This window comes from Manis javanica, chromosome 3 (assembly GCF_040802235.1).
Source record: "Manis javanica isolate MJ-LG chromosome 3, MJ_LKY, whole genome shotgun sequence".
NCBI classification, from domain to species: domain Eukaryota; kingdom Metazoa; phylum Chordata; class Mammalia; order Pholidota; family Manidae; genus Manis; species Manis javanica.
In genome coordinates this window covers 98,326,162-98,433,927 of record NC_133158.1, presented here as the reverse complement: position 1 = coordinate 98,433,927, position 107,766 = coordinate 98,326,162, and the positions used below count along the sequence as shown (strand labels likewise).

At 36.0% G+C, this 107,766-nt stretch overlaps 1 protein-coding gene across 2 annotated transcripts; it reads right to left on the bottom strand.

Moving 5' to 3' along the window:
* Positions 1-5,459: 5,459 nt before the first annotated feature.
* On the bottom strand, positions 5,460-82,443 carry LOC108393510 (multidrug resistance-associated protein 1-like). 2 transcript variants are annotated; one of them, XM_073231825.1, is made up of 29 exons: positions 82,242-82,428; positions 79,934-80,180; positions 77,603-77,664; positions 71,619-71,766; positions 70,751-70,893; positions 64,527-64,704; positions 56,513-56,767; positions 54,263-54,328; positions 51,870-52,007; positions 50,329-50,475; positions 48,453-48,537; positions 48,294-48,360; positions 47,801-47,927; positions 38,962-39,138; positions 35,962-36,129; positions 34,648-34,810; positions 29,714-29,789; positions 23,859-23,919; positions 23,195-23,414; positions 21,374-21,528; positions 19,355-19,510; positions 16,189-16,388; positions 15,243-15,369; positions 13,840-13,941; positions 11,337-11,480; positions 9,395-9,553; positions 8,000-8,166; positions 6,829-7,023; positions 5,460-6,535 (listed from the first exon to the last, which is right to left on the bottom strand). In XM_073231825.1, the coding sequence occupies exons 3-29, from the start codon at positions 77,623-77,625 to the stop codon at positions 6,406-6,408; spliced, it is 3,777 nt and encodes a 1,258-aa protein (XP_073087926.1). In that variant the 5' UTR covers positions 77,626-77,664; positions 79,934-80,180; positions 82,242-82,428; the 3' UTR covers positions 5,460-6,405. The 2 variants fall into 2 exon arrangements, with proteins under 2 accessions (XP_073087926.1, XP_073087925.1); XM_073231824.1 differs by lacking the exon at positions 79,934-80,180 and having other exon boundaries at positions 82,242-82,443.
* Between the last annotated feature and the right edge of the window lie 25,323 nt (positions 82,444-107,766).

The window sequence follows — 107,766 nt, the reverse complement described above, 5'->3', positions numbered from 1 at the left end:
TAGTGGAACCAAGACCCTAAAGTAATCTATAGTTACTAGATTATATAGTTAATAGTTAATAGAGAGTCCTGCATAATAGACTACTGTAATCCTTTGGGTAATGGTTAGTGCTTCATAATCTAATAGTTTGTCTTAGTCATTGGATGAAAAATCAATTTTTTTTAAAGAAATATGTTTAATTAATGTAGTCTTTTCAAATGAGCCTTTAAAAAAAAATCAAGTAGACTTGATTCTGTAGCACTAGTTCCTGTGGTTCCTTCATAGTGATTTTAACTACCATTGCCGAGGGACTCAAATATGTGAGAAAATACAGTGACCCTTCCATTATTTATTTTAAAAAATACGCAGTGCCCCATCAAGGTATGCAGCCTCCAATATGGGCTCTGATTATCTGTCTCTACTTCCTAATATTCACTTCCGTGTGTAAATCCTCTTCCCTTGAATTTGGGCAAGACTTAATGACTCATTACTGGAAAACAGAATATGGCAGAAGTACTTGGGTTGTCACTTCCAAAACTGGGTTGTAGAAAGACTGGTTTCTGTCTTGATGCAAGTTGCTTCTATAAAGACCAGCTAGCCTGCTGGTGAATAGAGGTGGAGAAAGGCCCTGAAAGATGAGAGGCATGTGGAGGTAAGTGAACCCTCCAGCCCTAGTCACAAGTCTTCAGATGATGCAGCCACAGTTGAAATGTGAATGTAATCTCTTGAGAGACTAAACCAGAATCATCCAGCTAAGTGGTTCCTAGGTTCCTGATCTGTGGAAACAGAGGTGATGCATTTTTGTTGTTTTAAACTACTAATTTTTGAATTGTTATTCAGCAATAGATAACAAATGCTTGCTATACACCAGTAGTGTTCTGAATGTTTTAGTAACACCAATTTAGTTCTAGCAAATTTATGAGTAGGTACTATTATCCCCATTTTTAGATAGGGAAATTAAAGACAGGTGTTCAGTAATTTCCCCAAGATTTGCAGCTAAAAAAAAAACCAATCTATGCTTGCGTTGTGCTGCCTTATCAATCACATAATACAATCTCATAGTAACTGTTTTGTTCAGTTACTTAACTTCTGGATAGTATCTATGAAAGACCTCTTATTTACCAAGTAATGTTAAAACTAAACATTTATGTAGTACTGTTTAAGCCTTCCCATTTCTGACAAGCCAGTTTGAGTTTACAGACTTTTTAAATACAAAATGGAGATAACAGGACCTGATTTGTTGGTTTTTCTGAGTGCCTGGCACCAAGAAAGTGCTAAATATTATGAATAGATAATGATAGAAAGATAGGGAAATGAGCAAAGAAGTTGAATAACTTGCCAAATTTATGCGGGATTATAAGAAAATGCCATGATAAAATAGGTTTATTATTTTCCCTAAAATCCTCAAGACCCTGATTCTATGGGTTTAAAGTTGCTGCAAGTCACTGAGATTTCTCCTGATAAAATATAAAAGAAGATAAATTTGCCTTGGTAGAGCATTTATTTCATTTGGAAAGGCTAGTTTGCCTCACATTAAGTTATTTGGACATTAAGACAATAATAAATGCAGTTTCTTTTACACTTCATTGAGTGAATTATTATTTGGCTTATCTAAAAGACCTAAAATATTTTAAATGATATAACACTTACAACTTTATGTAAAACATACTTTTCCTGTTAAGAATTAATCCATTCACCTTAAATTGTCTAACATGACCTATACAGTATTGGAAATTGGATCTCAATTACCAGTGATCACTACCCTTCCTCTGTTTCCCAAGTGGCTAAATGTAGATAATTTTGTCATGGATGAAAGACTGGCAGAAAGTTTGGCAGACCCTACTAAGTGCTATTGCAGAGTATTCTCTTTCATACTTGCAGAACCCACTTTTTGTTTGTTGTTCATTTGAGTTTTCTTCAGAGCAACAACCCCTTCTTTAAAAACTATTTCTGTTAAAAACTTACAGGTGGGGGATAGCTGTGTGACACAATGCTAGCCAGAGATGTAAGCGTAAATCACTAGGTAGAAACCATAGACTTTATAAACTTGCACACTTAAATTACACAGAATGTCTTGCTCCTCACCATTCCTTTCTCTTGGAATGCAAACATGATGCTGGGACGGAAAGCAATGGGTTTTGTGACCACCAACCAACAGACATGGTTTGGGTGGATGGTTGAGAAACACAGAAATAGCCCAATGGTTTTATAGAGCCACCCTGGCCAACTCTGTCTTCTCTACCTTGGGACTTCTGAGAAAAATATACCCCTTAGTGATTTTTAAGCTTCTTCCTTTGTTTTCCTTCTTTTCTTCCTTTTGCTTTGACCCTTTTTATGACTCTTAAATTTACAACACTTACTATGTGGTTGGATTTCTGCTTCTGGCCAAGATGGAATAAAAAAGAACTGGTTCAACTAAATTAACAGAAAAAAAATATATGAAACAACAGTTTTCAAGGTTTTACACATTGTGGTCAGCATTAATTCTTGTCCTCTACTTCTGTAGAAGCATAAATCTAGGAATATTTATGGACAAGCAGAAGACTGTTCTGTAATACGTGGAAATTGTTCACAAATTAAACAGAAAGCCTAAAGCAGATGTTCAGAGGGTATAAGTGGTGACTGAAGTTGCATTAATACATATGCCTAGTTCCCATTGCACTCTACTGTTGACATATTCCAAATCACTAATTTTACTCTTTGTGATCACCACATTGCATTTTCTACTGTGTGTATTGGAGTAGAAAGATAGCAAGAAAACAAGTAATCATTCACAAGTATATTGATGAACTGAGTTTCATAAATATGAATTTCAAAAATTGATCCTACATCACTTTCCTTGGCACAGAAAATGCATATTTGTCTTTTCCTCCTAAATATTTTGGAACAAGTATCTTAAAAAGTTTTCACAAATATCAAATCTTTTTTAAATTTATGGTCTATTTTTACATTTTATTCATATGCCTATTCATTTTTATTTTGTTATTTGTGCTGCAATCATGAGATAAAAGTTTCCTATCTTTGTTCAGTGGTAACTAACCTTGTGCTCAGATTGGTCACTATGTGAGCAACCCTGGTTAACTAGTCCGCAACAATCAACAGAATCCAGTCAGCCTTTACCTAGTTCATACCCATTACACTGGTCTCATTGCCCCGGTGGCAGAACAGCCACATGAACTCCCAACATAGTCTTCATTTCCATTAGAAGATGTAGAGAAATGTGGCTCACAATATGGCTGAAGTCCTGATTTCTGTATTCTATAGATGGTCCACTTGTTTGGAAAATGACAGTTAGAAAAGTGGAAACTACCAGAGAAAGATCTATCCTACTGCTGCCATCTCAAGCTTGTTTAATGTCACTGTATGTTGTATATTGTGTACCACTGGGGACTATGTCTTATTTTAATCTCCAGTCTCCCCCAGAGTTGCTGTGTCATATGGAACAGACTTTCATAAACATTGGCTTCATTTTTCCCTTTTAATTACTTAGTAGTGTGTCCCATGATGTGATTTTGTTTGTAAATATGGGACTACAATTATAAGGAGCTCTGACTATTGGTATTTAAATAATAACTAACATGTTATTGAATGTTTTCTTTTTGCCAGGACTGCATTATGTTTTGTATGATTTAATGCCCCCAAATCCTTAGAAGTTAGGTAGAATGAATTCTCAAGTAAGCCCAGAGAAGTAAATTAATTTGCCCAAGTTTATACAACTAGAAAGTGCTGGAGTTGGGATAGTATAGGCATCCTGTTTCAGGATCCTGAACTCTTTTAACCACTCTATTTTCTTATTTTCTTGATTATTTTTCCTAAAAGAAAGGCCCTCTAGCTCAGCTAGAATTATGTACTATTAGTGTGTGTATTAAAATACAGCATTACATTTTCTTAACACTTTGATATCAAAGCTATGTTTAAAAGTATATGAAATCACTGTTATTAAACCATTTTTTGACCTACAAAAATGACTATTTCATATGTTTTAAACTACTCTATATTTGCAGAAACATCCTGCCCCCAACCTTTAATCCCATTTAATATGCTTGCAAAACTATTGGTTTCAAATTCTTCTTCCCCATTTTTGAACTACAGTCTTTTAAAGTGGCTCTTTCAGAACTGAGACACCTTGGTAGAGAACTAGAAAGAATATCGTAAGTTTTCTGGTCATGTAGACCTGGATTCTACATTTTATTGGCCAAGAGTCTCTCTAAATCTTACTATTTTGGTAAAACGGGGTGAATAATAATACCTTTTTTTATATTCTTTAGAGAGGATTGAAAGTAAATGATTCTAGTGTCTTGTTTATTACTTGGCATATGGTAAGCTTTTAATAATATTCTCATTATCCTAAAAGAATTCAACTAAAGGCTGCTTAAGATTTTCCTTCTATCAGCTAAGGTAAATATTTATGCATATTGAAATTATAATCATTATTTTCTTAAACTATTTTGAAGTTAAAATCTTTAAACAAGTCAAGACAATTATTGGGTAAACATGTTTTATTTTACTCAAATGTACAACCACTCTGTTACCCTCATATTGAGTACCCTGCACTTTGCTTCTAGTGTACTTCAGTGTTTGAATAACCTTGATGAACATAATTAAAATGAGACTGAAATATTAATTTCTCAAAACATAGTAAGATTATCTTTGATTAATTCTGATTTAATCATTTTTATGTTTATTTTTGCTTTCTTTTTACACTTTATAATGTGTATGTTGTGCATGTGTATGCATATACATTTTTTAAACTGCACATACTCTAATTATATAGTTTGGTGAATTTTCACAAACTGAACCAATACTTAGACCCAGATCAAGAAACAGAATATAACCTTAACCTAGAAACCCATCTTGGACACCCTTGCATTCATTACCCCTTCTCATCAAGGGTAGCCAATTTCCCTACTTCTAATAATATAGATTAGTTTTTCATCTTTTAAAAACATCTGTATAAATAGAATTATGGAATCACATAATATTATTCTTTTATGGTTGCCTTCTTTCACTCATTATATTTGTGAGATTCATCCATGTTGTTTTCTGTAGCTGTTCATTCATTCTCATAGCTGTATTGAGTTTTATAGAGTTCCATTGTATGAATATACCAGTTTATCCAGACCACTGTTGATTCCCTATTAGAGTTTTGAATTATGCAGTATCTCTAACTGATTTAACATAGGTGTAAAGAGGCTAAAACATTATCTTTTAACTTACATTAATGAAATATCTATGTTCCTTTCTTACTGGAATTCAGCAGATATTATTCAATGGTTACTGAGCACAAAAAATAGTAGACACTTCAGAGATTATAAAGGCAACACTTTTAGTAGCTTACATTTCAATGGGAGGAGGCTTTAGATAATACAGGGTTTTATAATTTAAGGCAACTTTTCATAAATACCCCTAAGACACGTAGTAGGTAAAACAAAGTTGCATAGAAATGAGAAAAGGAGGATGAAATAAATAATTGATGGGTCTTAACATGTTAAAATATTTTATTAAAATCATCCTGAAAGGAAAATACTTTTAAAGTTTGAATACTTCAAATTTGAGGGGAAATTTGGAGAAATAATGTTTCCAATTCATAAATTGACTAAATGAAAAGCCTTGGTTAGTACTACAAATAAAGAATATTGTGAGTGTATACAATCCGATACATAAATCAATGTTAATCCAGCCAAAAAATTATGTCCCATAAAAATACTGTTTCTTTCTTACTCAAAGTAAATAGTACAAATATTATAAAATACTATTTTAAAATAAAGTACACCATAATATTCAGTTAATATATATTTACTGTTTCTAAAGAGCAGCTGAATAACTCAATATTTTTTCTGTGATTCATTCATTTTATATACTGTACAATAGCTCAACATATATTATATGTAGATAAATACCTGTATCTATCATATTATTCTAAAATGCCTAGTCATTAATTCCACAAACATTTGTTGAGTATCAACTACATGAAAGGCACTATGCAAGGAACCTGACATACAAACATGACTAACACTAGGTACTTGCATTCAAGTAGGTTTAGAGGAGAGAGAGACTAAAATAATTATAATAGGTATGGTCCCTGCCATGATACAGGTATGAGCATGGGGATGGATAGTGACAGCATAGAAGAATGGCATCTAGATCAGACAAGACGGCAGAGGGGAAATTCAGAGGGTGCTTCATGGAGAAGGTGACTCCTGAGTATTTAGCACTTCAGGCAATGTGGAGAAGGCAGCTATTCTAGAGGGCACGGATGTAAGAGAAAAGGTTAGGTACAGCCCAGGAAGGGTAGAACTATGGTGCTTATTGGTATCTGTGCCAACATGTAACCAGAGGCCTGCCATTGTGCATTTCTCCCCCATCATTTTTTAAAATACTAATCTATTTTTTTACTCAGTATTACCAATATACAGCTAAAACTATTTATTTTCTTGTCTCTGAGTCTTGTGTTATTCCAGCTTCTGTTAGCATTTCAAAGAAAAGTCCTTTCTGGTGTATCAAATTCTGTGGTGTTTCAAATTCTATAATCCGTCCATGTCCTAGAACGAGTACCCTGAAATGTGAAAAAAATTCAGTCAGGTCACTTACAATCAGTTTTCCAGCTCACTCTTTTGGTTCTTGTGAATGTAAAGTTTAAACGACTGTGTGAGTTATATGACAACTGAACTCAAGAAGAACACCAGGTTTTCTAATATTTTTTAGCATTACCATATTCCTCTAATTATTTTGGAAAATTCCTTCCTTACTATTAAAGAAAATTTTGTATCTCAGCACAGTTACAATTCCTTATAAGTAACAAGTGATTAGTGTGTTCAGATTTGCTTTATTTCTGAAAACAAAGCATACCTATCTGAATTAATGATAGAATGCAGTCTGTGAGCAATCGTCAGGATGGTGCAATCGGAAAACTCCTTCCTTATTGTGGTCTGCACCAAGTTATCGGTCTCAAAATCGATGGAGGCTGTTGCTTCATCCAAGATAAGAATTTTTGTTTTTCGAAGCAAAGCACGAGCAAGACAGATGAGCTGCCTTTGTCCAACACTGTTAAAAAAAAAAAGTAAAATTATTTCAACAGTGGGCTTTATGGTCACACACTTCCTGTTCCAAAATTCTGATTAAATTGTTATTCATTCTCTTTCTAACCCACACATTCATTCATTCTTTTAATCAAGAAATATTTATTGAGTGGTTACTGTGTGCCAGACACTCATCTAAGCTATTTATTTTTTGGAGATAGGACAGTGAAGAGAAGACACAAAAAATCTGTTTTTGTGGAGTTTACATTCTCATGGGGGAGACAAAAAATAAACAAGCTAAGTGAGTAAAATGCAAAGTAATAAGTAGAATTCAAGCACAGAAAGGGAGGGTTTAAGGTGTGGGTGTGGGGTAGACATTTTAGACAGATGTGCCAAAGAAATCCTCACTGAAAAGGTGCCTTTTTATTCGGGACCTGAAGGGAGGGGAGTGAGCCATGCAGATTTCCAGTGGAAACTTGTGCCTGGCAAAGGGAACAGCAGATGCAAAATCCCTGAGGTAGGCAGGATCTGGTCTGGCATATTCATGAAATAGCAAGGAAGCTGACGTGCTGGTGAAAGGCAGTGGGAGAGTAATCGAGAATCTACCCAGTCAGCAGTGCAGGACCCGTGTGTATGTAGCTCACTTTCTTTAGGTCTCTGGTTACACAAAAGGGACTATCATGACATCCAACAGCCATGAAGAAAATGAGCCCTTTACAATATATTTTTTAGGAAGAAGTCTATTTGAGTAGGAGTTTTTACAGAAGAAGATTCAATTAAATAGTGACTTTTCATACTGCATTGTTCCTTTTTTCCCCTTTATCAGTAGTTTTCCAGCTGGTGGCTGCTATTTTATTCCTTGTCTCTCTTCTCTGGAGGGAAATCAGCAATGGTGAGCTTTAAAGAGACCAAACAAGGTCCTTGCTGGATCAGAAGTGATTTCCCTTTGAGGCTAATTCAAGTTGCTGAAGAGCCTGGACTGAATAGCCTGGTGAGCTTACCTGAGGTTCTCGCCACCCTCTGTGATCTCATGCAGCAGCCTCTTGGGAAGGGACTGCACAAATGCTTTCAAGTGACACAGTTCCAGCACCTCCCACAGCTCACTATCAGAATACTTGTCTAGGGGATCCAGGTTCATCTGAAGGGTTCCAGAAAATAAAACAGGATCCTAGAGGAAAAAATAGTCACTGGTAATCTTACTGTCACATGAGGCATAGATACATTTTTAAAAAATCAGACTCAGAAAACTGTCAAACCTAATAGTTATCAAATTCATTTTACGTTGAAAAAAGCAGAAGGGAATCAGAAAAGCTGTAAGTTAGATGAAATCATTATAAGCTTCCTGATTCTTTTTCTCCTCCTCTTATTAACAATATGAACATCAACTATGACAATGGTGATGATAGCTGGCATCTAGTCAAGGATATGATATGATATAGAATTGAATAAAATAAATATATAGTATGTATATATTATCATTCAGCATACCAAATCAGAAAGATAGAAGTCAAAATTCCCCAAAAAATATAGTGAAGAAAAGAGATATTAGTCACTCCTCACTTATAAATAAATGCAAGTATAGTAAAATATAGTCTCACCAGGCATGTTGGTGTATTGGAAAGAGCATGGACTTGTCCTCAGAATTTTACTCAACCACTAGCCTCAGAAGGGGATCCCCTACCAGGATTCTAGATTTTACTCAAATATAGTATATTTATAGTATACTTGTAGTATATTTGGTGTATTTGTAGTATTTATACATATATATGCTTATACATTTATAGCATAAAAAATCTCAAGTATATATAAATACACTCAGTAAATATATTTATATTATTTTAATATATTTTTAGTAGATAAAATATATTTCATAAATGCTCAGCTGAAATTTCCCAAACTCAGCTGAGTAAGTCATCTTTGACTATAGAGTCATATTCTTGAGCCAATTTGCATATTTGTTAATGATCAAGTCCTCTGATGTCACAGATGGAAAAAATCCAAGGTCTTGGGAAAAAAGATGTAACTGAATTATTGTTCTGTTTATTTTTTTAATGTTCTAAACTTGAGTTGAAGAGTCAAAATCCTACACTCAAACCACTAAGTAAAAACCTCAGTAATTTTTTTTCTTCTAAAAAATACCAATGCATTTCAATCTGATCTCTTTATTCGAATTTTATTTGCATTTACTATTTTGAAATAAACGTGCAAAGTGAAATACTGGTTTTTCAAATAGATAAACACACAGGAAAAATGCTATCAATTATGTAGCAATTTTCTATAATACATTTTTAATGATCTGGCTTCCAAAAATGAGTTCATATGCTAGGAAAGAACACTTTAAAAAAAATGTTCACCTGGATGGAGTTAAGAAAGACTACTGGCAAAATAGTCTTTACCTGTGGTATAATATTAAGTTTGCCACGAAGGTCATGAAGTCCAATAGTTGATATGTCAATTCCATCAATAATAATTTTGCCTCCTGATCTTTCCACAATTCTAAATAGACAATTTGATAGTGTTGATTTGCCTGCTCCAGTCCGTCCCACAATGCCAATCTGTAATGAAATGACCATAAACAGTTTGCACTGTACTTTTTGTAATAGAACAGGGCCTTCTGCACTCACAACAAATAGGTTACGTGTTGCGTCAGTGGGATCTAATTTTGCCAACCGGAATAACCTTGACTGTTATGGAAGATGTCATATGACGCTAAGGATCAGTCTTTATCCACAGACTCCTTACTCACTGGTAAAGCTTGAGCTAATATGTGTATTTCCTCTAGTTTTTAGTAATTTAGTTACTGCCTAACTAGAGCAGCAGCTCCAGAAAGATCAGGTCATCCCTGAACGATCTTCCTAGCCTAACTATTATGGGTGTGGCCAAAGGAGACACTGATAATGGGCTGGTTTTCCTGGGACTTTCAAAATGAGGTTTCTCTACCCTTCCTCCCAGCCAAACACAAACAAGCAAGCAAACAAAGCTGACAGGAATCCTTTGCCAGATAGGCTATAAAAACTAAAGGAATGCCTGCAAATTTCCTTGGTGTATCAAACAACTACTGTATTAAAACTGTTGAGGGTGGCCATAGTTAATGTCTGAGGACCTTGGAGTCCTGGCCAAAACCATCAGCTTGTCATAAACATCCATGACTGCACATGTGGCTTTGACCATAAGAACTAAACCAAAGTCTTCTAGAGGCTGGTTCATGTCTTAGTGTTAATAGGAACACTAGGCAGAGAGAACATTCAAGCAATTGGTTTGTCCTAATAAAAAATCTTACACACTGTACCAGAAAGAACAAAAATATGTTGAATTAATTGGGTTAATCAAAACACCACAATGTTTTCATTTGTTCCAAAAATATTTCTGTCCTTGATGCCACTGCAGTGGACCTGAATTACAGGGTTAAAGAAAGAGATGGTTGGGGTTATAAATGACAGATTTCTGAAAAGAGGAAAGTGGGTCCTTGCTATTAATTTAAAATATTTCTTTTACTTATTTGTAAAATATCTTTCTGATTGGAGAAATAATATATTTTTGTAAAACATTTTGAGAAATATAGGAAAAAGTACAGAAGTAAAATCCCATCACCTGGAGAAAACCACTGTTTTATAATTGATTTCCCAGGATTTTTGCTAATGTGTATATCTATTTGCTTTTTTAAAACACAAAACTGATGTATTAGTAACAGTTTTGTATATAGCTTTTAACTAAGTTACATCCAAGCATTTTCCCATCTCACTAATAGTCGAACTCATAGTATGAGAGAATAAATGGCAGTTACCAGGGGCTGAGGGGTAGATAAAATGGAGAAATATTGGTTAAAGAGTACCAACTTTCAGTTATAACATGAGTAAGTTCTAGGGTTCTATTATACAGCATGGTGACTACAGTCAATAATACTGCATTGTACATTTGAAATTTGCTAAGAGAGTAGGACTCAAGTGTTTCTACTACATCCAAAAATAAATAAATATATAAAACCCTAGTAACTATGTGAGGTGATGGATGTGATAATTAATTTGATTGTACTAATCATTTCATTATAAGATACATATATATCAAACTACCTTAAATATATACAATTTTTATTTGTTAATTATACCTCAATAAGCTGAAAAATTATACTAAAATCATGTTTTACAATACAGTATAGGCAACTTCAAAAATATATTTTTTATTTATACAGGAAAAACTCTAAACACCAACCACATGTCTTTATTACTTTTATATGACATTTGAAGAAAGATCATCTTATATTCAATAACATACTTTGGCCATAACAATGAATGCATTCAGATAAAACAGAAAGTGGAACTTATAAAATATATATGGTACCTTCTCTTCTCCATGCGTCTGGAAAGTGATACCTTGTAATGCCAAACTGAGATTGTCTCGGTATCGAGCCTGATAGTTAATAAACTCCACTATCCCTTTATTTGGCCATTGTGAAGGGGGCCTTTTAGTCATTATCCAGGGTGCCTTAAAACAAAGAAATATTCTTTTAAGTCTAAATACAATTAAAAATACCTTTCTCTCTAATCGATAATTCCCAGGCATATAAACAAAAGCAATGAAGCAAAAGTGATTTAAAAAACAACACTTACAGACATTATGATTTTCTGGAAATAGTTTTAAATATTACCTACATAAATGTTCTCACCTAGTTATAAGAAAATCTCAGAAATAAATTTTTAGAGATAACCTGGCTTCCCATCTCCTATCAGGTTCTTAAGAAAATTCTTCTAAATCCTTGCAAAGTAGCCAAAGGTAACCTGCCTGAAATTTTAGCTGAAATGAGGACAGCTTGTCATTCATTCGTTCCCCAAATACTGAATATTTACCTATGCCAGTAGTGATTTAGTTGCTGGAGATTCAGCAGTGAGCAAAACAGATAAAAATTCTTGTCTTTATGGAGCGTACATGCTGGTGGGGAGACAGGAAGAACCACAAAGCCTGTCAAATGTTAGGTGACCATGAAGCTTTGAAAGACAGGAAAGAGGCAAGGTTAGATGTGTGCGGTGGAGTGACTTTAAGTATGGTGGTTAGGAAAGACTTGACTGTACATGATGAAGGAACAAGTCATATGCATATGGACTGCAGAGCTTTCCAGGCAAAGGGAACTAACTACATGTGCAAGACCTGAGACAGGGGCCTGCCTGACACACTGGAGGAAAAGCAGGAGGTAGAAGATGCAGAAGGGTGTGGTGTCTGGGCAGTGAGGCCAGGTGTTTTCACGAGGGAGGCATCACCAGTGTCAAACTGTGACAGGGGCAGGTTCAGTGGTGGCGGGATGGAGACTGGCCAAAAATGAATGAGAGAGGAAGGATAGGCAATTATCCCAAATAATTCTGCTGCACAGAGGGGTTAGAGAGGGATGAATAGGGTTATGTGGACAAATTTACTTCCTCCACATCACGAGTTTTTGCAACAGCATTTGTCACAACTTAAATGAAATTATATAAAGGTGACTTTTTAAAACAGACATGTGTGAGAAGCTTACTAAGCTGATAGACAGTGACTGTAATGGGACATATGGTGAGGAATTGATAATAGGGGGAGTGTAGTAACCACAGTCTTGCTCATGTGAACTCTGACCATAAGATTGTATACCAATACTGTAATAAAAAAAAAAGATGCGTGTACTTGTGTGTGTGCACACACACATATTATATTGTATTTTTCTATTATGAAAAGAATATATATTAAAAGCAAAAAAATTAGAAAATTAGAAAAATACATATATATATATATTTTAATATTTGTCAATTCATGGCAATAGGCTGAGCAAATTGCATATTGGTAACTGGAGACTGAAGAAGGTAGACTAATCTTTCACGAAATTGCTATGAAAAAGGAAGGTAAGGCCTAGGGAAAAACCCAGAAGAATATTCAAAGTTCAGGGAGGAATTGGAGGATGTAGAATGTATTTAGCATATTTATAGGCTGAGAGGAGCACAGGATCAGGGTGCTGAGATGTAGCAATTAGAGGCAGTGGTTAATGGAGCAAGGCCTGAGAGAAGACACAAAGGGATATCTCCCAAAATACAACTAGAAATACTGATTTTCGTTTGGAGGAGGGATGCCTCTTCCTCAGAGTTAGGAGCAAAAGAGGAAAATTTCATGTAGATTTAGATAACTTTTGAAGTGATTGAGGAAGATACAGACATTCAAGTCACCTTTAACATCTGCCCTGTTAATTCATGAAACCAGGAGGCAGAAGAAACCCAGATTAGTAAAATATGTAAATAACTCAAATATTATACTCTGTCAATAGTCTGATTCTTCTCCCTCCCCAACTATAGTTATTTAAAAGGAACAAAAGACTGATTTATTCTCCTCCTTCCCATCCACAGAGGCTAATGGTGAGCAAATGGAACAGAAGGAATAAACAGTAAAAGTGTACTTAATTTAAAAATTACACAATCAGACTTTAAATAATTAAGAGATGACTATATTAAAATACTTTTCTCATAGCAAAATCCTCACAAAGTTGTAATCTTTGTATTTCTACTCTACACTAGTAGAGGACAAGCTGCTGCACTGTTTAAAACCAGATGATCATATTTCATTTTTATGACAACTGAAATAGGGATGTCTCTTATAATGTATGTATTGCCCTAATTTAATTTAAAGTGTTGCTTTTTACATTTTAGTAGGATATATAATAACAGTGTATTTTATAATAGATTGGGTTTTAACTTCATTGAAATGCTGAATATTATAATATGAATTTGGGAATGCAAGTTTTGTTTAAAATTTATTATTTTAAATGTCAAATCAAGGTCCACTACCATATCTTTACCCTGCATCCATTTAATGTTTATTTAGGAGTGCTTACCTCTTTATGCATATTTTCATATTCACAAACTCTTTCAATGGAAACTGCATTGGTTTGAATTTCACATCCTTTCCTTACCCAAAAATTCAGAGACTGAGTAATCTGGGAGGCAAAAATCCGAAAGCTTAATGAATATTCTTTAATCTTTCACATAATATTCATAATACTTTATAAGGTTTTGCTTTTCAGGGTTTTCATAAACTTTATCTCTTATGATTACTTGACTTTAGAAGTAACAATATACATATATACATGTAAGTATTTCTTTAAGCATATTAAGTTCACTAATATCATAAGTATTTGTTATTTGGCAGAAGATAGAATGAATATAGTCCAATGTATTTCAAAGGAGTCCATGCTTATTGTCAGAAATGATGAATACCAAGGTTGGTGGGATATGCTTCCAGAAACGTGCACCCTAAAGGAGAAAAAAACATGCGCAATGTCGCCTTTGGCATTCCTCACTACCTCCTTCCATCAGAAGGTTCTCCTAACTTTCTGAAAACTCTGCTCTCTCTTTGCCTTACCCCCAAGTATAGGTTCTTCAAAATTGTTATTCAAACCTAAATTAAAAGTCAAAAAACTATGGTAATTCAGTTTTTTCTTGAGTTTGATTCCAAACTGAATGACAGCCAACCTTATCTGAACTGATGTACGGCTCTTTATTTATTTAACCCAGTTAGGGTGTACATTCACACATTTCACTGCAGAACAAGTGGTTTAATTATGGGATTCTGCCCCAGGCCCTGAATACATAGATGTACATGTTCTTTCGAGAAACCTAAATTATGAATTCTGAAATGCAAGTGACCTCAAGATTTTAGATAAGGAACTAAGGGTATGTGCCCAAATTATCTAGACTACCTTTTAAATAATGTAGAATTTTATTAAGCAGTTTATAGAAGTTTCTCTTTCATAAAGGAGTCATGAACACACTTATATCATGGGCTTTGAAGTATAATATAAAAACAGGGCTTATTAGGGAAAAACTTACAAGCAAAAAGAAGCAGAGCATATATTGTCCCCTTAGCTTGCCTTATCTCTCTGTTTCACTGGGCAAACTGGATGGACAGGCAAAGGTAGTGAGGGGCCTCCCCCTGTTATGCTCTCTAAATCTATAAGGATAGGAGAGCAGGAAACTTGCGGGTAACTGTGCGACAGCAGGAGTTCCCCAGGCCTCTGAGCACTCAGCTTTGTGTATCAGCCTGTACTTTCTGTGAGCTGACTTAGAACTGCTGAGCCAGCTTCCCCCTAGTAGTAAAAAACAGGAAGAAATGAGCCTCCAGGGCAATCCAGATTTGTCTCTCATTCCTTAGTTAATACAATCTATAATTCATACAGGCAGAGAGTTTAATTAATTGTATTGTTAACATATCATATGCCAACAAATCGTTATTACTTACATTTAGGGCATAGGATATGGACAAACCAACTATTGCTGAATCTATAGAATTGCCAGCCAGCACAGCAAGCAGTGCAGCGAAGAACACCATTAAGTTGCCAAGAAATTCAAGTCTAACAGCCAGCCACCTGTAATAAGGGAAAATATTCCTAAACTGAGAAGCAAAAGTTTTTCGTGCACTTAGGATGAACTCTCTCCTGGGATAAGGAAAGTAAGCATCAACAGCCACTTTCTTTTTTTTTTTTTCTCACTTCCTTAGAACTCGGTCAAACTTAGGATTGTTGCATAATGATATAATAAAGGATTCCTCTTTAATATAATATAAAAAGGCACTTCACTTTTGCAGAATTTTGCTTTAAAACTTGACTGGAATTAAAAAGCAAAAGGAAAGCACATTAGCTAAAATGATGCATTATATTTTAAAATGCTATTGGAAAATTAATCATCTTCTGAATACATACACTTTTTTTATACAATAAAATTAGTCTCTAAAAGTTAAAATGTGCTCAACTACTATTTAATGGGTCATTTTTCTCTGATTTGTGAAATTATACTTTCAAATTTACCTTCAAATTCAAAATATTATAAATTATTGTATATAAATAAAATATATTCTACAAATATAAAATGCAACAGAATCATATCATTAGTAATTCTAATAGCATCCTACACAAACTTCAAAAAACTTGGGACCTTATTTTCACGTAAAGTAGCATGTACTTTTTATATGAATATAAATTGATACACAGTTACTTAAATATAAGGACATGATGAAATATTTAGTGCTTTAATTATAGAAATACTAAATAATAGAAATATTTAAGGCTTTAATCTTTTTTTAAATTATTTGATGAAATGCCATTACAAAACACTTTCTGTTCAGAAATCAGTGAACAAGATATCTAAATAAGGATTACTCTTGAACTAGGTATTTTGATATGACTTACCGGTTTGAAATTACATTATTGTAGAAACAGACCAGGTTTTCATTCACCACATCTTTGTTTTGCTGGATGAACCTCCGTTCATGTCCAAATGCCCTGATAGTGGACACTCCTGCTAAAGTCTCACTAAAGTGGGAAATGACAGGAGAGTGAGATGCTCCTGCCAACCGCCGAATCTGCCGAGAGCTTGCCACATAATATCTCTAAACCAAAGACAGAATGAGGCAGTTGGAAAGAGGTAGAAGAAGTTGATTCAATGGTTTGAAAATGGCAAGACACTGATGTGGTGGGTTTAAGAGTGACCGCAAAATGTTAAGTTCAAGTACTAACCTCCAGTACCTGTGAATGTAACCTTATTTGGAAATAAGATCTTTGCAGAAGTCATTAAGGATCTCAAGTTGAGATCTTCTTGGATTTAGGATGGGCCCTAAATCCAGTACTGAATGTTCTGGTAAAAATAGAAAAGGAGAAGACACAGATACAAGGAGAAAGCCAGGTGAAGAAGAGACTGGAGAGAGGTATCTACAAGCCAAGGAAAATGCCAGGGACCCTGACAGCCACCAGAAGCTAGGAATGAAGCACAGAATAGATTCTCTCTCAGAGCCTCCAGAAGGAAACCAGCCCTGCCTTCACTTTGATTTTGGAATTTTGGCCTCCAGAACTGTGAGAGAAAGAAATTTCTGTTGTTTTAAGCCATGAAGTTTGTTACAGGAGCCCTAGGAAACAAATACATTCTTGTAACAGTAAAAAGCTCAAATTCTGGACAACACAACTAGAACGTAATTGGGCCAGATTTCACTTCGATAATGCTCTGAAACAACCATCACTGAGTCCCTACAGAGGCAAAAGCTCTATGTCACATGTTGAAAATGCAACCAGGCAGTTAACCCATTAATGAAGGATGCCAACTAACTGCACAAACAATAGTGTTTTTGTAGTTAAATAAAATTATGGGAAAATTTTCTTTATCTTTTTATTATGTAAAACACAAGGGCAGCCAGTTATAATTGGCTACTTCCCCTCTGACTTGGGTTAAGGACGATGGGGATGGGCAGAGGCTGTGTAGAGCCAGAGGGAGAGTGCCCTGAGTTAACTGCACCATCTTTCATCAGCCCCTGATTAACTGCTACAAACTGGAAATGAAAAACCAAGAGTTGCTACATCATGCAATTTTTTCAGGAAAATCTTTGGATCTGTAATTTTACATAAAATCTCTGATGTTAAAAGGCCTCTGTTTAGGTAAAACAGTGAGCAAGCTAAGCAAAAACATATCTGAAGCTACATATGGTCTAGGAGCTGGCAATTCATAAATTTATAAGCTCTATGCTTAGTGCTCTGGAGAAAATAAAGGATTATGGTATTCGGGGTGCAAGGAGATTTAAAAGATTGTCATAAATTTTCATAAAATTTCAGTGAATTACAGAAGGCCTGAAGTCCTGCCATGAAACTGTCCATAACACTTAGTTTGAGAATCTTTGATCTAGAACAATGAGTCTCATACTTCAGTAAAAACCACCTGGAGGATTTGTTAAAAACACAGATTAACGGGCCCCACCCTGAGAGATTTTTTATTTCCCCCACCTTTATTAGGTTATGATAAATAAATAAAAATTGCATATATCTTGGTTATAAATTATGATTTATTTTTAGAAGAGGTACCAACCAGAGGTTCTGATTCAGTAGGTCTGGGGTATGGCCCATGGGTACAGGGACCACAGTTTGAGTAGCACTTATCTAAAGCAAACGTCTTATTTCACAGGGGAAAGCAGTAAAGACTGGAAAGGGAAGTGAAGCACCAAACACAGGAGTCAGGAAACTGACTGCAATTTGAGGCTCCTGAGTCTACATTCAGGGCTCACTCTAAACAGTTTCCCCTAAGAAGAGTTTTCTAGACTCTTTACCACTCCCAGTCACCCTGTTATAGTTTACCAACCACAAAACTATCCCATAAATTCCTATTTGTGACATGACTTATTTTTGTTTTTAGAGCAGGTACAATTGACTCTCAATACCATTTCTCGGTTTCTAGATTTTTTTTTTTGTAAAGATAGGGTCTGCCCATGAGGACTTAGAGTCTTATTGAGGAGACAACTTGTGGTCTACTAAAAAAAAAGTCTGTAATACTAGCAGCATTCCAATTCATAATACCTGGATGAGTCAAGTCTCTGCACTATTTGGAAGAGAATGCTTCACACGGAAAATGGAATATGACTTACACCATGAAGGGTAAGTAAGATCTAGACAAGCAGAGAGAATGGAGAAAACATAGGAAGTAGGAGCAAGGATGATAGCATAGGTGTAGAAATGAGAAAATGATTAACATTCAGGTTTTGGTGGATTAAACTCCTATATGAATTTAAAAATGTAGGATGCATTAAACTACAAGAACTGCATCCTTTTGTGTAAAAAGCCTCAAAATACTTTTATTTTTAATTTAAAGGTGTTAAGAAATTTCATTTACACTGTAGCCTCACAGTGACATAATTATGAAATTCAAACTGGTTGAGGATATTAATTGGAATAGAAAGAAGATTTGTAAGTATCAATAGTTTGCTGATATCAGGGATAACAGGACAAAAAGGCAGTATCTGTTTCTTTCTTGGACATGCAGGCAAAATAATGCACTGCTAACCTGTAAACAATCCATAGGTTTTGTGGTGGTCATAAAGATGCACAACTCAGTTCTGCTGCAGGGAGCAGAGCTGACTGACAGCCCAGATGGTCATAGCTGCCCATCCAGTTCCACTCCTGTTTAGCATGGAGGCCACTTTTCCCATAGGTTGCTCCCAGGCAATGCCTGAGCAAAGCAGGGGGTGGCTAAAGCAGGCCCATTCCAGGGACACACGGGACCACCAATGGGCAACAGTTTGTGCATTTCCCATTCAACTGAACATTATGGAACTGTTCTGCAGTCCAGGACTTTTCCTACCCAACCCTTCTACCTCCTTCTTCTCCCTCACAGGAATCAGACCTGCATGGCTGTCTGAGGGCTCATCCAGCCTCTCCTGTGCCCTCTCCTTCAGCTTTTACAGGCATTTCCCCCTGTCACTTTCTAGCATACCTAATACATTCTTGGAGTCTGATTTTTGGAGAACCTGGACTACTAGGCAATTGAAGTGGGTCTGAAACTATATTTGTATTATTAATACACATAAATCCATGGACTTACTTGTATGGTGAAATAGAGGAAAACCAAGGGAATAACCCCCAGAATGAAGAGTGGTAGAGCTCCCACAATGACCAAAACTGTTCCAGTAATATCCAACGTACAATTCAGCCAGGTCCGTAAGTAGTAATGGAAACGCATATCAATTATAAACATGTCCTAAAAAATTTGATATTCGGTCATTTTATTTTTAACTCTTTATGGTTTGAAATAAAGGGAAGAAAAAATACATCATTCAAAATAAGAAAAACATTTGCCCAGGCATAACAATCTGATTATTAAATAAGTATAACTACATGGTCTTTGCTCTCTCCAACCCACTCCTGTACATTTTCTCCTGTGATCAGTTAAGAGGGTGTTTTAGGAACATGATGTCTATGGTCAAGCAATTTGTATTTCCCAATGACAGCCTCACAGCACCTAATTTATATGAGTAAAGCCAAACTCTGTTCAGAAAAGAGTCCAAGCCCCAGTAGTTCAGGCGTTCAGGAACAGTGGCCTACCACTATTCACTACTTAAAAATTGTAGAACACTCCTGGTCATTCTTATCCACTGAGAGCATATCCAGGAGTCTTCTTGGGTATCCAGATCCTACTGATATCAGAAAAGGGGAAAACAAAATAATCTTCATTTACAAAATCAGAAACCAAAAGATGGAAGTGGACAATAAGAATGAGGGAAGGACGTGAAGGTCATACATCAATTCACATAATTTAATCAAGTCTATGTGGTATAAGGTATGACCTGAGAGAGCCCAGGGAATGGAAGAACCCAACTTTGAAGAGATGCACTACTCAGTTCAGTATGAACTGACACAAAGAGTGGGGATAGAATTCCATTTATTCCCAGTCTTGCTTTGGGATTTCCTTGATCATCTCATACACCAAAGAGTGTAAAAGCATCATATTTAAATACAACTTCCCTGCAAGTGTTTGGAACACACCTACTATATTCTGGTGTGTTTAAGACCCAACTGTTTGATGTGTTACTGTATAAAAATGATAGTTATTCAGCAGGGTCATAGAGAAATGTCCACTGAGATAAACTGAATACTGGTAATCAAATTCTTCTATAAATTCTCAAAGAACAGCATGTCCATTGCTATGATTAAGCATCTATTATGCTGAATACTTTCATTTACATTTTCATATTTTATCCTCATTTTCCCCTATACAAACACCAAATTTTTTAAACATATATACATAAATATATTGGCATATTTTAAGGTTATGGACCTACACTGTCTAATACTGGAAGCACTAACAATATATGGTTCTTGAGCTCTTGAAATGTGGCTACTGAAAATTAAGATGTGCTGCAAGAATATAATACAAAACCAGATTTTGAAGACTTTGTAGGAAAAAAAAGAATGTAAAATATTTAGTTAATAATTTCATATTGACTTTGGTTTCATACAATGTTTCAGACATTGTAGTAAATAAAATATTTTATAATTAATTACTTCAACTCTTTCTTTTTATTTTTTATTGTGGCAACTAGAAAACTTTACATTACCTATGTGGCTTGCATTATTTTTCTATTGGACTATGCAATTATAAGTGCTTAATAGTAAACACAGTGAGGAAAACCCTATAGGTAAGCAGAGACACTGGGAAGCTCCACCCATTGCCCATTTACTATAAGGGAGTCAATAGCTTTCTAAAAGGCAGAATGTTTAAAATTCCAGATACCACAATATAGACTTACATTTTCTTCTTCATCTGGGTCTGAACAACTGACTCTCAAACTAAATGTTTGTAAGAATTGGAGTTGTAGACACCAAACCACATGTTCTTCTGGATTATTTGAGCAATTTTCAAGGGCTTTTTAAATTAAGTGCATAAGATGTGATACTATTACATAGCAATCATAAATGTCCCAAGAATCAGACATAAAATAACAATGAAATTTATACTAAACATAACTCCATATTTTTAGGATATTATTTTACAAATGAGATTATAAAGTACTTAATACAGATCATCATTTTTAGGTATTTAATAAAGTATGGCTTTACTTACCTTGGTGAACCGATTAATGATCTGGCCTATGGGATTGGTTTCAAAAAACTGGAGTGGGAGGTGCAGCACATTATCCAATAGCTGAACATGCAGAGTTCGAGAGGCAGCCAGGGATCCTCTGGTGAGCACATAGGCTCCGGAGCAGACAAGGAGACCTAAATCATTATGGGCATGTTAACATCTTAAAGGAATTTTGTATTTTAATTCTCAAAAGGTTGTTATAGTAGCATTGATTTTTTAATGGGAAATTCAAATACCAAACTTAAAAATGTGTAACTGTGGCCCAAACTGAGTTTAAATGTATATGGTGCACTGGAAATAAACATAGATGGTGTGATAGGCTGCCATGCTATCAAAGCCAGGCTGTACTTATTCACAGGCATGTGCTCTCGAGAGATACACAAAAGATAAGAGAACAACAAGGTTTACACAATTTTAGCAACCTATTAACTTTATGATGTCCTTTATAACTGTATATCTTTATAACGGCAGGATAATGTAGTAGGGTAAAAAACAGCAGAAAAATGCATCCACAATTCCTATCAAATGTGTCCAAAATTGAATTCACCATTTCTCTATTCTACCAATTAAGACTTCCTCCTGGTTTCCTTGCTTTTCTCTTTATTGTTCTCCAATTATACAAACTGACCTTTAAAATCACGTCCAATGCCCTCTTCTTACTTACCCTCAAATCACCAATTCTAACACATGTTTTCACTGCAGTTGTCTTCCCTATCCATCCCTTTTCTCCAGTCCTATGGCAGCTCTCCGACCATTCATTTATTTTTTGATTCACTCATCCTTTATTTATTCAATCCTATTCTCTTCCCTATTCACTAGTTAGCACTGGACTAGATGTTTTGGGTGGCTCAGAGATGGATCAGGTAAGAGATCTTTCTGTACTAGATTATCTCCCACCAAGACCCCTGAAGATACTGAATTATTCCTTCCCTACCAATTGCAAATTTTCCCTAGTCTCTGACTTTAATTCCTTCAATAAAAATCTGTCTTTTTCAACACTGATAATTTATTCTTAGGTAGAAAAATAACTCCAATTATGTCACTTAACTTCCTCAAATTGACATATTTTTCCAGTTGTCTTTCCAACTATCATCTTCAACACATCTCCAAACTACCTTCCCCCCTCGTTTTTTTTATTGCCCTACCAATAACCTGAAGACATCCTCATGCATGCCTACACCCTCCTTACCTTCCCCATCCCTGTCTTTATTCACATCTTTTTCTCTACATCTACCACCTTCTCACCTCTGTGACCTCAATCTGACAAAATTCAATCCATCTTTTTAGTGTCACTTCAAATGTCAACTATTCCTTGGAAATTACCTTAATCTCTTGAACAAAAACAGCTTTCCCCTGCTCTGAATCTTCACAGTGCTTTCTTTCACTATTTTTATAGCACATATTGCTTGCCACATAGTTTTAAACTTTACTTAAAATGTAGTTTTTAATAGACTCACTAATCTTCCCATCACTCACATACAATAAATAGCCATGTAATGAAGACTTTGTCCTGAATGACTAAACATATGAGCCTCAGTTTCCTCGACTATAAAATGGGGATAATAATATCTTTTTAAATGGACAAATACATTATTTAGTGTGGGCCATGTAACTGCCACATACAAGTTCTGGTTTACTCAAACATGGCAAATTAAAAACATATGCATTTAAATTGTCACAAAATATCTGAAAATCATGGCATAGATCCTATTTGAAATAAAATGACACCCAGATGCTTGTCTGTGAATCATTTAGGCCAGAAAGAAAGAAGAGAAGCAGCTGGACTTTTTCTTTCCTTACCTTGAATTAATCCCAATAATCCATAGACGTTAAGTTTATTGTTTCTTATTTGTTTCCACTCTGTGAACTCATTCATGAGCTTTGCTTCCTTTGACCAGGCACTAAGCCATAGATTCTGTCCAATGCCCACCAAATTCTGCCCAAGGTAAATGGCCACAGTCAGCCACACCCAGAGCCAGCCAAAGGCTTGAAGGTACTTCAGAAATATTGAGAACTTTATCTAAAGGCAAAATTGACATAAAATTAGGTTACTGTACTTAAAAGTCAGATAAGCTAGACTTAAATCCTAGCAGATATTTCCTAAACTTGATGACTTTGGTCCAATCACTAACTCCCCTGACCCTCAGATTACTCATCTGTGAATTGAAATAAAAGTAGCTACCTTATAAAGTGCTAGCAGACTCATAAGCACTTAAAGATAAATGCTCAAATAATCTTAGTCACTATTATTAGTAAACAGGAATATACATAGCTAATAACATGTAATCCTAATTAAACATCACTATAATAGCCAAACAGTTCCATTTTATTTCATTTCTTAAAACTACTATATGGCAACCCTCCTCAAACTCAATGAAAAATGAATGGTATTTTTTAATAATGCAATGTAATCTTTTATATTTCAGTGGTTAATAACAATAACACTAGTTTTTCTGGTGCTTACCCCACCAATAGGGATCTTCTCTTTTTTCACTGAGAACTGTTTTCCTTGATCCAGTGAGGGCCTGATAAAGCAATACAATGTTCACTTTTTGGTCTCAAATCAACCAAACATTTTCTCTAAAGTTATACCTTCTCCACCATTTTGTTGCATATTCCTCTACTTCTTTAACAGCAAGCTGACCTGCCCTAATGATAACATTGTTCCTTTAATCTTCAAATAGGCAGATTGTTTATTTTTTCATACCCCACATATTACAGAACCAGGACATAGTGTCTGAATTTTCACTGCTTCTCTAGATAATTATGCTTCAGCCTTAAGCCAAATTCCTATATTAAAGCTATGCCACCTGGCGGTACCATAATATATGCCTTGTCATCTACTTGCCTCCTTGCCTAACAGAGGAATAGCATCAGACTCATTCATCCCACTTTGTTCTGCCACCATCCTGGGTGATGTCATACCTTACATAGACAACTGTATTAAACTCAGTCTCTTTTCAACTTCACGACCTTCACACTTCCAGGATCCTTCATCTGCATTCTACTTTGGCCATCAACTTTCATGATTTAAGCTCTGAAACTTATTACCTGCAACTAACCTACTTCTGAAGCCCCACTCTAAACATTTCAGTCTCTGGCCATAACCTCTTCTATTTCAATTACTCTCACTACATTTGGTTTTTATTTCATCTTGACTCTCAGTTTCCAAATCCAGCTTTCTATTATCCTTGTGCTCTGGGATGATCAAAGATCCTGGTTTACCATTATTCCTGGTTTTAGCATTATATATCCCACATTCCAGGATACTTTCATTCCCTGGCAAACTTATGCCCTCTCTATATTCCCTTCATTATCCAGCCTATACTGTACTCCATGATTACCATTTCATCCAAACTGTGGTAATACTCTGAACTCTCAGGCCCTGTTTTCCTTCTATTAAACCTCTGTGTTAGAATCCACTTGTCAGTCTTCATTACCCTTTCTCACCACCTGTGGACTGATGCTTCAAAAAATCATACAGTCCTCCAACTTGGTTCCACTACAAATTAGTATTTTTCTTCCACCTGAGCTGTTAATAGTGCCTAGAAATTCTTGCATCAGTCTCAGAAGAGGGCCCACATCCTGCTTGATGGAGAAAATAGAAGCTGACAAGAAAGTCAGTCACCAACCTCTACGTTTATCTGCATCTCAGCCAGTCTTCTCTAATTCTCTCCAGTAACAAACAAAGGTAGTTCTCCCTCCAGAGCTAAGGATAATCTTATGACCTAAATCCCCTTCTGTCCCATTTTCTCAAAATATATTTATTAACTATAATGTTTCCACGTTTTCCTGTCAATGAGTCATTTGACAGTGCTTGTCAAAAACACAGATTATACAATTTCCTCTCTAGAAATCTGTCTTTTAAACAAATGACCCAGGCGTTCTTAAAACAGATCTAGGAAACCCTGAATTGTTCCCTCTCTTCTCTAATCCTGACCTTCTTCCATTTTACTGACTCCTTCCCATCAGTCCATAGACAACAAATTCTTCTCATTGTAAAGAGAGAAGATGCTCCCTCAACTCCGTCTCCCTTCAGTTAGCAATTCTACTTGCCTCCTTTTTATAGCCAAACTTTTTTCTGCCAAATCACCTTTTTCTAATCAAACTTTGTGACACCTGGTCAAAACTGTTTCAGCAACAGGGCCATGATGATATAAGAAAATTCTTACTGCTATATCCATGGGATACTTTGAATATTATTTCACATAAACTCCCCGTGACATTTAAAATCATTGACCACTCCCTTGTCTAAGGGACCTTTCCATTTACTTCCCTACCCTGACATATGTATATTTTCTCCAACTCTTTGACCCTCTATTGATTCCTCTTTAGGGTCCTTTCTCTGCATCCCTTCGATGTTTATTTCCTCAGACTCAGTTGTAGTGGATATCTCCTTTGTATGCTTTACACACTCCCGAGCAATCTCATCCACTCCCACGGTTTCAATAACCTTCTTTAAGGGCAAAGCTCAAATTGACTTCTCTTGTCCATATCCCTCCCAGACCCACAGAGCAAAATGCTGACTTGCCATCTACCTCATCTCTTTGCTTATTTATCTCATCCACACCTGAAACTGAACCAGTTATTTTTCGAGCTCCTCTACAGCTTTCTCTGGCTTTGTAAAGGGCCATAACACTTCTGTCTTAATCTTGGCACATTTCCAACCAATCACTAAGTACTCATCAATTCCTCTGGAATTGTATTCTCGGAGAAATATTTGAAAAATACTGAACATTAAGGACAAAGGATATCATAAGAAGATTAAGGACAAAGAAGGAGGGGAGGAGGGACAAGAGAGGAGGAAGACAAGCAGAAGAAAAACAGATTCAAAATCCTATGTTCCAGATAATGTCCAGAGACTTGTGGTGCTGACATACTTGTGAATATTGCTATAGTCTTTTCTCTATGTGTGTGTGGTATTAAAATACAAATGTTCCTCTACAACTGGTCTTCAATTTTCAAAAAATTTTATACATGGTCTTTGTAACTGAATATAATGAATCTCAAATATGATGCTATAACATTGTATTTTGTCATATGACAACACAATATTATTTTAACAAAACTAGTTAAAGTGGTTGCAATATTTCCTACTTTAATTATTGCTGTAATGATCATTCTTTTTACGCATCTCTCACTGTCATTTTTAGGGACACAGAACCATGAGGTATTCTAAATTCTAAGCATTTGATATACCTAATATCAAACTGACCTCTAGAAATATCAAACTAAGGTGTAGGCCTCCATTTCACCAGGTTTCCCAATGTATTTATTTGACTAGGCCAGTAGTTTTTCCCTTCCTACCTCTGACACTAGTGTCAAAAAACATTCTGAAGGAGTGGCAGTACATGCCCCTTGGTCAGCTTTGCTGTCAGGAAAAGACACACTATTTAACAGACACTTCCATTGGAATAGCTCCTGGCATATGATTTGGGTTAATTACTTTCATGATCCTTCAAGCCCTTGGCATGGCTTCTGTTCGGATAAGCAAATTTAGCACTGGTGTCAAGCCAAAAAATTAATTCTTAATGTAGCTGGATATAAATGCTATGAAACCCAACTGTTAAAAGGGAATTAAAGCACCTTAATTAGATATAATTAACAAAGACCAATAATTTATTGGGCACTATACAAGAAGGTGTTGCTTTTCCAAACAACAGTGGTTTTTTTTTTTCCAGAAAAAATACTTCATTTGGTTCTGAGCACTTTGTTGCAAATAAGTTTTATTTGAATTTTAAAAGAGCAAATTATTTTATGCTGGTAGAGAAGTTTTAAAAATGAGTCTTGTTCTGTCCTTCAGAAGCTCTCAGGAAAGTTGGCACAATACCCTTCTGCATATTTTTGTATAAGAGATATAAAATTAACATACTGAAACCGTTTTCCCTGAATGGAGCATACAGTTGCAAAGTACAGAGTAACTACGAGAGGACTAAAAAGATTAAGAGTCTGACATGAAAGCCAGAAGGCGGCAGTCTAGATACTAAAATAACATTACCAGTTTATTTTATTCAAAGATAGTAATAAACATTTAAGGAAAAAAACTATATATACCGTATAAATTTAGACCAAAAATGAAAAATAAAATGTGGAAGCAGTTTAGATTATTTTAGTCCTATTAGAAAATTGAACTAACATCATAAAGAATTCTAATTCTTAAATTTCGGAGGAAGGGATTCTCAGACATTATTTGGTCCAACTGTCTTCCTTTCCACTTGCCTACTAATGGGCAGTTAGCCAGTTTCCCCATGAGCAACTCATTGTATTCTACCTTAGTGGAGCCCATTGTAGGGAGCCTATAAGTGCAGTTAAGTTCCTTCCTACTTATATCTTTCAACCTCTAGACTATCTTGATTCTGCACTAACTGGAAATAATTGGGTGATTTAAAAAAAAATTATGTTGAAAAGCCAGGAAAATGTTCTTATTTACTATCTTACCAAATAGTATAGCAGATTAAAAAAATAAATACTAGAATAGGAAATAGCACAGAAAGTAATAAACTATGAATGCATCGGAAGTAGCAAACATGCACATATTTTGGAAAAATTATAATACATTTCTGGTCTCTCAAACACAAGATAGAAAGTGATTTAATTACTATGATTAAAAACAAGAAAAGACGGGCATGTGGGGGATTCGTGGACATCCAGTAATATTTTTATCACAATCATTAAAAAGTAAGCTCAATGCTGGGTTGACATTGGATTTGAGATTCATTAAACTGTTTCAAAATTCTGGCTCCAGTTTGAGCCTCCACAATTCAAGAAATGATTAGAAACCAATTCGGAACAAAACTTTTTAAGGATTGGGATTCTTTCTTCAAGGAGAAATTTCCCAACAGTTTGTTTCACAGAAACTTTGAGGGATTCGATTTAGATAGCATGACTAACATTTATAATAAGGAAAATTAAGTTACAACAATACTTACTGATTTCTAAGTTTTTAGCTTTTAAGCAAGCTACTCATTGAGGGCATGGTAAGACTATACACAGGGGGAAACTTTCTTTATGATTAAGAGATGTGTGGATCCTACAGCACATGGATTTCCAAGACTGTTTAAGGGCTTCTAGAGTTACTTTTCTAGAAGATCCTTAAAAACTGACACTCATTTTAATGAAGTTATATTTATTTAACTTAGACCATTTATTGTTATAATGGTCAAAAATAAAATAAATGATGGATTAAAGATCCTTGACTCTTCTTTCAGTCTCTAATTATTTATTCATCCATTAAAAAACTACTTGTTCAAAACCAGTTTATATGTTATTAAGCATTTAACTGAAACTGTTTACATGGCAACAGAACAGTGAACAGACAAAAATTCCTGCTCTTACAGTTTATAATCTAGAGGTGAGAGAAAGATAAAAGTAAACAAGTAAATTTTCCAGTATGCTGAAGATTAATAAGATTATGGAAAAAAAAAATCCAAAAGGGAGTTGGAAGTATTGTGATACAAAATACTGTAGGTAGACAATCTTCATTGATGAGGTGATACTTGAACAAAGTCCTATGGAAGGTAGGTGAGCAAGCCATTTGGGTATCTGGGAGAAGTATGCCCAAGGCAGAGAGATCAAAAAGAGCAAAGGCCCAAGGGTAGAAATGTGGCTCATTGTTCCAGGAAAGGAGTCAGTGTTGGGGGAGCAGAAGAGTGAGGGGTGAGGTTTAGGAGGTTCTGAGATTACAAGAGTAGATGGGGCCAGGTCCTGTTTGACTTTTCAGGTCATTGTAAGGATTTAGGATTTTACTCTGAGATGTGAATCCTTTTGAGACTATGAAATCTCAAAAAAAGAAAGCATAATATAATAAAATTCAATCAAAGTTTGATTAGTTTTATTTCTCTCTCACTTCCTCCCATTCCTCTCTTTTTTCCTCCCTCCCTCCCTCCATCTCTTCCTTCCTTCCTTCTTGTTTTTCTAAACAGATTTTCAACTCCTGTACCAAATCCGTATTTCTAGGTCACATGTTCTGGCCTGACAATCATCCCAGTCCATTGTAGAATTTTATGTCTAAAGCCTATTTTGACATTCACATCTGTAGTGTATACAAATGCTCTGGGTTGAGGATATTTTTGGCACACACACAAAAAATCACTGTAGATTTTTACTACTATAATTTGGCTAGAAATTACTGAGTGTCTAATGAGCTTATGTTTCCCACACTGTCATATTCATCTAACTTATAGTTTAAAATTTAGAAACCACTAAGCACATTTAATATCCATTATAATGTATACATCTTTTTTATAGGATTCAGTGCTAAAAGAAATATAATTAATTAGACCATAATCCCAGTGAGCCTGATATTATCCTAATACTCACCTATCATTTTGCTCCAGGATTTGGTCTTTCAGTATAGTTCTGGAGTTGATTACACTGACTTGCTTTAAAGCTTGAGCTGGAAAGGAGGATGATGACTGCTTTTATATCCATATAAGGAAACAATATACAATATAGAAATCCAATGAAAGATTATACAAGTTGCAGAAATTTTTGTGTGCTAGATCCTCAGCTATACTGAGAATCTCTCCATTTTCTGCATTATTTTCCCTTCACCTAAAATGACAATGAAACTAAGATTCCATAACGAAAAAGCCCATAGAGAAATTCTCTTTTGGATGTTAGAGAGGGATGCTAACTTGTTTTGGGCCTTCCACAGAAAAGCTAAATATTTTCCCAAGAGGAACACAACTCTAGTCTTTAGAAGAAAAATGCAATTTCATCAAGCTTTATAGACAAATGTGATTATTGTGAAGATTATTAAGAAAACAAAACAGTAAATACCCCAAATGTCTGTCACGTTCTTACTAATGTCACTAATACCAATAATAGCTTCCATTATGGCGGCACTGTTGTAGATGTTTTATATAGACTTAACTCTCAAAGCTGCTCCTATGAGGAAAATACTATAATTATCCTTGTTTTAGGGATAAAGAGACTGAGGCACAGAGAAGTTAAGCAGGTCTCACAAATCCAGGTCACACATCTAGAACTACAAGACTAAGGTTTACTGCTGTTAGTGAATTTAATGGGAAACATCCCAAAGCTGTTTTTTTATAGTTTGATAATTAAGCTCCTTGAATTCAGACTTGTCATCTTTAAAAGGAAGAAATGGGACCTACAGATTTCTCAGATCTCTTACATGAATTCTTTTTTCTTATTTCTAGAAGTAAACATCTAACCCTTAATGGAAGAATCTGATTTACATCAACTACCTCTATGAAACATGGAATTCCATGTCTCACAAATGAAAATTCAGTTTGGAGATGTTTCAGCCTCTCCTGTCTAAGAAACATTCTCATCTTTATAGTTTAAAATAATAATGTTTATATTTATATATTTATAATTTATAGAGCACTTTCACATACATTATATAATTTAAGTGCCAAATGAGCTGATAAGATAAAAAGAATAGGTAAACTTACCCATATTCTGCAAGGGAAAAAATGCAATTTCATAGGATAGGATAAGTGACTTGCCTGAAACTCAAAGTTGTCAAAGACATACAGAAAGAGAGAAAGTAATCTGAGCCATACACTCCTTTTCGTACTATGTCAAGTACGTGTTCTTACACATTTGATACAAAGTTTAAGAGTCTGGTTGGCCTCTGGCATGAAACAGGGGCAGCATCCAATTCAAATTCTGCTACTTACAATCAGTCTTAACTTCTGCAAGAGATCTAATCCCTTTGTAAAACCAGGACCATGTACATTCAGGAGGTGTCACGAAGGATTAAATTAATGTAAAACTTGTGGACATATTGACATAATTAATACCCCAAACATTCTAGCTATCATCAGTATTATTAGCCTTGACTATACCTATAAATATCTAAACTCATCCTTAGTCCTCCTATCTTTCTTGATTAACCCTTTCCTCACCACTGCTACTCTTATACAGTAAGTATTTCCATGAGGTAGGGCTTGTTGATTTTTCAATTAAATGGATTCTTAGAGATTCAATGTATCCAAACCCAAATTATACTATAAATACTACTCTTCTAAGTTACTGTTGTCAACTCCAATAGTGAGGGAGAGAATAGAAAAAGAAGTGATAAAAGTGTGCATTGTTCAGCTCCACATCAACTGCTGGGGAAAAAGATCTAGTTCAAGTCTTATTTTTTTATAAATGGAAAGAACCAGAGGAGTTAAGTCATTTCTGTGAAGACACATAATCATTCAGTGTTAGAACTAGAACCCAGGGCTCCTAAAATTAATCCACTGTTTTTTACACAATCTTGTGCTGACTTTTACTCCCACTGTAGTGTATCTGTCACATAAAGGATTGTGTACCTTTGAAAGGAATTCTTGAAAAGATTCAAAAGCAAAAAAGGATAAATTACAATAACTAAATGATAGATCACATCAGAGATTTAGAACTGGGGATCATGCTTCTCAAATCCCACTCTTTTGGAATGTCCCTTTCCCCTAAATCCCAATAAAAATACTCTCAGATATAATTTGATTTTTCCAGATTATTTATGCAAATAATAAAAAAACCTCCCTCAACATCCGCAGGAACTGAGGCAAAGTGTAAATGAAGGTCCGCATGCCGGATTTCTATTTATTTAGCAGTTAGATTGAACTGACAGATTCATAAATGAATTCCATAGTTTATCCTGACCAATACACCTCCCAACCACCTGGAAGGCAAGGACTGGTAAGAGCTCCTCTGCAGAACACCACGGCAGCCCTGGGCAAGGTGGGCCCTGTTAAGGTCCCTGCCCCCTTCTCTCCCACCACGCCTTTATTTGGCATCATGTCTGTGGTCACATCAGCCCATATGTCCAGGCTCTGTCCACACCACCAACCATCCAAATTCAAGAATAATATTGCTTTCTACTTGTTACCATAGAGGACTCATGTACATAATGAGGTATATAAATGTAGAGAAGGCATGATATGTAGGGGATTTAAACAAGAGCAAGTTCCACAGCTTTCAAAAGACACATTGTTTGTATTCTTTGCTAAGTTAAATATTGAACTTAAAACTTGCACGTTGCCTTCTGTTAAAGCTACATTTCCCGAAGTAATCTAACTTAAAAATAAATGGCCAGGTGAGGATGTGGAGAAAGGGGAACCCTCCTACACTGCTGGTGGGAAGGTAAATTAGTTCAACCATTGTGGAAACCAGTATGGAGGTTCCTCAAAAACTATAAATAGATATACCACTTGACGCAGGAATTCCACTCCTAGGAATTTACCCTAAGAATGCAGGAGCCCAGTTTCAAAAAGACATATGCATCCCTATGTTTATTGTAGCACTATTTATAATAGCCAAGATATGGAAGCAACCTGAGTGCAGTAGATGAATGGATAAAGAAGATGTAGTACATATGCACAATGGAATACGATTCAGCTATAAGAAAGAAACAAATCCCACCATTTGCAACAACATGGATGGAGCTGGAGGAGGATATTATGCTCAGTGAAATATGCCAGGCAGAGAAGACAAGTACCAAAAGTACCAAATGATTTCCCTCATTTGTAGAGTATAACAATGAAGTAACTGAAGGAACAAAACAGCAACAGACTCACAGACTCCAAGAAGGGACTTAGCGGTTACCAAAGGGGAGGGGTGGGGGAGGAGAAGGGGATTGAGGGGTATTATGATTGGCACACATGATGTGGAGGGATCATGGGGAAGACAGTGTAGCACAGAGAAGTGTAATGACTGTGGCATCTTACTATACTGTTGGGCAGTGACTGCAATGGGGTAATGGGGGGGACACGATAACATGGGTGAATGTAGCAACCACATTGTTTTTTCATGTGAAAGCTTCGTAAGAGTGTATATCAACAATACCTTAATAAAATAAAAAAATAAAAAAATAAATGGCCAAAAAATACAGTGGCTGATAGTTTTTGAAATCATCCCATTAACTCCAAAGGAAACACACTTCCAGTAGAAACAATGGAAGGAGATTTAGCCATCTAACAGCTACTGAATACCTGCTATTTGCCTAGTACAAGGCTACCTAAGTGTTGGGGATGGAGAAAAATGGCAGACCATCTCTTCATTCTCATCCTAGGACATACTCATGGACATCTCTTTCCTACACACTAAGCATAAGTTATTACTTAGCTTGGCCAAGTAGGCAAGGGATCATTTCCAAAGCTGCCAACATTAAGAGAAGAAGTACTTCTTTTATTAAGAATGACCACAGACATTTGATGATACATCAGATACTTTGGGATGAATCTACATATAGAACATTTGAATTTAAGAAAGAAAACCAAGGAATAAAAAAGCAGTACACAACTAATGTGGATTAGCTTAGGCTCAGAAAAGAAATACATCAGCCACACAGCTTTGGTTTTTTATTTCAAGGCATTCAACTAATACATTACACTGATATTATTGTAAACTGTTTTCATATTTTTATGAACTTTATATCCAGCTAATGTGTGAAGGGAATTTATGGATACCAGTTCATGTAGGAAATACTGAGACATAGCTATATATTTCTTCTTTTACCCTGAAATGATGAAATAGTTAATAGGTTTGACAGTCATTTCTCAGTGATGTTCTGGAAAGGGGCCAGGTAGGGATCATGATGGTGGTCTACATGAGAAACCATTTCTAGCTGGAAGAAGAGATGACGGCACAACCAACTTGCAGAGCTGGGAAATGAATGATCTCTGACATATATTAAGCCAATGCTGGATCTCAAAACATCCCTGTGTCCTAATCAGTTAAGGATCAAACCACTTCATTTACATAAACGTCTATGAAACTTAATTTAAAATGCTAGGAGTATAGTATAGCAACAAAAATTAGTAACTAAAAGAATTGTTATTTTATAACTGTTAGACAAATATCATTCCTCTTGTCCTTCCTCAGATTCTTTTTCTTTTATTTCTATCTCTCAACATGCAATAATATATGTAAAATATTTATTATTCATTTGACATGGATTTATGCTCCCTGTTCTTAACTCAAAATAAAGGAGAAAGTTGAGACCCATTATATTCTAGACTGCAATAGATCTTATAAATCATCTAATCTGTTATTTCAGAGATGAACAAATAGACCTTGGGGCATAAAATATTGCTTAAAAATCATAAATAAGGTTGATTTTTAGCTGATGTGTCCCACTATATGTGGGACATTCTTTTCTGGAGAAAGGAAGGTGTTTATTTAGCTCCTTTTAAGCAGGATGAAAAGCAAAAAAATGTAAAGAAATCAGGCAGCTAAAGGACTTTCAGAATGGTAGATACAGTGTATCTTAGGCTTATTTTTCATTGTGTCCTCACCTTTTTCTTGTTCCCTGAAGGCCTGAAGCATGTTTATGAGGTTTTCAGTTTTAGACAGCAGTTCCTGGTACGTTCCCATTTGTGCTACTCTGCCACTCTCCATGACAATAATAAGATCCATCTGTGGTAGAAGTGTGAGGTTGTGTGTCACCAAAATACGAGTCTGAAAAACAGTGTTTTATTCCTTGGGTTACAAAAAATAGCAAAAATAAATTATTTTAAAATAGTTGCATTCATGTTTTTTTTTTTTTTTTTTTTTTTGTCTCTACTATTTCAGAGTGTAATTTTTGTTAGGTACCAGTTTAAGGCAGCACATATTTCGCAGTGAATGATGATAAGCTGCTAGACAAGAAAAAGTCGTTTGCAAATGTTTTTGACCTTTTGGTTTGAGTATTCTTTATTCATTAAAATGCATCAATTTAAAATAATTTCACATCTGTTATTCTTGCTTCCCTTTTTAGGGTCTGTAGCATTACAAATAAAGTGTTGGTTCAAGTCACAATTCATAGTCTTTATATTTAAATCTTTCCATATTATTGTATACATACATGTGATATTGAATGAGGAGTTTTATCTTAGGTTCATTTAAATAAGTAAAGACATTTTTCTATTATTTACTGAGATACATATTTTGTACATTTATTTAATTTTTCCAGAGTGCTCTATATTAATAAATATATAAACACCTATTATGAAGGAAGGAACATGACTCTGTGGTCAGACAGACTTAAAATCTCTGCTGTTCTTAAATTAAACAACTTACAAGTCATTTTAAGCCCCAAGCTTTTTCATATGTAAAACAAGAATAACAATACCTATCTCAGAGACTTACGATAGGTACCAAATAACTAACTTACTCCCAAACATGGTATGCCTTTGGTAAATATTAATTCCTTTCTTCTTGGCCCCTTCACAAAACAACTGAATTCTTATTATTGCTAAGTTACTAATACCAATTTTTAAGTAATACGTAATCAATAAAACAAACTTACATAAGCATACTTTGCATTTTTCAAATTAAAGTCAATTAAACTAAAAACAACTCACTTTGACACATAAATCCCCTTAGAATATGGGTATTAGTATTAGCCTCTGAGGTAACAGTCACATAACTTGTCAGAGTAAATGGGTAAGTAAAACTTTAAAAAAATTTCATTAAAATTTGTCTGTAAAAAAGCAATATAACATCGCATTTTTCAAGTGAAATTTGACTACTTTTCTTCAACAAATAAACAACATATTGGAATATTAGGCACAATGCTATGGAGGTTATCCTCTCTGTCCCCGAAAAAGCGTAAGTAATGCTATGGTTACCTTGTTTTTCAAAATGCCTGAGGATCCAATCACTTTTTCAAAAAGGTGCTTTCCAACATGAACATCAACTGCCGACAAGGGATCATCCAGGAGGTAGATGTCAGCTCCACTATAGACAGCTCTGGCCAGATTTACTCGATGCTTCTGGCCCCCACTCATATTTACACCCTGAAAATGAAAAAAAAAGCAGGAGTAAAAAAGCGAAGACCAGAGGGAAAATGTGTACATCTCAAAGCACATATAGTTACACCCATATTCTCTTCCGTAGCAGAAGTAGACAATAACTCAAGACTAATGCTCAAGACTTTATCCTAAAAAGATTTACTCACACACCCCATTTCCCAGTGCTACTAATTTGTGCAAAGTAGCAGATACAGCTACTTTCTCTGAATTGCTGGCTCTCAAAAGTAGATACTAAGGGTTAAGGTGAAAAGAGTTTCCTATTCCCTGAGAAGTCTTGCCTGTGGGATATTAAACAAGACTTTTGGCTGCCAACCATATGCTGACACCAGTGATCATTTTTAAATTGACACATGGGAAGTTAAGAATAATGGCTAAATTACCAAAGCAGTGATCAACATGTCCTATTTTCTTTGGTAGAAAGATTAGTACAAGTCATGTTGGCAAAAGTACAGCTTTAAGAAGCTAGAATAAGGAATATACATCACTCCATGCAAGGATTAAAGTCAACATGTACAGCCACGTATGGAGAATTATGGGTCCAGATCCAATTTACTTGATTTATTTAATATTTAATTTTCATAGATCTCATTTAATAGCTCTACGTGTAGCATGGAACTTAGTCAGTTACCTGTAACTTCTAAATGTCATTCCTTCTTTGTCTTTCTCTTCCCCCATTATTCAATAAATATCTCCTTTGCATAACTATAATCTGGGTGCTATGCTAGCACTTGGGATTCAAAGATAAATGAAATTGAGTTTCTGTTATGAGGAGGTCACAGTTTAGCATGGCAGCTGGGTATGAAAAAATATATATAAAGTAATATCATACATACATATGTGAGAGTGTGTGTGTTTATGGGAGATTGTAACTGCTCCCAACTCATGGGTTTGTCATGAGCATTTAATAAGATGAGGGTGAAATATTCAGGACAAATCTAACACCAAATACACATATGAACAACATTAGCTATTATCACCCAATCACTCCTCTTGCCCACCTATCCTCTGCCTTGTCTCACCTATCCTGTAATTACTGCCATCATCTTGCTTAAAAATCTTAATGCCCACATCACTCTCTTCCTGTCATCCATAAGCAACAGCAAATTTCCTAGTATAAATCTAAGATACTTACATTCTGGTATTAACTCATCTGTCAGCTACCCTTTCAGAGCTGCCCTCAACTGCCTGTGGCCTGCTAACCAGACTTGCTTACTCATCCCATTGCTAGCGACAGCAATATCCAGGTCAGTTGTTCTCACTAGCCTATGAGATTCTACCTAGTAATCCTTGCATTCCCAAAACATTGAGAGGGTCTGACTCGGGGTGATTATAAATACTGGTAAAGACAATTGATAATATTGATAATATGATTGGCAGAGATCCACTAGGCTGCAAATCCCTTGAAGGTGGGTACAGCTCTCTTGCTCAGCACTATGTACCCGATAGCAGATTAAAGACTAATCAGGGTTTGTGGTCAATTGAAGAATGCCAAAGGAAAGATGAATGGAAATGAGGGAAATTCTATATTTGTCATCTTGGCTGTGTCATAAACAGATTTCATTTTGCAAAATTCAATTACATGTTTATTTTAAAGTACCTCATCAGATTTGGAGAAATTAAATTTTAAAAAGCAGAAATTATAAATGGCAGTAACACTGAAAGCCTACATTAAATCTATACCTCATATTTTAATTTTTTCCTCCTTAAATGAGTTTTACTTACATACTGCTACCAGCTCTTTCATATTATTAGAGATTGGCTCTATCAGCCTAATGGTCAATGTATATTAATAAGTTTGAAGAAATCACATTTCTATATAACTTAAGCAGTGGCACCATTTTGCCTAGGAACAGTGAAGACATCAAAAAAAAAAGAGGTTAGAAAAAAATTAAATCAGTTTAATATTTTAAGAAAATACATGAAGCCATTATAAGTCTAGTTAAAAGGTAAATTTTATCTCATCCTTGATTTTATTATTTCTATATTCTACAGTTTTGTTCTGTGATAGATTTTATATATTAACTTACCTAACAGGTATATTAAACAACATGAAATCAGGGGTACAAATGCCTAACAATGTTATGCCTAACTCTCTTTTCAGAAATTCAAAGCATTCAGTAAGGATTATTTACTCTCCTTCATAGTACACGTGAGTCACAGGCAGAGGCTGTCTTTGCATTCAATGGAGATTTTACTCGGGTTGGGGATAATCTCTCAAGTCATGATATCTCATTTTGTTCTATTTTGTTTAACTCCAAAACACTAAGCAGCATGACTACTCATTAACACAACAAAAATAAAATAAAATAGAAGAATAAAGTGATTAGGAAACAAGTTTCTCTTAAATAAGAGGAATGAGTAAATGTGGAGTAGGCACGTAAATGAAAACATCCACCCAGAGCCTCTTTAGAGCCCAGCCTCAGTGCCTCCACTGGACACTGGTGCACAGTCTCCCCTGTCCTAGGCTTCTTTGTGCATAAGAGATAGAGGAAAGAACAAATCTATTATTCATTCATTAGACAGTGAACAGCATTATGTCAGAACTAAAATAAAGTGTTGATCATCCAGTTGGTGTACTTTCATTCCCTCACATGGATAGGAACAACAGAATTTCTTGCTGATTTTTAATGTTTTCCAAATAGTCAATTACAAATAATTATTTGTCCTTAGTACTGCCATCTTTTTCATAGGAATCCTATAATGATTTTTTAAAATTATAGTTACATAGCTGTTAAAGACATCAATTAAAAACTATAAATATTTTATTAGCACAGCTGAAATTTTATCCCTGTAAATGACAAATTATATATTCCTTACTCTTTCTCCAATCTCAGTGTGATCTCCATTTGGTAATTGCTCCAAATCGGGAAGGAGAGCACAGGCTTCCAATACTCGCTCATAAAACTGCTTCTGCATGATGGAGCCAAAGAGAATATTTTCTTGTAAAGTGCAATTCTGAATCCAGGCCTGCTGGGAAACATAAGCCACAGAGCCCTAAAAAAGAAAGAAAGAAAATAAAGACTCTTTACAAGGGAAAATGAGAAGTTGCATGCACCATGTTAAGTTTAGGCCATCGTTTTGCCTTCTTTATCTTTAAATTGAATTTTTAAAAAAATCTAGGTTATTTCTTAAATGTTAGTATAATCTATTTACATTTTAATCTTATATATGCTTATTAGAGGCCACTTCAAATGAACTACTTTGAGCTTCTTATTTACTTTCACTCTAGTATCTATCAAAATTATCTGTTTCTGGTGGGATTTTCTAGTAGATGCTGAGTGTATTAGTCAGCACTGGCTGCCCTAGCAAGGTACCACGGACTGGATGGTTTAAACCATTAGGTTCCCAACCTTTTTTGGCTCAGCACCCACTTTTTCAAAGAGTGATTTGATAAGGCCCCCTTAGGTGAATTATACTATACTACATATAAAACAAGGGCAGATTTTTTTTCAAATCATCTTATTAGAAGAAATTAACAATATTAATGTACTGCTCAAAGTATAATTAAAATTTAAAAAATTAGAAAAGTATGTATTATTTTTAAAAATTAATGAAATCTTTATTAGTGAGTGGGTTGAGCTTGGTGAGATGACACTAATTTTTTGAAGTTTGATGTTATTTTTGAAATCAGCAATTTTAAATCGCCATGTTTCACCATTGACAATTCGTTTATTTTCTTTGTTAATAGATGGCTGATCATGCTAAATCCTCTTTCGACTAAATATGATGATGGAAATGCAATGAAAAACTTCTTTGCTACAGCCGATAAGGCTGGATTTAATATTGGAATTTGCCTCTGAAGCCCAAATTCTTGATATCCAATTTTTAATTTCAATTTCAACTCTTCATTTGTTGACAATTCTATCAACTCCTCCTGCAGTGATACTTCTGCTATTTGTAGGTTCAAGGGAGGTTCTAAGACAGTCTGGAATAATCACGCTGAGTAAATCCTGAAATCTATTTGTAAAATCTTCTTTAAGTGCTTCCAAATGCTGGCTATAAACCAGAATGTCATCATCATTTGTTTCCTGAAATCTTTTCTGAAAAACGATTTGGAAACTGATAAAACTGTCTTCAGCTCAAATTTCTTTTGTACAAGTCAAGTTTTGGCACGAAAGCAGAAATAGTTGCCTTGGCTTTGATCAAATTCGCTGTCAAGTATTAATCAAACCTTTCATCGCGTTATGCGAGTATTGCCCAAGGGGGCGGCGGCTGGTCCCCAATGACCCGTTAATATGTCTCGGACCAAAAACGCTCCCTCAGGTTTCTTCAGCGCCCACCGGTGGGCAGTACTGCCCCCATTGGGAACCAGGGGTTTAAACAAGAGAAATGCCTTTTCTCACAATCCTGGAGGCCAGAAGTCTGACACCAAGTGATTGACAAAGCTGGTTTCTCCTAATGTCTATCTCCTTAGCTTGTACATGGCTATTTTCTCCTGAGTTTCCACATGCCCCCTCTGTGTGTGTGTTTTCCCAGTTTCCTCTTCTCATAAGGACATCAGTCATATTGGATTAGGGTCCATCCTATTGACCTTATTTTAATTACCTCTTTAAAGACCCTATTTCCAAAAACAGTCACATTCTGCGATATTAGGGTTTAATGGCAGGCAAAAATACAGGTATGAGCAGGATGAAAAGAGGATGGGCCCACCAGGACCTCAGGGAGTTAACCAGATGAAGCCAGAGAGCCAGAAGGATTCACAGAGTTAAATGCCCTCTGCAGTGTGAGTTCATTCTACATGCTCTGAATCTGGGCTGACCTTGAGACTTGCTCTAGCTAATGCAGGTAAGAAAGAGCAGAGACAAGCATCATGATTAATTTTCCTTAAAAAATGCCAAGATATGAATAGCATAATAAGAACAGGAGGGACTTATCTTAAGGCTAAGATTCCATTTTGAAAGAGAATTTTGGAAGTTTGATTCCTGGCCTGTTTTTGGGTAATCAGCCAACAACCTATCTGAAGGAAAGCAGTCTTAACTGATATGTTCCCAGCGTCTGGGGGTAACCATTGTCTTGGAGAGAAACAGAAAGTTTATCCTACAGGATTGTCTAGAAGACTGACTATGAATAATGACATATTGTCTCTCACTGTAGATAGACATCATGAGACCTTGAGACAGGGACCATGGGTGTAGTCAGAGTAGGGTGAGGGCCTCTGGGAAAGGCAGGGAGGAATATTTACAGTCAGAGCAATGTAACAATGGGCAAAGAAGTCCCCATTGAAACTCTGTGCTAAGCATTATGCAAAGTCAAGGTCACACTAATTCTCTAGGGAAAGATACCAGACTAAGAATATAGACATTTTCAGTGAGATCAGTTAAAGGTCAAAAGGCCAGGAGTAACTTGGCCTGGAATATTTGAGTGTTCTGCAAGGGTATCTCAGCATAACCCATGATTTCACTGTGAAGGGCCCTAGCAGACAGACAAAAGCCCAGCCCACCTTGAGGGCAGGGCAGTTGATGCAAGTCCACACCCCTAAGTTTTTTTCATGTTCTCGAAAAATCCTCAACTGCCTATAAAACCCCCTAGACAACGTACCACTACGGGCTCTCTTGTCCCCTCCTGTCATAAGCCAGGAGCTCTTTCCTCTCACTTTATCTCTAAATAAAAGCCTGTACCTTGCTCTCCTACCTTGAGTGTTTGTGAAGCTCATTCTTTGGCTCTGCAAACAAGAACTCCGGCATCATCTTCATGACAAACCTTCCCCCCTGACCCTTTACCTTTATCCCATTCTTGAAAGCATTAAAAGACAGAATCCTAAGCTCTTAAATGCGTCTCCTCTCTGAGGTTGCCCACACTCCCCTTTCTTGTAGTGTGTATTTTTAAAAGACTTCTTACTGCTCGATTTATTATGTTTTGTCTCTGTGCTCTCCCAGTGGTGTCTTTGTTCCTTTGGTATTTCATTCTATTTTCCAGACTTTAAGCACAAGTCTTCTCTCTCTCTGTCCTGCCTCAGAGAAGTAAGGAGGGGCTAACAAGAGCTCTGATTTGAGCTTGCAAGTTTCCATCAATGATCTTCCCTTCCTCTCTGCTTTATTCAGGTAAGCCTGCCTTTGTCTACCTTGACTCTGGCCATTCCTCCCTTAGAGTACATTCAAGTAAAGCTTTTGCTCTGCTTCACCACTGTGTCTCTACCCTTCAATTTTTTGTTGCAGCGGGGACAAGGACCAAGGAGAACAAACTCAAGCCCCTAACATTAGGGCTTCAACATATGATTCTAAGTTGCAAGTTGTTTACTTGGGATTGCAATATAATGAGTTATAAGAAATATGTATTTGATCATTCAGATGACTAAATATATATATTCCCCAGGTATAGTTCATCTTCTTTACAGTTCCTGAAAATACTTCAGAGTCTTAAAAGTAAAATGGGTGTCTTGTCATGTTAATGGACTTTTGGACTCCACCCAAGGAGGTTAAGTCATCCAGTGGCCAGTGATTTAGTCAATCTTAACTACGCACAAAAGCCCATGAAAGGAGAAGATCATTCATTTTGCATCCTGCTCCTCTGTTGGAGAGAGCTTCCATGCTTGGGGAACCAGAATGCTTACACATGCCAATTGAACCAGGCCCCAAGCTCCACAAGGATAGAGGCTCCTTTTATTTGGGACTTTGCCCTATACATCTCATCATCTGGCTGTTAACTTGTATCCTGTAGGTAAAATTGCAGTATTTCCAGAATCTCTCACCTGGCCTTAGTGCAACTCCATATCAATAGGTGTTTCCAAGGGGTGGAGAAAAGTAGTCCATCTCCATATCATTAGGAATTTCCAACGGGTAGAGAGAAGTAGTTCATCTCCCTATCAATAGGTAATTACAAAGGCCAGTAGGGAATATCTGGACCAGAGAGGTTGGATGGGGTCTCTTCTGCAGCTGGGTTGCAAGAGACATGGGAAAGAAGTGGACTGCTTGGAAGAAATAAATGGGTTTTTCCCACTTTATTTCTTCCTTTGACTGATTTTGGTTTCAAAGATATTTGCCCCAGCATTTCCCCCCAGGAGTTACAATCCCTTACAGTATCATTTACTAAACTGGTAAATGGAAGTGTTTTCCCGAGTTCTGTGAGCCACTCAAGGAAATTATCAAACCTGAGTGGGAGGTCATTGAAACCTCAAATCTGTAGCTGGTTGGTCAGAAGCACAGGTAACAGCCTGGGGCTTGTGACTGGGTCTGGAGTCAGGGTGTGGAGGTCAGTCTTGTAGGGTGCACCCTTAACCTCTGGAATCTGGTGCCGTCTCCCTGCAGATAGCATCAGAATTGAGTTTTCAGATGCCCTGCTGGTGGTCGAGAATTGCTTGGTGTCATGTTTGGGAAGACCCCCTCCACACCACATGCATTGGAACTGGGTCCAGGAACCCAAAAGGAGTTGTGGAACCCAGGGATTAATTCTTGTAGGAGGAAGAGGAAGGATTGGAAAGAGGGAGAAGTCACACGGTGATCCAAATCCGACAAGGCTTTGGCCAACCCTCCATGAGCTAGAAGAGTATTACCCTTCAAAGTTGTTCCATGTTAGGCTGAACTGGCCTGGCCTTTAAGAGAGGACTCAGCCAGGCCTCTCAGCAGCTGAGGCCAACCCTTCAGGGGTCTGCTGACTTGCCTTTGTACTCTCATAGCTGGGTGACAAGTCCTTCCTAGAAGGGCAGCACATCGCTGTGTCTTCTACATACTCAGTGCTCCTAAATTTGTTCTTTGATGATTTTATATCTTGAAATGATTCCTGAATATATGAAAGTCTGCTATATAAAATGTCCTCTTAACTAGCCCTTCTTTTCTTGTAAAGGGTCCACAGTATTTGAACTAGAGACTTATCATTCAATCTGCCCCATGGACTCTACCTAAACATTGATTTTGGAGTATTTATTTGGACTACTGCACACTCTATAACAATACCAAACATTTAAAAATACTTTCTGATCTATATGTAATTATTGGCCTTTTGATTTCTATCAACTACTTTAAGGATCAAAAGATTAAGTTTTAATTCTTCTTTGTTGAGTGTGTGAGACATAGAATGGCTTTGGATCCAAAACAATATAATTCTGATCTGACTTGATCTTGAACACAAAAGTAATTGCTCTTGAATTGACTTGCCTAGTGAATAACCTTTGATTAGAATAGCATATTAAATCAGACCTTGGGTGATAGAGATATTGAACACTTGCTACATATTAGACAAGATAAGGGGGAACAGAGGACAACACAGGAGAAAAGACTGAAGAACAGAAAAAAATGTCATATAATATAAAACAGAAACTGACCACTATTGTGAGGTATGGGTTCCATGTAATGATATAACAGGAGCTGAAAAAGAGTTAATCAATTTCCACAGAGAGAAAAATTTTTCCTTTCATTTTTATGATTCTTTGCCTCTCACATACAATTGAAAATGTGTTTTTGCTTCATTTCATTTTTAATAATGAAACTACAATAGAAGTTATGCTAATGCAAAAAAGGTCTCTAGATCTCCTATGTTTCACCAAAGATAATTGAAAACTGAATACTCTGCATGAATGGAGCCTGGTGTGAGTCTTCTGACACTGGGAATAGGGAGTTTGAACATTGTGATGGTATGCCACAAAAAGTGCTCATGTGAAACCTTGAGAAACAGGAAGATGTATACCGAGGCACTTTGTAGACTAAACGTTAAGTTTGCCATGTTGTTATTATGATTACTAGTACTAGAGAAAATTAGGATGACATTTACAAATTTAGGGTTTAAATGTTTTGGGAAATAATTCACAGTATGATACCTCAAATTCTGCCACTGACCTAGACCAATGGGCTTGGACATTGTGGATAAAGTGGCCAGTTACATGGACAGAAAATATCCTCCTTCTTTGACGATTCTAGCTAAATATAAACATAGGGTGTCCTCTCTGCTTTTACAATTAGAAATGGAATCGGTATGTTTTTTTTCATCACCATGAGCACTTTCTTAGTCACAAACCGTCAAAGGTATCAGAAATAATCTTTAAATCTTACCATGAGCACCTCAATGATCATGAGGAAGACAATAATAACCATAAAAATTCATAGGGAGCTGTGACTCTGTGCCAAGAACTAGGCTAGGTCTCTGCACATTATTTTATTTAATCTGCTCCTTAGCCTTTTATGCTTAGTATCATTTATGCATTAAGTGGAACCAAGAATTGATGCTGTTTTTATCTAGATCAATACCTAATTATTTTTCAAGATCAAATAAAAGGCTACTACTCTCTGATTATTTTTCTAACTCTTCAAAGCAGAATTTGTTATTTTTATACTTTGATTCTTTTTTTATATCTAATTTAAACATTTGTTATGGTTGATCTTAGTATCTCCCTCACTATCCTATGAACTCTGTGAAAAGAGGTCAATATCATATTCGTATTTGTTTCCTTGGCACTAATTGCAAGGTACTAATTGATTGGTGAAAATAGCTGAAGGAACTAAATGAAAATAAAATCAATATGACAATCACTATATTTTTAAAGGATAGTCACTGGCCTAGGAAAAGTTATAGTCATCTTGAACTATAGACAAATGGCTGATGGCAATCATTATGAAGAGCATAGGGCTACAAAGATAATATACTTCAGGTTAAAAAGTACTGGTGAGGTAGGTAGAGCAGGGACATGGGACAAGCATCAAGATTAATTTTTCCTGCCTATGATGAAAAGGTGAGAAGATATAAATAGTATAGTAAGTACAGGAGGGATACCATCTTAAGGCTAAGATTTCCATTTTAAAAATCAGGGAGTTAGGAGGTAATATTCCTAACATTCTTTATAATAATTAGCCAACAACTGACCCTATCTTAAGGTAGGGCAAGTTAAATAGTATGTTTCTACTGCTTGAGGATAACCACTATCTTGGAGAATACCAGGATCAATAAATTCCTTGTGTTAAGTTTATCTTATAGACTATCTAGAGGACTGACTATGGATAATGATGTAATGTCTTCTCCAGAGACAGACATCATGAGACCACATGTTGAGCCTATGCCCCCTCACCCTTTGCCCCATTCTTGAAATCCTTAAAAGACACAAATCCTAAACTTTAAGCAAGCCTCCTCTCTGAGGTTGCCAGCACTCCCCTTTCTTCAGTATGTACTTTGCCATAAATAAAGATGTCTTCTTGCTCACTTAACTGTGTTTTGTCTCTGTGTTCTTTCAAGCCTCTTGGGAGGTTAATAAGAGACCCCTTTCCCAGTGGTACGCCTCTTTGTTACTTTGCTATTTCATTCAATATTCTAAAACTAAGCACACGTCTTCACTCTTTCTATCCTACTTCAGACAAGTAGGAGAGGGTTACTAAGATCTCTGCTTTGGGCATGCAAGTTCCTGTCACCTGGGTGACTTGGATATGACTGCAGCTGGACAATCATGCTCTTTAGTATTAAATCAGACCTTGCCCAAAAGTCTCCTTTCTGTGCCTTTGGGAAGTTCTCAGAACATAATCTCATTCCATCCAGTGCTCTGTGGTTCCTCCAAATCCTGGGGTGGCAGGGGTTTAGTTCTTACACAGTGCAGATTCAAGTGGATGCTGGATGCCGGGTGACCCTCAGCTGGCAAGGGATTTGCTCTATGCAAAGCAGGAGTTCAATGAAATTCCCCTGCCTCCCTCTCTGCACCCTGCACACCTGCTGCCATTCACTACCCTTGCTTTAATGAATTCCTTCCTCACCCATACTTGTACGGCCCACGCGAGAATTCTTTATTCAGACTCCAGAACCCTCCCCCATCCAGACTGAGGTTTCACCTAGTGCAGAGGGACAGACCTCCCCAGATGCAGCTGCCTGACAATCGTGGCATTTATAAAGTGCAATCCTATCATCAGAAGAAGTCCTAGAAATCATACTTGACCCTAAACTAAGTAATAGTAATCCTGACAGAGAAAAGAATAAATTAAAAAATTATCATTAAAGAACTGGAATCAGGAAAGATATGAAGAAAAATAGAAGGAGTTGGAGCTCATTTTTCTTGGAACAACTGAAGAAATTGGTCTCAGAACTGTAGAGCTTCTCCATCTTGTCAGAAGTAGGAGGGATTAGACCACTATTTTACTTAAAAGTTAGGTCTAAAGAATAACTTGTTAGCTAGACTAGTGCTTCGGAAAGAAACAGCTGATTAAGAAAGATCTTGTTCAAGTCCTATTTCTATTGACCTTGAAGAATAGAACAAATGGCTGAAAGGAGATTTCTCCATTGTCCAAAAGCTAAAATTTAAGTGTCAGCTGTAAATATTGTTATTTTTCTAAAGTTTTTCTAGGTCAAAGGTCCTACCCATGACCATTTATAAAACTCCTTAGAAATGAAATGGCTGTAATTAAATAGGGAACATTGCAATGAATATTAATTAGAAACCTAATCCAATTAAAGTATAAATTACATTCATTTCTCTATAACTGGTTGCAATTCAGTTAGTATCACCAAACAATTACCATAAGCATTCATAAATGATTTGCTGAAGTATTTGGAGGACAGAATGTTGTTACTAATCCATCCATAGCTAATCAATTTCTGTGGAAATTGAAATGTTTGTTACAAACTAGAAATGCCCATTAAATGCCCACTTGCATCCTCAATTCAGTTTGATAAACTCTTATTGACATTAATGATGTGTTGGCTGTAGCCTATTATACTAGGAGATGTGGGAGGAATGTATCATTTGCTTTACCTTTCTTTGAACTACTCCTGTAAGTTTCTCCATCTCCCCCAGAATGGCAGAAAGCACAGACGATTTTCCAGACCCAATTTGCCCTACAATAGCCACCAAAGCTCCTTCTGGAATCTTTATGTTCAAGCTGCAGGGTAAGAAAGGGAGAGATGATGTAGGAAGTTCTTATTACAGTTGATTCTATCATCCTAGACAATTTACAGCACTGAGCACCATTCTTAACATTGCTGCTATTCACATGATGATACATTATTCTACAAACACCCGACCTTCCAAATGCAAATGAATGCTGCAGAGGAAATTAATAGAAAAAAGTGTTAGAAATCAAAAAAATAAAAAATGGTAAGTACAGTGAGAAGCTTAAGAAAAGTCTGGTAAATTTCAATATATTCATCTTCTGCTTTAAAAACTCTAAGAAATAAAACTATGCAATATTATAGAATTCAATGCTAAAAAAATCCTTGCTTCTAATTTTCTCCAAACCATGACTTACTCTTTTAATACTGGAATCCCTGTTTTATCCCAGGAGAAGGAAGCATTTGTAAAACAAACGGCATGATCTGGGAAGAAAAATAAGTACAATGAAGCATTTTAGAACCAGTTATCTTCAACCCAAAAGTCAAATAAACATTGAATTCAAAGAACTGCTAACCTCCTGTGTAGTTTATTTCAATATTTTGAGGAAGAAGCTCCTCACTGTTGAGAAAATCTTCCAAACGACCCAATGATATTCTTGTCTAGAAAAATAAATGCAGATGGAATTTATTTGGAGTTTAAGTAGAATCTAAACTAAAAAGCATTTACTGTGATTTATAGCATGATTACATTTTTTCATGCAAATTCAAGATACTGAGATGAATCTTCAGCTAGTACAGTTTGTCTCCATGTTTATAAATAAATTAATACCTAAAGATAAGGAAAGTTGCAAAAATCAAGATAAAAACAAATGTCCAATCTGCAGGAAGTCATGAGACTAAGAAACAAAAATTCCTCAATGCTCTAATAAAGCCATAATAACTCAGTAATTTATAATTATAAAAAGATTCATTTTTAAAAGCAACTTCAGGATTATTGAATGAATTCTGCTTCTGAGTATATTTAAAATAGTAGTTTTGGCAATAGCTACTATAAATAGCTATAAAATGTTTAGCTACAATAGGATAAATAAAATCATTTTTTTCCATTGAAACTGACTTCCATGAATCTCTAGTATATTTTTATTCACTTTATGCTAGGAGACATCTATTTTTAATAGATAAGATGTAATTGGAAAGTTCAATATTTATATTTGTTGCAGAAACCTTTATTTGCCACTGGTAAAGTGGCTGGTCCTGGGGCGAAGAAAAAAAAAAAAGATGTAATTAGGCTGTGGTTTTGTTTACCAAGTGAGTCATATCAGTACGCAGGGCTAGCTGTTTTTAAACTGTTTTTCTTCTTCTTATTTCTTTGACAGTTGTTCTCTTTATTTATTTAGTGAAGGCAGTAACATAACACCAGGAGTTAGAGAACACTGAGATACCAGATCCTTAGCTAGATTCTAATCTCTAAAGCAGCACAAAACTGTTATTCTAAGAATGACATTTTCTTTAGATGTGTGCTATGAAATGAGTGTAAAAAGCACCCTATTGATACTATTACTATGCTCTCTGTTGGTGTTTATTAGTAAAATAATATGAAAAAAGTATGATGTAACAAAAATGGCTTGACTGGTGTTTACCATGTAATTGTGTTACTCTTTATTCAACTAATGTAAAATTTTAAAGACAAAGTTCTTAGATGAAAGAGCTGGTTCCAATAAGCAAAGGATCACTTTGTTTATGAACGCAGACTTAAGTTGAAGGATTTGATGTGGGACACCCAGACAACCCAAACCTGACATTCAAAAAATTTAATTGAGAACATTTCAGGGCAGAGGGAGCTATGAACTCACTTCTTTATAATCCCTGTGGTTTTAGCAGCCTTCTACTCATTATAGCATCGGAAGAGCCTGCAGCGACTGGAGATGACAATAAAGGCAGGCTGAACCAGAAACATCATACACGGTTTGTTGGCGGACTGATATTATCAATGCACTCACTTTTCTCCCTACTTTATTCATTCAGTGCAGATGAAATACTGCTAAACCCTGGGAAAACATTCAGATCCAGCTCTATAGGAAGCACATAGTTAAAAAATTTTCAACTAAAAACAGAAAATGAACCCTTGATTGCATAGTATCTCACACCAGTTTTTAAAAATCTAAATAGACTAACACTCAGCAAAAAAAAAAAACCCAGTATCTTATATTGAAATAATTAAAAGTCTCTCTGATCAAAGAAAAAAAAAATGCACAGTCAAGGAAGACATGTTTCCTTCCATTCTATAATGTTCTCTATTACTCATTAATTCAGGGAGATTAATTTTAAAAGCAGTACAAACAACCTCAAAAAGTAAAATAAAATAAAGAAAGAAAAAGACAAAGAAATAGAAATGCAAAGCCATAGATTTCAATTCAGGAATGTGTTGGTTAAAGAATACTTTGGATATACCTGGACCACAGTGGAAATCACTGTTGGTAAATCAAACAGAGGAAGCCTTAAAATATTAAACAAAGACACAGATGTGAACACTTTAGTGGCTGTTAAAATGTTTCCATCATCCAGTAAGAAATAGATGCCAAATGTTGCCAAGGACACCTAAAAAGAGAGAAATGTTATTTTCTTAAATCATTCAATACTAACATTATGAGTCACAAAAAGTGAGTAACAAACTAATATTCAACTTTATGAGTTACAAAAATTGGAGAAGAAAATTGTAATAACCTTTCTTGTTGTTTACTGAAATTCAGTACTAATGCTGAAGAATATAAAATATATGTTTAGTACAGATCATACAATTGTGTACATTAGACAATGATCCTTGAGATCATATGGGCCAGGTCCCTTTTTTAAGACATTGTATATTCTACTAGAGTTGTTATTCCCATTTAAAGTTCATCTTTTCTTCAAGAAGGGATTTTACATAAACTTATTTTCCAGTGGTGTGTGCATTCTGACTCACATGTAATATTTATACTTTCCTTGTGCCATAAAATTAATTGAACAAAGTATGAATAAATCATGACTGATAAGATTTTATGTTTACCCCTACAGGTTCCATTTAAGAAAGGTAGAAAAGTTCACTTATGCATGAGACTGTATTGATTATTTATCATGCACATAGGAGTGTCTTAAGCAAATGTTTCTTGGAATTTTTTACCAAAGTATTTTAAATATAAATATCACTTTCACTTTCCTAATACCCACGTTTAAATTAAAAAAGCAATATAGTTTAAATTATCAGCAAGGAAGACATATGGAACTTCCCCTGGTCCTATCACTACCAGGAGCGGTAGTTTTGATTAAAGCTGCTGCTTCAGTTACATGTGGTTGGTCACCTTTGGCTCTCACCCACTGCTTCATGCTTAAAAGCAATTTATACTCTAGTTTAAGTAGCGTGGGTTCCCAGTGCTTAAATGATGTGATAGAAAGAGAATGACCTCAGTACATATCAATTCACCTCCAAATACTAATTCTGTAACTTTGAGGATGCTTCCAAACTACTATGGACCTCTACTTCCTCTGTGAAATGAGAAAAGTAATGCTTTATTATTGCAAGAAAAAAGGCAATGTCTATACTGTCTGGCATACCATAAGAAACACTCAGTAAATGTTACTTCCCTTCCCAACTCTATATAGTAGGGAGTACCTTTGGGTCTTGCTTAAAAGGGATTAATCATACAAATAAAGAATCTTAGAGATGAAATGAAACTGAAATTCAGGTCATATTTTTTTAAGACTAAGAAGGCATTATGTTCAATCTCTGAGAAATTTACAATAAAATACAATTTTATTAAATATAAAAAATATGGACCAAAGAGAATGAACATAACATTTTCCCCTTTAAAATTTTCATTCTCTAATCTACGTAAGTTAATGACTGCATTCCTTGAAAATGTTTAGTCATATATGGAAATTAAATTCCAGGTAATTTGAGGTGAATCTACAAATCAAATTTGAAAATTGGAACAGCATATATTGTACACACTCACCAAGAATGGAATGCAAGTTAATGTCAGCATAGAAAATACAGCAAGATATCCAGCTGATTTTTGAAATTCCAATTCCTGTTCTCGAATTTCTATAATCTTCTTTTTGTAGGAGGGTTCCCACGCATAAAGTTTGAGGATCTGTAAAAGTCAGTTAAAAAAAAAAGGTGGTACACTCATAAAGTAAATTACTCCTATTGTCTACCATGTCAAAATATTTCACTCAATTATGGTTCTTTTGAGGTGAGCGGGTGGCAAGAAGAAATCATCTCCTCAGCCTTATGTCCCTCTTCCCCACCAACAGCTTTTTCTTGAGCCAGACTTTGGCAACACCCCAACTCTCAACATAAGCTCCATAGCACTTTCTGTCTAGCTCCATCCTGTTTCTCTTCCTGCCAGTCCAATTCTCACTCCTGTCCACTCCCCATCTCTTAACAGTTAAGCTCCTATCCCTGGCCTCCTAATTCTTAAAGACTGATGGCATGGGACTTCAAGCCATTTTCTGAAAAGTGACTGGTGCTCTAAGATTGTAAACTATTTTCTGAGACTGAATACATTGAGAAGTAGGATCGGAAAGTGGTGCTCACCACATGCATTTTAGAGTGAGAGAAACCTACATTCAGATTCTAGCTTTATCTCTTTGTGACAATTCATTTTAGGTGTCAGTTTGCTTAAGTTGATGGTGCCCACTTGTTTGATCAAATACCAGATACTGTAAAGGTATTCCTTAGATGTGACTGATATTTAAATCAGTAGACTTTGAGTAAAGCTGATTATTCTCCATAATATGGATGGTCCTCACCCAATCAGTTAAAAGCCTTAAAAGACTGAGGTGTCTCTCTCTCTCCCTCCCCAACCCACCTCCCCCACCACACACATACACACACACACACACTTATTGGTTCTGTTTCTCTGGAGAACCCTAACAATTTCTCACTGGCTTTGTAAACTTAGACGTGACACTTTAACGACTAGAAGACTTTGTTTCCTTATTTGTAAAATGAGGATGAGAGATCTTTTTCTTGGGGTTTATAAGAATTATATGGGGAAACAGATATAAAGTGATAAATACAGTGTGTGACACACAGAAAATGTTCACTAAATGGTAGCTACTATCATTATCAGAGAGAACCTTAATGGCACCTGTTATCAGACCCCAAGGTTGCTGGCCGCCCACACCTTTAAACAATCTTCATTGACTGCTACTTGGACCTCTACCAATATTGTAGTGTATTCGCTGCTGGGACTGCTATTTCAAATCTTTGACTTTGCTCAGATCAGGAGGGAATGTTCTTTTATTTAAATCTACATTTCCCTGGTCCTTCTGATAATAGCAATTTCTTTCTATGAATATCAATATTTAAAACCTATAAATATACACTGCTATACTTTTATGGATGCAGAGGCTTTCAGTTAATTCACTAAGATGTAAAATGCATTTGGATCATATTATTTTGGGGATGTGTGGCCTTATTAAACAATCTGGATTAAATTTCAGAACTATTGAAAGCTACCCTTAATTTCAGAAAAATAAGTAGATATCAGTTTCTTTTCCAGGTATCTTTAATCTAACAATGATTTTCACTTCAGTAAGTTATAATTTTGTGATTGTTTTACACTGCACAATGCAGCAATTTATTGAATCCAAGGTGAATCAAATGTGGACATATAATGGGTATATCCTGTATATATATATATATATATATATATATATATATATATATATAATGATAAATACACCAGACAGAGAGCATTTCTTATGCAGTTGTCAATGCCAGAAGGAAATTCCATGTAGGCTTTGCAAATATTGCTCTTCAGAAAAATCTGGTGAGGTATAATCTAGGGACAATAGGATTTGAAATCACATACAGAAACACATATATGTAAGTTCATGAGGTTTCACTCATTTTATCACAGACAAAATATTAGTGGCATCGGCAGGGGTAGTTAGTTTCCCTAGGGAACAAATAATTTGCAACATGACTTTTGTAGAACAGCATTTGTATGATCATTTCTACCCATATAAAAGAACCTGATTGACATCTCAACCCTTCAACCCTTCTTCAAAAAAACCTGCCTTCACCCTGATGACAGTGTTATTATCACTCTTGCCTGCTTCCTTCCATCTCTTCTATCTAATCCCTTAAAACAAGTATTATTTTTGCTTTTTGGTATATTTGTGTTTAGCTGTTGAGAGAAATAAAATACCTGCATTTTATTTGACTTCATTTAAAGGTAATTTTAGCAATAGCAATTGCTATACATTTGAAATCTGAAGCAATCTTCCAACAATTATACATGTATAATTACTCTGATGTTGAGAATAGTAATAAATTCATTTATTGACTAACATTGCTATATTCTAATAGTAAAATAGCATATCCCTTTTATATTACCTTAATTCCATGTAAGATTTCATTGAGTAGTTTTATCTGTTTATCTTTGTTCTTTGTTTGGCTTTTCTATTTAATGGAAAGAAAATGAAAGCATATTTGATAAAAGTTGCTAATACTTTAACTTACATGGCCACAACTATTTAAAAAATAGTGTATTCCTTTTATTTTATATAATATTTAGTAGAAGTAAATAATCTTATAATATTCATATAACATTAATGTATTGATAATTTTAGAAAACAGCATAAAAAGATATTTAAAAATAAAAGTAGCTAGCAGGAGAATAAAAGGAGGGTTCATACTTTACAAAATAGTAGAAACTATATTTATTTAGACATAACTTGTTTAAAATTGAATTCTAACATCCATATTCTATTAAAATGGGATAAAATTCCCAAAGTCTATCATTATATATGTATATATATATAATATATTATATTTTATATATATATATATAATAACAGATATATATATATAATAGATACACATAAAATAGTAGAAGTATCACAGGAATAACAGTAAAGGTCTCTGTATTGCAAGTACATAATCTTGAGTGTTATTAGTCCTTTGGAAATTAGAGTGATTAAAATTTTTATTTTTCAAATAATGACCCTGCAAATATTAGGTAATATTGCATATTTATTCAAATCTTCAACATTTATATTATTTTTTACTTGGATATTACCTGGAAACTTGTAAGCGTCCCCCAGTAATACTACCACAATGATGTTATAAGCATTTATATTACCTAATAAAGTACACATTTACAAGTTAATAGCTGTAACATTGTTTTTAATGATTAAAGGTATATTTTCTGTTTGGTATATTTGTAAATACTGCAGTCTCCTTGAAGGTTTTAAGAATCCAGATTAAGGTCCCCCAAATCTATTTTCATTTTTAAAAATCTGACTTTAAATTATTTAAAATCCAGAATATTTCTTTAAAACTACTTTAAAAGTATTCATTATAATTATAACCTGTTATTCTAAATACTGGTATATTTAGTAATTCATAATTATATGTCATTTCTAGTTCTTATTTTTAAAGACTAGTCATCTGGTAGTTATTTGAAAAATACAAAAAAATATAAAGACAGTGTAAATTCTCATCACTTAAATGTATTAAAGTAATAAGTAAAAACTGGCCTCTACTTCCATCTAATTCTACTCTATAGGTAAGTATTCTAAAAAAACTGATGCTTTATCTCTAGATTATTTTTATGTTTATGCAAATACATTTATATCTATATCTATATATCTGCACTTGTTTATCTCTATCATACCCATGTACATAGGTAAAGTCACGTTTTAAAAAATAGATTAACATATATATATACATATGTGCTTAAATATACACACATATAAACATGTAAAAATCTGTATATATAATATACAAATAAACACATATACATCAGTTTTTTATTTATCCCCTAATTTTATGATTGACACATTTCCATGTCGGTACATAGATATTATTAATCTTTGATCCATTTAAAATAGTGTCATAAGCAATATATCTACATCTGTGTATGTTACTTTAGCATGTGAAACCATCTATCTCTCCCTTCACAGTGTGGTTTCCTCTATGCAGTGAACTATGTCTTGTTTCTCATTCCTACAGCATGACATATGTCAAAAAATATACTGACAGTAAGATGAATGATTGACTGTAAAGAAAGAATATAAAATTGATTCAGTTAAGCATTTGCTGCCCACTGCTGCATACAGTCACTCCTTGCTCACTGCAGCCCTCTAGCCTCCTCACCATTCTTCAGACAAACCAAGCTGCTCTACCTCAAGGCTGCACTCACATTCTTCCCTTCACTTGATATATCTTTTTCTCAGTCATCCACATGGATTGTTCCCTTACTCTGCTGATATATCATATACTTCCTGAGGACCCTCCTGCCCCTCTCTGTGAATGGCACTCTTTGTTACTTTGTCATCTTACCCTAACTTATTTTTCGTCATACACAAATTAATAGCGGGCATTATGTTGTGTATCTATTTACTTGCTTGATGCCCACCTCTTCCACTAGCCCAACTTGTCAGTTTTCCTCACTGCTGTACTTCCTATGCCTGACACAATGGCTGAAAAGCATAGATGCCCAATTGATACTGGGTTGAATGAATGATAAATCTGTATTAATTCCATATATATGTAGAATCAGCTAGATGGTTATTGTCAACTCAAGTAAGAAATCTCAGCTTCTGTTTGACACACATGTAACATGGGGCAGTCGTTTCTTACCTTCAGCTTTTTAACTCTATTTGCAACTAAAGCATTAACCGGTATCACAAATGCAAGGACAGCCACCCCTGCTAACACTGCGGGGCCCAGCTCCTGCCAGAGGAGCATTATGGCCATCAGGATTTGAAAAGGGGCTGACCAAAGGAGATTGAGGTTTGTCGTCAAATCCATGAGCTGCTGGGCATCAGCTAACATCAGGTTAATAATTTCCCCAGTTGAGAACTTTTTTCGAGAAACATTAGATAAAAGTAGGGCCTGGAAAAAGAGGATCAAAATATTTAGCATTCTATAGATCATAGGGCATCTCTCTAGTCAAACAATAGAAACTTTTAATACCAGTTTTTAATATATTTAGGAAATATACAAGATTACTTATATATTTCAATCATGTAATATGGATATGTTTTTAATGTTTTTAAATGAGAAAAATACCATTGTTGACCAAAGTGCAAGTGTTTGACTTTACTGTGTATCAGTAGAAAGCAACATCTGGATTCCCAAGCAAATATGCTCGCCAAGAACCCTCTACAACTTGTTCATTGCAAAGTTACAAAAGAAATTTTCTAGATTTCTAATATTGAAGCTCCCCTCTATTTGCTGGCACCCCTTTAAGGATTAACCATCTAAATTTTATCAATGCAAAGTACACAAATGAATCAGTGAATGCTGTGAACAGTATTATGAATACTAATGAATATAGTGAATCTAATGAATGGTGATGAATAGTGTTATGCTTCCAACTGTGGAAATTTAAAAATGGCACTGTCCCAATTCCCAAGGAGATTACAGTCTAGTTGTGAAGTCCATTCTACCTCCCCCATAGATGCCTCAAATACAGGATGATTGTAAAAACAGCTAAGAAGGGCCATGGGAATTAAGAGTGATAAGAATACTGGAAATGCTTCACAGAGAAGACAGAAATACATCTTTTCTTCCAAAGCTCAATTCTCATTTTCTCTCTGCATGCTATTTAATATTTGTATACTGAGTTCAATATTCCTAAATTTAGTTATTGAAAACTTCTTATAAGGTTGATCTTAGAGTTCACTTATTTAATTGCCCACCCATTTAAAATTCCCAGTGAAATGCATGAATGACTATAAACATAGTGGGAAATTGGTGTTTGCCTGGAAAACCAGGCAAAGTTCTATTCATATGCCAGAGATTTTAAGAAATTTTGACCACAAGGACTTCAATAAAGACAAGATTGAAAGCTATGACTAAGAAGAATATATGGGATACAGGAGGCAGTCAAAATCTCTTTATTCAATAAATGAATAATACAAACCCAAAGGAAATGCCCATCTGGAAAACAAGGTAAGGCTGTCAGTGAAACTCTTCTAACACTCCCTGTTTAAAGCAGAAGGACTTAGTGTAAGGGAAAGACCATGGGACCTGCCAGAGGGACTGCATAGCCCTGGAAGGCTCACAGGGTGCCAGAATCCCCCAAAGCTCTATGGCTACTGCAGTGTTCAATGCTCATTTACGTTTCTGCACAGTAAATTGGAAACATTTTTGCTACTGACTAGTAAGGGGGACAGTCATACTGACAGTAAAACAGAATGACTACTACTGCCACAAGAGAAAAAAGGAAAAACATACTAGTTACTGAAATAGTTAAGCTTCCAGCTGCATCTTCTTCAAATCTGGCTCTGCAGTCTCCCCCTAATAAGTTACTCATCACCTAATGCGGCCAAGTGTAATAATGGAATCCCAAGAACTGCAATTCTCATTTCATTAAGTCTATAACATTTTTTAAGAGAGGTCTATTGATCTTTAATAGAATCCACCAGCAACTTATAATTATAAAAATATAAACTATTTTATCCCACACCTCTAGAAGGAAAAGATAATAATATTTAGTATTTATGAAAACACTAAAGTCAAGTAGTTCAGAGTAACTAAATTATCCAAGGAATCAAATAAATGTCCTCCTACTGGAAAAAAGATATCACAAAAACATGAAAAAATATGTGAATATCTCTTTATAATCTTGCTTGATGGCTACCAGACTATGTGAAAGAACATTATATCCTTCAAAAATAAATAAGAATAGGAGATATTCTGAAATTGAGAACACAACAATTTTTTTAAAAATGCAGTGGAGGCACCAAAAGTCCAAATGGATACCCAAATAGATACTACAGTAAAATGGAATTTTTAAACTACTAGATACATTCAAAAGCTAGTCCCAGAAATTTGAAGAAGCATATTTTAAAACATGAAAGGATGAAGAAAAAGATTTAGGGTATGGAGAAGAGGAACTCAAACACACATATAAAATATAAACACACATGTTTATATATTATATAAATATATACATATGTGCATATATTTACATTTTCATGTCTATATATTGAATGTAAAGCACAATCTGTACACCAGACTGCCTGGGTTCCCAGACCAGCTATTCTATTTAATAACTTTTTGACTATGGGTAAATTACTTGATTGTTCTCAGTTTGTTTCCTTATATTATATATATATGAGCATTACATCTACAGCTGCTACATCTATATCTACAACCGAACATGTATATATGTCTATGCATATAACAGTGCTTAAAACAGGTTGCAGTGGACACATATATAACACATGCATATGCATATATAGATTATTGTAAAAGTAAAGAATGAGAAAAAATAAAGAAAAAACTAGAAGGCATCTCTCTTGAGTGAAAGAAGTATTTCAAACCAAAAGCATTTGGGCAGTGCCACTGAAATTAATTAGCAAACAGTAGCTCTCCCTACCCTGGTATAATTTGTAATTCTGTATCCTTAGAATTGTATTTAAAAAGAAATCCTTATAAGCACCCAAACAGAAAAGTCAAAATAAAACAGGCTAGCCTAGAATGGGATAAGTGGTAGGGGTTCACAGCATACCTACTACCTACTATCAGAAGACAATGTTGCAATGATTACAAAGGATATATGGGAAGGGTATTTTGATATGTCTATAGAAAATATACATTGCTCTAGACTTTTTGAAAAATATTTGGAATCCCTATTAAAATTAAAATTCCTTAAGCCCAGAAATTCCACTCCTGTGACAAGACCTAGATCTTTACAAGAATGTTTTTTGCAGCATTGGTCAGAGTGGTTGAATAAATTTTGGCTATAGATACAGGAAAGACTATTATGTAGCCATTAAAAAGTATGATTAGAATTATACTGGTGAGATGTTCTATTTTTGAATAAGAAAAGCAAAACAGAATTTTAAAAAAAGGTTTTTATAATGTCATCCAAATTTTACAAAACAATGTAACCTCTCTCAAAAGAAAAAAAAAAGAGACCCTGTATACTATTAGTGAAATGGTAAGCAAAGTGGAAAGCAAACTAGAGAAAAGATGTAAATCGATGGAAAAAGTACTATATACATATGAGTTTCTTCTATGGATTTATTTAAATTTGTATATAAGAAAAAATGCATTTAAAAATAAAATCAAAGATATTAAATACAAAAAAATCATATTATAAAATACTTCCTCAGTACATGTGCTGATGACAAATTATTTAGTAAATTACAGATTATGAAACAGTGTATACCAAAAATACATATATGCATGTAAAATAAGTATTAGAAGAAAATGCTTATCTTTGCAGTTTAGCAATATGGATGGTGTTTATTTTAACTTTCCTATTTTATATTATACACATTTTCTTCAGTATAAAAAAGGAAAATACCTTTAAAAATTAATTCTTTTCAAAATGTTAAGGAAAAAAGGGGCACCATATAATTGTATGTTGTTCTGCAAAGCATTTTGACATCAGTAGCACTGATTTTTCCCTCAGTATTTTTTTCCTGTCAAATAAACTTTTACATTTCTGTAAGGGACAAAATTTACAAGCCATAAAGTGCAATTTAGTTACTATTTATTGCTAAATTATATAATCTAAACTGCCTCTTCTTCGTTATATGAAATAATTATGCTACTACAATTACAGTAGCCAGAACATGTTCTAGAAATGTTTGGTAGAAAGTATTTAATCTGAAAAAAGAGATAAAGCAAGACTGAGGTAAGAAGCAACAACTGCTTCTGTAAAATCTCAGTGTAAAAAGTTGGGAGTTTATAAATACACTTCAATCAAAATGAAAGTTAACCAGTTGTCATTTAACAATTATATTATAATAATAATCACTTTTACAAAACTTATTTTTAGATTCCATCCACATTTTACATTTTTTATACAATATTTTCATTTCTTATGAATTCTAGTCCACATACTCTCATAAAAAAGCATAGCTATGTCATTTCATCACTTTTTGAAACTTCACTTTCATTTATTAATAAACTATGCTCTAAGAAGACCCAGATGAACAGGATGTAGCTCCCAGCTTCAACACCCCTCCTACTTACTGTTAGTATCTTGATTATTACTAAGCTCAATTCACTAATATTTTGTTTTATTGTCTGATGATGAAATTTGTTCTACAATTTCACATTCTCCCTTCTACATATTGTCCCTTTCTGGACTCACTGCCATGTTTTTAGGTCATACCTTTATTTCCAGAACTACTGAAATATTTCTAAGGTACTCCTTATTTCCAACCCTATCCATTTCATTCTTTTCTCCTGATCATCCACCCTATGGCTTAAATGAGTCCTAATTTCCTGCAGAATTAAGGTACACTTTTACAGTGTACCTTTCAAGAGTCTTAAAAAAAAAGCTACAGTCCCTTCTGTTCTACTACCCTACCCCTCCTTACCATCCTATTCATAAAACATTGCTTTTAGCTAAATTAATCTATTCATAATTTTCTGAACAAGTCTTGTACTCATTTCTGTTACTTCCCTCCTCCCACTCCATGTATTTCCAAGAGCCTTTGCATATGCATTCATCCTTCAGATTTACATCGTGTAATACTATGCGATATTAACCATGAGATTTTTCCTCACCATCCTAGCTATCACAGACATCCTATAATTTAGAGCTGGAAGGATCCTAAAATTTTCTAACCCAGTGATCCCTCAACCAATGGTTACCATACTAACAATGAGACAGGGTGTATCCAAAGGTGAGCCCTCATAACATTTATAAGAATTCATTCTTCTTTGTGCAAAAAAATACGCCAGGATTCTCTCTCTGAGTCTAAGTGCAGGATTTGGATTCTGTCCCTCCACCCCTTGACCCCATTTAAGTATCTCTATCTTAAAGAATGTAACTAATTTTATCAATTTTCTTCGCATTTTATAATTACCACAATTACGGTAAGAATAAACTTTTAAGCTTACAAATGTAGCTTAAAGCACTACTGTCCAATATCATAGCCAATAGCCACATGTGGTTATTAAATTTCAATTAATTGAAATAAAAAATTCACTTCCTCAGTCTTCCTAGCCACATTTTAAGGGGTTAATAAGCCTTATGTGACTAGCAGCTACCAAACTGAACAGTACAGATATAGAAAATTTAAAAAAACTTCTTAGAAGTAGCCTATTTTTATTTTATTTTTCAGACACCTTAAATCCTTTTATTTCTTCAATGGAAAAACAGCACTTCAGTCTCTATCTTACAGCTGTTCTCTCTGTCAGCACCCCAAGCTCAGAATCTCTCCTGTTTTTACTTTCTTTTTTTAACTGAGATATGATTGACACATAACATTATATTAGTTTCAGGTATACATGATTCAATATTTGTATATATTGCGAGATGATCACAAAAGGTCTAACATCCATCACTACACATGGTTAGAAATATTTTTCTCACGATGAGAATTTTTAAGACCTTCTCTCTTAGTAACTTTCAAATTGCAATACAGTATTTTTAACTATAATCACCATGCTACATCCTCATAACATTTATTTTATAATGGAAAGTTTGTACCTTTTCAGCCCCTTCACCCATTTTTAAAACCAGATTCTATTGGACAGTGTTTGAAGCAGGAGTGCCCCCAGACTGCCTACATTAATCCCAGAACCAACTGATGTAGCTTTTGAAGCATACCTTGTTTCTTAGTCCTCAAGAATTCATATGGAGCCTGAACCACGGCAAAGGCGTAACAATATCTCAGTTTTGAGACTCCAGGACTCTCAAAGTGATAAAGTGGAATAAGGCTCAGGTTTTTCTCACAAACCTTCAAAATGATAGTGCTGAACTTTATTCCCAACTAACAGCGGTCATGGGAATGGATAGAAAATAAGAAAGTCCTAACAAACCCTAAGAAAAAGGTCTGAGACCAGCTTTACCCCACTCTAAGAACAAGTCCCTGATGAAGCAGGGCCAATGTCAGATTAATGCAGGTGATCTGATGGCACTATGAGAGCATTCATTCTGAAGTTATCTAAATATGGTAATAATCAGAGTCCTGAAGCCTTCCTGTAATGAAGAAAAGGGAAATTCAATAACCCCAGTTAGTCTCATGGAAGAAACTCACTGGAAGCAGATGTAAGATATGAGGCTCAGAAGGAAGTCCTGCCTCCTATCAGTGCCATCTGCACTAGGCCAGTGCTTCCTAACAACGCTGGTTACAAAATTAAATCATAATCTCTACAGCAGAAGCCACTGAGCCTACTTGACTGCTGTACTCCTTTGATACCTGAGTGCTCTTCGTTCTTAAACAATCTCTCAAAGGAATCATACGGTCTTACTCCTGCAGTCCGTTTCTCCTCCATTTTCTCCAGGGTCTTTTTGCTTGCAATGGACTTATTCATCTACAATACCTGATTTTCCTTTTCATTTCTGACATCTTGGTCTAATTTCTATTGCCGTCCACTGTTTATGCTTGTTAAATTACCCAAATCCTATACCCAAACTCCAGTGCTTTAGTCACTGAATGACATCTTGTTCCACATGGACCACATATCAAAAGCAAGTGTTAGCATTTAAATGGATTCCTACACTCTGCTATCTTGCTTCCATACTTGGATTTCTCAGAATTTACAACCTTTAGAATTACTACTGGGGCAGTCTCTGACCCTGTATTTGGTCTGTGCTATGTAGAGCTGGCTCTGCTGCAATTTGAGCTTCCTGGCTCAATTGGTCCTGTGTCATTCCAGGATACCTAAAACCACTCTATACCCCATTTTGCCCAAATATGGCCAAATGGCCTATAATGCTTCATGGCCAGCTCAAACCAAATTATATTTTATTCCACTTACAGAAATTCTATAACACTCCCAAAGACCATTTCAAGGCTTCCTTTCTATATGAAACCTTTGTATATGATCATCATAGATTTCCTGCTCAGCTGACCTGTTATAAAATCTACATTCCACACATTCATTATGAATGCTAATAATTCCCCCCAACTTCTTGAATGAAGTGGCTCGTTTTTTCATTTACTTAGTCATCGAACTTTTACAAAAATGTATAAAGGTCACTCTCTTAGATGACAAAGGTGTTAACAGGTAAATAAATTTCTATTCTAAATACTGAAGTACCCACAATTTACAGAGTAACAGAGTAAGAATGTAAAATACACCTGCTGACTGAATAACTCGTGATTAACTATGGGATAGAAGAAACTCTGTTTATAATTATGATGTAAATAAAGACTCTGAATGGTAGAGGTGATATTTAAAAGAGAAGACAAATTAAACTTCAGGTTTTTGACAAGTATAAGGATCAGCCAGGTTTTTGTGGGGTAAAGAGAAGCAGATAATGACTGTATAGAGAAGGATGGCTTTACTGCATGAAAAAATTGAGCATAGGAAGAAAAAGGCAGTATATAGAACAAAAATGATTAAGAAAAGAAAAAAATTTATTGATACATAAATATAGTCATGAAACCATTAAATTACACTCACTTTCTGAGGAGTGAAGTGACAAAACAGTAGACAAAACTAACATTTAATTTCATGGATTAGGGCGGCCTAGAAGTTGCAGGGACTTTAAAGACTATTGAAAGCCCTATAGAGAAATTAATGCAACCAATATTGATGGGTCAAAGTTATTTTGAAGCAAAACAAATGAATGTTCAAAGAGCACCCTCAGAACTTTTTAATGTACTCTCCTGTTTTAAAGCATATAAAGGAACAGTCCATTTAGAAATCAGAAATCTTTAAATTTTTTTACCTTTTTGTAGATCAATCCAGTTACAGACGTCTTAATTTTTGCTGAAGTCAGCATGTTAAAACGTTGATATTGCTGAAAGATCAGGGTTTGCAAAAAGACTACAACAAAAAGTGCCAAAGCATAACCATAGCCACTCGATCCAAAATCTGAGTGGTGTTCGCAGAAAATGATCATTTGCCTGAATGTTGTATAAAAATTGGGAAAGTGCAAGAAATGTTAACACCTGAATTAATTAAATGCTTACCAAATAAATGTCAAAATATTACACACACACACACACACACACACACACACACACACACACATTCTTACCTGTTTTTTTTTTCTACTTGTCCAATTTGGCATCATTCTTCTCTTTAATTTTAGCCAAGCATAATATAATGAAGTAAATAGAATCAACAGTTGTTTTCATAGGCTTGTGAGTACAAGGTTTACTTCCCAGTTTTCATATCAGAATTTCATGAAATAGTTAACTGTTCTGGTCTAACTTCATCATAAAAGTTGTGACGCAGAGACATTTGAGACTCCTTTTTTTTTTACAAAATCATGCATTTTGTGAAATATAGGGAAACATGACAATTAGAATTCTTTTAAGAAAATCTCTTGGAATGGCTCACAGATTTTTTAAAGGCTTGAATTACATCTCATCAGTTATCATCACTTTTATCCATATCCAGTTTCTCTCTCCTCTGTCTTCCTTATTTTCTCTTAAGTTTGGTGATAGCACGGTCACAATGATTAGTATCAATCCTGGGGTATATCTAGACAATGGGAATGGTTCTAATCATAGCTATCCTGGTTGCTCATTGTCCTTCAACTATAAACACTGAATAAAAACTCACTCAACTATAAATACTGATAAATAACACTATATAGGTCCTCTCAACCTTTTGAGAATTGCATTTATGCAACTAAAAATAATTATAATTTTTAAAAACTAAATATACTCTGCATAATGGTGAAAACAACTTGGGTATATATTCTGAGATACTACAAATTAATACACCACTTATTTTGCAGGCTCAGTTCTTGGTTTACTAAAATAGTTTTGCTTTTTTGTAGTTAAAAGGCACAATATCAAATTTTTGAGATGGACCTTTTATACCCTGAACTCTGGAAATGCAAAAAAAAAAAATGTGCTTTGTCATTGTAAAGAGGCATTTTGAGTGAATTTCCAGGTTGTTAAAATCAGAAGGAAGCCATGTGTAATTAGCTAAGACTATACCTAAACTTTTTTCTAAGACTACAGTATTTAAAAAAATCATTCGTTATGAGAATTTACATTTTCAAAGTGGATAATAAAAAATATATGTCTATGTTTTGATCTGTTTTATTGGCAGCTAATGGGTGAACAATAAAAAACAATTGTGTTGCCAGAATTGCTTTATAAACCAAGTATTTCAAAAGATAAACTTATTAAAATCATACTTTAGAATCAAATATATACCACTGTTTCTAAAATACTATTAAAATCTCTCTCTAGTCACTGAAAATTATTTACAACCATTCATTGGGACACCATATTATTTTTAGAAGAGTAATTTATTACATGTTTTCTTGTTCTTCAAATTAAATTTCCTGAAAGAGGAGCACTATTCTTATTGCAGCTGTACCTACCAATTAGAATTTTTCCATTCTAATAAAATCAAACAACTAAATGACTATCAGCAGGTACCAAAACGGTTCTGCATATATAAATCAGGAAATACTAAAAAAAATCTTGTGATCAAGTTATGCTAAAGACCATAAAAGTACATTCATTGTATCAGATATGAATACTCATTTTTTGTTTGACTAATATTAGAATAAAGTTCATATAAAGGAGAAAAAGTGTAAGCACAGCAATCATTAAGAATATTTCTTTTACTAGTAAATTAGGTAAAGTATTATTTATGTATGCTTTTTACACATTAGCCTTGATAACATGACAATAAATTCTTATCCTTAAAGATAGTCCTCTCCAGTGACTTGACCTTACCAAAAGAAAATATGTTTCGAAATTAGCTTACAAAATAAGCTCCTCCAGGCTCAAATTATGATCATATACTCATAAAATTCTTACCAATCACTCAATTATTCCTCAGTATAGAAATATTAAGGTTATTCAACTACTCTAGAATGAGGGTCCCTTGGAAAGTTTAACTCAGGATAAGCTGATTTATCCAATATTCCATTCAAGAAATGCATTTGAATTCTACATATCAGGCTTTGTGCTAGGAGCTAAGGACATAAAAACTGAATAACCCAGGATCCTTTACCTGGAGGAGCTCATAGTCCAGGCAAGGAGAAAGACATGTCAACTGACTCATTTCAGTGCAATGCTGAAATTACTCTTTTGCAGGTAAGGTTAAGCTTGTGTGTTACAAAAGTGTGTCATAAAAATTGGGAGATCTTTCTCTACCCCACAGTCAAGGACTTAGCAATTCCTCAGTCCTCCACAGACTGCACCTTTTGGGGGAAGATAGAGACACTGAAATGTCATGACCTATATATGGCTAGTTTAGGAAAGACAGTGGCCGTAGTGAGGTTCTAAAATGAGTTTCCTGAGCAGCAGTCATTGGAAAATGGGAATCAGAGCATGACTAAAACTGGATATTAATTCCTTATTACTCCTTCCTTTGAGAAATTAAACCTAACTCTCCTAATTCCCCTCCTCTGGGTCTGGATTAATTTAGGGACTTGCCTGGCCAAATTAATGTGGCAAAAGTGACAATCTGGGATTTCCAAGCCTAGGTCATAAAAAGACTTATCTGAGCCTCTTAGCATGTTCATTCTGGGGAAATCCAGCCACCACATGAGTTCAACTACCCTGAGATCTCTGTGCTCAAACTAACCATTTGGAGAAACTATGGAAAGAGAGAGAGATAGATATCTTGCCCATCTCCAGCCATCCTAGCCAAGGCATCAGCATGTAAGTCAGGAAGCCATCCTGGACATTCTGGCTCTAGCACGTGTGGAAAAGAATCCCGGTCATCCAGCTAACAGCAGACTGAAGGCCCCAGACATCTGTCTCCAACTGAGCTGCTGCAGCCATCTCCAGCTCTTCAAGCCACTCAGCTAAGACCCCAATCATTGTGGAGCAGAGGAAATTCTGATCCACAAAATCATGCCTTGTTTCCATAGTATTGTGGTTATTACATTCACCTCACACAAAATTGTGAACATAATAAAATCACTGCTTTTTTATGTCACTAACTTTTGACATGGTTAATTTTGCAACAACAGGTCACCAGACAGGAAAGGAGAAAAAGATGCTAGTCAGTGCATCTCTGAAAGACAGATTTTTGGGATCCATCTTAAAAATAACTGGGATATTTGGAGATAAGGGGCAGAGGCAGGGTGAAGAAGAGGTATGTGATCTTGTTTGCATGGTGTTTTAATCCAGGAAGACTTTTGGCTTATACATCCATAGACAAGGGAGCCAAACAGAGACTTTGGGATAAAAAGGAGCAGTTTTCTGACAGTAATGAAACACCTTCTTTTCTTGAATTTCCTGACATCTTTCTCTCTTGATTCTCCTATCTCTGAACTGGTCATTCCTTCTCACTATTTTCTGGCAGATTTCCGTATCTTCACCAACTCTACCCATGGTGATCCCTATAAAACTTAAATCTAAACACATCAATTTCTGCTCAAAATCTTCCAAAGGCTTACTTTCTCACACAGGTAAAAGTCAATATCCTCACCACATTCCATAAGGACCTTCAAGATCTTTTCCATCCCAGGACCTTCTGATGGTTTATCTATGGATATCTTTACTTCTCTTCACTCATGCTAAGATGGTTTCATCTAGAACAATGGTTTGATATACCCAATCTAATTTGGAACAGTTCCCAAATTTATCACTCCAGCCAATATCTTTCCTAACTCCAGACTTATGTAGATAATTATTTACTCAATCTTTTTACCTATATGGCTGTCAGAGATCCCCTAGACCATCTCCTAGTTATATGATTCATTAGAAGGATGTACACTCAGCATCTAGTCATACTAATGGCTATGATTTATTATGATGAAAGGACACCCAAAGAAAAAAATCAGCCAAGAAAAAAGGTTCATGGGCTGAAGTTCAGGGAAAAATGGGCCCAAGCTTCCAAAAGTCCTCCCTCAGAGTCACACAGAACATACTTAATTATCCAGCAACTACTTTAGAAACATCTGTGAAATGATGTCTACTAGGAAAGCTCATTAGAGACCCAGGGTACCCTCTTCCTAACACATGCCAAAGTCATATTCCCAGAAGGAGAGCAGGTATTCAACATGAACCATACTGATTATATTAGCAGTTAAAACACACTGAGCAACTCTAAACAGTCAGGGTAGTTGTTACCCTCCTGAAATCCAAATTCCAGTTTCCAGCCAAAAGTTACCCCTATAAGCAAGCCTTCCAAGAGACAGTCGTAACCCTGATATGTTCATTTTTCTCCCTGAAAATGGCTAATATAGATTTTGAACTTAGCAAGTCCAAAAGCAAACCCCAATCCCTTCACTACTGTTCCTGAGTCTTCAATACCTCAGGAAATGGCACCTCATTTACTTTGTGACTTACACAACTCTGAAGGCATCCTGGACTACTTTTCCTCTCTCAACTGACATTCAATCCATCAGGATATTATGTTGACTCTACCTTAAAAATGGAGCCAGAATCTCACCACTTTTTATCACCTTCATTGCTACAACCTAGTTGAAGGCACCACTGGCCTTTGCCTGGATTATCTCAGTCTTTCGCCTGGTGACCCTTCTTCTCCTCCTGCTCCTCTTTACATTATTTTCTGCTAGCAGCCATGGTGATACCTATAAAACTTAAACTTGATCACATCAATTCCTGCTCAAAATCTTTCATAGGCTTACTTTCTCATACAGATAAAAGCCAGTATCCACTCACATTCCATAAAGCCCTTCAAGATCTTTTCTACCCAAGGACCTTTCTAACCTCAATCATACTTTTCCTCTCAGCTTCTCTGCTCAAACTTCATTTGCCTCCTCAGTGTCCTCAGACATACCAAGTGTGCTCCTACCTTATGGATTTTGCCCTTCCTGTTCTTGCTATTTGAAATAGATATGGTCTCAGCTTCCTCCCTCACTTTCTTCAGGAGTTTGCTTGAATGTCGCCTTACCACCAATGTCTTCATAACCACCTTATATAAAATAGCCACTTCCATACTATTACCCCCTTACCCTACTGTACTTTTTTTTCCTTAGTGCTGATTATCTCTTAATGTCATTTATATTTATTCATTTGTTTACTACTTATCTCTCCCCTCTAAGGGTCATGAGAACAGGGACTTTTTTATTTTTGCTCTATTCCCATGGTCTATTTAGAACAATGTTTGGCATGTAGTAGGTGCTCAATAAACAGTGAATAAATATATTCCTGGTTTATCTTGGATTCAGGTAACTCAAGATTAATTCTATTTTCATGAGTTGAATGGTTCTTAAAAACTCCAAAAACTTGGAAATGATTCAATACAGGATATATAAATCATAGTTTAAAAAACATATTTCCTTGTGTTTCCTTCACATAACAGTTATAATATATAGCAAATATAACATAACAGTAGGGCAATATCTCCTTGAAAAGGTGGCACACAGTCAAGAGCTCAATTTTATTATCTGCTATAAAACTTTGCATACAAATATTAAATAAATATTTAGATTTTCAGATATTTTCACTATATAAACACATATATATGTACATATATACATAAACTATATATACATACACACACATATATATTTATGTTTATATTTACATTTATATATTATTACCCTGGCTGATAAAGTTCAACTTGCAAAAGGTCACAGCTGAGAAAAATAGTGAAGGTATGTATCATTTCATTTTCTCAATATATGTTCAAGCCAGATTTCCTGGATTTGAATGATGACTCTGACCATTTTCTAACTGTGTGGACTTAGGCAAATTACTTAAACCTCTTTTTATGTTTCTGCATTGTTATAATGGGTGTAACCATGTTACCTATTTCATAGGATTGTCATAAAGATTAAATAAGATAATATAAAGATTTTAGAATAGGCTTAGCACATGGCTAGCTTCAGTAACTACAGACTACATCATCATAATTTACATTTGGCAAACCTAATAGAATGTCTGCACTCTAAATAAAATTTGCAGTCATTTCACCCATAGTACAACTAAAAACACTTGCTTATTGGAACACCTGCTTATCATATACCTGTAGGGAAGAAAAAAAGACTATACTTACTTCATAATAAGTGGGCTAGTAAAAGACAAAATATCAGCAAACACTTTGAATAAAGCAGCTTGAATCAGGACAAACTTAAAGGTGTTCCACAATGCACAGAGAAGAGATGGTTTCTTGCTATGTGCCTCTTTAGCAAAAGATGCCTACATAATGAAAGAAAAAAAATGAGAAAATTAGATTATGAGTAAAAATGAAAAATATATACATATATGTACAAACTAACTATAAATTTAGTAATGTACTCCAAAGATAATAAGATAACAAGAAAGGAATAAATTCAGTTAAACTTGAAAATACGAACCATATCATTGGCACTGTGTGTCTCCAGACTGCTTGGTGTTACTTATAACATGTGGTATAAATGAGCAAGAGAAATAGTTGTATTTCACCATTTTTGTGAATTTTGAAACTGTTTCACTAATATAATTAATTAATGGAAATACAGTTTTTAGTTTCCAATTATATTTTCTTTTCGGGAAGTCAGTAGAGGGTATCTATGCACTCCATGTGGAGTACTGTCTCTACCCATAAACTTTGCCTTGGCCACCATATGACTTATGTTGACCAATGAAGCTCTGAGATACAGAAACCATATTCACTAAGATAACTGAGCGGAAGATATTGGTGAGAAGCCAAAGATATAGACATATCAACACACCAGATTCTGAATGTTAAAGGGAAAGGATGTTGAATAATTTGATGACAGAAACTAGCTGCAATCACAACCAAATGTATGTATGAAAATGGCTGTCCTTTTCACATATTTTAAGGACTTTTTATATTAAAAATGAACATATCTCACATTTGGAACAAGCTTTATATAACTTTAAGTACTAATTAAGTATTTAGGGATTTAACAATTCATTACCTTTACTTTCTGTCTCTCTTGATTCCTTAAAACTTCCTTCCTCCATTGTTTTTCAAAGACAGGACACACAGTATAGGAGGAATCGTTTTCATTTAGTTCAAAAAGATCCTCTCTTTCCAAAGGTTTCTTATAGCCTAAAATAATTAATCTAAAAATGAAAGAGTAAGGCAAACAATTTAGCAAAACCAATAATTAAGATACAAATAATTTGCATGTGTTTGTTTCATTCCTTGATTTATAGATTTTTGTAATGAATCGGGATGCAATGACCGACTGTACTTTTTAAAATCATAAAACTTTATTCTGGAGTTCAATCATGTGTAATAATCATGTATAATTTTTAGAAGGGCTGTATAGACATCCAATTATTCAGTAAAACACTAACTTCATTTACTCAGCTCATATTGGAGGCGCCCATTACCTCCCTTACTGAAATTTAAATAGCTAATTTTCACAGTAAAGTATTCACCCCAAAACCCACATTTGTTTTTAGACTTGTTTTAGAGGGGAAATGGATCCAACTTTATCTGGAACTTCTCTTATTTCTCTAGGGCTTTATATATCCTTTGCCACTGGGCTTTACAGATTGTCCAGCTAGATGTGGAGTACCTGTTTGTGTCCCCATAAGCTTCAGCCTTGGCCATATGGTTTACTTTGACTGACACAATATGAGCCTATGTAACAGTGCCATTTTCAGGCTGATACCTTAAGAAAAATGGCAAGTTACATCTAGTCTCCTACACCCTCCACTCTCCTCCATTCAAAGAACTTGCACCAGGGGACAGTGTGTATAATTATAGTAAGAACAATGGGTCTAAACTAGGACTGTCGCAAGCAAACAAAAATGCATGATCTAGTTATATCAAAGATGTTATTTTGCAGCAGACAATGAGTTATACTTACCGTGTAGCCATCCTTCTGTCCAATCATCATCCTACTAACAGGCATCTTATATTTACTCAGTTGAAAATACATTGAACTCAGGGTAAGTCCTCATTTATTCTAGCCACAGAATTATGAATTACAGCTTGTCTAAATTAGTCCTAGTCTCATTACCTTTTTGCTTGGCATTAATAATATAACTCAGTTATGACTAAGGATATCTAAACAAAAATCTGCAAAGGAGTTTCTTTTTTTCCAAAAGAAGGCATAAAACTCGAGGAGAAAGCATTTTGCCTCCCCTTCCCCTCCCTTTCCTCCTTGCTGCCTGCACTAAGGACATAATGCTGAGATCGAGAAGTCATCTTTGCCATGATGGGTTCACAGACAAATAATAAGCACTGGAGTGGAAAAATAGAAAAAACTTGGGTTCTTTATAACATTTCTGAGGCAGTTCACCAACCCATTCCCAGCCTGCTTTCCAGTAATGTAAAGAAATAAATACCTATTTATTTAAGCTATTATTATTTGGCCATTCTGTGGCATGAAACCAAACACATTCCTAAGTGATGTAGTTCAGATATACTCAGTTTATGAGCTTGGTGACATGACTTGTTTAGTAAGAAATGAAACCCACATTTAAACCCAGGCTTTCTGACTCTGTAGCTTCACTTCTTTCCATTATAAAGTACATTTGTCCAAGAGACCACAATGTCTTACACTACTCCAAACTGGGACCGCTTTCATTGTCTTTGCTAGTGAACAATCTCAGTTGATTGACCCTGGGATGGATTTAAACCCTGTGATAACCAGTCTCCATTGTATTCAATTTTACTTTTATTATACTACATAATATCACATTACAAGTCATACTTAACAAAAAGGCTTAAATGTAGTAAGAAAGGACCTTCATAATCATGTTTCTGTTTGACTCAAATATGCTGGACATTTTCCTGTGGTGCACTTTTAAAAACATATTAAGCAATAAACTACTTTTAGATCATATTAAGTCCTTCTATTCCAATGCACAAAATAAATATTCATTTTCAAAATAAGACTGCATTGATTTTCACAAAAGCATTTTTAATAACATTTACCATCTCAGCATTTTGAGTTGTAACTGTGCAAAACTCAGCGGTTTTGGTTCATGGGAATAAGTGACCTCGGCTTTCATGCTGAGCCTCCAAATAATGCAGCAGCTAAAAGTGACACTTAACGCTAAACTGATCATGATGCACATGGCTTAGTTGTTTAACTACTGTGACTTCCCTTTTCCCAGGTGTGTACTTCCTCCCCTTCCTTTGCTTTCTTCTGGGGGATGTAAATGCTCTCATCAAAGGGGCTGGTCTTTCACACATAAGCATCACAGACCAGAGGAAATGGTGCTTCTTTACATCAAATGATGAGGCAGCTATTTTGGAAGCCCCTAAGACCGAGAGCTGACCCTCCGATAAGTGGAATGCAGCATGCATCAGGTCCCCTAAACTTACAGACTTCATTCCTTAGCAGGAATAAGGTTCATTCATGCATCTTGTATTTTTCAGATTGATATTGCTTTTAAAGGCCATTCAGTTGGGTTAATTTGATCCTCACAACTCTCAAGAGCAGGCAGAGCAATATTAATTTCCTACTTTTACAGGCACCTAATCACCAGGAACTCCAGAGATTGGTCACAGTTTTTTAAATGTGACATAAACCAGTGCTAACATAACCAAAGGCAGACAATGCTTTTAAGAGTAATATTCCCACTTTGTTTTCAGTTTTGTTATTGGTAGAATTTTGAATATATTTAACATTAACATGTGTGTGTAAGTATCTATCCAAAAGTATTAAGAGTAGCAAACCAGTGACAGTTGGCTAGGAAGATGAGATGAAGTACAATTTTGCAGATGGGTAATATTTGAATATGTGGCAAGTACAGATATGTAGTAACATTATCTATTTTATTACAGTTAAGCACCTTTTAAACATTTCTAGAAAGGGGTGATTGTGTTATGGGAAAAGGCATAAAGTCCAAAATCATAAGATAGGGCAAAGTCAGGTAATGTACAAGTTTTATTAAAATGTGAGGAAAAGGTAAGACAGATTGAATAGTGTAAACTTGATTAAAATAATAATTCAACTGTGATCTATAAAATCTTTAACTAGATTTTTTCCATGTATGTCAAGGGGATTATTCTATGACCATAATTATTATACACTGATGACAGATTATATTTGCTAATAAAGGCTTCATAATTATTTGATCACCAGAACATTCGAGACAGCTACTACCTTAGGAATTAAGGTTCATAAGCATGTAATTCCTTAATTATTTGTATCATCTGAGCACATTTTATTTGAATTATTCATATAATTATGGGAGGTTGAATCTATCCTAGGAAATAATTTCTGACTTTATTTTGTAACACAGAACAGATCTGAGAATGTAATTAACCACTGTCTTCAAAGAGACATTCTCTTAAACAACAGCTATGCTTCAGTTGCAATTGTTTAAATATCAGATAAGAAATCAAATTAGATTCATGCCAATAACAGTTGCAGATAATAGCATGCTATGAAAATATTTCCTATTTACTTCTGAGATATTACATTTAAACGGCAAATAAATGTGATATTCAACAATTATAGCTTATTGGTTTGTTTGACTGATCTCAGATATGGCCTTCAATATATTGAGTTGCCATATTTTAAAATTTCTTATTCCTTATCCTGCCTATTAAATTTAACTTTAACTTCTTACTTTAAACCTCCTAAAATGGTGTTTGTAATAGTTAATACAAATTCATAAAGTTTTTATAGTTTGATAATTAAAATTTTAAAAGTATATTTGCTTAAAATTAATTTTATTTGCAATATTTAAATTATATGATATCCTGTGACTTAAAAGTGACATTCTGAAAAAGCCAGAGCAGATGCCACTTTCTCCAACTCATGGATGAAACATAATTCAGATTTGGAAAGCATGTCTGCACATATACAAAATAACTCAATGTAAATAACCCACATTTGCATAATTTCTATTCAACATTTCTTTTTTTCTAGAGTGTAACTTAATGTAGCATATCATTGTATATTTCTGCCACCCTCTTTAAGTGATTCCTAGATTTCTGTAACTTGGAGTTCTGATCATAATTCAACCTCTTGTACCCAAATATTTGCTCACCAAGTGTATCAGTTTCCTATTTAAACTGTTTTCATAATGATGTTGATGTTGACAAATTCAATGGAGAATCCTCAGTTCTTCCTTTAATGTACCTCCATGGGATCACTTTATTTTTCTCTCTTTTGGACAGTGTCCATAGCTTTCAAGTCGCCCTCGTTGCTTTGTTTTTCTCTTACAATCTGAACGCCTTTACTTAGCTCTCTTTGTACACTCCTGCTCCTCTCCCCATTTAAATACTGAGGATTTTCAATGTTCCATTTGTTCATTCTATTCAATAGGCTCTCTTTCTGCGTGATCTCATTCATACTCATGGTTACAACTACTGACCCACAGTCGATGACTCCTGACTCTATATCCATGCATCCAAGGTTTACCTAAGCTTGCAATCTACATAAACACCTGTTAGATATTTTTTATGGGGATGAGTCAGGTGCATCAAAATGAAGCTTCCCCAAACTGATCACACAATTTTTCACTACACTTCAACCTCACAGTTATCGGAGCCAATAAACCAAGATTTTTTTCAACATGTTTCCCAGTTCCTCAGTTTCCTCACCCAATCAACTCCATCTCTTAAACAGCTCTTGAATCTGTTCCTTCTTCTTTATCATCTTTATCAAACTGTGCCATAAATCTACCTGTAACCATAAGTCTACCAGGATACCGAAACAGCCTATTACCCACTCAGTGTCCATTTTCTTCCCCTACACACCACATCCGCACATTGCAAAGGTGATTTTCTGAAGTGCAAAAGCAATTAAGTCACAATTTAAAATGCTTTAATGGATTCTCATTATCTTCAGGATCTCGCAGAGAATTCCTTATGATTGTTCCTTTGAGCCGGAGGGCTTGCCACACGGACACTCTGCAGTGTGGCAGGAGTCAGTTCCCTCTTACCTCTATAGTTTGTATATTTGCTCAACTTGGAATGCCGGTTGGCTCACTCCTACACATTTTTAAGTGTTGAGTGAGCATTAATTACTTGTGAAACAGTCCCTAAATGTTCAGACTTGATTAGGTGGCACTCATGAAAATTGTGTTTCTTAGGTCATTTATCTCTATATTTTTAAAGGTTACCATCATGCAGGGCATCTAGTACACAACCTTCCCCCACCCCCTTTTTTTTTAAGGATTCTTTTACTCTTAAGAATATACTTGTAGATCAAATTGAACGATTTTGTTACTACCAACTACAGAGCAAGAGGCACAGAAGTACGATTTGGTTTCATATTATAATAAACTTTCTGTTCTGGGGACAAGAAACACATTTTTACAGAAAGCTTCTGAATTTATAAAATTAGGAAAAAAAATAATCTCTTCTCATTTAATATGACCAAATTCTTGTGTGAAAGCTCTTGTCATACATTAAAGCTGAGTTATTCTGTGGATAAACCACATAATATGTCTTATAATAATGATTGTGTGTGCATGTTTTAATAATAGCATATGAAAGTATATAGGGAATATTCCTAGTAAAGAGTAGAATGAGAAAGTGAAGAAAAAGCATGAAACATAGATTCAAAGAAACTCCAAGTCAGTGTTTTCTTACCTGGGTATCAATGGGTAAGCTACCTTCTCTTCCTAAGCCTCAGTTTTCTCATCTGTAAATGTTTCTTTCATAGAACTTGAGGGAGAATTAAGTGAAATAATGTATATAAAGTAGGTAGCACTCTTGGATGCTAAAAAAAAAGAATTCATAATACTGCCCTTCCCTAGTACTAAGAGGAATACAAATCATGAAAAAGGACGGCCACATCACAGGAGTAACAGTAGTCTAACCTATGGAACTATTTAGTATGTTACAGTGATTTCTCTATGATAAATAATGTGAAAAAAATAATTACAAAGTCAAAAAATGTTCACACGTATATTAAGGTGTCCTTTCCCTTGGAATCATCCTCAGTGTGGTATGCTACAAACAAATTAATAAAATTCCTACCTGCTAAACCAGGAAAACGTCATCTTACTGAAGAATGAAGCACTTTTCTCTGGACCGCAGTTCTAAAAAGAAAAATATAACAAGCAGTATATGAAGAAAATGCCTTTATTTTATATTTGAATTATCTTTGTCAGCAGGTGGAAGAGTAAACATGAAATAACTTATTTTACTAATAGTTACATCTTTGTAGATAAAGTAATCCTTAAGGAATACAACTAAGATATTTGTAGACTGTGGTTGGCCTAGAGGAATTAAGATTTCTCCCAACATTATGACTCTGTTTACATAACAAACAACCACATAGGAAAGGAAAACCATTTCTAAAATTCCTATTTTTCTGTCTCTCTCACTCTCTCTCTCTCTCTCTATATATATGGAACTATATATAGACCCTCAATATAGTTCCTTGAATTTATATGACCCTGTATATGTATATGTATATATGTATGTATACATATAATTTAACTTATATATATGTTTAAGCTAAATTTAAGATATTTTAATTGCTAAATTAAAGATAACTTTGACTTTTCTCTGAAAAATATAAAAATAAGAGACTATAATAGGCATTTGGTTTACTTACTACTGTATATTTAATTACATATTTTTACATAAATGTATAAATACATACACAATTATACACTTATCATAATTACATATTTGAGGGGGGGGTTATAACATTTCCATAAAATCCTTCCCACTGACCTGGTGAGTTCAACCAAAAGAAAAGGGGTATAAAAGGGAAGTCCTCAAAAGATAACACTTTATATTTTTAGAGTCAGCCTCAATCTCTGTATTTTAAAAAGTAAAACTGATCATTACATTAAATCTAATTCTTAGAAATCATTCCATATTTTAAAATTTTTGCACTGATACTTCCTAATCTAGTTCTGATTTCATACCCAAAAAATGTTTAGCACAAGCACATTAAAAAATGTTGATCCTAGAAGGAATGAGTGAAACAAAATTCCATACTGTTCTGCAAAATATCCTGAGTATAAGGGAGAGAACATGCTATGTACTCCAAAGCTGTTCTCTGAGTTACTGAATTCTAAGTCATTGAAGATATACAGAATTTATTAGGTATCTATCCTCATATGACTGTTGCAAGAAGTAAATGAAATGACAATGTAAAACATTTCTCACACTGTGACCTAAAACAACCACTCAAACGTAAACTATGATATCATCATTACTACTATTGCTACCAAACACACGATTTGGAAAATAAGTACACATAATACTTATTCTTAAAATTCTCCAATTAACCTGGATATCACATTTTATTTCACAGGGAGTTGTGAACTTGATAATTTGGCAGGATCTTATTCACATCCAAAGCATACACGTTTCTGTAGCAGTCTGCAATGGCTATATAAATTCTTAGCAGCTTTTCCCATCGAGAGGTAAACTACTCCCCGCCCCTTGAGTCTGAGCTGACATTGTTTCTTGATTTGATCATAAGAATACAATCGGAGTGACATTTCTTGAGAACTCCAATTGTACACCTCAAGAGGTTTGCTATGATTGGAACTTGAGTGCACTAGTGTCTGAGCCCAAACTAGCCAACTAGAGGATGAGAGACTACACAGAACAGAGGTGCTCATCTGACAGTCTGTCATCCTGGCCAACTACTCAAAAACTGCCGGACTATGAATAAATTGGTCCTAGACTATCCAGCCATCAGCCTACCACTCAGCTGATAGTAGATGCTTAACAGACCTCAGCAGAGATCAGTCAAGCTGATCCAGAAAAATCATGAACTCATATTTGGTTTCACATTCCCTCTAGGCCCATTTTCCATGTGAAAGCATTTTACATTGAGGCCTTCTGAGTCCTCTGGTAAACAGCCTTCTTAGATGTGAGCCAGGCATCTTATGCTGATATCACAATGCATTCCAAGCATGTTTACCTCCCAGAAGAAAATAGTAGGCAAGTATTTGATAAAGGTAATTAAGCCTTACCAAGCGCCAAGAATGTGTGAATGACTTGTCAGTAAATAAGCAATTACTGAATTCATATCATGGGTCTCACTGAGTTTATTACTGATATAATGCTACAAAGCAACATGTATCTAGAAAACTAGAACATGACAGTTCTGAGAGCATCTTTCAATGCTCCAATTTACTCCTATCTTCTCTATGAAATGTCTTTCAAACATTCTAACCCACTTATTCTCACTTGGACAGCACCTTGGTCTGCAGGCCTAACCGACCCCTAGTGAGAGTCTCATTTTGTCTCCCGAAGCCTACTACAGATTTCTGTTTTCTAAGACATTTTATTGTCTATTTGCCTTCCATTGGGCATACAGTAGACATCCCACAAACATACCTTAACATTGCTGACTTAAGGGCAATCTTCATTTGAATGGAGATCGTGTAATTGCTGGATTATGATGGAAGAGCAGTAAGTCTTTAAACCAGAGGACCTGACATAGTCAGGGTCCAGGATTTACTGAAGTGTGGTGTTCTCAATCTTCCTTGGATTCAGCCTGAGATAGCCTTGTGACTGCTGCATTTACCAGTATCTCATAACCCTTAACTTCAAGAATTTCCCTTGTAAGTATTGGAAGAGGGTTCTGGGAATAGTGAAGGAAGTATGGAAAAGAACAGGCTCATGACAAAGGGGAAACATCTAGAAATCAAAATGAATTTATGTCTCTTAATCACCTCTTATGTGCCAGATGATGTATCAAGTATACTATTTCATTAAATATAACATGTCTTTTGGTGAGGGCATTTTTATCATCCCCATTTTACAAAAGAGGAAACTACAGCCCAGACTTTAAGAAATGTGTCCAAGATCCTCCAGCTAAGAAGTATAAAACACTGGTCTACTCCAGTTAGTTCATTCTATCTTCTAGTAGTAATTTCACACTCTCAGCTCTACCTGTTACATGCTGTTTGCTGCTCACTTAGAGATCTCTTTCCTTCTGCCCACTTCCTTCTAACTCAGTTCTGGCTAACTCTAAAACCTGTGCTTCAACCCTATTTAGGATTTACAGCCTTTGGTAATTCCTCTCCTCTCCTCCCAGCCTCCAAGGCTCAGATTCTTGTTCTGTTGCCATAGCAACCTCAACATATTCCTTAAGGGAGTTTTAAGGGCTCTTGAGGTCTCTCCTCACTGAATTTACCCTCACTCTTACCTGATTATCTATAATCGTGCTGACAGGTGCTTCTCTCCTGCTAGACTTAATTCCTCTGGAGGACAGGAACTATATCTTTGTATTTCCAATTTTAGCCCAGGGCCTGGCTCACAATAAACACATTTGGATGAATGAATGAATAAATGGACACTAATCCCTGCCAATGAAAAACACTTAGCATTCTATTCATAGGTCACCATGCCAGTTCTAGAAACTTAATCAAAAAGTCATGTTCTTAGCTTATAAATTTGGTGGGGATTTTTATCTGAGATCTAGCAGGTCAAAAAAGTCTCAGCAATGAAATATAATCATGCAAGGTTTTTAACATTAACCTTTGAAGCCATCAACTTTTTAAAAATGTCTTCATAAAAGTAACAAATAGAAAATGCAATTAAAATGAACATTTTCAACCCTGTGTAAATGGATTTGTGTTCCATAAAGCCACCCAGGTTGAATAGTAGTCAAGGAAATAAACATTTTTGGAATCCTAAAGGAGGAGCTGACTGGGATTTTGGGTGAGAGAATGGTTTGAGATTCATAATTTCCAACTCCACAAGTTTGTCATTTATTGCCTTGGGCCACCTCTTCAGTTACACTGAAGATGTTAAACCAGTTTTTCCAATTAAGCCTGCTATGTCTACTGTAAAAAAAGATGTATGTTCCTGGAGCCCTTTCACATTTTCAAAGGACTTACTCAAAACCTACTTTTATAGTGCTTTACATATAATGTTTTACTCTTAAAGATGTATAGTTTGATTTGATACGTAATAAGAAGAATAGCTGTCCTATTGATTTGACATTTGGAGTTACTAACAAAAGGCAGGATTAGAACAAGGTCTCCCGAATCTGAATTTTTTTTTTCCATTTTAGAACCACAGAACTACTTGTGTTAAGAGGTATTTCTAAGACTCTGATGAGAAATAAAACAAATGGAATTTTTGTTAAGGCTCATTTCCCTCTACTACTGCTTTAGCACATGACTTCTATTGTGGAAGAAGCACGGGTTATCCTGGGGGCAGAGCAAGGCACAGTAACGTGTCTGCAGTTCCTGGATTCGCTTCAGACATCAGTGCTCCAATACCACGTGAGTTAATACACAGAGCACTATTTTTCTCGAACGTATCCTGCTGTTTTAGTGGGCTCTACCACTAGTGGCAGAACTCCGTCCCAACCTCTTCTCCTTCAGGTTGCCAGGTCCATTCGTTCTTTTCTTAAATGCTAGTTTATGTTTACGCTGGGGTCACTTTCTCCTTCAAACAAAGATACCTCTTTCTCTCTTTAGCAGCCACCTGGCCTGGGATCGTGATGGCTCAGGTTTCACACCATCCTGGAGCTTCCCTCAGCTCTCACGAGCGAGCGAGTGAGCGTGTGATTAAAACAAGGACCTAAGACACCAGTTCAAGGTCTGCACAGTCCGCTCTCCTTGCTTCCCTTTCCCCACCCCGAGTGGCCAGAGCCCGCCCCGCCTCCGCCCCCAGGACCAATGAGTTTTACCTGTGCCTCGGGACCCCATGGGACCCGCTCGTAGGGGCCGCCGGGGCCCCACCTCCTAGGGCTGGAAAACATGGTCCGCGTGGGCGCCCAGCGACTGAAGGCGGACAGAGGTGCCGCGGCCGTCACCTCTCTAGGCCGGGGACTGTCAGGCGCACGCTCTGCCCGGGCAGAGTCGGCTGCAGCTCTGCGCTCAGCCTGCGCTTCCCGGCAGCGCGCCCTGCGGGGAGGGCGGGAGGCGCGAGGAGGAGGGAGAAGGGGAGGGGCCTTCTGCAAAGTCCGCAGATCTCAGCCTTTGCGCGAGTTTGAACCTGACTCAGTTGGTTCTCAACTCTTCATTTCCAGCGTTGCTCCTTTAGAAAAATATGTGTCCTTTTATGATAAAAGCTCAAAGGTTATTCCTCCTCAGGCTGACCCTTATATGCTTGCCAACAGAATGTTACCACTGTTAATGTGCAGAAACTGCTAAAGACAAAAGGAGTCAGTGGAATTTTACCGAGGGAAGTTTATAGCAATGGCTTTAAAACTAGAAACAAATGAAATACTTCCCCTAGTATTAGACAACCATAACAGTATCTGGAATCTAGATTTTACTCTTCAAATGATTTATAAGACAACATAATAAAAGAAAAACATCACAGCAACCAGAATTAGGAAATAACTAAATGAGATTACATGACATATAATGGAGAATATGAAAATTAAGGATGGCACCTTGATTTTTAACTAATACCAATGAACCGTAAGCCTTGTATAAAGAAGTACTGGCATATGCAATACTTTGAGGAAGACCTACTAACCCATGAGATGTCATTTGCCTGATGAAATATTTTGTTTCAACTTACTTAGAACCTGAGGTAACAGAGGAGGACATAATTTTTAAAATTCCCAATAATGAAGATAAAAATAAGGCAATGTGATAAGTTTACAAGCATGGGTATTGTGTTTCAGGACCAACGGACATTCTGTCTGCTTCTTGAAATTAATGTTAAAGTAGATGGAAAGAATTGAGGATTTAAGATAAGAAAAGACCAGCTTCCTGGAGAAAGGGGCTCAAAAATGATACCCGGGGAAAGCTTTGGCATGCCCATAGAATGGGTCAAACTGTAAGAAACCAGGCAACTTCTATGTAAGTCTTACCAATGATACCTCATGGAATTAAAATCCTGGGAAATGTTTAGACCTTTTTTACTTTTTTTTTCGGCTTTCTTCCTTTCTTTAGATCATATTTTGGCTAGCTCCATGCAAAGAGGAAATTGTAGATTTTACTTTAAAATAAGTGTGTCTGTGAAGAATTAAGTTCACAGCTCAGGATTTAGAAATTTGTCTTCTTCCATAATTTTCCACAAACTCATGTGTCCATTTGAAGCCTTAGCCTAAGGAGCTGTCTCCCATCTGCACTTTGAGACTATTCACTGCATGGATTCCATGTAGAAAAGACAAGGTCTGCTTGTAGAGATGGTCCTTGCTTTTTAAGTTACAGTTATAAGAGAAGAAGATACTTTGAACCTATGCTATAGAGGAGGAAGCCAAGAAAAAGAGGCCTAAAAGTAGCTGAGGCCCTAAACTCAGCATTTGTCTTCGTTCCTTTTCTTGGTTTCAACCTGTCAGGGAAGGCTGGTTCTATCAACTGGAAGTTGACAATTTTCTACAAATATTTAGCTGTATAATGATATCCAATTCCTTGACTGGTGGAAGGAGAGATCCCAAGGTGATTTAGAAGTAGAGAGGACTACACGTATGCTGGGAACTGGAGTGATGGAGTCCCCACCCAAAGAGACAGGGGGAGAAAAATCTCTGGGAGCCCACAAAATGACATTATAATGTCGGGTTTTTCTATTTAGGAGGTACAAGATAAGGCTGTGTTAACAAGATGGAGGGCATGAGGGTGTTTCAAGAATGAAATTACAATTTTCATTACTTCAATGCTAGTTAAGGAAAACTCAGTATAATATTCAGTTTGCCTAGGGAACAGAAAGTATAATATAAAATGATTTTGATATAAAACATTACTGCAAAGTTAGCATACTGACTCACTGAATTGTCATGCTAGCTGAATTGTGAAATAAATATTTCCTTTTCCAGTGAAAAGAAAATCATGGAGAGGTGGAATAAAAGGGCGCATAGATTTAGTAATTAATGAAACATATTTTGTGTCACATATTCAAATTTTTTATTTTTCTGGAAAGATTCATTATGAGTGTTCTTGTCCTTCCAGGGATTCTGTTCTCTTTACACATTCTGAAGGCCCTCAGCTCTCCATTTTCTTTATTGAGGAAAGCCTCATAGATGAGGGTCAAAATCTCTGGGGCTGAGTAGAAGTAGGGGCTGAAAGAAAGACCTGCCTGTTTCCCACAGTTAGCTGGGCATGTGTATGTCATCACCATGGCTGAGAGAGGGGAGAACTCTTTTCCTCAGTGCAGTTGCAATTTATATCTTTATGGGGTGTGGGAGATGGAGTAGACTTTTAATTTAAAAATTGATTAAAATATCATTCACTTCATGGCATACTATCATTTTGTGAAGGGCCATTTTTATTTTATTTTGTTTTATATATATTTTCCCACTGGTTTATTTTCCAATCCATGTTTCCCCACAATAAGTCAATTATCTGGAGTAATGGTAAGTATTGTCCCAATCCAGCTTCTATACATTTATTGAGATACTTCTGTATCCTTGAAAACTACATGGACTGTTTTATGTGTTTTCAAAATCTGTAGAAATGGTATTTCCCTATAAAGTCATCTTGATACAATTTCCTTCTCCCAATCTGCATATTTTTTAAAGTACCAGTATTTATAGAACATCTACCCATGTGAGGCTACGCAATTCTCACCTATCGTTCCTGACTTCTGGGAGGTGCTGTGTTCAATGCAAATTACATAATTTACAGGAACTCGAATGTAGTCAAACAGTAATTCATAGGTTCTAAGGTAAGATTTCATTCTCATCTGGCTCCACTATTTATCAGCAGTTGATTAAAAGCATCTCAGGGCTCACTTTTCCATGTACAAAATGGAAGTAATAGTGGTGCCTTCCTCATAGGTTTGCTGTAAGGATTACACCGTTCAGTCATGTAAGTTAAACACTTAGAGCAGCAAGGACACATGCCATATACTGCATAAATTATTATGATGATCATTACTTATCTAGTAACCCAGTGAACAACACAGAGGCTGACTCCAACTCCTTTCACCCATGTCATGTTGTGAAGAATAATCTATCTTCTAGGAGTCTCAATCAAGGACTCTCAAACTTTCTGGACCCAGGACCCCTTTACAATCTTCAAAATGATTGAGTATCCAAAAACTTTTGTTTTTGTGGAGTATCTTTGTGGTGTTTACCATATTAGAAATTTAAATGAAAAAAAATTTAATATTTTTTTATTTAAAGATAATAATAAACCCATTATAGATTTTCATTAAGTGATAGATTATTTGTGAAACTGTATTTAAAGAACAAAATTTTTTAGAGAATACTGCAACTGTTTCACATTTTAATGTCTAGTTATTAGAAAACAGTGGAACCCCCATACCTGCTTCTGTAATCAGTCTGTTAAAATATATGCCTTTGATTGAAGTAGAGAAAGAAAATCTGGCTTCACACACATATGTAGTTGCAAGATGTGAGTTCATTTAGTTACTTTTCAGGTAGCTGTGAATAGTTTTCTTTGATATAGTGACAAAGTCCTGCTAGATTCCTGAAAATTAGTTGCAATGTGAAACCTGAAACAGGGTCAGTAAACTTTTTGTGCTCTGTTACTTTAAAATTAATTGGTCTACCTTACACTTTGATTGACTCTTTTATCACTATGTGGTTTTGTAATATCATGTATTGGTTATCTGGAATATATTGGCTCCCTGAATCATGAATATTTTCCATTAGGTGATACATATCATTATATAGTATCAAAAAGTTTATTGATTAGATATCACCACCAGTTTCATCAGAAAATTCTTTAAGTGTTAGGAAGCTGTCAAGTTCATTGTGGTGGATGCCAGCATTCTAAAAATACAACTTTCTCTATAAAGCTTGAATTTTTCATTGGCAGCAAACACTGTCAGCTCCATTCTTTGAAATGACAGAATCACTTTATTTACTCTTGAGCAAATGTCTGCCATATATCCAAGTTGGAGTAGCCATAGTTTCTCTCTATTCATTCTTTCATGTAAAAATGGTGTTCCATGAAATAAGTGCACAATTCAGCCTCAATTCAAAGTCATACAAGTGTTGCTCCTCAAGACAACTATCATGCTTTGTCTTGTAGCAGAAGTGCTTTGTGTGTACTTACAATTTGATCACACAAAATATTAAGAAGACATACTCAGGGGCCAAGATTTACTAGTATCTGTGCACACACATTTTATTGACTGTGGATGCCTGGTAGTAAAGAATACAATGCTTACCCATAGTTAGTGTTGTTGCATTCCTTCGTTCTAAGGAGCCAATAGTTTTACCTAGAATTGCTTTTGTGCAATTAGTCCAAATAGCAACCTAGTGAGAAAGACAAGCGAGAAAACACTAGGTATGGAGACTAAGTATTTGTCCATAATGTGTAACAAGACCACCATCCAGGAAAGTTCTGAAGATTTACATTCACATTAAATTAAAATGTAAATTTAAAATTCAATTTTAAATAACAGAATTAACCATTGGTTCATATTCTATCCAAAGGAAATAAACAACAAAGAAGTGAAATATTTTATTGATAAATATTTTCACTGGGTCATTGATAAAAGCAGAAATACAGTAAATTATAATAATAGGACAATCTTTGAGTTAATTATATATATATCCATATCATGGAATGTTATATAATGATAAAAAATGATATTTTTGGTAAAAGTTAACATCTGAAAATGTTCATAATATAATTATATAACATTTTAAAGGATGAAGACTATATGACATCAACTGTGTAAATATATGTAATTAAATTATTGTTTAAAATGTTAAATTATTTAAAACATTAAATAATTTCCCATTTGCAACTAATCAGATGGTAATAGTGATCCACATTGCGTTGTGAGATTATGAATATTTATTTTATTTTCTTCTTTATGTTTATATGTCTTCAAAATGTTCATGCATTCATTTTAAAAGTAGACAAAAATTAATGAGGGATGTTTCTCCATTTGGCTGCTGTTTTTAAGTAGGTACATAATTCTTCCACACATGCTTGAAAAATCCCTTGTCAGCACCTCCATGGCTAATACTTGGCCCAGTGATTTATCAGTTTAGGGGAGAAGGAGATCGCTGAACACAGAGCTTGAGTGGGAGAGACCAGAGGTTGAATCTCAGGGGCTGATTAGAGGTAAGGCTTCTAATAGTTTGCATTTGCAAGCTATGTGAAACTAGGCAAATCACTTAGTCTCTTTTTCTTAGCCTCAGTTGCCTCAGACTAATTTTTACCTCAAGGGCACAAGTATTGAATCAAAGTCTGAATGTAAAATGTGGGGCCAGAAACTGGCAGGAGACAGGTACTCAGTAAATATTACAATCATTATTATATTTAGAGCCATATCTGAAAAGTCCAAAGGTTAGGGCCAACTAAGATTGGAACCAGAAATGTAAACACAGCCAGTGAGCATAATTATGAGGTGTCTTCCCAGATCTGGACATGGACATGGGAACAAGAGTAGTAAAAGGAATGACTGGACTTAATTAACAAAGAGGATCTGTAAAATGTTAAGACACAAGAATTGAGTGCTTGTGAGGGTGTCACTGTGGTGATCTCGATTGGTTAGGAGAGTGATAGGGAACTGGAGACCTAAACATCTCATGGAATATAAACCTGTATGCTTTGTATTTTATCATCAGTCCCCAGATCGTAATCCAGCTATGACCTTGGAGAGACAGACCAAACAGCATTCCCCTGACTCTTCTGACAGAGTGCTGCTTGGCAACAGTGAATTCGGCATTTTTGGGGCATAAAGAGGGTCTCATGGGAAATTCACTGCAAGTCTGTCACTTGGAATTGATAGCTTTATTCTCTCCTGGACATGGCTACCATTTCTTCCCAGCTTTAAGCATAGCTGAGTCTCTTCAGAACTTCCACACTGATCATAATAATGGTATTTACCAGCAAAAGGGCATGTGTTGTCTTTGTCAGGGAGAGTCAAACATTTTTTAAGTTGGAATGTCTTGGATTATTTCTATTAAATATGCACAGGTTTTTCTCTATGAAGCTCAGTCCTCAGAATCTGGTAGCATTAGGAAAATGGCCAACTTTTTATTCCTCCATTCCTCTTAAGGTGACAGCTGATAGTAAAATAGAGTTATAAGAATATTAAGAGAAGTAGTTAAGTCACTTGCTAATTCCATTTATTAAAAGCAAGTGTAACTTGCTATACTTTAGATTGCATTACAGACTCAACACCAAAGAAATTAAAAACAAAGAGATGGTAGAAAAAGCTCAGCATTCCAAAGATTTATTCCAAATGCACCATGTCACAGAGGACAAGACAAAGCCAAGAGAGTTCAGTGATATTCCCAACATTGCAATTAGAAAGATTGCCATGAATCCAGGATTCTTTGTGTTTATTTTTCTACTCTACCAATCTCCCACCTTTTCATTTTGCTTCAAATTAACTACTGATTTGAAATGTGAGAGAGAAGCTACAAAGTCTACTCATTTTTATACTACCAAATTATTTGTGATCACTTTTATTGTGACCCCAAAGTTTTATACACATTATTTAGCAAAAAGAAATGTCCAAAGAATTTCTTAAAATTTCTTCACTACATTTTGCCAAATGCTGCTTTTTTTTAAAATGAATGTATTTAAAAAGCATTAATTGACTAACTACTGTGTGCCAGGCATGCTGGTACACATTGGAAATGTAATGAATTGTTCTTCTTCTCATTGTATTGTACAGTAGAGGGAGAGACCTAGAAGAAACAAGTACACCAAACAAATCAAAACTACAAACTGTACACTGCTACACTGCTATGAAAAAAAATGAACAGGATACAGTCTTGGAGAATAATGGATCAAGATAAGCACTACCTTTCAGATTAGCCAGGGAAGGTTCACAGGTTATAACAAGAATAAACTATAGCCAGCCACAAGAAGGGCAGGGCAAACTATTTCAGGAAGAAATACTGTGGGCAGAAACCTAAACACTTCTATTTGTGTTTGTTTTTTTCATGCTTTTTATAATGCAAATTACTTGAAAACATACAATCTGCCCCTTATTAGATATTGCTAAAGCTGCAGAACTGTGCTCTTTATTTCTCAGCCTATCTTTCCGTACCATCATCTGAATTATCATTTGGTTTCCAAGGAGACACATAAGGGGTGAAGTCCACATTTATCTTATTTAAATGAACGAGTGTTGAGCCACATCCCACATATCTGTTTCTTTCTGTATATTCTGTACGTAATGCATAATGCAAATCTATTACATTTAAATGTTTTTTTTTTTTTTTTTTTTTTTTTTTTGAGAGGGCATCTCTCATATTTATTGATCAAATGGTTGTTAACAACAATAAAATTCAGTATAGGGGGGTCAATGCTCAATGTACAATCATTAATCCATCTCAAGCCTAATTCTCGTCAGTCTCCAATCTTCTGAAGCATAACGAACAAGTTCTTACATGGTGAACGAATTCTTACAGAGTGAATAAATTCTTACATGGTGAACAGTACAAGGGCAGTCATCACAGAAACTTTCGGTTTTGATCATGCAATATGACCTATAAACCATCAGGTCAAATATGAATATTCATTTGATTTTTGTACTTGATTTATATGTTGATCCCACATTTCTCCTATTATTATTATTATTTTTATTTTTAATAAAATGCTGAAGTGGTAGGTAGATGCAAGATAAAGGTAGAAAACATAGTTTAGTGCTGTAAGAAGGCAAATGTAGATGATCAGATGATCAGGTGTGTGCCTATGGACTAAGTATTAATCCAGGCTAGACAAGGGCAGCAAGACATCCACGGATGCAGAAGATTTCTCTCAAAGCAGGGGGGGTGAGGTTCTGAGCCTCACCTCTGTTGATCCCCAAATTCTCACCTGATGGCCCCCCTGCGACTGTGCCTGTCTTAGGTTGTTCCTCCCTTGAGGAATCTTACCCGTCTCTGGCTAACCAGTCATCTTCCGGGGCCATACAGGGAAATGTAAAGTTGGTAAGTGAGAGAGAAGCCATATTGTTTGCAAAGGTTAGCTTTTTACTTCTTTGCAGATTTATGCACTGTGGCTTCTATGCCCAGCACTTGTCTCGAGGTATCTTTACCACCTGGAGGAATTATGATACTCGGTAAATTCGATATGAGGCACGAATTCTATTTAAGGGTTGTAATTAGGAAGGAAGAAGAAAAGCTATAGATGTAGCATATGAAGGAAACTTGGGAGGATTGATTATTTCTTTGACATATCTTCTTGTATAGTACCTTAAGTATGTATAGGTTTTAAACTACTAACTAATTTGCACACACATATTGACATAATAGGAATACGGTGACATAAACAAAGCAAATCTATAATTACCAGCCATCTCCAGTGAAGCCAAGAAAACCATTTAGGCACCCTAGGCATTTGTGAAAATTTATCTATGATATGATGGATATTTTCCAACTGTACTTGAACCATCAGACAAATTAAAGCAGCCCATTTCTGGGATCTGTTCACATCCCATATGTTCTTTTAACCATAGATAGTCTATAGTCATGAGATTTTGGGGTGCTACAACTTGCACCCCTCCCAACTCCTGGTTGAGTTCCAACAGTACAGATCCAGTCAAATTCGTTGTCTCACTGTATGCACATGCCAGCCTAGACATCTCCCTCCTCCTTCTTATGGCAAGTCCAGGAGATGGTGGGCTGGATGCAGCCACAACCGCAGCATCGTCCGGATCCCTGTGGAGGCTTTTTGATGATCATCCCCCGGCACGAGTCCTCCAGAGAGTGCTGATGCCGGAAGCTCCTCCTCATATCGTATCCTAGTTCATTTTCTGGGTATCCAAGCTAGGCCTTGATCTTCTGCGTAGAAACAAACAGACCCTTTGCCCACACTTTGACATGCCCTCTATACCACTGTGCAGAACTCATTGGAGGTCAGCACACAGTAACTGCTTTTTTTTTTTTTTTTAATTAAGAGAAAGGAATATTATCAGAAAAGAGTACCTCCATAGCTGATCATCTGACACCCTTTAAGTGATCAACATTAAGGATATTTAAAGCATGCGTTGATCTTTGATTTACCAATAGTTTTATCCTGTTAAGGAGTAATCCCCCTTTTCTTTCTTTCTTTCTTTTTTTTTTTTTTTAAATTTTTAATCTACACTTACCTGAAGAATACTATGTTTACTATGCTCTCCCCTATATCAGGTCCCCCCTAACAACCACATTACGGTTACTGTCCATCAGCTTAGCAAAATGTTGTAGAGTCACTACTTGTCCTCTCTGTGTTGTGCAGCCCACCCTCCCCTTTCTCCCTCCCCCCCATGCATGCTAATCTTAATACCCCCCTTCTTCTTCCCCCCCCTTATCCCTCCCTGCCCACCCATCCTCCCCAGTTCCTTTCCCTTTGGTACCTGTTAGTCCATTTTTGGGTTCTGTAATTCTGCTGCTGTTTTGTTCCTTCAGTTTTTCCTTTGTTCCTATACTCCTCAGATGAGTGAAATCATTTGGTATTTCTCTTTCTCCGCTTGGCTTATTTCACTGAGCATAATACTCTCCAGCTCCATCCATGTTGCTGCAAATGGTTGGATTTTTCCACTTCTTATGGCTGAGTAGTATTCCATTGTGTATATGTACCACATCTTCTTTATCCATTCATCTACAGATGGACATTTAGGTTGCTTCCAATTCTTGGCTATTGTAAATAGTGCTGCGATAAACATAGGAGTGCATCTGTCTTTCTCAAACTTGATTGCTGCGTTCTTAGGGTAAATTCCTAGGAGTGGAATTCCTGGGTCAAATGGTAGGTCTGTTTTGAGCATTTTGATGCACCTCCATACTGCTTTCCACAATGGTTGAACTAATTTACATTCCCACCAGCAGTGTAGGAGGGTTCCCCTTTCTCCACAGCCTCGCCAACATTTGTTGTTGTTTGTCTTTTGGATGGCAGCTATCCTTACTGGTGTGAGGTGATACCTCATTGTAGTTTTAATTTGCATTTCTCTGATAATTAGCGATGTGGAGCATCTTTTCATGTGTCTCTTGGCCATCTGTATTTCTTTTTTGGAGAACTGTCTGTTCAGTTCCTCTGCCCATTTTTTAATTGGGTTATTTGTTTTTTGTTTGTTGAGGCGTGTGAGCTCTTTATATATTCTGGACGTCAAGCCTTTATCAGATCTGTCATTTTCAAATATATTCTCCCATACTGTAGGGTTCCTTTTTGTTCTATTGATGGTGTCTTTCGCTGTACAGAAGCTTTTCAGCTTAATGTAGTCCCACTTGCTCATTTTTGCGGTTGTTTTCCTTGCCCGGGGAGATATGTTCAAGAAGAGATCACTCATGTTTATGTCTAAGAGGTTTTTGCCTATGTTTTTTTCCAAGAGTTTAATGGTTTCGTGACTTACATTCAGGTCTTTGATCCATTTTGAGTTTACCTTTGTATATGGGGTTAGACAATGGTCCAGTTTCATTCTCCTACATGTAGCTGTCCAGTTTTGCCAGCACCATCTGTTGAAGAGACTGTCATTTTGCCATTGTATGTCCATGGCTCCTTTATCAAATATTAATTGACCATATATGTTTGGGTTAATTTCTGGGGTCTCTAATCTGTTCCACTGGTCTGTGGCTCTGTTCTTGTGCCAGTACCAAATTGTCTTGATTACTATGGCTTTGTAGTAGAGCTTGAAGTTGGGGAGTGAGATCCCCCCTACTTTATTCTTCTTTTTCAGGATTGCTTTGGCTATTCGGGGTCTTTGGTGTTTCCATATGAATTTTTGAATTATTTGTTCCAATTCATTGAAGAATGTTGCTGGTAATTTGAGAGGGATTGCATCAAATTTGTATATTGCTTTCGGCAGGATGGCCATTTTGACGATATTAATTCTTCCTAGCCATGAGCATGGGATGAGTTTCCATTTATTAGTGTCCCCTTTAATTTCTCTTAAGAGTGACTTGTAGTTTTCAGAGTATAAGTCTTTCACTTCCTTGGTTAGGTTTATTCCTAGGTATTTTATTCTTTTTGATGCAATGGTGAATGGAATTGTTTTCCTGATTTCTCTTTCTATTGATTCGTTGTTAGTGTATAGGAAAGCTACAGATTTCTGTGTGTTGATTTTGTATCCTGCAACTTTGCTGTATTCCGATATCAGTTCTAGTAGTTTTGGAGTGGAGTCTTTAGGGTTTTTTATGTACAGTATCATATCATCTGCAAATAGTGACAGTTTAACTTCTTCTTTACCAATCTGGATTCCTTGTATTTCTTTGTTTTGTCTGATTGCCGTGGCTAGGACCTCCAGTACTATGTTAAATAACAGTGGGGAGAGTGGGCATCCCTGTCTGGTTCCCGATCTCAGTGGAAATGCTTTCAGCTTCTCGCTGTTCAGTATAATGCTGGCTGTGGGTTTATCATATGGCCTTTATTATGTTGAGGTACTTGCCCTCTATTCCCATTTTGCTGAGAGTTTTTATCATGAATGGATGTTGAATTTTGTCAAATGCTTTTTCAGCATCTATGGAGATGATCATGTGGTTTTTGTCTTTCTTTTTGTTGATGTGGTGGATGATGTTGATGGATTTTCGAATGTTGTACCATCCTTGCATCCCTGGGATGAACCCCACTTGGTCATGGTGTATGATCCTTTTGATATACTGTTGAATTCTGTTTGCTAATATTTTATTGAGTATTTTTGCATCTACATTCATCAGGGATATTGGTCTGTAATTTTCTTTTTTGGTGGGGTCTTTGCCTGGTTTTGGTATTAGGGTGATGTTGGCCTCATAGAATGAGTTTGGGAGTATTCCCTCTTCTTCTATTTTGTGGAACACTTTAAGGAGAATGGGTATTATGTCTTCTCTGTGTGTCTGATAAAATTCCGAGGTAAATCCGTCCGGCCCCGGGGTTTTGTTCTTGGGTAGTTTTTTGATTACTGTTTCAATTTCTTTGCTTGTAATTGGTTTGTTTAACTTTTGTGTTTCTTCCTTGGTCAGTCTTGGGAGGTTGTATTTTTCTAGGAAGTTGTCCATTTCTTCTAGGTTTTCCAGCTTGTTGGCATATAGGTTTTCATAGTAGTCTTTAATAATTCTTTGTATTTCTGTGGAGTCTGTCGTGATTTTTCCATTCTCATTTCTGATTATGTTGATTTGTGTTGACTCTCTTTTTTTCTTAATAAGTTGGGCTAGAGGCTTATCTATTTTGTTTATTTTCTCAAAGAACCAGCTCTTGGTTTCGTTGATTTTTGCTATTGTTTTATTCTTCTCAATTTTGTTTATTTCTTCTCTGATCTTTATTATGTCCCTCCTTCTGCTGACTTTAGGCCTCATTTGTTCTTCTTTTTCCAGTTTTAATAATTGTGATGTTAGACTATTCATTTGGGATTGTTCTTCCTTCTTCAAGTGTGCCTGGATTGCTATATACTTTCCTCTTAAGACTGCTTTCGCTGCATCCCACAGAAGTTGGGGCTTAGTGTTGTTGTTGTCATTTGTTTCTATATATTCCTTGATCTCTATTTTGATTTGTTCATTGATCCATTGATTATTTAGTAGCATGTTGTTAAGCCTCCATGTGTTTGTGAGCCTTTTTGTTTTCTTTGTAGAATTTATTTCTACTTTCATACCTTTGTGGTCTGAAAAATTGGTTGGTAGAATTTCAATATTGTGGAATTTACTGAGGCTCTTTTTGTGAGCTAGTATGTGGTCTATTCTGGAGAATGTTCCATGTGCACTTGAGAAGAATGTATATCCTGTTGCTTTTGGATGTAAAGTTCTATAGATGTCTATTAGGTCCATCTGTTCTAGTGTGTTGTTCAGTGCCTGTGTGTCTTTACTTATTTTCTGCCCGGTGGATCTATCCTTTGGGGTGAGTGGTGTGTTGAAGTCTCCTACAATGAATGCATTGCAGTCTATTTCCCTCTTTAGTTCTGTTAGTATTTGCTTCACATATGCTGGTGCTCCTGTATTGGGTGCATATATATTTAGAATGGTTATATCCTCTTGTTGGACTAAGCCCTTTATCATTATGTAGTGGCCTTCTTTATCTCTTGTTACTTTCTTTGTTTTGAAGTCTATTTTGTCTGATATTAGTACTGCAACCCCTGCTTTCTTATCACTGTTGTTTGCCTGAAATATGTTTTTCCATCCCTTGACTTTTAGTCTATGCTTATCTTTGGGTTTAAGGTGAGTTTCTTGTAAGCAGCATATAGATGGGTCTTGCTTTTTTATCCATTCTATTACTCTATGTCTTTTGATTGGTGCATTAAGTCCATTTACATTTAGGGTGACTATTGAAAGATATGTACTTATTGCCATTGCAGGCTTTAGATTCGTGGTTACCAAAGGTTCATGGTTAGCTTCTTTAGTATCTTACTGCCTAACTTAGCTCACTTATTGAGCTGTTATATACACTGTCTGGAGAGTCTTTTCTTCTCTCCCTTCTTATTCCTCCTCCTCCCTTCTTCATATGTTGTGTGTTTTGTTCTGTGCTCTTTTTAGGGGTGCTCCCATCTAGAGCAGTCCCTGTAGGATGCCCTGTAGAGGTGGTTTGTGGGAAGCAAATTCCCTCAGCTTTTGCTTGTCTGGGAATTGTTTGATCCCACCATCATATTTAAATGATAGTCGTGCTGGATACAGTATCCTTGGTTCAAGGCCCTTCTGTTTCATTGCATTAAGTATATCATGCCATTCTCTTCTGGCCTGTAGGGTTTCTGTTGAGAAGTCTGATGTTAGCCTGATTGGTTTTCCTTTATAGGTGACCTTTTTCTCTCTAGCTGCCTTTAAAACTCTTTCCTTGTCCTTGATCCTTGCCATTTTAATTATTATGTGTCTTGGTGTTGTCCTCCTTGGATCCTTTCTGTTGGGGGTTCTGTATAATTCCATGGTCTGTTCGATTATTTCCTCCCCCAGTTTGGGGAAGTTTTCAGCAATTATTTCTTCAAAGACACTTTCTATCCCTTTTCCTCTTTCTTCCTCTTCTGGTATCCCTATAATACGAATGTTTTTCCTTTTGTATTGGTCACATATTTCTCTTAGTGTTGTTTCATTCCTGGAGATCCTTTTATCTCTCTCTATGTCAGCTTCTATACGTTCCTGTTCTCTGGCTTCTATTCCTTCAATGGCCTCTTGCATCTTATCCATTCTGCTTATAAATCCTTCCAGGGATTGTTTCACTTCTGTGATCTCTTTCCTGACATCTGTGATCTCCTTCCGGACTTCATCCCACTGCTCTTGCATTTTTCTCTGCATCTCATCCCACTGCTCTTGCATTTTTCTCTGCATCTCATCCCATTGCTCTTGCATTTTTTTCTGCATCTCTGTCAGCATGTTCATGATTTTTATTTTGAATTCTTTTTCAGGAGGACTAGTTAGGTCTGTCTCCTTCTCAGGTGTTGTCTCTGTGATCTTTGTCTGCCTGTAGTTTTGCCTTTTCATGGTGATAGAGATAGTCTGCAGAGCTGGTACAAGTGACCGCTGGAAGAGCTTCCCTTCTTGTTGGTTTGTAGCCTTTTCCTGGGAGAATAGCGACCTCTAGTGGCTTGTGCTGGGCAGCTGTGCGCAGACAGGGCTTCTGCTTCCTGCCCAGTTGCTTTGGGGTTTATCTCCACTGTTGCTGTGGGCTTGGCCTGGCTGGGGCTGTTCCTCCAAAATGGTGGAGCCCCGTTAGAGGGGGAGCAGCCAGGAGACTATTTATCTCCGTAAGGGGCCTCTGTGCTCCCTGCTGCCCAGGGGGTTAGAGTGCCCAGAGATCCCCAGATTCCCTGCTTCTGGTCTAAGTGACCTGTCCTGCCCCTTTAAGATTTCCAAAAAGCACTCTCCAAACCAAAACAACAACAGCAACAATGAGAGAGGGAACAGAAAGGAAAAAAAAAAGAAAAAACACGCGATTTTTTTTTTTTTTCCTCAGGTGCCGGTCCCAGGCACCCGCGCACTGGTCCTGCTGCCCTGTCTCCCTAGCACCAGGGTCCCTGTCCTTTCAAGGCTTCCAAAAAGCACCCACCCACCGGTCCCGCAGGGAAGGAACGCTCAATATTCTTGGTCCTCAGGCACTGGTCCCACGCACCCGCTCACCAGTCCCGCCGCCCTGCCTCCCTAGCACCGGGGTCCCTGTCCCTTCAAGGCTTCCAAAAAGCACTTGGCAAAAAGAGAGAAAAAAAAAGGGGAAAAACGCGCGATTTCTTCCGTCCTCAGGTGCTGGTCTCAGGCACCCACCCACCGGTCCCACAGGGAAAAATGCGGGATATTCTTTGTCCTCAGGTGCCGGTCCCAGGCACCCGCTCACCAGTCCCGCCGCCCTGCCTCCCTAGCACCGGGGTCCCTGTCCCTTTTAGGCTTCCAAAAAGCACTCGCAGAAAAGAGAAAAAAAAAAGGGGAAAAACGCGCGATTTCTTCCGTCCTCAGGTGCTGGTCTCAGGCACCCGCCCACCGGTCCCGCAGGGAAAAACGGGGGATATTCTTTGTCCTCAGGCGCCGGTCCCAGCCACCCGCTCACCAGTCCCGCCACCGTGCCTCCCTAGCACTGGGGTCCCCGTCCCTTCAAGGCTTACAAAAAGCGCTTGCCAAAAAGAGAAAAAAAAAAAAAAGGGGAAAAACGCGCGACCTCCTCCGTCCTCAGGCACCGGTCCCAGGCACCCGCCCCCAGGTCTTGCAGGGAGAAACGCGGGATATTCTTTGTCCTCCGGCGCCGTTCCCAGGCACCTCCTCACCGGTCCCGCCACCCTGCCTCCCCAGCAACGGGGGCCCGTCCCTCTAAGGCTTCCAAAAAGCGCTCGCCAAAAAAAAAACTGCTCCGGTTTCTCTCCACCCGCCGGGAGCCGGGGGGAGGGGCGCTCGGGTCCCGCCGGGCTGGGGCTTGTATCTTACCCCCTTCACAAGGCACTGGGTTCTTGCAGGTGTGGATGTGGTCTGGATGTTGTCCTGTGTCCTGTGGTCTCTATTTTAGGAAGATTTTTCTTTGTTATATTTTCATAGCTCTATGTGTTTTTGGGAGGAGATTTCCACTGCTCTACTCACGCCGCCATCTTGGCTCCCAACCAACATTTAAATGTTTTAATCAAACTCAGGTAGGATGCTAGAATAGAGCCTGACTTTTAGATCAAAGCTTAATACTAGCTAATTTTTATAGTGCATTCATTATATCAGTTAATGTACTAAGCTATTTAAGTTTAGAATCTAATCAAGTCCGCCCAACCAAATTCATGAATTTTTGAGAAAATAAATGACTTGATAAGAGGCATATGACTGATAAGCCAAGAATTAACCAGAAGCAGTTTTACCATCAAGCTATTCAGAATGGAAGGAAAGTGGACCCAGAGCTCAAGAACCGTGGGTGTTTGTGTGCACGTTAATATTAACACAGCTAGAGAACAAAAAGGGGTGGGGTTGTTACCACAGAATAGGGCTCAGAGAGAAGGACCTTTTCTCCGTGTGTAAACCCTGTAATTCAAAAGGAGGGCAACCCTGTGAATGAGGTCGACTTTTCTGAATTTTCCATAGTTGAGGTGAATAGTCATTTATTCATTCATTAGTTTTCACTGAGTGTCAGTTATGGGGTAGGCACACTGCTACATGCTGATTTTAAAAAAAGGAGGAACTAAAATCCTGCCCACACAAAACTTCCAGTCTAGTGTATTTTGGTGAACAGAAAATAAATACATAATTAAAGCAATGTTTGATATCAAATGGGAATAAGCAATGCGGTTGCGTTGGTGGTATAGTGGTGAGCATAGCTGTCTTCCAAACGGGAATAAGTGCTTGGGGGAAAATGAAGAGAAGAGGAAAGGAATATGGATAATGTTGCAATTTATATATGCTGATCAGCAAAGCATACATATATTTGCTGAAAAAGGGTCTCTAAGCAAATACCTGAGGAAAAAGAGGAACAGAAATGTGGTATCTGGCAATATTCAAGGAATGAAATTTCATTGGCATGAAAACTTGCAGAATGGGTGTGAGCAGTTTGGAAGAGGTCCAGGACCACAATGGGCCCCCCTTCTCAGAATGCTCACCTCACCTTGGTTCTTGATGGCGCAGAAGATGACACTGTGTGGACAAAGGACTACAACAACTCTCATTCGAAGAGGGGTTCATGAAAGTCGGATCTGAGTGTGAAAAGCTTTCAGAAATGTATTAATTTAGTTTGCTTCTATTTATCATTCTATATAGGCACAACAATGATACAGTAAAACCTTTCTGAGGTCTATATGAACTCTCTTTAGAAATACAAAATAACACACAATAGACAAGAAAGCATTGTTTTATAGTTTAACTGGTAGTAAATTTTTTTCTTTGTAGTCCATGAGATAATGGATTGTCTACAATCACTGACCTCTTAGATGCAATAAATTACAGTATTGGAAATAGCAGATGGTGGAATTCAATCAGGGATAAAGATCTGTAAAGGAATCTCATTAAAAAAATAATTTCAAAGTAAGGCTAATGTGTTTTAAGTACTTAGAAGTAAAAACAATAAAACCACGTGTATTTGAATGCTTGAAAAAGAGGTCACACGCGTTGGGTCCAATTTCTGCCTCTTTTCTTCCTCTCTTAGCCAATATTCATCTACTTAGAATCACTATTAATCTTTATGAATTAAAGAAAAGGTGGTGGTTATGACAGAAGAATGTAGTCATTATCTTCCCATTAACATTAACAAGATGAATTTATGGGATAAGGATGAACTATAGAAGGAGGAGTTTTATTAATTTGGCTTTTAAAATAGTACATTAATGAACAGAGAGAAGTCAGGAAATCTTTAGATTCTTCAATGACTACCAAAGTAATTAGCCTTAATTGTAGTAGATTCTTATAAAAATTTAGACATTGTTTCTTCCCCCAATGATTAATTATTAATTGGGAATTAGTTTAAAAATTGAAGAGGAAAAAAGTCTTTATATCCAAATTTGAACAAAAGGAAGATAAAGTAAAAATATGTATTATTTAATATTTTAAATGTATATCTTTGTAATAGCTGAAACAATCTAAAGCTCACATTATTATGAATTTAAATGTCAAATATACCTATGTTTATATTTGGAATAATAACTATGCTCATGAATATATTAAGCGAATTACCTAAATGTATTACCTCCCAAATTTATGATTGAACAAACTTAAAAAAGCGTTTTAAAAAAAAACGAAGAAAAATCACCTAAACTCCATCCCCTTATAATGGCAATTCTGTGTGATTTTCTATGCTCTACTTTTCTCTATAAATGCCATTACTTTATTTAATTATGACTTTACCAGGACTACATTTATGTTCTTCCATTTGCTATGATGGTTTCCTTTTGCTGTATTATCTACATATCGTCATTTAAAAATATCTAATATTCTATTGTGCCTATCAATACTAATTTAATTAATGTAGTAATATCAATTCTTCAAAGTTCAGATTTTCAAATTTTTACTATCACATCAGACCCGGTCATCAGTTGATTTGTGCAGAAAGTGTTTTTATGTACTTCTTTTTATTACTTACTTGAAATGAATTGCTATGACTTATTACTTCAGGAAGTTGAAGCACTGTGGCTCTACCTAACTTTTGGCAACATTATTCAAGTATGCTACTAACTTACATTGCTTCCAGGGTGGTATTTATTTATAAAGTGATTTATTTATTTCACCCAATTCTGCAGTTCTCCTGCATTCTATGGATAATATAAGGATGGATAATATGATAAATACTGATAATATGATCCTAATGAGAACTGCCCCTACTAAGAATGTTAAACTAACATAGTTCAAAACATGTCAGGCACTATTCTAAACACTTTATGTAGAATTGCAATAGAAAATTACAGATACTATCTTCAAGGGAACTTGTATTTGATTCCTACTTTTCTGCTAATTAGCACAGTAACCATGGGTAGGTTACTTAATCTTTAGGAGGTAAGCTTTCCCAGTCATACTATGCAGTTAGAATTTAAAAATCTTGTAAGATTTTTGAGAGGGTTTTTTTAAGACTTTATCTTTTTTACTTATGCCTTTAATCTATCTGGGATTTATATTTTAATGTATTAAAATATGTGGATTGAATCTTTTTTTATAAATTGTTCATTTATCATCACATTGCTCATTAGATATTTCCCCTTTTGCCAAAATTTAGTGCTATGTACTTCCTTATATTCTAAATTACATATACAACTGTATCTATTCCTGAAATTCCTGTTTTTTATCATTGGCATATTTTCATGCCAGTGATGCCGGGGTTCTTGTTTGCGGAGTCAAAGAATGAATTTAGCAAATGCTCAAGGTAGGAGCCAGGGAGAGGCTTTTGTTTAAAGATAAAATGAGAAGGCAGAGCTCCTGGCTCACGCCAAGAGGGGACAAGAGAGCCCGGGGTGGTGCGTTGTCTAGGGGAGGCAGTTGAGGATTTCTGGAAACGTGATAAAGGGCTTATGGGTGTGGACTTGTTAAAAGTGGTCTTGGAATGTTCATCCTTGATGAAACATGAAGTCCCTTTTAGCGTGCTAAAGTGAATCTTACACATGATTATAAATGATTAGCATAAGAAAAACATGGGCTCTGCTGAGATACTTTCCTTATCTGGGGAATATTAACTGATTTCACTGAAGCATGACTCTAGAGCTTAATGTTTAACATGGAGTTTTGGTTGGGGGTTTTCTTGCATGTTGTTACACTGCTCTGACTGTAATTATCTTGCCTTGCTTTTTCCAGAGGCCCTCACCCTACTCTGGCTACACCCATGGTCCCTTTCTCACTAGTACAATAATACTTTAGTAACTGTTGCATCAAAATGCAGTTCATTCTTTGGGAGGCTGTACTTTGCTTCCTAAACTCATGATTTTTGTTTGTTTCACATTATTTCATAGTTCTGAAATGTTATTTTTGCCAGAAAATTTTAGAATTATTTTATTGAGTTAGAACTAAGTGTACACGGTAGGATTGTGCTAAATGTTTATGTTAACTTCAAGAATTTAGGTACCTTTCCGTATAATCAAAGTGAAAGTGTTAAGGCTTTGCTGAGAATGTCTTAGTGTCAGGCATGTGCAGCCGATTGCCCGAGGCCAGACAGGTGAGGAGAGAGGTGTCTCCAGGGCTCCCATTAAAGTTGTCTTGAAAAACTTTTATAACTAGAACAAAACCCATATCTGAGAGCAGCTATAGGAAATACATTAAACTGGATACCTTACTTGAAATATACAGGGCATGCATTCTAAAATGTTTGTTACACTTATGTATAAAACTTGCAACAATTTTAATTATCGGAAATATAAATATTGGTATATTGAACCAGAACATGTCATTCATAAAAAACAATGAGGAAATTCCTTAACTCATAAATTAAATCCTGATTTGATTGGAATCCATTTAAATTTAATTACATATACCCAGAGTGTCATGCTGTTAAAATGGAAGATAATAACATTGCACTTTATAAAAAATGTTAATTTGCATAAGATATTTAAATCAGATACAAGGACAAATTTAACCTAAACAAATGGTCCAAATAGTACAGTAAACTTTTAAGATTTTAGACAGGTTTTTGAAAAATTTAAATTTGTTAAATAATAATAATAATTAATGTTGTTAGTATTAATTTAGAGCTTGCTGAATTCTAAGTACTTTTTTGTATTCATATTATCTCAGCATAAGCCTATGATGAAAAAAAGTAGAATTACCCTAATTTTGTAGGTGAAGAAACTGGGGTACAAAGAGAAAATTTAAGAACTTCATTTCAAATTGTACAGAGCAAGTGTATGAACCCCTGTTGTTTGTCTCAAGCCTATACTTTCAACCATTTTGCCCAAAACAATTACATTGTTTATGTAGTATAATTCTCTTTACTTTGCTTAGAAAATGTTTTTGATTATCAATAGCTTTGCAAATTTAAATTGGAACCCTTTACACTATCTCAACTAGTCATTTCCACTGATAGAGATTCCTATAAAAGATAAAATTTGGCTTAACAAGTATTCTTGCTCAGGCTTAAAGACTAACCGTAGAACAAAACAGTGTGCATAGTATGAATAAAAAATAAAGCACACCTTCAAATATGACTTTTCGATTAAAAATATGATATATCATTATGAAGTATTGTCTTTATGTCCACAACACTTCTGATTTAATTTCAAGAATATTTTATGATTTCATAAAACTGTATCAGTAAAGGTCTATGGAAACTGTAAGGTCTGACCTTTATTCTTTCTACACCAAATGTAAAACAAGCAATTATATTCAGCTCCTATATAGAAGCAGACGGCCATCCAACTACCATTAATTGCAAATAAAGCCTCTACCTTTCTAAAACAAGGATGTATGGCAGTGAGAGCAAATCAAATCCTGGTCAGCCTGCAGGACCCCTAACCCACCCACTTTCCTATCAACTATAGATGTTACTTGGGCACCATCTGCTGGACACTTTCAAGAATAACCCATTGCTAGGGACTTGGCATTCTAAGAGATAAGGGAGAATTCCTGAATTCCAGATATACTTCTACTTATGCTCCTTGTATAGTATCAATCCATTTCCTCTAGCTGTTTAGAATTAATTACTCACACAGGATATTTCCCCCACCTTCTTCGTCTATTAATTTACCGGCATGAGGAGTACCAATCGGCCATGTGATAGGCTCAACTTCCAGCTTAAAGAAACCATTTTATTTTATTGTTTTTTTTTTTGTGAAAGAATTCATTCCTTGGGGACCACGATCACTAAACTAGGAGAAACACAAATCATGGAAGCCCTGAGGTTTCTGACACAGCTGTTCAACTCTGCCCTTGCAGGATGAAAGCAGTCATAGACAATTGTGTAGTTAAATTACTACAATACCTATTTAACAAAATAAGCAGAGGGCTGAATGTGGCCTGTAGTTCGATATACCAACCCCTGATATATATGATACAAATATTTACAATTTTTAATGACTTGTTTTATGATCCAGTATAAGTTTGGCAGTCTTGTTTAATGTTTTTTTTTGGTGATGTTAGATGAATATATATATTAGGGAGAGAGTCAAATGATTGAATTATCAGTTGTAGCAATGTAAAATATGAATTATCAATATATTGATATCAATATTAATATAAATTTTATCATTATAATTGATAATTATAGTTTAACTCTTCTAAATCTTTTGTTGACATGTATCTGCTTTATATTACATATGAAGGTGTGTAAAATCTCTATGTGAATTTGTTTCTCCTTGTATCTCTGGCAGTTTTTGCTTTCTGTGTTTTGAAGATGATATTAAGTGCATATGACTAGATTTACATCAAACTAATAAATGGAATCTTTTATTATTTTCAAGTGCCCACTTTGCCATGTAAATTAGTATTTGCTTTAATGTCTCTGTTTCCTGATATAAAGAAAATAATGCCAGGTTGTTTTGTTTTTTCTTTTTCTTTTTCTTTTTGTTTTCATGGTATGTAATTTTCCATTCTATGACTTTCAGTATTTCAGTATCCTTTTCTATTAGTTCATTTCTTGTAAATAGCAGAAAAACTTCTAAAAAATCTAGCATAAAAATGTCATTTATCTAAAGTTTTCATATTTCATGCAATTGTTGTTGTATGTGGGTTTAAATGTACCTTCTTATCTTGTGCTTTTCTTTTTCCATCCTGTGTCCTTTAGTCCTCAGCCCCTCTGGGACTGCCTCATTTTCAGAGAGCAGGCTGGCCCAAAGCTATGCCCTCCTGTGGGCAGCTTACATTAAATGACTGATAGACTGGGGTATAAAGACTACTCCATTTCACTCCACAACAGGATAACTCTAATTATGATGGGACAATGTCCTCCATTCAGGCGCCATGCCTCCCTCTGCCCATTACTGTTCACGTCTCCCTGTTTTCATGGGTGTTGATCCCAAGGGCACTGTCCTACAAACATTCTGCACATTAAACTCCATTCCAGAGTTTATTTCCTGAAGAACCTAATCCTGTGACACATCCTTTAAATAGCAGGACAGCCATACCAAAGGACTGCATAAAGCATGTGCTTATGTGAGTATGTAAGATCAGTAAGATCAGTATAGTATACACAAATCAGTACTAAGTGAGTGTCAAGGTGACAGCGCAAAGTCCTGACTCTAAGAAATACTCTCCAGAATTCTATGGGAATAGTTTTCAAAAAGGCACAGCAGAGATAATACATATTGAAGGGGATCTGAGCAGAAGAGCCCTGGATAAGAGTCCAGGCTTAGGTTAGATTTTGCCCCGAGAAGAGAATACCTTCTGGGTGAGATGCTCCAATTCAGTGAGGGGCAGATGGAAAAGATCTGAAGCTTTTCACAGACAGAATTTATTGTGTATGTTTTAAAAATCTTACTATCGGTGACTCCTCAAAACCAGAAAACTAGTCTGGGGCAGAAAGGAAAATAAAACAGAATGAATGGAGCATTTAGGTCTAGCCAACATTAGAGAAGGAAAAGAATCATCCTACAAGGTTAAATTCTCAGAAACTTCCACAAACTGTTGAGTCTGGCTGAATCAACAGGGCAGGAGTAGAGGGAAGTTGCACTGTGTGTGGCAGATGCTGCAGCCTCTTCTTCCTTGTCTGAACTTAGCCCACCTGAGCTCCCCCCGAGAGCCAAGCACAGTGTCCCGCAGCTCCCATGTCTCCCTCCGGCACCTCCAACCTCTCTTCTCTAGAGCTTCTCCAGAGCCCTGGGAATACTGGAGACGGGGAGTTACTGTGCCCAGGGCAATGCCTGACTGACTGGGGATGGCAGTCCACTGACGAATGTCCCAGCCTCCTCACCCTCCAGTGGGATGGCTCTGGAGTAGAATCTTATGATACTGTGATTTGTAAACAGAAATAGGTTTGGTGCTTGTCTGTTTCTGACACAGAGTTCCTAAAACTCTCACAATCTCCTAAGTGTTGAGGGTTGTAAAAGTGTCTCATTCTATTAATGAGGTGACTTTTGGACCGCACCTGAGGACGGAGGCTGGTTGCCCTGAGAACCAGTGCTGTGATTAGAGGGTTGGGAGTGAGGGAGGAGGAAAGAGATGAGGGGAGGGAGAGGGGCTAAGGGTAAGCCAGCTGACAATGGTCAGTGGTTTAATCGTTCATGCTTGTGTTGTGAAGCCTCCATAAAAGTCTAAGAGGACAGGTTCAGAAAACTTCTTGGTTAGTGAACATGTGGACATTGGGGAGGGTAGTACACTTGGAGAGGTCATGGAAGCTCTTTTTTCCATCTATGCCCTATGTATCTCTTCATCTAGTTATTCCTGAGTTATATATTTTTATAATAAAATAGTATAATCTAGAAAGCAAAATGTTTCTGAGTTCTGTGAGCCACTCTAACAAATTAATGAAACCCAAAGAGAGGGTTATTGGAACCCCAGATCTATAGCATTTGCAACTGGTGTCTAAAGTGGGGGTTTTGTGGGACTGAGCCCTTAACTTCTAGAACCTGATGCTGACTTCAGGTAGATAGTATCAGAACTGAGTTGAGTTGTAGGACACCCAGCTAGCATTAGGGAATTGCTTGTTGGTAAGGGGGGACCCTAGAATTAGGTGCAGAACTCTTTTAGATCTATATTGGAGTTCAAAGGACCCCATGGGATCAGCCCCAGTTGCCCACATCAGTAACCTGCTCACCTATGCACTCTTGGCTGGATCTTCTCCTTTTCCTTATCATTTCCCCACTGCCTCACTTGTGCTTCCTAGGATCACTGCAGGAAGTTTCTTGGTTCTTTTCAAGAAGACAAAATAAGATTGAGAATATTTCACTTACGGGAGAAAGGACACAGCAAAAAGACTCACATACTGTCTAAAGCACTGAAATATTGAGGAGAGATCCTGTCTTGAGGGCATCCAGCAGAGGCATTGGTCTTCACTGGGCCTCCACAACTACAGACTCCAGAAATCTTACCAACAGCTATAGTTCAGAAATCTGGAAACAGTCACTGTGTCAACAGACCAAAAACAAACAACAAAATATCTAAAGGGAGCTTGCCCTCCATGAAGGCTTAGAGGATTAGGAATCATAGTTGAAAGAGGAAATTGAAGTGATAAACTTCTGAATATTTGGAGGAGTACTAAAATAAGGAACCTCAAAAATCCTGGTGACTGGGGCCATCACTATGGGAATTTTCTAAATTTCAGAAATATCTCTGAGAGAAGAAATGGATATGTAGGTGAACTTTTCCTTTCAGATGTGATAACCATATTGCCATAATCAATCTTTGGATGGAAGTGTTCTCGAGATACTTTTAATGGATCTAGAAAATTCATGGAGACTGTCAGACAGAGGCCCCAGCTATAGCCACAAAGGAAACCCAACTCCATCCAGGCAAGGTGAATAGCTTGGGCTGCTATAGAGAGGAATACAAAACCAGGAAATATTTAAATTTCTTCAGACTCTAATTTAAAGTTTCAGCATTTGGGGACCATTAAAACTCACAAGGGCAAGACTGTTTGATTTCACTCTGTGAGATTTTAATT

What these genes read in the sequence shown, in the direction of transcription:
- LOC108393510 (XM_073231824.1), bottom strand. Translation starts at nt 82,313, where the DNA reads ATGTTTTCCAGCCCTAGGAGGTGGGGCCCCGGCGGCCCCTACGAGCGG. An exon ending in AATAATGTAATTTCAAACCG is followed by an intron (nt 15,370 to 16,188) that starts GTAAGTCATATC and finishes CCCTTATTACAG; the next exon opens with GTGGCTGGCTGTTAGACTTG. An exon ending in TCTATCATTAATTCAGATAG is followed by an intron (nt 6,536 to 6,828) that starts GTATGCTTTGTT and finishes TTCACATTTCAG; the next exon opens with GGTACTCGTTCTAGGACATG.